Source organism: Bidens hawaiensis, unplaced genomic scaffold (genome assembly GCF_021521415.1).
Source record: "Bidens hawaiensis isolate Kalapana, Puna unplaced genomic scaffold, B.hawaiensis_p1.1 tig00009139_1, whole genome shotgun sequence".
NCBI lineage: Eukaryota > Viridiplantae > Streptophyta > Magnoliopsida > Asterales > Asteraceae > Bidens > Bidens hawaiensis.
Window position 1 is genome coordinate 3368 of NW_027491672.1, and position 144179 is coordinate 147546.

Here is a 144179-nt window from a genome sequence, read left to right on the forward strand (position 1 = left end):
CGGAAGGGATAACGTACAATCAAACAGGAACAGATGGACGCCGCTCACCAAAAGCGTCACCGAGATATTCGCCACCGAGGAGCTCCCATGGCCAAAGCCTCAAATAATCCGACATCGTCACAATGCTGATCGGAGCAAATACTGTGACTTTCACAGGACAAAAGGCCACAACACCGAAGAATGCATAGACGTGAAGGACATGGTCGAAGCATTCGTCAGAGATGGGACGCTCGCGCACCTCGTGGCGCAATGAACGCTGAGCAGGCTGATGCATGTAGAACCCCAGCTGGGGAAAACACGAATAAAATTCCAGCTTCAATGTGGAGACTACATGTTGCGTAAAGAACGAGATCCCGAACCAGGTGCGTATCGGCTCGATGGCACTCCCATCCCAACAACATGGAAGGGAGCTCATTTACACAGTTTGCATGTAAATCAATTCCAAATTTGTAAAGAAAAGGCCAAGAGCCACTTCTAATGGAAACGATTCTCCTTAAAACATTGACGCTGATGATTTTACATTTTTATGAACTATCAACACGGATATGCCGGTTTTCACCGCATAAATACGTGGAAAGTCGTTGCATGGGGAAGGCGGCAAAACCCGCATAAACCCAAAAAACGACAAACCTTCACGCAGGTCAGTCGAAGGGGAAAAGTTCAGTCCTCCCATTAAATGAAAGTGCCGGTCTATCCGCATGAATCATGAAAAAGGGAACTGAACACTAACCTATTGACAACCGCGCGTCGAACGGTTAATTTATTCAACACGAATATGCCGGTTTTCACCGCATAAATACGTGGAAAGTCGTTACGTGGATTAGGCGGCAAAACCCGCATAAACCCAAAAAACGACAAACCTTCACGCAGGTCAGTCGAAGGGGAAAAGTTCAGTCCTCCCATTAAATGAAAGTGCCGGTCTATCCGCATGAATCATGAATAAGGGAACTGAACACTAACCTATTGACAACCGCGCGTCGAACGGTTCAAGACAATTTCTAACAAAAAGATAAGGAAAACCTACACGCAGGTCAGATGGTAAAGTTTAGCCATCCTACTACGTGCAAGTGACGGTCCTACCCGCACAATCACGGAAGAGGAAGCAAAACTTCACACCTATCTACCACGTTCAAAGGTTAACTTATCCTCAAAAGATGAGGAAAACCTACACGCAGGTCAGATGGTAAAGTTTAGCCATCCTACTACGTGCAAGTGACGGTCCTACCCGCACAATCACGGAAGAAGAAGCAAAACTTCACACCTATCTACCACGTTCAAAGGTTAACTTATCCTCAAAAGATGAGGAAAACCTACACGCAGGTCAGATGGTAAAGTTTAGCCATCCTACTACGTGCAAGTGACGGTCCTACCCGCACAATCACGGAAGAGGAAGCAAAACTTCAACCTATTGTCTACCACGTTCAAAGGTTAACTTATTCTAAAACACTTGGAAAATTGCTAATTTGAACTAAAGTATGCAAGTCATACAACGTTTACAAAGCAAGGAACCCAACGAAAGTAGCGGTCTTACCCGCAAAAAGATTTACATTTCACAATGGTTGATTACAAGAATGGCCGGGTAACTACCCGCCTACAAGAAAATAAATCTATACAAGCTAAATCTATCCTAGCAGCGGGAAGGGATCTTCAGGATCAGGCTTCAGGGCCACTTCCACTTGGACCAGCCCCATCAGTAGAGCGTGGCAGTTCAAGGAAAGCTTTGAGGATAGCTAGCCCATCATCAGCAGCAGCAACTTCGTTTACCTTCTCCACCACCGGATGCGGGAAGGCGGCGTATTGATTTACTGCTTGGTCATATATGGCTTCAGTATCTACATCGAATAAAGGGAAGTTGGAAGGCGGGATGCCTTTCTCAACGAACCCTAGACCAAGCAGGAAGCCGGCCTTTTCCCCATCCTCGTGAGAAGCGTTGAGGGCTGCGCTCATAGCATCGTCGTAAGATGTCTCTGAGAAGACCCGATGCACAACCTACAAAGAAAAATACAAGTGAGAACCTTTTCTATTTATAAGGAAAAGCGTGAAGACATGAAGTTAGACTTACCTGAGACAACGCTTCTCGAAGAAGCCATTCCTTGGCAACCAGAGCTTCTTGAAGGGCGGCTTGAGCTTGGGTACAGGCGCGTTCGGTTTCACTTTTATTAAGGTTGGCAAGCAACACTTCCTTCGCCGCAGCCTCTTCGACGCCCTTTAGCTTATGCTCGGTTTGGTCAAGCACCCCCCTCTGGTCCAAGATTTCTTGAAGCTTCTTAGCATCCTCCATCGCCAAGGCATCATGAGCCTGCTGGAGAGCCTCTAATTTGGCTTTAAGTTCTTCATTCTCCACGCGCAGAGGCTCAGCAACAGCTTCAGCCTTGGTGGCCCTCTCGGTTGCGTTCCTGACAGTCTCCTTAGCCAGCCGAAGCTGTTCCTTAACAGCTTGGGCAGCCTTGGAACGGGCCTCGAGTCGAGCCTGAACTTCAACCTCGAGGGCCTTGAAGGCCTTCTCCTTCTCCGCAGCCACTGCGGTAAGTTTTTGGTTCTCCTCCCGGACAGCCCGCGCCTGAGCCTGTTCTTTAGCGCGAGCTGCTTTTAACTTGTCGTTTTCACGACAAAGCAGCTCGACGCGCGGCTGCATCCGGGGCAGGAGAACCCGAAGCTCATTGCTTAGCCTACCCTCCTGGTAGCTAGCCGTGGCTTCCCCCAACGCACCACTGGGAGCAGCGTGACGAGCCCATTCCACGCACTCCACAGGGGTGCGAAGGGTTGTTCCTCGGCGAATGTTCCATCGTGGAACATACACTTCATTGGAATCCGACACTGCAAAAAACACAAAGCAGTTAGGAAAAGATGATAAAAAATATATATAAAAAAAAATGGGCCAAAAGAACCCTACGCACCTGTAGGGTCAATAACAGGCCGATAGCCGCCAAACCCATCACCTGAACCCAAGGGAAATCCATCCAAGAGGTCAGGCAGATGGGAAGGTGGCAAAGATTGGCGGGAAGCCCCATGCGTACCTGATGGACCGGCCGTCGTTGCCGATGACGGGGGCATGGTAGCAGCCGCCGTGGTTGCCGCCACGGTCGCCGCAGCAATTGTAACCGCCGGCTCAGTGAAAGATGCTGTAAAAATCGCACTCACTGCCGGCGGTGACGTCATCTCAGCTGGAACAGTCGGCTCAAAGGAGTGAGCAACTGAACCAGCGGAAGCAGGCGCAGGCACCTGGGTCGACGCCTCAGGTAGGCTGACCAAGCCTACCGTCATTGGCGGGGAGGTACTACTCTGCACTCCACCCTGGAATGCGTCAACATCCACGCCTGCGTAAGGAAGATAAGTGTTAACGATATCAAACTGTGAAGATAAATGTTGAAGATAAAGTATGTACTTACGGGTTTTCTTGAGCTTGAAAGTACGGATGGGCGGGGATGAACCCGATGGAGCCGGCCTCTTCGCGCCGGTTACCGTTGTCATCCTTGGCTCTCCGGAGGTGACAATCGTCGCAGCCTCCGGAGCGGCGGTCTTATCACCACCGGGATTCCCCGCCACCTCTTCGCTCTCGGTCTCCGAGTCAGACCGAGGCGCTGGATCGGCTGTGGAGGCCACCTTCTCCTTCCCCTTCCCGCCGGCAGCCTTCTTCTTCCGCACCAACGGAGGACCATCTGCGGATTCCTCATCAGAACATACGATTAGAGGAATTCCAGCAGAGGTTTCAACATTGAGGGGTCGAGGGTCGAAGAGCGCCTTACCTGGCCGACGGGCGCTAAGGATCTCATGGCCTTGCGGATAGACCTCCACGAACCGATCCGCCGTTTGTTCTAGGATGGGCAACTCGTTCTCGTCTAGAGCGCGAGTACCCATCCGAGCGGGACCGTCAGCCTCCCGCGGGTTTAGGAGCGACTGCAATCGTTCCCCTCTGAAATAAACAGGAAAGAAGTTAGAAGAAATTCAAAATCAACAAAAGGGAAAAAGGCATACCGTAAGGAACAGAGTTCGAACCGTATTCGAGGACGATCGGAATCTTGCGCGCATCAGCCTCTTTCCACACCCGGCTCATCCCCAGCATCACCATCCCGGACTCCGCAAACCGGTAAACCGGAGATTGGACCCGAGATATCTTCGCAAACCATTCCGCCTCCTGGTAGCTGGAGGCGTGAAGGCTAGGAAGTGCTTGCCCGTTCTTGAACTTCATGGCAATGGGGATGGCGCGAGCGGATATGAAGAAGAACTCCCGCTTCCACGAGCGAAGACTGCGCTCGGTCGCGCAGATCTTTAAACCCTTGATTCGGGTTGTCAACGTGTACCACCCCTGGATGCACCTCCAAGTGTAGAAGGTCATCAGGCGGTCAACGTAGGGCTCAACGCCCAAAATCCGGCACACCCACTCGAAGTGGCGAATCTTGGCGATCGCCATGGGGTGCAACTCGGTCAAATGAACACCGTGCCTCTCGAGGACACGGTAAACAAACTTTGTCAATGGGAACCTAAGATTCCCATAAACAAAGAATGCTGCATAAACCCCGATCTTGCCTCTGGGGGCATCGTACACAGTATGATGGGGTTCAGGAAACTCAGGCTCGAGAGACTCGAGCATGAACTTCCTGACGACATACCGGTACAGATTGCCAGGCAGAGCACACTGGCACTCACCAGCAGTACTCTTGTCATCGGCTATGGATTCAACATCACGAGACGACATCTTGTGAAGGAAAGAAGAAAACGATTTCGGGAGAATGCTTGCCTGAAAAGGGGAGTATTCGCCGGAAATCGCTTAAGAGATGAAGAGAAGAGTGAAAGTGTGGATTACAAAGAACCCTCTCCCCCTTTATATACTAATCGCAATTAATGCGAAAAAATTAATGCGGAGGAGAGAGAAATCAAAGGTGCAATGAAACTATGACACGTGGCAAAAAGCAAGCTGGCAACAGCTGTTGACAGGACGCGTACCATTAATTTCGCGGCCACGCGCCCGAAAAATAGCGCCCACGCGCCTGAAAAAGCTTCTGGAATGACCATGTACTGTCACGTCACCATAACTTCCTGCACGTCCTGACACAGTCAGAAGAAACCGTCGCACGACGTTTCAGATGTTTGGACTGTTCTTATCCTCACCAACCTTTCGAATTTCAAAATTCAAAATTCAAAAAGATCAAATAAAAAGCGGGAAAATACCCCTTACCTTGGCAAACAAGTAACCGTAAGACGGCTGCGGGTACAGTGTTAAGGCAAAACCCTTCACATACCTAGCACCCGCAGGGAATTGAAGCCAAGTAAACCTTGGCGAACAAGTAACCGTAAGACGGATGCGGGTACAGTGTTAAGGCAAAACAATTCACATACCTAGCACCCGCAGGGAATTGAAGCCAAGTAAACCTTGGCGAACAAGTAACCGTAAGACGGATGCGGGTACAGTGTTAAGGCAAAACCCTTCACATACCTAGCACCCGCAGGGAATTGAAGCCAAGAACCTTGGGGAACAAGTAACCGTAAGGCGGATGCGGGTACAGTGTTAAGGCAAAACCCTTCACATACCTAGCACCCGCAGGGAATTGAAGCCAAGTATACCTCGGCAACCAAGTAACTATAAGCCGGGTGCGGGTACAGTGTAAAGGCAAAACCCTTCACATACCTAACACCCGCAGGGAATTGACGCCAGGAATACCTTGGAAGTAAAGTAACCGTAAGACGAGCGCGGGTACAGTGTTAAGGCAAAACCCTTCACATACCTAGCACTCCGCTGGGAATTGAAACCAAGAAGGATCTTCTGGGCAATGCTTGCGGAAACGGAAATAACATCCCCGCATAGCGGGAACGTCGAGAACTACGTTGTTTGAAACTCCAGGATGGAATTGGTGGTTTTAACATAATTGATCACTATGTTCAAAACAACCAAAACCTCATGGAGAATCCACACAAGTGGGACTCAACGCTCCTGACTTGCGAGGAGGTTACAGACCTACCCGCATCATACCTAAAGACCAAGCAGGAAACTCGGGAATTTCTGCAAGTGACAAGGACTTCCGCGGGAAGAATCCCCATGGAAAACCTTAAAAAACCCTTTTCAAAACCCTCTGCTTAAGTCCAAAAGTTCACCTCACTTTATTAAACACTCATGAGAAGAACATTGGACTAGGGGGACTTGAAGAGGTAGGTCCCAGCAGAGCCCAGTTGGACCCGCAAGACTCACCTTGAACAGGGACGTCTGCGCAGAAACCAACTGGATCCGCAGGACCAACCATGCTCAGAGACGTGACGTCCTTACGCGCAGTACGCAAGCTGGTCCCGCAGGAAATGCCTCCCGATGGTGAAGGACTCCGCCTGTTCCCGCAGCTTCGGATACAAGCCATCAGGGAAGGCCACCCGCGCAGCAAGGCTACACGCACAAGGCACTTAGCTCTCAATCACTCAGTGTCACCTGAGGGAATGAGCAAAGCCGGGAACAATCCCGCACAAGGGCGGGAGGGGGAATACTCCCGCCCAAATAAGCCAGTCCGTACGATACGGGAAGATCTTCTGTACTGTACCTGACGAGGTATGGGAAAAAGATCTGACTAAAGATACGACAGCTTACTGACACAGTATGGCGAGCAGCATGCTCCTGTACTGTGTCACTATTAGCCGCTGCCTACTCACCAACTCCTGTCATACCACGTGCGTAGCCGGCAGTTGGTGGAAAAGGAATGGTATACAGCAGGCCTGGTCATTATCAGCCGCTGCCTACCCACCAACTACCAGCAGGGCACGTGCGTAGGCTACTGTTGGTTGAACAGGAACACTGTTGCAGCCGGCCACACCTCCTTGGAAACCTACCTTCGGCTATAAATACCACAAAGGGTATGATCATCTGATCTCATCATATCTTATCTTGTATTATCATATATACCTGATATCTGCTCTAGCAATCTCTTAATATACACTTATATTTAAAGAGCAATCTAGTCTGATTCTCACGCCGGAGGGTGGTCACAAGGAGGAACCCCCCCCCTTCTCAGTGACAAGCTCACGCTGTCTGTTTTGCAGGTTATCAGAAGAACCATCTTCTCAGGGTCTCACCCCTCGTGGGAAACATCTATCTAACCCCCAGGTTATCAGTAATCTGCCCGGGGTCCGGTTAGTGTTTCTTCAGTATAACTATAGTATGACGCTACATTTGCACGCAACTTAGAATAGTTGGTATAAAACAATTCGTTTTAGATTAATATATTATATAAACATGTTTCTTCCACAATTCATTCAAAGCTTGTTACAACCCCCACATCTCTCTCTATAGTCTATATATGTATACACATACATACATACATACATGAACACTTTGCATAAGTCAACTTGTACATCTTCAAATACATAACCTCTCTCTCTCTATATATACATATATATATATGTATATATGTCTCTCTCTTTATAAAGTTGACAAGAAATGGAAAACATAAAACAAGAGAGAAATAAACATGAAATATGGGACTGTGGCAACTCTCTTTATGACTCCTTTGAACTCAAATCCTTACACCACCAACTCAACTCCGCCATCTCCGCCAGATCACTCTCAATACCCCACCTCTCCCACCGCCGTCAACCACCACCACCACCACCCACCGCCGCCAAGAAACACTCAAGGTTCCACAAGCTTCTCAAATCACTCTTCCGGACCAAACACACTCGCAATATTGTTATTACTACTACCTCAACAAATGAATCCTTTTATGACAAGTCCGGTGCATTGTCCACCATACCGGAGGTAGCTGAGACGGTGCCGGAGTTTGATGGGCTGTCGCCGGAGATGAGGTCTTTGGTTACCAGGACAAGGTCTGACCGGTTTATGTCTGCAGCTTCTAGTGTTGGTATATCATGTATTTGATGGTTGTAGATAATTATGTTGCTAGTGGTAATTATGTTATGTTGAAAGAGTTTAATATAATTAATGACATGTTTCACACAAATAATTTGTTTTAGTGGTTTTATAATATGTTATTATGATATGCTACATGATCTTTTTAGTTTATAGTATCTTAAGGATTCTTCTTTACAAGTTATATATTTGTTTTACCATGATAGGATGTTATTCTTATATATTGAAATACTTTGAATATTAATTTTATTAAAAATAAAAATGTTGATGCATATTTGATATGTCTACGAATGACCAAATAAGTTGTCCGTCATTGATGTGGTGATTGGTAATCCATCGACAAACTTGATGAGCACACCTCTTTTCGAAGTTGACAGATTTCGTTGGGTGTCGTCAATGGATTCGTTTGTTGTTAAAATTCCTCAATTTTGTGTTTACAGATTTGACATTATGTGATTGTCTCATTATGTCAAGCCTATACACCAGTTTAATTAACAAGCTAGGCTTGATACTTTATTTAACATTATTCTACGTCTCATCTTACTTCTAACATAAGTAGTCTTGACTTGACACTAATAGGATGCAATTATGTGTAAGATGGATAGTTTGTATCCATGTTCGAGTCAAACCGAGTTGAGTCAAAGCGAGGTACTTAGCCATGATATCGCTTTTGTCACGGTTAGTGGTGTTGGTGGTGAAGTGATAGGATTTGTATCTGTTTTGAAACATTTGACAATGGGAGACATGAATTGCACACAATGATCTGTAGTAAAGCCTATCACAAATCTCCTACCATGATCTAATTATATATGTAGCAAACAAACCAACCATACGGCGTTCAAGATGTTACATCACCAAATATTCGAGATCTTGAACTTCTTGTTGTGGATGTTTGAATCTTTGAAGATTTCTGTGAAGGTATCCACATGAGTCAACTCGACTCAAGTGCGTACTAGCCAACAACACAAAACTCCAATATCCAAGGCTTGAACAAGCCTGAATTCATCCCACTGTATGAGATGGCTATGAATTAGGATTCGTTCTAAAGCATATTCGTTTTAATTTTGTTATATAACATTTCTTAGGTTCGAACAATCATTATTCTTGATACTATTAACTTGTTTAGTTTAATTTGTTCTCCCCTTGTTGTCCAAGACGTTTGTAATCAAGGACGAAGCTATGTGGGGACCAGGGGTGGCCCCGGCCACCGCCATTTTCTCCGTTAATAGGGAAAATTTCATGATTTTTCTCGAAAATTTTTGTAGGTATTAAGCGCGGTCACCCCGATGTATTTTTCCAAAATGATACCGGTCACTACTGATTTTTTTTAAAATATAATACCCTATCGTTTGTTTTTTTTCTAAAACCTCGCAATATTTATAAAAAAAGTTACAAAATAATAGTCGAATAGTAAAATATTTATTTTTATAAATATTTTAGGTCTCTGCAATTCTTCTTCTAGGTATTCACCCTTAGGGATGAGATCGGTACCCTACCGGTGCCGGTACCAATACCAAAATATTCGGTTCGATACCGGTATTGAAGGTAGAATTTGAGATATACCGGTACCAAAACTCAAAACTTTAGTATCTATTCGGTACCGACGATACCAAATCTGTAACTATTTTGCTACCGGTACCGGTATCAATACCGAATTTGCTTATCCCTACTCACCATTCCTTTCGCATCATCATGAATATTTTAGGTCTTTGTTAGTTAAACAATTATTTTGTTTTTTTATTGTAAAAACAATTGTTTGAATAAATGAACGAAAATTAGATATATAGATGTCATGTTATTTGATCCGACCCGGCCCTAATCACTGACACGAACCGGTGTAACATCCCGAAATTTCTAAAGTAATATTTAATATATTATTTTGTCGGGTGAAATAAACGAGTCAGTGGAACGATAATAATAATAGCAAAATATGAAGACTTAGTAGGATAATTAGATGGGATTAGATATGGACCAAAAGGAAATATGGGCCTTCGGTCCATGGGCTTAAGGGAGTATAAATACCCCCTTAAACCCCAATCCTTTCCATTCCATCCATTTATCCATCCTAATCTCTACACACTCCAAACACACACACACCACACACCGCCATATACGGCCGGCGGCCGAGGGAGAGAAACGAGCAAGATCCGAGAGAGAGTAAACGATTAGTTGTGATTAAACAAGTTAAACGAGATCCAAACGAGCACAAAATGTATGTTCTTGACCTTTAAAGTTTATGTTTTATTGAATGTCCTTAAGCTTAAAGATCCAAGCTTTATAGTATATACGGGATATATATACGACCGAAGATGGTTAGGGAACGTTAGTGGGTGATGTCGAACCATAACAAGGGTATTAAAATCGCCAAAATGCGTGATAAAAACCAAACCCGTAGCTGAACTGGGCAACTTCGCCTGCGAACTGGGCAACTTCGCTTGCAAACTGATAACTTCGCCTTCAAAGCTTAACTTCGCCTTCAAAGCATAACTTCGCCTTCAAAGCATAACTTCGCCTACGGCCAAGTTCGCCTAACTGATAACTTCGCCTACGGCCAAGTTCGCCTAACTGATAACTTCGCCTAAAGCTAAGTTCGCTTAAGGTTTAACTTCGCCTAAAGCTAAGTTCGCCTAAGGTTTAACTTCGCCTAAAGCTAAGTTCGCCTAAGGTTTAACTTCGCCTAAGGTCAAGTTCGATTAGAAAATAAATTAAAAACCTAATGGAAAATGTGTTAAGACAGTTAATGTAAATAAAATTTTTCCAAGCTGACCTGGCAGCTCGACCCCAGCCAGGGGCTCTGCCCCTTGGACCCTGCTAGGGGCTGCCGCCCCTAGACCCCGCTGCCAGGGGCGCTGCCCCCGGACCCCCGTTCGTTGTGGGTCATATAAAGATAGAAATACAACATGAGTAGTAGTAGTTAATTGATACGTATACTTGTTATACAGTCAGCCGTGCACAACTGAAGAAAGGGATAACTAATAACGGAGAGCGTAACAGGATTCAGGTGAGTTTCTAGCCCCATTCCTTGTTATGTTTTCGGGGCTGTGTGCATACTCGATGTGTTGTTAATACATTTATCCTAAGTGATAAGTGTATGCCATATGTGATATATGCTGATGCCTATCTATAATACGATCTTCGGATATTGCGCGTACTGTCAGGTTAAAAAAAATAAAGGTACGAATATTATATATCGAAGATGTATGAACATTACAAATGAATACTTGTCGGGGCGTGAACGATCTTCGGATATTGCACGTATCGACAAGGGGTATGGTTGTTAAATGAATGATGTAAAGAACGCCTAGAGTGTTCTTATGTTATAATGTAATTATTGTATATGTGAAGTAGGTGTATACAGGTACACGAATGGTATGTGAGTTCTAAGTTCGACATAGTAAGTTAGGATGGCAAATCCCTCTAGCTTCTGTCGGACATAGACTCGGCTGGTGATGGCGTAGTTAAGGACTGCGGGCCTTATACGTAATGTAGATGATAGATGTAAACGTAGATAGGGACGGTGGGCCTTATACGTGTTACAGATAATAGACGACAATGTAGTTAAGGACTGCGGACCTTATACGTATTATAGATAGGCATCAGCATAGGAAAGGACTGTGGACCTTATACGTGCTGTATTTGTGATGTGGTAGCATAGGGGAGGACTGCGGACCTCGTACGTGCTATGAATTAGGTTGCAACATAGGGAAGGACTGTGGACCTTGTACGTGTTGTGGATGTAGGATGGTATAGGGAAGGACTGCGGACTTTGCACGTACCCTAAATGGTGAACATAGGTAAGGACTGCGGACCTTTTATGTGTTCTCGACCTTGAGTACAGGTATAGACGGCGGACTATGAACGTACTCTCGGTAGACTGAGGTTAGTGATTGTAGATATGTATGTATGTATGGTAGTAAGTATGTATGTAGAACAGAAGGGTAACTAGTTAAGTATGGATATGTATCTTCGGATATGTATGTATGTGTATGTATTGTATGGTGTCCGATTAACTAGAACTCACTCAGCGTAGCTGAATTTTAGTATGCACGCAGGTGAGTAGAATAGACAGCTAGCTTGAGCGGGCACATGGTGGGCGAATAGGAGACTGGCATCTGAAGACTCAAGATGTTTTAATGTAATTGACGTTTATTTTGAAAGACAAGAATTTTTAATTAAGGCAAGTTTTGGATTGTTGTAACGTTTCATGAAAGTTTTTATATTCCGCGAAAGTTTTAATGAACTCTGATTTGTAAGAACTGTGTTTATGAGTAAATCCGACGCTAAAGTAGGGCTACCGGGTTCGGGGCCTTACAACCGGATCGTCGACTCGAAAATTTTTGAGCTCGTGACTTCGGTCACCCCCATGACTAAGCCCAAGCTTCGCCACTGAGGGTGAGCAATAACCGAACCATAAATCTGACGAAACCAACCCAGAATTAATTGAAAACCAAAATAACCGAAAGTCGGTTATCAGTTATTTTTTGTCGTCGACTAGCCGAAAGAACCATCGATATATTTCTAGTTTTTATACCTTCATTTCGTCATTTCCATGTATTTATATTTTCATTTTATGTATTTCTTAATAAAAATTTTAGCCCAAATTTGATTTTGGTTACTAACATAAATTAACCAAAAAATTAACCGAATAAACAAATTCGATTAACCAAAACGGATTGATAAATTCGGTTGAGACCAATAACCAAACATAACTCGTAGTGGTCTAAATCCTTCAGATAAGAAACTGCCATTCAAATGAAAGACAAAATGGCAAAACTTGTCCTTTATGTTTTTACGTTTTTTCAGTGGTCGTCATTCAGCAAACTTAATGGTAGAAAACATCCTTTATGTTCAAAAAACCTTGCACGGTTCGTCCTTTTCACTAACGAGTGTTAGTTTTTCTCGTTAAATCCAGTCATGTGCACCTCATGTGAGGACAATTTAGTCTTTTTACCCTTTCAGGGGGGTATTTGTGTTATTGACTTGAAATTTTGGTTTTTAAATAAATAAAAGTTTTCTCTTTTTAACCCATTTTCTTCCCCAAATATCCATAACCCACCAACACCACAACCAAACACCAACCAACGCACCACCCACCACCCCATCATCTCAACAAGACACCACCGTAAGTACTCACCTTGTCGAAGTAATTATTGTACCGTAACAAGAACTCCACCGTCACTTCCACCAACACCGCCATTAGCATAATAACACAAACCAGGGTATTATTCCAAGAACCTTTAAAGTCGCCGGAATCGACATGATTCCGGCGCCGATCATGCTGGTTTGGGGTAGAAGTGGTACTGTTGAAGTTGGATCCGTTGATTTCGGGTTTCATGATGGAATAGAATGGAATGTTATGGATGTTTGGTGATGGTGACGGTGATGGTGGATTAATATTATTATTGTAGGAGCAAATGTGTGATTGTACCCGAATAACCCAAACCCGATTTGGTTCGATTTGGACCCGGGTTTCGAAAACGACGTTGTGTTATTATTGTTGGACTCCGGTGTCGGAAAATCAAGAAACGGTGATTTTTTGAACGCCGGTGAGGAGAAAAGACAGACGTGGTTGATGCAGAAGTTGCGTACGGTGGTTGAGGATGAAGAATTGATAATGGGTTTTGGTTTTCTGGAAACCTTCACTAAACCTCACATCCACCACCGCACCTGTCACCTGGCACACCTGTCTGATCGCACCAGCTCCAGTAAACTCATCAGTTATCTTTCAGGCCGGAGAAGATTTCGCCGGATCGCGGCGGCGGTGGTGGTGGAGTGGTTGACTGTACGGGTGAAGTAGTAGTTAGGGTTTGGTTGGGATAAGGCGTGTGCAGATCTGGTGGCGCGTAAGAGGTGATCGGAATCGGTGGAGGGAGGAGCGGAGGATGGTGGCGGCGATGATTGTGATTGTGTGGTGGCGGTATGGTGTATTGAGATGATGTAAAGAGAGAGATGAGAGAGACAATGCTTTAATTTTTGTTTTAAAATATATCTATTTCTTTGTTTTTAATTATTAAAAGAATATGCAAATTTACAAAAATACCCTCATGTGACTTGCACATGACTAGACTTAACGATAAAAATTAACCGGGTTAGAGCCAAAGGACATAACGTGATAGGGTTTTTAAACATAAAGGATATTTTCTGTCATTAAGTTTGTCAAAGGACGTCCATTGAAAAACCGTGCAAACATAAATGACGAGTTTTGCCATTTTGTCCAAATAAAAAGGAAGCAGTTTCCCGTTGCAGTTTGTTTTGCAATAACCATTAACAAAAGTCAAGGCTAATCACTAGCAAGAGTTGACATATACATGCGAGAGCCGATGTTACATATGGTCAACTATATGTAGTTTTATCACGAGTGAAGAGTAAAGACGGTGTTAATATACTTATATTAAACAAAAAAGATAAAGCTACAGATAAAACTATAAATGTGGTTTATAAGGAACTATTTAGTAGTTTATGAAATTCTCATTTTAAAGTTTTATCTATCTAATAATTGTAAAATGAATGTCATTTTTGTTGAAACTTATGTTTAATAATCTTTTATCGTGTTACCACATTATTAACAACTATATATCATATTGTCGTCTCCCCGATAGGAATGGCAACGGGCCGGGTATCGGTAATCCCATGTCTATACCCGTTTGTAAAACCGTGTCCCATACTCGGGCCATTATGTGACATCTGCCCCGATCCGACCCGACCCAGGTACCCGTTTCTCCGATCCGATCTCCTTCTTTTATGATTTAGTATTTATTTATACTTATATTTTACTTTTAATAATAATAATATATTTCCTTCCCGCCTCTTTCTCTCTCTTTTTCTTTCCGCCGTTCCGTCCCTCTCCTTCTCTCTTTCCGCCTTCTTTTCCCTCTTGTCGCCGTCCCGCCCTTACGCCTTGTTTCCCTCTTTTTCTTCTAACTCTTTGCTTGTCCTTTGTTCCTTCCCGCCTAAGGTTGTCTGCGCAGCTCCACGCGCCAGACCCCTTACAAGGAATCCTGCGTGAAGACCATCTGTTTCAGCGATACGCGAGACGAACTCTTCTCGCAGCGCGCTAAGAATTGTAATTCTTCTCGCAGCGCACTAAGAACGGTAGTTCTTCCCGCGACGCGCTAAGGATTTATAGTTCTCGCAGCACGCTAAGAATCGTAGTTCATCCCTCGACGCGCGAAGAATTATAGTTCTTCCCGCGGCGCGCTAGGAATTTTAGTTCCTCCCGCGGCGCGCTAAGAAATGTGATTCTTCCCGCGACGCGTTAAGGTTGGTTCTGTCTGCCTTCGCGCTCGCGCACTTTTGCCTTCGCGCTCCAGCCTTCTCGCGCTATGTCTTGAGTCTTTTCTTCTGTTTAATCTAGCCGTTGCTTTTGTGTTGTCTTATCTTTTGTGCTGTTGACCTAATCTGCTTTATGTCTGAAAAGTTACTTTCGGCGCAGCATGCGCACCAACCCCATTGGTTGGCGGATAAAGTGACTGACATTATCTTTTGAGATCTGCTTTTCCATGCTTGACCAGTACCTTTTCTGACACCTCCCATGCCTGTTTACTGTTCCCTGACAGCTTTATCTTGCCCCCTGCAGCTGCCATATCTTTTGATATCTTTTGTTATCTTTTGTTTTGTCTTGTTCTGTTTGTCTTGGAATCTTTTCCCCTTTTTCTGGATTTATGTCTCCTAGGGTTTCTCTATAAATAATAACATTATTTTCTTAACACTACACACACAAACACTTAATCTCTCCTGTTCTCTTGCTCCTTGCTCTCTCTGCCGCCTCCTCTCTGCCTCCGTCTTCCTTCCTGTTCCACCCTGCTTTTCCGGTAATATACATATTATATATAATAATTTACTTATTAATTATGCTAACTTATAATCAAGACTTAAAACAATAATCTTATTTATAGGTTAACTTGTGCTTGTTTAAAGTTGGTTCTTGCTTTATCTTACACCGCATCGTTTATCAAGTGAGTAATCTCGTATCTAATCCCTTTTTACTTTTAATGTTTTGGGATGTTCATGTGTTCATACAAACTTAGAGTCTTAAACTTGTTTATGAGCTTTAGTCGCGCAGTATCCCATGTGTTGAGGACGTTTACTTGGCTGTTTATTTGTATGTGTGTATCATTAACCGCTTTGTTCGGCCTATTCCGCAGTTTTCATGGATCCATTAGATGAACACGGGAGACCTATCGTTTACGGTTTTCTTTGTTTACACTTGCACAGATGTTTTCTCGTTTTTGTGCTCAATTGGGAGCACGGATTGAACTATGAACTATGAGCTATGATCTATCTAGGCTTGATCACAATCTGATTGCACCCTTGTTAAACACCAGACATACACGTGTTGCGCGCAGATTTATTGTTATCTATGTATTGTATTAAACTTGATTTCTCACCAACACGCAAGTGTTTGACGTTTATTTTAACACATGTTCAGGTTTGCAGTAGCTGTTTTGGAGCTTGTGGACACATAGGACGTTTTTACTTTTGGACCTAGATTAAAATGTATCAAGACAAGTTATTGCTGTTCGAATATTTTGATTTATAATATATTGATTTAAGTTGGTTTATTTATATCTTGCGCATGCGTGAATGAATATATTTATTAAATATTGACACCCAATAGTGTCACGAGTAATGAAACAATATGTGGCGCCCCGATGTATAATCCGCCTTTGGTCGGGGTGTTACAGATTGGTATCAGAGCCAGGTTGACTTTAGGATAGGTGGTTAGACGTAACGGCCTAGAATACCTAAGAGTCCCTTCTCGCGCATGAGAGAAATCTCATGTTTGCGCGCTTATTGTTAATTACTCGTTATTTATGAATATGCTCGCGCTTGCGCAGTATATGATTTTATTTCGCGATATTTCGATTTTTGTTGAATTTCGATTTTTATTGATTTTTCTTGCATATTCGTTTGTTGGGTTTGAAAATCCGAAAGGTCATGGTGATACATGAATAGTTGATTTTCAATTTCCATTTACGATTATGTTCTGAGATTGGAGACTTGAAAAGTCATGGTGATACATGAATTGTCAACCTCCAATACTCATTTTCTTGTATGTTTTATATTGAAGATTGAAAAGTCATGGTGATACATGAATCGTCGATCTCCAATACTTGTTTGCTCGTATATTTTAAATTGGGAATTCGGAAAGTCATGGTGATACATGAATTGTCGATTCTTGATTCGAATTTGTTACCTTTATTAAGTCTGCATTTAGGGTCATTTATTTTACTTTAACTTTGGACAGTAACTGACTCCGTGAAACCAAGCTTTTCGAGGTTATACTTTGTGCTAAAACCAAGATATTAACTAAAATTAAAATTTTTATAGAATGCCTCCGCTATCTCGCCGATTTCAGAGAAGAGAAGCCTCGCGCATGCGTAGACAGCAACGTTCCCAGGAAATGGCCGCCGCAATAGCCCAAGCTTTGAGCCAAAATAATACCTCCAGTTATAACATTAAGTCCTTTAACGCGGGTAACCCTCCAAAGTTCACAGGTCTTGAAGGAGCCACCGTGATGCTCCAGTGGCTTGAGAAGATAGAAAACACTTTCCTCCACACCCAATGCCCCTCAGACAGACGAACCCTGTATGCTTCCAGTGTCCTGGAATCCAGAGCGCTTACATGGTGGAATGGAGTAGCTCATGCGCGTGGCGCAGAGGCTGCTTCTAGCATGACATGGGAGGAATTCAAGGAAATTCTTACGCGAGAATTCTGCCCTCCCAACGAAGTTAAGCGCCTGGAGGAGGAATTTTGGAATCTTAAGCAGTACAGCGGTGAAGCGCGCGAGTACGCGATGCGCTTCCATGAACTAAGCCTGCTTGTCCCTCACCTTGTTACCCCTTCACGCCGAGCCATAGAGAAATTCCTTGGGGGTCTCCCCATGGAAATTCAAGATTCTGTATGGGCCAGAAACCCAGTAACCCTCTCTGACGCCATCGAGTTGGCCGCTGTGCTCAGCGACAACCATGTCAGAGCAGGAACCCTGTTCCTGCGGGGAACAGAAAAGACCAAACTCACCAAGACTGTTCCTGAACCAACAGAAACCAAACCAGAACCCTCAAACCGTAACAACCTCAAGCGCAGGCGCAAAGCCTATGCGCTTACCAACCCGCCCATTGTCCAGCAACCCATCTACCAACCTCCAGTTTATGCGCCTAACCCACTGTCAGCCTACCCAACACCTCCTATAGTCCACAACTATGCCTTAACCAATCCCGCACTCCCTGCCCCGCCACCTAAGAAACCTTACACAGGAAATCAACCCTTTTGCCCAACCTGTAGACTTCACCACCCAACCCAAACCCCGTGTCGACAATGTAACCGATGTGGCCGCGTTGGTCACTCTGCCGAATACTGTAGAGTCCCTCTCGCCAACCCAATTGCGCCAACACCACCAGTCTACCCGCAGAACCCACAACCAACCTACCAAAACCCACGACCCAGGTCGTGCTATAACTGCGGTGATCCCAGTCATTTCCGGAACGCGTGCCCGAGACTACAAGTTCAGATTACGCAAGCGAATCCGGTGAACCAGATTTCGAACCAAGTGACACGCGGACGAGCTTTTAACATAACCGCGCACCAAGCGCAAGCGAATAATGACGTAGTTAATGGTACATTTTTACTTAACGGATTTTATGCTTCTGTACTTTTTGATACTGGCGCCGATCGAAGTTTTATCTCTCGCGCCTTCGAGCAGAAGCTTGCGCGACCGCGCAGCGACTTAAAAGAAGATTTTTCAGTTGAATTGGCTAATGGTGAAACTGTTTTAATTAACTCTGTGATTAAAGATTGCACGCTTAACCTTAACGAAAACGATTTTCTGATCGACCTCATCCCTATGCCTCTTGGAAGCTTTGACGTTATCATTGGTATGGACTGGCTTTCGCATAATCGCGCCGAAGTTATTTGCGCCAAGAAATTGATTCGCATACCTCGAGAGAATGGTGATCTTCACATCTACGGCGAAAAACCCTCCAGTGGTCTTAAGCTTATGTCTTGCGCCGAAGCCCAAAGACTCATGCGGAAGAAGTGTATTGCATTTCTAGCCCATGTGGTTAAACCTGCTGAAGAAAAGAAGCTTCGCGATATCCCTGTTGTGCGTGATTTCCCTGAAGTTTTTCCTGATGATCTTCCTGGTATCCCTCCCGCTCGTGAAGTCGAGTTCCGTATTGATCTTGTCCCTGGTGCTTCCCCCGTGGCTAAATCTCCTTACCGTCTTGCGCCCGCTGAGATGCAAGAATTGGCAAGCCAACTTCAAGAGTTGACTGCTAAAGGATTCATTCGCCCTAGCTCTTCGCCCTGGGGTGCTCCGGTGTTGTTCGTTAAAAAGAAAGATGGATCGTTTCGCATGTGTATTGATTACCGCGAGTTGAACAAACTCACCATTAAGAACCGGTATCCCTTACCGCGTATTGACGACCTCTTCGATCAACTCCAAGGTGCCTCTTGTTTTTCCAAGATCGATCTCCGCTCTGGCTATCACCAGTTGCGCATCCGCGATGAAGATGTTCCGAAGACTGCTTTTCGAACTCGTTATGGCCATTTTGAATTCTTGGTCATGTCCTTCGGTTTAACCAACGCACCCGCCGTTTTCATGGATCTAATGAATCGGGTGTGTAGGCCTTTCTTGGATAAATTCGTGATTGTGTTTATCGATGATGTTCTGGTGTATTCTAAGACCAAGGCCGAGCACGAGCAACATCTTCGGTTGGTGTTGCAGAAGCTTAGAGCTGAGCAACTCTATGCTAAGCTTTCCAAGTGTGAATTTTGGTCTGATGAAGTACAGTTTCTTGGCCATATTGTGAACAAGATGGGTATTCATGTCGACCCATCCAAAATTGAAGCAATCAAGAACTGGATTACGCCATCCTCTCCTTCCGAGATCCGTTCCTTTCTGGGCTTAGCTGGTTATTACCGGCGTTTCATTTCGAACTTCTCAAAGATCGCTTTGCCTTTAACAGCTCTAACGCACAAAGGTAAACCGTATATTTGGGGCTCGAAGCAAGAAGAAGCCTTTCTAACGCTCAAGCGTTTGTTGTGTGAAGCTCCTGTTCTTGCGCTACCTGAGGGTAATGATGATTTTGTCGTGTACTGCGATGCCTCCAACCAAGGTCTCGGTTGTGTTCTTATGCAACGAGGCAAGGTTATCGCTTACGCATCAAGGCAACTCAAGGTTCACGAAAAGAATTATACAACTCACGACCTCGAACTTGGTGCAGTTGTTTTTGCCTTGAAGATCTGGAGACACTACCTTTATGGCACTAAGTGTATCCTTTACACTGACCATAAAAGCCTTCAGCATATCTTTGATCAAAAGGAACTTAACATGAGGCAACGCCGATGGAACGAACTCATCAGCGATTACGATTGTGAGATCCGGTATCATCCTGGTAAGGCTAATGTGGTAGCCGATGCGCTCAGCCGAAAACCCTGCCAGCTTAACTGTATTTTGCCGCGCACGCATCTTCACTTTGCGCCGATTCAAAGCAACCTTGAATCGCGTATTCGTGACGCGCAGCGCGCATCCATCAGTAATGGTAGCCTTCTCGCCGAGTTAGCGTGTGGCGCGGAAGCGCATTTTGTGCCTAATCTGAGTGGAATTCTCTGCTATCTTAATCGCATCTGGATTCCCTTTGATGAGAATCTTCGCGCTGATATCCTGAGTGAAGCGCACAAATCTCGGTATTCTATTCATCCCGGCGCTGATAAGATGTACAAGGATTTGCGCATTACTTATTGGTGGCCCGGTATGAAAAAGGATATTGCTGTGTTCGTAGCTAGATGCCTGACTTGTTCTAAAGTAAAAGCTGAACACCAACGCCCATCTGGTTTGCTCGAACAACCAGAAATTCCTACGTGGAAATGGGAATGTGTAGCGATGGACTTTATTACCAAGTTACCTTTGACAGCAAGCAAACATGATAGCATTTGGGTAATAGTGGATCGTTTGACTAAGTCTGCTCACTTTCTGCCCATTCGTGAAAACTACCGTGTTGAGCACCTCGCGCAGCTTTATGTCAAGGAAATTGTCTGCCGCCATGGTACTCCTTTGAGCATCATATCCGATCGCGATGGCCGTTTTATATCTCGCTTTTGGAAATCTCTCCAATCTGCGCTAGGAACTCGCTTGGACATGAGTACGGCATATCATCCCCAGACTGACGGACAGTCTGAGCGAACTATTCAAACTCTTGAGGATATGCTCCGATCTTGTGTTCTTGATTTTGGAGGTAATTGGGATTCACACCTGCCTTTGATCGAGTTCTCTTATAATAACAGCTATCATTCCAGTATTGGCATGGCCCCATTTGAAGCACTTTACGGTCGTAAGTGCCGCTCCCCGATCTGTTGGAGCGAAGTGGGTGAAACTCAAATCACAGGACCCGAACTTGTTCAAGAGACAACCGATAAAATCGCCAAGATCCGTGATCATCTGCTGACTGCCCGAAGCCGACAGAAGAGTTACGCAGATCGCAGGCGAAAGCCTCTCGAATTTCAAGTTGATGATCTTGTTCTCCTCAAAGTGTCGCCTTGGAAAGGTGTCGTCCGCTTTGGGAAGAAAGGTAAGCTTGCTCCTCGATATGTTGGACCATTTAAGATTCTCGCGCGTGTAGGAAAAGTTGCCTACAGACTTGACCTGCCACCCGCTCTCAGTAATGTGCATCCAACGTTCCATGTATCCAATCTCAAGAAGTGTTTAGCTGACGAGAACCTTCACATTCCACTTGATGAAGTTCAAGTTGATGAAACTATGCATTTTGTTGAGAAGCCTGTTGAGATTATGGATCGCGAGGTTAAGCAAACCAAGCGCAGTCGTATCCCTATTGTTAAAGTTCGTTGGGAGTCCAAGCGCGGAGCCGAGTTTACATGGGAAGGGGAAGATCAAATGAAGATCAAGTACCCGCACCTGTTCTCTGCGCAACCTACTTCGAGATAAATTTCGGGACGAAATTTCTTAAAGTAGGGGAGACTGTGACATCTGCCCCGATCCGACCCGACCCAGGTACCCGTTTCTCCGATCCGATCTCCTTCTTTTATGATTTAGTATTTATTTATACTTATATTTTACTTTTAATAATAATAATATATTTCCTTCCCGCCTCTTTCTCTCTCTTTTTCTTTCCGCCGTTCCGTCCCTCTCCTTCTCTCTTTCCGCCTTCTTTTCCCTCTTGTCGCCGTCCCGCCCTTACGCCTTGTTTCCCTCTTTTTCTTCTAACTCTTTGCTTGTCCTTTGTTCCTTCCCGCCTAAGGTTGTCTGCGCAGCTCCACGCGCCAGACCCCTTACAAGGAATCCTGCGTGAAGACCATCTGTTTCAGCGATACGCGAGACGAACTCTTCTCGCAGCGCGCTAAGAATTGTAATTCTTCTCGCAGCGCACTAAGAACGGTAGTTCTTCCCGCGACGCGCTAAGGATTTATAGTTCTCGCAGCACGCTAAGAATCGTAGTTCATCCCTCGACGCGCGAAGAATTATAGTTCTTCCCGCGGCGCGCTAGGAATTTTAGTTCCTCCCGCGGCGCGCTAAGAAATGTGATTCTTCCCGCGACGCGTTAAGGTTGGTTCTGTCTGCCTTCGCGCTCGCGCACTTTTGCCTTCGCGCTCCAGCCTTCTCGCGCTATGTCTTGAGTCTTTTCTTCTGTTTAATCTAGCCGTTGCTTTTGTGTTGTCTTATCTTTTGTGCTGTTGACCTAATCTGCTTTATGTCTGAAAAGTTACTTTCGGCGCAGCATGCGCACCAACCCCATTGGTTGGCGGATAAAGTGACTGACATTATCTTTTGAGATCTGCTTTTCCATGCTTGACCAGTACCTTTTCTGACACCTCCCATGCCTGTTTACTGTTCCCTGACAGCTTTATCTTGCCCCCTGCAGCTGCCATATCTTTTGATATCTTTTGTTATCTTTTGTTTTGTCTTGTTCTGTTTGTCTTGGAATCTTTTCCCCTTTTTCTGGATTTATGTCTCCTAGGGTTTCTCTATAAATAATAACATTATTTTCTTAACACTACACACACAAACACTTAATCTCTCCTGTTCTCTTGCTCCTTGCTCTCTCTGCCGCCTCCTCTCTGCCTCCGTCTTCCTTCCTGTTCCACCCTGCTTTTCCGGTAATATACATATTATATATAATAATTTACTTATTAATTATGCTAACTTATAATCAAGACTTAAAACAATAATCTTATTTATAGGTTAACTTGTGCTTGTTTAAAGTTGGTTCTTGCTTTATCTTACACCGCATCGTTTATCAAGTGAGTAATCTCGTATCTAATCCCTTTTTACTTTTAATGTTTTGGGATGTTCATGTGTTCATACAAACTTAGAGTCTTAAACTTGTTTATGAGCTTTAGTCGCGCAGTATCCCATGTGTTGAGGACGTTTACTTGGCTGTTTATTTGTATGTGTGTATCATTAACCGCTTTGTTCGGCCTATTCCGCAGTTTTCATGGATCCATTAGATGAACACGGGAGACCTATCGTTTACGGTTTTCTTTGTTTACACTTGCACAGATGTTTTCTCGTTTTTGTGCTCAATTGGGAGCACGGATTGAACTATGAACTATGAGCTATGATCTATCTAGGCTTGATCACAATCTGATTGCACCCTTGTTAAACACCAGACATACACGTGTTGCGCGCAGATTTATTGTTATCTATGTATTGTATTAAACTTGATTTCTCACCAACACGCAAGTGTTTGACGTTTATTTTAACACATGTTCAGGTTTGCAGTAGCTGTTTTGGAGCTTGTGGACACATAGGACGTTTTTACTTTTGGACCTAGATTAAAATGTATCAAGACAAGTTATTGCTGTTCGAATATTTTGATTTATAATATATTGATTTAAGTTGGTTTATTTATATCTTGCGCATGCGTGAATGAATATATTTATTAAATATTGACACCCAATAGTGTCACGAGTAATGAAACAATATGTGGCGCCCCGATGTATAATCCGCCTTTGGTCGGGGTGTTACACATTACCCGTCGGGTATCGGGTATACCCGTTGGCAGGGGCGGACCTACTTAAGAGTGAGGGGTAGCACCCGCTACCCCTCAACTTTTCCGGTGAATTAAATATTTTTAATTTTTTTTACGGTTTTTTGTAATACGTTACCCCTGAAACTATATTACGCTACCTCTCAAAAACTTTTGTAACCACACAACTATACCTTTCAACATAAAAAAAACCTGCAATCTAACAGGAATCCATAGCGTAAGGAGATGTTGGAAGAGAGAGAAAGAGAATTGAGGAAGATACTGGGAACATGGGTTAAATAAAAAGAAAATTTATCATTAACCCCTTCAAATTTAATATATTTACATATTATACTCTTTTAGTTTGATTTGAATTTTAAATCACTTATAGTTAAATATTTTATATTACCTGTTAATCAAATCTAGTTAATTTGTTGATTTTGGTTTATAATTATCTTGTATTTTCTTATTTAATTAAATATTTTGTTTATCAATATTTTTTGTTGAGTAAATTCTAAACCTACTGATTATAAGAGTATGTGTTTAATTTGATCAAAAGATATCAATAAAATCATTGTATTATTTAGTTCAAGTTTGAATAAATTTACAATATTGTTAAGCAAACACGTTTGGGTTATTTTGACCTGGCCCATTTTAAGCCGACTTGTTTTGGCATGCCAATATTTGCCCCATTGATAAAAATTTTGGGTTTGCCATTGCAAATGGGTTAACTGGGTGCTAGTATGCGTGGGAACGGGTAACTCAATGTTGGTACACGCGAAACGGGCTCGGAACACACCAAACGCGTAACCAGGCGCCTAGCGAAAAGCGTTACCAGGCTTTGCTATACGCAAAACGCGTAATCAGGCCCCGGTAAACGCGATACCAGCAAAAAAAATTCTTTGCATACGTTTAAAAAACATTTTGCTACCCCTTAAATTATTGGCTAGATCCGCCACTGCCCGTTGGGACTTTTAAGTACATTATTTTATACATCTTATTCGTACAACATTTATTACAAATTTAAATATAATGTACTCTATATATAAGAATGACAATAAATAACTAAATAATATCATTATAATTTGTATATAATTATATATATATATATATATATATATATATATATATATATATATATATATGTTTCACAACCTAAGAAATACAAAGAATTTTGCGGGTATATAATTCGGGTATATGGTTCGGGTAAACGAGTATGTGTTTTCGGGTAATCGGGTCAGGTATCATCTAATCTCATACCTGGCACGTACCCGCGGAAATTTATAAATCCTAATCCCATACCCATCGGGTTTCGGGTATACCCGTCCCATTTATTTCGGGTTTCGGGTATACCCGTCGGGCACGGGTTTTTTTGCCATCCCTACTGAGTATATATGACATTCTATTTTCTACTTTCATGTTACATGATTGTTACATGATTTATGTATTTTCACACGTGTCGTAAACAACCAAACATAACCAAAGTAGACCGAACCTAACCGAACCTAATTGGTTCTGTTATTTCCGTTGGGTTTTTTCTGCACACGCACATCCACCCCCTAAAACCCTTAATTTGACCCAATTTGAGAAACAAAGAACCCTAGAAATTAAAATTAAAATTGATGGATAAATCAGTAGCATCGTTGGATAATGGTACGGGAATCTGTTCTTCATGGAACTACTGGATTGATTGACGGAACAATATCCATCTTCCACACTAATGTAATCATACACCTTCAAATTCAAGGTTTTATTATTAATATCATATCTTCATTCATCAACTCTACATTTCTTAATTTCTACATTTTCACCCACATTGCTTGTAATTCGTTACTCTAACGAAATTTCGTGTTCGTGTTAGTTCGTTTAGGAATTGAGTTTGTTAATGTTCGTTCGTGCCCGTTTATTAATTTCGTAAACGGACACTAATGAATATAAATGAACACAAACAAACATATATTAATTTGGGAATAATGATCGTTATATGTTATATCAAAGCAAAATCACTACCGTAGTAATCAAAAACATAATTATATCAAATTAGCATTAGTAATAAATAAATAAATAAAAATAGTAATAGTGAAATTCTGATAAACGAACATACATATGTAAACGAACGTAACTAGACGAACGTAAATGAACAAATGGAAATGAACGAGCGGAAACACACACATTACTAAATGTTTTTGAACACAGTTGAACGAACATAGTCTTCGTTCGTTAAGCTTACCAAATGAAATTTTGTGTTCATGTTCGCTCATTTATTAAACGGATGGACACAAACGAACTTCCAGCCAAACGGTTCGCAGGAGTTCGGTTCGTTTACAGCCCTAGTTAGAGTCAAAGTCAAAGTCAACGTGCTGTTATTAGTATTCATTATAGGCTGCGTTACATTTCTTCTCCATTGTTTATATATATATCGTGTGAGTTGTGAATACAAAATGCTGTTGATCGCTCTCAACTAATAATTTGAGTTTTAGGTTAATGATGGAAGCGTTGTAAAAGTTGTTTGGGTTCCTCCAGAGTATGGTGATGCAATTGCATGATGCATATGTTCCGATGGAAGCTTGTGAATTTGGGAAGAGATAACAGAAGGTCAGAAGGTATGCAATGTGTTTTCCTAGATGTAATAAGACTCATTTATCTGTATAGGTTTCATTTAATATGATGCGGGAACGGGAGCAATCAAATGCCTCAAACTCGATTGATTAATAAAAAGCTTCAGTAAACCTCAAAGGTTCTTGTTAGAACTTAAAAGCTCACAATTGATAATAAAATTCAAACTCAAAACTAACATTAAAGTTCACCAAGAAACAATGTTTACACTAGAGCCTCACAACTTTGGAGATAAAACACAAATAAATAAAAGATAAAACAAAATTCAAATTAGGAGATAATCCTGTATCGTAAGACCGGGTGTTGTGGGTCTACCAGAAGAAGCCCCCTAGGGAGGGCACTACCAGCTTAACGGACTGAGGGGCTCTTTGAATGTTCCAACCAACCAGAATCATCCATTCGTATTTTTATTTAAAACGATTAAATAATAATTGTTTTGTTAGTTAAACCATTACGCGCTTTTGATGGAAAAGTTAGGGAGAGCCCATGTCTACGTGGCAGTGACATTGCAGGCCGTTTCTCACTTTTTAGTTAAACGTCACTACAAATAGTTTAATAGCTAAGCAATAAGCACTACTGAGTGTTGTCACACAGCCTTTTCTCTACTTTATTTGCTTTAGACAATGAGCCTGTTCAGTGGAAGCATTGCACTAACTTTGGGGGACCTTTGGATCAAATATTAGATACTCAATTTGGGAACTCTCTCCCAATTTTGAAATTGGTGAGTATTGTGTTGATTTGAGTGTTTACTATTCAGAAAAATCAGGTTGTAGTTAAGATTTTGACAGTGGTTACTTTAAATTGGGTATGCGTCTAACCTTTTAATGCACTAATTGTGTATAGTGATGTTAAGATCAAGCATAAGAAATGACTAAAAGCTCTGTGGTTGGTGCTATTTTCTTTAAAATGGATTAGTAGTTATCATTATTGTTTGTGGTGTACTTAGTTTAGTTTTTTACTGAAACTGTTTACCTTATTAAAGTTTATGTTTTATTTGCAGACAATTGTTGGCCTTGTAAAAGTCTTTGAGATCTTGTATTGAATTGAACTGAACAACTGACAACTTCAAGTGACCATAATTTTGTAATGCTGCATTGTTATATCTATTTGTTTATTTCTGTTTCTTAGATTTCTTTCGTGTTTTCTGGATTTTTCATTTGTATCTTGCTCTTACAAAAATATTAATATTTTTTTTCTTTATTTTCGCTTTTAGGCTGAATTTTAAAATGTTACAGATTCAGTAACTAAATTTGGAAACACTTCATGTTCATCTGCTTCTATTTCTTGGAATCCACAAAGAAGTGAAAGCGACCCTGCAAGTTTTGTGGTCGGTTTCAACTCAGATACTCCACAATGAAATTCTCCCAAAGTATGCCACTATTAGATTCACACCCTGCTGCCTTTTGCAATACACGTATTGATAGCAACCTCATGTGCGACGAGCCACTAGCCGTTAGGGACGAAGAAAACACGCCTATATTTACAAGTGAGACCAGTCCATTTATGCGGGTCAACCGGGTCGGTTCAACTACCCATTTGGATACCCATGAAAGTGGGCTAAGGGATAAATTCATGCATCACATTCTGCCCACGTTTATCTCCAAGTTGTTTATTTTATTATTTTAATTTAGTTTTCGTTTGTTTCATTTCTATTTAGTTGGTTAGCATGTGGTAGTCAGTTTATTTCCTAAATGGTAGGAACATCATCATCATCATCATCATCATCATCATCGTACTCAGTATATCCCACCAATAGCAATGCTATGGTAGGGTCTGAGGAGGGTAAGATGTAGACAACCTTACCTCTACCCCATAGGGATAGAGAGGCTGCTTCCGATGAGACCCCCGGCTCGATAGTAGTTTTGCATCAAGCCTTGGACATAAGGCACATAGCACTCAATCATCGGGACACCGGCTGATTGATGCATGTGCCCTTGTCTTTCGGTTATCAACGCCACCACATGATGCCTGATTAACCTTCCCCCACTTTTAACGTTATTTTCACGAGATTAGTAAAATAACGTCAAAATTAGTGCAATTTTACTTTTGCCCACCCGAGAGTTCACACATATATACATTATATGCGTGCACCGCCAGCAGTTCACACTAAATGGTAGGAACGTGGGTAGTTTATTTTCATTATTGTCTATGTAATCAAACTCGAAGGAATGGATGTGCGGATGATTTATGTTGAAAACTCTTTTGGTTAATTTTCTCAATAGATTTTGAGTAAAATTGATTCGTCTATGCTAGCTCGATTTTGGCATCTCGAGTGGTGATCTTAGACACGATTTGTTATCCGGAGTGGTGAATCTGTATCTTCGGTTAAGGATCGTAGCCCGACGGTTTGTTTTCGGTGGTGAATCTGTATCCGAAATCAGTCGTTGAACTATCTGTTTTAGTTTCTATTTCAATTTCTATTCGTTACTGGTGATATTGCTATCATTTGGTATCAGAGCCGAACACGCTCTTGATTCTTCGTTAAAACCTGATTCCAAATTCACAACCGTTACCAGTTTCAGCAATTTATTGTTTTAGCCATGGCATTCGAAAACGGGTCTGTTGAACAACAACTCAGGGAATTGCAAGATCAATTTCGTGAACTATCCCTAGCTATGCAACGACAGCAGGGTAGAGCACGAACTCCTCCTCGATACCGACCAGAAGATGATAATGGTGATGATACAGATAACGACTCCATAAACAACTTGGAGATAAACGTGGGCAGAATGTGATGCATGAATTTATCCCTTAGCCACTTTCATGGGTATCCAAATGGGTAGTTGAACCGACCCGGTTGACCCGCATAAATGGGCTGGTCTCACTTGTAAATATAGGCGTGTTTTCTTCGTCCCTAACGGCTAGTGGCTCGTCGCACATGACTTTGCTATCACGTATGTCAAATGATGTGATTTTACTAAATGATATCTCAAAAGGCCAACAACGATGATCATCTTCGTCTCTAATTGGCTATAAGCATAATCTCTTAGGTATGGGAATTTGATCAAGGTCATCAAAGGTGGTTTCCAGTTGCAGAGCTAGTAGAGTCTGATGATAAGGCGATCATGTATATTCTCTCGCATGGGCTCCAAACATTGGAAGGTAAATTTGAATATACCAAATTGGTTGCTTCTGTTGTGTATGTGCACAAAGAGATTTTTAATGGTGCTTACTAATTGTTGGTTAATAAACATCTAACAAGTTTAGGCCATTTGAGCCGATAGCTGTTGCAACTTCCAATGGAGTTTCAATATGGCAAATGGCATCAAACCCTGACTTCAGTGGAAGACTTTCAGCTGAGAAAATTGCCATGTTTCCTGGTGAACACAATGAGGTATATGTTCTTTTTAGCATTTAATATATGTATGAGTTAGGGATCTTCAATGCAAAATTTATATTTGTATGAGGCATATGTTTATTTAGAATTTGAATCAATTTTTTTTATGTTGAGTAGGTGTGGGAGTGGGATATGAGTGGAATGACCCTAGAAACATCCGGGACTGACGGGAGGGTGAGATTGTGGCCGTCCAACCTTAATGGAGGTTGGCATGAACAAGCAGCCATTGAAACCGCCATATAAGCACGTATCATGTATTCAGTTATTCACTACTAATGTTGTTAAAAAATCTTGCAAATAGGGATTTTGTCTGTTACATTATCCTGATAAGTAATACATGTCTCATTATTTCTCAACATGAAAAAAATGGTTTTAAATACTTCTGTTGGTACAGAGACAAGTTATTGATTGCTATAATATTCCTATAATTTAGATTAAAAAACCCGAGTTGTTAAACGGGCTAAGATCCTGTAAATCAGCTGGAAAAGCCAGAGGAGAATTTGTAGCTGATGCAGTGGTTGAGATCATTCCCGACAGACTTGAGTCGTCATGAGGGTGAAAGTCAACCCATTCTGTAAAATAGTTTGACCCGGAAGGCGATCCTTGCAGATAGTTAAACGATGCTGATGGGAACGAAAACGAACATGGCACTGTAGTATCCAAATCCGAGGTACAAACTCTAAGATTCTCTTTAAGGTTTGACAGCATCTCTCCAGGTTCTCTTTGGTGGTTGATTTGCTCGACTTTGATTTCATGTTTTTCGGGTGACTTTGGCGGCTGTGCTGACGGTTTAGCAGCGGGGTTGCACGTGTGCTGGCCTTTGTATATGATGTCAAACACGGTGGGGTCCTCATCGGTTCTTTGCACTTGTTTTCTCGCCATGCAGTTGTGGGCGTGTCGGTAAGTACATCTGTAATAGCTTCTGCAAGATTAAGCAAAAATGTTAATAATATATGAATATATTAAAAAATAAATAAATATTTGGAATCCATGACCAATAAGTTTTAACAACCTTGGATATTTAGCACCCAAAATGGTTTTTTGTCCGTACTTTCTCCAACTGTAACCGTCATCCGTACTTCCCTCCAACCCGTTGTCAGTCGAGATTCGAATTTGGTCTTGCCACGTTGGCATTGCCTTCCTATAACAAACACCAATCAAGAAAAAAGATTAGAACTTTGTAGTTTGTACTACATATAACAATATAATGCATGACATACTAGTGCTAAACTGCTAATAAACCTCTTTTTAGATAAAACTTTGTCATCGTGTTGATTATCGAACGGTTGAATAATATCCTGGCTTCGCGGGCTCTCGTCAATGGAAACGGACGACTCGGGGTGGCTGAGCGTTGGCGGTGCGGGTAGTGCAAGTGGCGGTGTTTGGCCAGCCGAGTCGCCCCAGTTGACCATCAACATAGCTCTATCATATGATGATATGATCTCTTGTTTCAAAATCTGTTTTGTTTCAGAAGATGTTTCTGAACTCAAAATGGACTTTAGATGCATGGCTAACTCCATTCCTTGAGTTAACTCATCTATACAATTAAATAAATAAAGCTTTCCTCTAGCCACGTGTCATTCATTTAGCCCACCCTCACTCATCCATTCCCGCCTATGTCCACAATCCATTTAGAAACCATTAACCCGGCCCGATTCTAATTGTTACCACCAGATCTTTCAAACAAACCCTAATTCATCCTTCATGTCCTCCTCACTGGTGTAATCAGGCTGTAGAATGCCTTCATCTCCGTTCGTCTCCTCTCCTGTGTTGCAGCCGCACCCACACCCGCCACCGCCATCGCCATTGCCAACCCCGTTTTCTCACCGGATTCCACTTCTCCGGTGTTGCAGCACCCGCCACCGCACCAGCCACCGCCACCGCCGGTATGCTATAGTTTTTGCTTTCTGATTTGATTCGTTGTTCTTTAACTATTAATATAAACCTTAAATCGATTTGATTATGTATTTAGGCATTAATCGATTCCACTTCTCCGGTGTTGCAGCAGCATGTTCGGACCGCCAGTATGCTATAGTTTTTGCTTTCTGATTTGATTCATTGTTCTTTAACTATTAATATAAACCCTAAATCGATTTGATTGTGTATTTAGGCATTAATCGATTCCACTTCTCCGGTGTTGCAGCAGCATGTTCAGACCGCCGGTATGTTATAGTTGTTGCTTTCTCATTTGATTCGGTCTTCGTTAATTATTTATATAAACACTAAATTGATTTCATTATGTATTTAGGCATTAATCAACCCCGTTTTCTCACCGGATTCCACTTCTCCGGTGTTGCAGCACCCGCCACCGCCACCGCACCAGCCACCGCCACCGCCGGTATGCTATAGTTTTTGCTTTCTGATTTGATTCGTTGTTCTTTAACTATTAATATAAACCTTAAATCGATTTGATTATGTATTTAGGCATTAATCGATTCCACTTCTCCGGTGTTGCAGCAGCATGTTCGGACCGCCAGTATGCTATAGTTTTTGCTTTCTGATTTGATTCGTTGTTCTTTAACTATTAATATAAACCCTAAATCGATTTGATTATGTATTTAGGCATTAATCGATTCCACTTCTCCGGTGTTGCAGCAGCATGTTCAGACCGCCGGTATGTTATAGTTGTTGCTTTCTCATTTGATTCGGTCTTCGTTAATTATTTATTTAAACACTAAATTGATTTCATTATGTAATTAGGCATTAATCAATTCCACTTCTCCGGTGTTGCAGCAGCATGTTCGGAGCGCCGGTATGTTATAGTTGCTTTCTCATTTGATTTGGTGTACGTTAATTATTTATAGAAACACTAAATCGACTTCATTATGTACTTAGGCATTAATTGATTAATAAGCGTCATCTTCGGTGTTCGTTAGTTATTTATATAATTAAGTTAGATCAAGTTATATTACTCTGTCATCAACTCGATTACATTCGCTGTTCGTTAAATTTATTTTATATAAACACTAAACTGATTTCATTATGTATTTAGGCATTAATCGATTCCACTTCTCCGGTGTTGCAGCAGCATGTTCGGACCGCCGGTATGCTATAGTTTTTGCTTTCTGATTTGATTCGTTGTTCTTTAACTATTAATATAAACCCTAAATCGATTTGATTATGTATTTAGGCATTAATCGATTCCACTTCTCTGGTGTTGCAGCAGCATGTTCAGACCGCCGGTATGTTATAGTTGTTGCTTTCTCATTTGATTCGGTCTTCGTTAACTATTAATATAAACCCTAAATCGATTTGATTATGTATTTAGGCATTCATCGATTCCACTTCTCCGGTGTTGCAGCAGCATGTTCGGACCGCTGGTATGTTATAGTTGCTTTCTCATTTGATTTGGTGTTCGTTAATCTATACAATTAAATAAATAAAGCTTTCCTCTAGCCACGTGTCATTCATTTAGCCCACCCTCACTCATCCATTCCCGCCTATGTCCACAATCCATTTAGAAACCATTAACCCGGCCCGATTCTAATTGTTACCACCAGATCTTTCAAACAAACCCTAATTCATCCTTCATGTCCTCCTCACTGGTGTAATCAGGCTGTAGAATGCCTTCATCTCCGTTCGTCTCCTCTCCTGTGTTGCAGCCGCACCCACACCCGCCACCGCCAACCCCGTTTTCTCACCGGATTCCACTTCTCCGGTGTTGCAGCACCCGCCACCGCCACCGCCACCGCCACCGCCGGTATGCTATAGTTTTTGCTTTCTGATTTGATTCGTTGTTCTTTAACTATTAATATAAACCTTAAATCGATTTGATTATGTATTTAGGCATTAATCGATTCCACTTCTCCGGTGTTGCAGCAGCATGTTCGGACCGCCAGTATGCTATAGTTTTTGCTTTCTGATTTGATTCATTGTTCTTTAACTATTAATATAAACCCTAAATCGATTTGATTGTGTATTTAGGCATTAATCGATTCCACTTCTCCGGTGTTGCAGCAGCATGTTCAGACCGCCGGTATGTTATAGTTGTTGCTTTCTCATTTGATTCGGTCTTCGTTAATTATTTATATAAACACTAAATTGATTTCATTATGTATTTAGGCATTAATCAACCCCGTTTTCTCACCGGATTCCACTTCTCCGGGGTTGCAGCACCCGCCACCGCCACCGCACCAGCCACCGCCACCGCCGGTATGCTATAGTTTTTGCTTTCTGATTTGATTCGTTGTTCTTTAACTATTAATATAAACCTTAAATCGATTTGATTATGTATTTAGGCATTAATCGATTCCACTTCTCCGGTGTTGCAGCAGCATGTTCGGACCGCCAATATGCTATAGTTTTTGCTTTCTGATTTGATTCGTTGTTCTTTTAACTATTAATATAAACCCTAAATCGATTTGATTATGTATTTAGGCATTAATCGATTCCACTTCTCCGGTGTTGCAGCAGCATGTTCAGACCGCCGGTTTGTTATAGTTGTTGCTTTCTCATTTGATTCGGTCTTCGTTAATTATTTATTTAAACACTAAATTGATTTCATTATGTATTTAGGCATTAATCAATACCACTTCTCCGGTGTTGCAGCAGCATGTTCGGAGCGCCGGTATGTTATAGTTGCTTTCTCATTTGATTTGGTGTACGTTAATTATTTATAGAAACACTAAATCGACTTCATTATGTACTTAGGCGTTAATTGATTAATAAGCGTCATCTTCGGTGTTCGTTAGTTATTTATATAATTAAGTTAGATCAAGTTATATTACTCTGTCATCAACTCGATTACATTCGCTATTCGTTAAATTTATTTTATATAAACACTAAACTGATTTCATTATGTATTTAGGCATTAATCGATTCCACTTCTCCGGTGTTGCAGCAGCATGTTCGGACCGCCGGTATGCTATAGTTTTTGCTTTCTGATTTGATTCGTTGTTCTTTAACTATTAATATAAACCCTAAATCGATTTGATTATGTATTTAGGCATTAATCGATTCCACTTCTCCGGTGTTGCAGCAGCATGTTCAGACCGCCGGTATGTTATAGTTGTTGCTTTCTCATTTGATTCGGTCTTCGTTAACTATTAATATAAACCCTAAATCGATTTGATTATGTATTTAGGCATTCATCGATTCCACTTCTCCGGTGTCGCAGCAGCATGTTCGGACCGCTGGTATGTTATAGTTGCTTTCTCATTTGATTTGGTGTTCATTAATTATTTATATAAACACTAAATCGACTTCATTATGTACTTTGGCATTAATTGATTAATAAGCGTCATCTTCGGTGTTCGTTAGTTATTTATATAATTAAGTTAGATCAAGTTATATTACTCTGTCATCAACTCGATTACATTCGCTGTTCGTTAAATTTATTTTATATAAACACTAAACTGATTTCATTATGTATTTAGGCATTAATCGATTCCACTTCTCCGGTGTTGCAGCAGCATGTTCGGACCGCCGGTATGTTATAGTTGCTTTCTCATTTGATTTGGTGTTCGTTAAATATTTATACAAACACTAAATCGACTTCATTATGTACTTAGGCATTAATTGATTAATAAGCGTCATCTTCGGTGTTTGTTAGTTATTTATATAATTAAGTTAGATCAAGTTATATTACTCTGTCATCAACTCGATTACATTCGCTGTTCGTTAAATTTATTTTATATAAACACTAAACTGATTTCATTATGTATTTAGGCATTAATCGATTCCACTTCTCCGGTGTTGCAGCAGCATGTTCGGACCGCCGGTATGTTATAGTTGCTTTCGCATTTGATTTGGTGTTCGTTAATTATTTATACAAACACTAAATCGATTTCATTATGTACTTAGGCATTAATTGATTAATAAGCATCATTTTCGGTGTTCGTTAGTTACTTATATAATTAAGTTAGATCAAGTTATTTTATATATTACTCTGTTGCAGCACCCGCCACCGCCACTGCACCAGCCACCGCCACCGCCGGTATGCTATAGTTTTTGCTTTCTGATTTGATTTGTTGTTCTTTAACTATTAATATAAACCCTAAATCGATTTAATTATGTATTTAGGCATTAATCGATTCCACTTCTCCGGTGTTGCAGCAGCATGTTCGACCGCCGGTATGTTATAGTTGCTTTCTCATTTGATTTGGTGTTCGTTAATTATTTATATAAACACTAAATCGACTTCATTATGTACTTAGGCATTAATTGATTAATAAGCGTCATCTTCGGTGTTCGTTAGTTATTTATATAATTAAGTTAGATCAAGTTATATTACTCTGTCATCAACTCGATTACATTCGCTGTTCGTTAAATTTATTTTATATAAACACTAAACTGATTTCATTATGTATTTAGGCATTAATCGATTCCACTTCTCCGGTGTTGCAGCAGCATGTTCGGACCGCCGGTATGTTATAGTTGCTTTCTCCTTTGATTTGGTGTTCGTTAATTATTTATATAAACACTAAATCGACTTCATTATCTACTTAGGCATTTATTGATTAATAAGCGTCATCTTCGGTGTTCGTTAGTTATTTATATAATTAAGTTAGATCATGTTATATTTCTCTGTCATCAACTTGAATACATTCGTTGTTCGTTAAATTTATTTTATATATACAATTTGTTAACTTGATTGATTTATGCTCAATCAAATTACTATGTTAAGTCTGGACTTTTAAAAAGAGAATCTTTTTTTGTAACATGAGATACGAAAAATTTATAAAAAAAAATAGACATTCAAATAAATTATAATACACATTTTTTTTTCGTAAAGACATTAAATTTATATTAATCATGACGAAAATTGAATACTTATGCAGTTTAAAATTCGGACTAGTATACGCTCATTCAATAATTCTTTAATTAGGTAAATTTATATTAAATATATAATTTTTTAGGTTGACTGATTTATGCTCAATCCATTATCTATGTTAACTTTTGACTTATATAAATATATATTTACCCCAATTTATAATTGCTTTAATTAAGGTCAAAATTTACTAACGTAAATCATGGGCACTGATTAATTTATAACTTTTAAATTTAATGCATTTTTGTTAACATAAAAGGAATAACTAAATAAAATCATGTGACAGAATAATTTTGATACCTTACGTAAGCCTATATGAAAACGTTTACTAACTAATTTCAACTTTAAATAACATATATATGTAAACTGTTTGGCATATATATGAAAATATTCTGTTTGACTATGCTTTGTATTTAACACATTTCTAATACTTTTAATTACGGAAAATAATAACTAACGAAAATCAAGGCCCCAGATTGGTTATTAACTTTTATGTTTCTTCTATTTTTGTTAACATAAAAATAATATGTTTGCCATATATATCAAATTATTCTGTTTGCATTTGCTATATATTCTTTAATAACAATCCACCCTCATCACCATCGAAGTCGATCTAACTGCCATGGTAATTCAATTGTTCTCTCCCTTTAATTTATATAGTTTGTTATATCTTATTACTTACGAAATACAACACCTTTTTTTAACAATGTCTCTAATACACAGAAACATGGAGCCAAAAAATTTGATCAAACTTAGGGAACTTGATGCTACCAAGACAAACTATACAATCAAAGTTCGAGTTGTTAGACTATGGAGAAAACCAAACAACAAGAACCCTAACGAAATTTGGTCGATTGAAATGATTATAATGGATGAGGAGGTAAATATTTACCAAATTTTTTTTTCTTTTTATAATATTCAGCACTCTCAACTACATAAATTTTCAGGGAACAAAGATGCAGGCAAGCGTGTTCAAAACTTACTTTCCTAAGTTTGAAGAACATCTCCGAGAGAATGAGTGCTACTTCATTTTTAGGCCCACACTGGCCGACAATGACGCAAAAATCAAGCATGTGGACAATGGCCAGAAAATTTCTTTCCGTTGGCAAACAGACCTAAAAAAATGCACCACCTTCAAAGGCTCCAAGTATGGTTTTGAATTCACCAATTTTGGTTCCATTTTAAAAGACCCTCTACCTCAGTACACTAGACTTGGTTAGATACCGTATTATTTTATTTATTATTTACTCTTAATTGTTTAACACACATTAAAACTCTTAACGCTCTAACTTTATTTCACACTAGATATTATTGGATATGTTTACAAATGCTATGAGGTGGAGAAGAAACCGGTAAGAGGTGGCAAAGAAGCAATCAAGATGGAGATCAAATTAGAAGATCTGGAGTAAGCAACTCAAATTTTACTTTTTTTTTATTCATTTGCACTTAACTATATTTATGTTATCCATATCAACAATCTTACAGAGGTAGACACATCATATTAACCTTGTGGGAGGAATATTGTCAGCAAATGTTGAACTACATGCAAAATAAGCAACAGGCTCATGTTTTCCTAATTCTTCAATTCGGAAATCTGCATATATACGGACGTAAGTAAAAAATCATGTCATTATTTCATTGTACTTTAAATAACTAACGAATTTATGTTATTACAGATAACAGGACTGTTTCTAATGTTTATGATGCGACGCGGTTGTTTATAAATTCACCAATTGATGAAATTCTAGAATTTAAGAAAAGGTACATTGTTATTATATATGTTTAAAATAATTACCATTTATATTTACCTTTACTTTCTAAAGGTAATACTATTATTGTAATGCTATAATTTAAAAATATAATCTGTACAGCCCATTCTTCCATACCAAATTTGTGATCGTACAATTGTAATAGTATTATTTAAAAATTGATTCTGTTTTGATAAAAGCTATTATCAAAACACGGTAACACATGAAAATAGACCATCCACAAGTCTTGATTTTTTTTATTAAAAGTTACCTACTCATTATAACAAATAATGTTTCATCACACCAGTTTCCTGTCTAACATTGGTGAAGAAACATCCTCTCATCGGTCCGTTGGTACCTCTATGGTCTCGTCACTGGAAGACGAATTTCTTAATGATATTGATTTCATCAACATTCGTGAAATTAACGAAATCAAAGAGGTATGTCATTGTTTTTTAAATATTTTGTTTTTAGATTCATTGAAACATCATTATTAAAATTCTCTTATTTCTGGATAGGTTAAATCCCTTATTGTTGTTGGTAAGATCAAAGCTCTATGCATTGAGAAATCATGGAATTATCGTAGTTGTGATTTATGTAAAAATGGAGTTGAAACCACAACCGTCAGAATTGATAAGGGAGAGAATCCAGCCGATTTTGAAGTGGCGAAGCAGTACAAATGTCTCAATGACAATTGCACTCAGACCATTGTATCATCTCCTATGATTAGGTTCTCAAATCTTTTAACTTTTTTTTACAATATTAACCATGCTTTATCTTTTTAATTTATTTTAATCATATTTTTAAGATACAAGATCCCCATACGAGTCCAGGATTGCACAGGAACTGTGACTCTTACAATGTTTGAACGGGAGGCTAACAAGCTTATAGGACGAATTGCTAAAGACGTGCTGGACGAACAGGAACAAGTAAACTTTTTGTCTTTTTTGTATCGTTTTATAATAACATTACTATAATAGTGAAATTCTATAACTTTTTATATTTGAAATTAAAACATTTGATGCTTTTCACAGTCGGCTGAATTTTTAACTCTTCCTGCTGCCTTCAACGTTTTATTAGAAAGAAAGTTCGCCTTTAGGATCGAGATCAAGAACTATAATCTTGATAACAATGCTGAGTATTTTTCCATTACAAAACTGACTGAAGATCTGAACATTATTTCAAAGCTCGAAAAGAATTTCTATAATAATCAGGTAATTTGTTAATTTCTTCATTTATATATAATAAACCGGTCAAAACTGTACATGTAAAGCATGTGAGTTTACATACAAAATGAAGGTTGAAGATTCTGATTCGGTGAACCCAAGTAACTCAGAGTTGCCATTACAGACGGATGTTTCTTTGAAGGTTATCTACTATTTTTACTTATGTTTTCGCTATCTACTTAAATCAGACTAACTATATGGAACTTATAATTCCTTACTTTTTTTATTATATAGGATTCTATTTCATGTACCGCTGACAATGGGACCCCGATTTCCAATAGCAATGAAAGTATGGGCACGGCTGCCAGTGTTGATTTGAAGCGTAATCTTGAAGATGTATACGACGTTGACGAGTCATCCGCTCTGTCATCAACTAAACAACAGAAGATTCACACAAAGGATTTGCGTGATGCAAATTGGAATGAGACGCTATTGATTCTTAAAACCGAGAAGTAGTAGTCAGTTCCTATTTAATTTAAAAAACTTTCCTTTTTATTGTCTTTTTTTGCATGGTTTGCTGAGACTATGTTTCTTTATATTTTCTGTTTTGATTGTGTTGGGGATTTTTCTTTTTGTTTGACTACATGGAGATTCCTTTTTTTGATAAAATTTTATGATTGGTTATTGCTATGTTTTTATGTGGTACATATGTTTTGCAAAACTTCAAATTAATATTATAGACAAATAATATTTCACTTCCTTAAAGTATAATTACTACAAAAAATATTCCAATTATTATTAATTAATTTTTTCATTAAAATACAATTCTACATTAGTAGGTATATGTAAGACTTTAAAGCACCTACATGCAAAATTAAAATAAAATACGAAAACTTTAACAAAATTTATATTTCTACAAAAAACTACCTACATGGATATTACTTTTTCATTGAAGTCATCAAATTTATATTTATGATGACAAAAATTCTATTTTTATGCTCAATCAAATTACTCTGTTAAGTCTGGACTTTTAAAAAGAGAATTTTTTTTATAACATGAGACACGAAAAACTTAAAAAAAAATAGACATTCAAAAACAATATAATACAGAATTTTTTTCGTATAGACATTAAATTTAAATTTATGATGATGAAAATTCAATACTCCGGCAGCTAAAGATTCGGACTAATATACGCCCATTCAATAATTCTTTAATTAGGTAAATTAATTTTAAATATATACTTTTTTAGGTTGACTGGTTTATCCCATTATCTATGTTAACTTTTGACTTATATAAATATATATTTACCCCAATTTATAATTGTTTTAATTAAGGACAAAATTTACTAACGTAAATCATGGGCATAGATTGATTTTTAACTTTTAAATTTAATCTATTTTTGTTAACATAAAAGAATATGTTTGTCATATCAAATAATTTTGTTACCTAACGTAAGCCTATATGGAAAAGTTTACCTAACTAATTTCAACTTTAAATAGCATATATATGTAAACTGTTTGCCCTTGCTTTATATTCTTTAATAAACAAAGTGTTCCACAAAGCTTTTCTCTACACAGAGTGTTCCACAAAGCTCTTCTCTACCGGGTGTGATATTTTATCATATTACTACACCAAAGTTCGTCATTCAAGTAACTAATTCATTACTCTTTTATTTTTATTTAGTAAAATGTTATATTTCATAATAAATACTTTATACATTAAATAAGTTAGGCATTCATGTTGGTTGTTCTACCGTTGGTATTGCCACCGCAACTGCTCCTCTTGATTCCGGTTGTAATCTTGGTTGCTCTTATTTTCTTGGCTTTTACACCAATCAAGGGCACACCATAGACCATTATAACACTACGTTATGCTTCAAAAACAACTATATTCAGTTGTCGTATATATGCATATAATTATTTGTTAGGCATTTAGAGTTGTGATAACTTTTCATCGTTGTAAGTGGTTAATGATGTGAGTCTATTCGGACGAATAATCCTATAAATATATGCAATTTCACATAACAAATTTAATATGTTACAAGACAAATTAGAATTTTATTATATTTTTTCTAATTGATACATGTTAATAATAATATTCTATTTCTTTTCTTTGATCATATATCTGATATCTAAAAATAAAAGTTATAAAACAAACACGCATTCCTACATATCTCGTGTGCGTAGTGTTTTTGCACAAATAACACTCTAGACCTAAATTAGAAGAAGAAATATTTAAGTCCTCATGTCACTAAAATACCCATATGTTACCTATATAAAAAAAGGCTTTTTTATTGATTTTATGCTTCCGTATGATTGCATGCATATGCTATAACAAAACAAAGATTAATTAACAATAATAAGAATTAAATAAATACCTTTTTTAGTGGCATTTATTAACCAATACCATCTAAACTGTTAAAAATATAGTACTAATAAATCCTTTTTCGATTTTATAACTTTTAAGGTTTTGTATTCTAATTAAGCTCAATCGTGTAATACAAACGGTGGAATCTCATCACCTCTAAATATAAAGTCTTTGACTGCATACTGTTGACTTTAATTATATTTGCACCTTATAGATATACAAGGACATGGCTAAAAGGAAAACCCCTCAAATTTCATCTTCCTCTAAAGCGTCACACACCGGCGATTCTTCAAATGGTAAGATTTCCATTTTGTATTATATAACCCTTACAACAACTTTTTATCTTTTTTTTTCTTTTCTTTTGTAAGGGACATGCAAAGAACTACTTTATCTGACATTTCTAATGGTAAATAAATTTATTTGTTACTTATGTTAAACTTAACTCATCATCTAATAATATGTTTATTTTATTTTTTTTATTTTTTACAGCTTATGTAAACAACGTTCGTTATGCAAATGCTTCAGAGGCGGTAAAATTCAGGAAAGTAGATCTACATATCAATAAATCCAATATTGTTCAAGTAAATAATTCCTTGCTCCCACTGCTATAAGTTTCAATCCGTCTAAACTGGGAATGTGTTTAGTTTTTAGCATCGATTTTTTTCAAGTCATTTATACACGTTTTACCTTTAAAAAAATATACAATCTGTCCTTAACTACAATAGATTTAAAACACAAATACAAGTTTAATTTTTAATATATATATATACACACACATATATATATATAACATAATTATTATAGTTTCGTATTAGATATAAAACTTTTGTACTTTGTAATATCTACAAACTATTTTCCTTGTCTTTACGTCATTAGCATGAATTTCAAGTTTTCAACTGTAAATGCTCAATGAAATTGTATATGTAATTTTAAAACACGAAGTCATATTACAAAAACATTTTAATTTATCGATATTATAAAATCAATAGATAACATTAAATAGTTGTTTTTTACTTTGTAAATCTATTTCTTATACTTCTATTTGCACTCTATTATACAAGGAAATGTCTAAAAGCAACACTCCTGAAAGTGCATCATCCTCTAAAGCGCCTGTCAACGGTCATGCTTCAAATTGTAAGTTTTCAATTTGTATTATATTACGTTCATTTTTGTAATTCAGAAAATTTAAATTTGTCCGTGTAGAACAACATTTCTACAATTATTTTCTTTATGTAGGGGACATGCAAAGAACCGCTATATCTTCAGCCGACGTTCGTAAGTTAAATGCTTCAGAGGCCAGGAAATCAAGAAAGCTACTTCTAGATAGCAGGAGATCTAATATTGCTCCTAACACCCAAAAGTCTAATAAACCTTTTTCGTCATCAATAAATTCTACATCAATTACACAGGGCAAAGAAAATGGGACACCAAATACAATGATTACAAATCAAAGCAGTTTGCAAACTTTTCATGAAAATACAAAGAATCCAACTTCATTAGGTGATATCAATAGTGGTAAGATACCCGTTTACTGGTTATTTTTCATAATTTAAACATAAACGATAATATCAATTATTATCAACTTGCTCATGTTACCATATTTTAAATCTTAATTTTTTCCCCAGGGGCATCTACTTCCAAAAACAACAGGTCTACCTCATTATGTGATACTCGTCGAGTTTATATTTCTTCACCTATCATGGCATCCAGCAATTGTGCATCTACTTCTTTAACAAAGTTATCATCAGGAAAGCGTAAACTAATAAGTAACTCGCGGATTACAAATCCTATACCTATGCTTGACTTGACGTCAGATGAAGAAGTTGATGTCGAAGTTTTGGTTAAAGACCCATTCAAAGGAATCTCAACAGGTACTTATAATACAACAATTCCAATTAATAATGCACATACATTTTTTGACCACCAGTTAATTTAACAGATTACTTGGATCATGGTGATCAGAATCTTATATGTGAATTATGCCATGCAAAATTGTGGAAAAATGAGGGTGGAATAGGAAAAAAAAAGGAAAAACAACTTATTTCCTATGTTGTGGTTACGGTAAGGTCGAGCTACCTGAATTTAAAGATGCTCCGCCAGCTTACAAAGATCTATTTAGCAATGTTGGTCCTAAAAGCAAGTTTTTCTTAAAGAACATTAGACGCTACAATTCTATGTTCGCGTTTACATCAATGGGCGGAAAGGTTGATTCCTCCATTAATAGAGGTAACGCTCCATTCGTGTTTAGGATTAGCGGTCAGAATTATCATTCTATTGGAAGTCTTTTGCCAGAGAATGGATCAAAACAAAAGTTTTCGCAACTATACATATATGACACGGAAAATGAAGTCTCAAATAGACAATGCTTATTTAGGTATGTATTAACTCAATTAATTCACTATTTTTACACATTTGACATTATGTCATTTTTTTAAATAATGACAAACGAATATTCTTATTCCTACCAGTCAATCAAAAAAACAATCTACAAGAGGTTCCAACTTGCTAGATCTTGAGATAATAAAGGATCTACAGCGTATGTTAGATTCTCATAATGAGCTGGTGAAATCTTATAGGATGGCAAGAGATCGTTTTCAAGAAAATCCTCATGCTAACCTTAAGTTGCGTCTTATTGGAAGAAGACAACAAGATGGAAGAACATACAACTTGCCGAGTTCTTCTGAAGTTGCTGCGCTGATTGTTGGTGATATTGGTAATATTGAGCCTCGAGACATTATTGTTGAAACTAAAACGGGAAGTCTAAAGCATATAAGTGAATTGCATCCTTCATACGTTCCTCTTCAATATCCACTTTTCTATATTTACGGTGATGATTGTTACACGGTTGACATCCCTCATAGAGATTTTAGAAGCTTACAAAAAAGTAAACGGCCAAACTGCACCATGAGAGAATTTTTTGCGTACAGAATTCAAGATAGGCCAAATATTTTCTCATTGCCTCTGAATGGAAGAAGACTTTTTCAACAACAGTTAGTTGATATATACACAATGATTGAAACCGAAAGACTCAACTACATTCGTAAAAAACAAAAGGTTCTTAGATGTGAGTCATATGAGAATATTCATAACTTAAAAAACACCAAAAACCAAGACATGTCCCGCGTTGGTCAACGTGTGATATTACCTTCATCTTTTACCGGAGGTTCTCGGTACATGATGCAAAACTACCTAGATGCCATGGCTATTTGTAGGTGGTATGGATATCCAGATTTTTTCATAACTATAACATGCAATCCTAAAAGGCCTGAAGTTAAAAGATTCCTGAATAGTACCACCATTAATCCTGAAGACAGGCCTGACATCATGTGTAGATTATTTAAAGTTAAGCTTGATGCAATAATCAAAGACTTAAAAAAAGACGAAGTTCCGGGAAAGGTTCAAGCAGGTGATTTACTTTATTATTTACTTAATATAATAGTATTTGTTAAACATAGTCTTCTTTTTAGCAACTTTATTTATATCGAACATTAATAATATTCATTTTTTATGTAGTTGTTTATACCGTAGAGTTTCAAAAGCGTGGGTTGCCTCATGCCCATATATGTTTATTTATGCATGCTGATCACAAGCTTCCTACCGTTGATCATATTGACCCGTTTATTTCGGCCGAGATTCCAGACAAGAAGGAAGATCATGAATTATATTCCCTTGTGAGTGAATTCATGATGCATGGTCCTTGTGGTTATGATAACATGAACTGTTCATGCATGATTAATAGAAGGTGTTCTAAAAAGTTCCCTAAAAAGTTTACACCTCACAATTCTATTGATTCAAATGGTTATCCTATATACAGAAGAAGAGATTCTGGATGCACAGTTAAAAAGTCTGCTGTGGACTTAGACAACAGGAGTGTCATGCCATTTAATAAAACGCTTCTGAAAAGATATCAAGCACATATTAACGTTGAGTGGTGTAAATCAGGCTGCATCCATAAAGTATTTATTCAAATACATTAACAAAGGTCCTGACAGGGCTACAGTTGCTGTTGTAGACGCTGACAATCAAGATGATCAAGATAAAGCAAGAGATGAAATTAGAGAATATTATGATTGTCGATACCTTTCTGCGTGTGAAGCAGCATGGAGGATATTTGCATTTGAAGTACATTACAACTCGCCTTCAGTAATTAGGCTTCCTTTCCATCTCCCTGGTCAACAACAGGTTACGTACGGGCCCGATGATGATATTGATGATGTCCTTAACAAACCATCAGTTTCTTCATCAATGTTTTCAGCTTGGATGTTGTGTAACCAAATTAATGACGAAGCACGAAACCTTACTTATGTTGAATTTCCTACTAAGTTTGTTTGGAAACTTGAACAACGAAAGTGGGAACGACGAAAGCAGGGTTTTTCAATTGGAAGAATTCATCAAGTTTCTCCGTCTCTCGGTGAGGCGTATTTCTTAAGAATTCTTCTAAACAAAGTCAAAGGACCAAAATCTTTTGATGATATTCGAACGGTAGATGGCCAGACATATCCTACATTTAGAGATGCTTGCTATGCATGTGGACTACTCGATGATGACATGGAATATATCGAAGCAATTAAGGAGGCGAGTGCATCCGGTTCTGGTTATTATCTTCGTGCTTTATTTGGATCAATGTTATTGTCTGGCTCTCTTTCTAGACCTGATTTTGTGTGGGAAAAAACATGGGAATATCTATCAGATGGCATTATTTACTGTAATATACTAAAATTCGAAACAATAAAATAATAAATGTCGATTGTTAGAAAATTGATAAACCGATAAACTGTTAATAAACGAAAAATCATGAGTTACATAATAATGCTATATTTAATATCAAATAATAATAAGATGTTCAAGATGGTTAAACACAATGGGTTAAATTGTAAATGTTTTAATTAGTTGAGATAAGTTCAAGGACCAGTTTTAACAATTCCTAAAACACAAATTGAAGCATACACACTTACGTATTCTTTCAGGTGAAAACGTGAACAACAAACGATACGATTATATCAGGATTTGATTTTGTTTCAAACTCGTTTAATATATATATACGATAACATTCCAACGATTTTCATGGATCCAAAAACCTTAAATCTTAGCCTTTTCTCTCTGCCGTATACACCGCCGCCGCCGCCCTGCAACTAGCCGGAGAAACCGCTGACATCACAGCCACCGCTACACGGGTTCTCGCCGTCGCCGGTGGTAGCCAGACAACCAACGCTAACTTCCGCTCCCTGCTCGTACACGTGAGGTCTTCACCACCGCGGCAACCTGTTGTTGCCGAAAGTCAAAAACCGCCTACGTCGTTGTAGCTACGATCTAAGGTAACACTCATATACAATATCGAGCTAATGTTATCTGTTTGTTTTTATTGATTTGAACGAAAGGGCTGGGTTAACATAGTCCATGGGTAATCTGTAGTAATAATAATAATAATAATAATAATAATAATAATAATAATAATAATAATAATAATAAGTGTTATGGTCACTTTGAACTGAGAACGTTAATGATGAATAATCAACACTTTAGATATGAATGTTATAACTTATCATATAATAATTATATAATATATAACATGAATAATAATAATAATAATAATAATAATAATAATAAGGGTGGTGGTTATAGATAAATTGAAATAATAATATTTGAATTTAAGAATCTCGTTTGAAGCACATATTGATAAGGAAGATATTGAATAAAGATGTATCTGCTCCAACGAAATCATTGATAACTACCGAAAGAATTTCGCATTATCTCTAATGATTAATAAACTATTTAAACGGTTGCAAACCCTTATTTTGGTTACAAAAACTCGCTCATCAATCAGCTCTCAAAATCCGTGTTTCCGACCTCGGCTTTATGTTCCATGGAGGACGTCGCTGCATACCACCCCGTTATTAAGCTGCCACCCTTTGTCTTTCTACCATCCTACGATACCAGCCCTACCGCGCAACTGTCAAGGTGAATTATCATTGTTGTCTTGTTCACCGCTCTCACAACGCGTTCAGTTTTATTCGGCTACCTGTTATAGCTACGATCCTTAGCTTCTGGTTTTTACATGATTTAACTTGTTCTAGTACATAAGTTGCTCTTGTTAGTTAATTTGTTCCCGCGACGAAAACTTGTGTAATCGGAATCAATGTTTTTAAATGATGATCTTAAACAAAGGAATTTTCTTTAACTTTCGTTGGGATCTGTTTGTTTATATTTGGATTTTGGCACTCTAAGTAAGGATGTTGAAAGTAATAAACTTAGATATAGGATTTAAGCATATGAAAAGATATAATAGTGCATACTCTATTGTCAAATTGGTGTCCAATTCATTCACGTGAGTAATTAGTATGTACGTATGGATATATGTAGGGGTGTGTGTTGGTTAGAATTAAAACTAAACATAACATAACTAATAAGAATTTATGAATATTCAAACTATAGGTGTTAGTTAAATAAAGAATTGGTTGGTGTTCTGAGTAAAGTTATGCCATGTTATCCTACTTCTTGCATGACAAAAAAAAAAAAGGTTTTTGTAATTCAAAGTTATATATATAAATGTTTATATTTTGAAAACTTAAAACTTTTGGATAATTAGTAAAACGATCATATGACAAGTAGTTTTATTAATAGATCATGATTTATAAGTGTGGCCGTCGCGGGAAAATTAACGAGTCGCCGAATTTAATTAAGTTATATATGTTTAACTCGTAATATAAATGTAACTAAATGATAGGTTCTTATACGTGTTATGGACGACTTGTTCATTTTTTGCTTTGATTGCTAAACCAAGGTACGGTTTCTGTTTTTGTTTCCTCTTAGTACTATTTCTATTCCGTTACTTTGTAGTACGGATTCTGTTTCTTGTTACTTCATAGTACGGTTTCTGTTTTTGTTACTCTTAGTATTAATTATATTCTGTTACTTGGTAGTACGGTTTCTGGTTTCTTTCTCTAATAGTATTAATTATATTCCGTTACTTCGTAGTGCGGCTTTTGTTCTCGTTTACTAATAGTATTGAATCTATTCCGTTACTTTGTAGTACGGATTTTCGTTACGTGTCGGTTATATTTTGAGTTCAATTATTTTATATAATATATTTTAGTTATATGTTTTTAGTTTTAGCACTCTGTTACCCGAGCATTTCTGACTTGTCGTTGGGGCGTCAACGACATGGCACTTATCGTGACAGTGCGTAATCAAAGTTCACGGCGTCTCTGAAAGTACTCATGTAGTACCTTGGCCACTTAGAGGCGTATAGATCGATCTTAGCTCCGACTCCTGACTCCTGACTCCTGACATGGCACTTATCGTGACAGTGCGTAATCAAAGTTCACGGCGTCTCTGAAAGTACTCATGTAGTACCTTGGCCACTTAGAGGCGTATAGATCGATCTTAGCTCCGACTCCTGACTCCTGACTCCTGACTTCTGTTTGAGATGGAACAATGTGTGCACGCCACCCACACCGTCTCCTTGGTGCATGGACTAGCTAGCTGTGTACCCCTCTGTTTAGGCTCTGGGTGCTTCCGTATTACACGACCTATTTATTTTAACATCATCGTCGTGTATTTTAGTAATTATATTTTGTTTCGCTATATTTCTGGTCCGTTTTGATATGTGTATATGCATTTGATTAAATTTGAGTATATTCAGATTACGTCCCGATCGTGTATCGGATTATGTTTCGCATTAAATTATAGTTCAGTTAAATGTTACACGTTATATGTTACTCGTCACACATTATATGTTACAAGTTATATGTTTCTGGCTCTGGGTGTTTTTGTTATAGTTCTGATATATTTCCGCATGCGTTTGACCATGTTCTGGCCAAGTGTCGGATCATACATCCGAATTTTATTAAGTATATGTTTAGGTAAAAAGGGTTGGTTTCGAGTTTGAATTGAAGTTCGTATATTTATTCTCTTACGTCTGTCCTTACCTATACTATTGTTCTTTCCGTTACTGGGCAATTTTTGGCTCAGCCGTGTTTTCTTGTTTTGTTTTTCTTATTTTGTTTTCAGGTAATCCGGGATTCTGGGAATTTAGTGATGAGAGATAAAAAAAAATGAAGTTCAAGCTTCTAAAAGTTAATTCATTTTGTTTAATAATATGACGTATGTTGCATTAATTTTTGTTGTATTTTGGATTGTGGCGTTGATTTGATATCTGTAATAGTAACACGTTAGCCTGTTCCGGGTTGGGGTGTTACAGTTATGGTATCAGAGCAAAGGCTCTTTCCTGTAGAAAACTTAAACCTAAAAGTAAAACCTGTGAGGAAATGGGTAGACGTTGGGTTAGGGTTTCATGTTTCCTGTCATTATTCATCATTCTGTGATTTTCCCAATGTCAGTAAGAAAACCGTCGTTTTTAGCAATAGGCGTCTTTTCAACCTTATAAATTAGTCAAGTACAATGAGTTAAGTTATTCTGTCTTCTCCACCGCTTGCACTCTATGACTTAAGAAGTGACTTCCGAAGACATTGTTTGAAGCCACCAAAGAGATCATGACTTTGACTAACCCTCTTTACACTCGATTTAGACCTTGCTACCTCGTATGCCTCGAGACATATTCCGCAGGACCTATAATCTAAATAAATATGAGACTTGGTGTTAGTAAACACCTTTAAGTAACCGACATCTTTCATAATTTGTTTGTCATCGCAACGTTATTTCTTTGTAATCATAGCTAGGACTTTGAGATGCATTATGGGTGGACAATTATGACACTACTGTAAAGTAAATTGACGATTACACTTGATCAACGTAATGGTGAATTTACAGTTACATATGTGTGCTATTGAATTCCTATGATGTAGATTAATGTCTTTCTGAATCCGTAAAGACACTGTAAAGTAAATTAACGATTGCACGTCGCAAATGTAACCGTGAATTTATACGTACGCATGAGTGCTACTACAATCTTATTTTGCATATTAATATTTCTTTGAATACGCCAATCTGACCTTGTCACAAGTTTGCCATTATATAGTTATAGGTTTATACGACTTTATTAACATAAAACCACTTTGAATGCAAAACTCATGTTTGCGACCCCGTTCCAATATTTTTTTTATTGTTTACGTCATAGTACCCCGTAATCCGGTTAAATCGGTTTGATTTTGTATAAATTTTGATTTCTCAAGTTCAATCTCTGTTTATCTGTCGTTTCAGGAAATCCGAAGTTTTAGTGTCTTGTATTCGCATATCTGAATTTATGAAGTTTACATTCGGTTCGGTCTTCGTTATATTTGAATTTACTTGTTTCCATTATGCAATTTCGAGGACGAAATTCTTTTAAGGGAGGTAGTATTGTAATATACTAAAATTCAAAACAATAAAATAATAAATGTCGATTGTTAGAAAATTGATAAACCGATAAACTGTTAATAAACGAAAAATCATGAGTTACATAATAATGCTATATTTAATATCAAATAATAATAAGATGTTCAAGATGGTTAAACACAATGGGTTAAATTGTAAATGTTTGAATTAGTTGAGATAAGTTCAAGGACCAGTTTTAACAATTCCTAAAACACAAATTGAAGCATACACACTTACGTATTCTTTCAGGTGAAAACGTGAACAACAAACGATACGATTATATCAGGATTTGATTTTGTTTCAAACTCGTTTAATATATATATACGATAACATTCCAACGATTTTCATGGATCCAAAAACCTTAAATCTTAGCCTTTTCTCTCTGCCGTATACACCGCCGCCGCCGCCCTGCAACTAGCCGGAGAAACCGCTGACATCACAGCCACCGCTACACGGGTTCTCGCCGTCGCCGGTGGTAGCCAGACAACCAACGCTAACTTCCGCTCCGTGCTCGTACACGTGAGGTCTTCACCACCGCGGCAACCTGTTGTTGCCGAAAGTCAAAAACCGCCTACGTCGTTGTAGCTACGATCTAAGGTAACACTCATATACAATATCGAGCTAATGTTATCTGTTTGTTTTTATTGATTTGAACGAAAGGGCTGGGTTAACATAGTCCATGGGTAATCTGTAGTAATAATAATAATAATAATAATAATAATAATAATAATAATAATAATAATAATAAGTGTTATGGTCACTTTGAACTGAGAACGTTAATGATGAATAATCAACACTTTAGATATGAATGTTATAACTTATCATATAATAATTATATAATATATAACCTGAATAATAATAATAATAATAATAATAATAATAATAATAATAATAATAATAATAAGAAGAAGGGTGGTGGTTATAGATAAAATTGAAATAATAATATTTGAATTTAAGAATCTCGTTTGAAGCACATATTGATAAGGAAGATATTGAATAAAGATGTATCTGCTCCAACGAAATCATTGATAACTACCGAAAGAATTTCGCATTATCTCTAATGATTAATAAACTATTTAAACGGTTGCAAACCCTTATTTTGGTTACAAAAACTCGCTCATCAATCAGCTCTCAAAATCCGTGTTTCCGACCTCGGCTTTATGTTCCATGGAGGACGTCGCTGCATACCACCCCGTTATTAAGCTGCCACCCTTTGTCTTTCTACCATCCTACGATACCAGCCCTACCGCGCAACTGTCAAGGTGAATTATCATTGTTGTCTTGTTCACCGCTCTCACAACGCGTTCAGTTTTATTCGGCTAACTGTTATAGCTACGATCCTTAGCTTCTGGTTTTTACATGATTTAACTTGTTCTAGTACATAAGTTGCTCTTGTTAGTTAATTTGTTCCCGCGACGAAAACTTGTGTAATCGGAATCAATGTTTTTAAATGATGATCTTAAACAAAGGAATTTTCTTTAACTTTCGTTGGGATCTGTTTGTTTATATTTGGATTTTGGCACTCTAAGTAAGGATGTTGAAAGTAATAAACTTAGATATAGGATTTAAGCATATGAAAAGATATAATAGTGCATACTCTATTGTCAAATTGGTGTCCAATTCATTCACGTGAGTAATTAGTATGTACGTATGGATATATGTAGGGGTGTGTGTTGGTTAGAATTAAAACTAAACATAACATAACTAATAAGAATTTATGAATATTCAAACTATAGGTGTTAGTTAAATAAAGAATTGGTTGGTGTTCTGAGTAAAGTTATGCCATGTTATCCTACTTCTTGCATGACAAAAAAAAAAAAAGGTTTTTGTAATTCAAAGTTATATATATAAATGTTTATATTTTGAAAACTTAAAACTTTTGGATAATTAGTAAAACGATCATATGACAAGTAGTTTTATTAATAGATCATGATTTATAAGTGTGGCCGTCGCGGGAAAATTAACGAGTCGCCGAATTTAATTAAGTTATATATGTTTAACTCGTAATATAAATGTAACTAAATGATAGGTTCTTATACGTGTTATGGACGACTTGTTCATTTTTTGCTTTGATTGCTAAACCAAGGTACGGTTTCTGTTTTTGTTTCCTCTTAGTACTATTTCTATTCCGTTACTTTGTAGTACGGATTCTGTTTCTTGTTACTTCATAGTACGGTTTCTGTTTTTGTTACTCTTAGTATTAATTATATTCTGTTACTTGGTAGTACGGTTTCTGGTTTCTTTCTCTAATAGTATTAATTATATTCCGTTACTTCGTAGTGCGGCTTTTGTTCTCGTTTACTAATAGTATTGAATCTATTCCGTTACTTTGTAGTACGGATTTTCGTTACGTGTCGGTTATATTTTGAGTTCAATTATTTTATATAATATATTTTAGTTATATGTTTTTAGTTTTAGCACTCTGTTACCCGAGCATTTCTGACTTGTCGTTGGGGCGTCAACGACATGGCACTTATCGTGACAGTGCGTAATCAAAGTTCACGGCGTCTCTGAAAGTACTCATGTAGTACCTTGGCCACTTAGAGGCGTATAGATCGATCTTAGCTCCGACTCCTGACTCCTGACTCCTGACATGGCACTTATCGTGACAGTGCGTAATCAAAGTTCACGGCGTCTCTGAAAGTACTCATGTAGTACCTTGGCCACTTAGAGGCGTATAGATCGATCTTAGCTCCGACTCCTGACTCCTGACTCCTGACTTCTGTTTGAGATGGAACAATGTGTGCACGCCACCCACACCGTCTCCTTGGTGCATGGACTAGCTAGCTGTGTACCCCTCTGTTTAGGCTCTGGGTGCTTCCGTATTACACGACCTATTTATTTTAACATCATCGTCGTGTATTTTAGTAATTATATTTTGTTTCGCTATATTTCTGGTCCGTTTTGATATGTGTATATGCATTTGATTAAATTTGAGTATATTCAGATTACGTCCCGATCGTGTATCGGATTATGTTTCGCATTAAATTATAGTTCAGTTAAATGTTACACGTTATATGTTACTCGTCACACATTATATGTTACAAGTTATATGTTTCTGGCTCTGGGTGTTTTTGTTATAGTTCTGATATATTTCCGCATGCGTTTGACCATGTTCTGGCCAAGTGTCGGATCATACATCCGAATTTTATTAAGTATATGTTTAGGTAAAAAGGGTTGGTTTCGAGTTTGAATTGAAGTTCGTATATTTATTCTCTTACGTCTGTCCTTACCTATACTATTGTTCTTTCCGTTACTGGGCAATTTTTGGCTCAGCTGTGTTTTCTTGTTTTGTTTTTCTTATTTTGTTTTCAGGTAATCCGGGATTCTGGGAATTTAGTGATGAGAGATAAAAAAAAATGAAGTTCAAGCTTCTAAAAGTTAATTCATTTTGTTTAATAATATGACGTATGTTGCATTAATTTTTGTTGTATTTTGGATTGTGGCGTTGATTTGATATCTGTAATAGTAACACGTTAGCCTGTTCCGGGTTGGGGTGTTACAGTTATGGTATCAGAGCAAAGGCTCTTTCCTGTAGAAAACTTAAACCTAAAAGTAAAACCTGTGAGGAAATGGGTAGACGTTGGGTTAGGGTTTCATGTTTCCTGTCATTATTCATCATTCTGTGATTTTCCCAATGTCAGTAAGAAAACCGTCGTTGTTAGCAATAGGCGTCTTTTCAACCTTATAAATTAGTCAAGTACAATGAGTTAAGTTATTCTGTCTTCTCCACCGCTTGCACTCTATGACTTAAGAAGTGACTTCCGAAGACATTGTTTGAAGCCACCAAAGAGATCATGACTTTGACTAACCCTCTTTACACTCGATTTAGACCTTGCTACCTCGTATGCCTCGAGACATATTCCGCAGGACCTATAATCTAAATAAATATGAGACTTGGTGTTAGTAAACACCTTTAAGTAACCGACATCTTTCATAATTTGTTTGTCATCGCAACGTTATTTCTTTGTAATCATAGCTAGGACTTTGAGATGCATTATGGGTGGACAATTATGACACTACTGTAAAGTAAATTGACGATTACACTTGATCAACGTAATGGTGAATTTACAGTTACATATGTGTGCTATTGAATTCCTATGATGTAGATTAATGTCTTTCTGAATCCGTAAAGACACTGTAAAGTAAATTAACGATTGCACGTCGCAAATGTAACCGTGAATTTATACGTACGCATGAGTGCTACTACAATCTTATTTTGCATATTAATATTTCTTTGAATACGCCAATCTGACCTTGTCACAAGTTTGCCATTATATAGTTATAGGTTTATACGACTTTATTAACATAAAACCACTTTGAATGCAAAACTCATGTTTGCGACCCCGTTCCAATATTTTTTTTATTGTTTACGTCATAGTACCCCGTAATCCGGTTAAATCGGTTTGATTTTGTATAAATTTTGATTTCTCAAGTTCAATCTCTGTTTATCTGTCGTTTCAGGAAATCCGAAGTTTTAGTGTCTTGTATTCGCATATCTGAATTTATGAAGTTTACATTCGGTTCGGTCTTCGTTATATTTGAATTTACTTGTTTCCATTATGCAATTTCGAGGACGAAATTCTTTTAAGGGAGGTAGTATTGTAATATACTAAAATTCAAAACAATAAAATAATAAATGTCGATTGTTAGAAAATTGATAAACCGATAAACTGTTAATAAACGAAAAATCATGAGTTACATAATAATGCTATATTTAATATCAAATAATAATAAGATGTTCAAGATGGTTAAACACAATGGGTTAAATTGTAAATGTTTGAATTAGTTGAGATAAGTTCAAGGACCAGTTTTAACAATTCCTAAAACACAAATTGAAGCATACACACTTACGTATTCTTTCAGGTGAAAACGTGAACAACAAACGATACGATTATATCAGGATTTGATTTTGTTTCAAACTCGTTTAATATATATATACGATAACATTCCAACGATTTTCATGGATCCAAAAACCTTAAATCTTAGCCTTTTCTCTCTGCCGTATACACCGCCGCCGCCGCCCTGCAACTAGCCGGAGAAACCGCTGACATCACAGCCACCGCTACACGGGTTCTCGCCGTCGCCGGTGGTAGCCAGACAACCAACGCTAACTTCCGCTCCCTGCTCGTACACGTGAGGTCTTCACCACCGCGGCAACCTGTTGTTGCCGAAAGTCAAAAACCGCCTACGTCGTTGTAGCTACGATCTAAGGTAACACTCATATACAATATCGAGCTAATGTTATCTGTTTGTTTTTATTGATTTGAACGAAAGGGCTGGGTTAACATAGTCCATGGGTAATCTGTAGTAATAATAATAATAATAATAATAATAATAATAATAATAATAATAAGTGTTATGGTCACTTTGAACTGAGAACGTTAATGATGAATAATCAACACTTTAGATATGAATGTTATAACTTATCATATAATAATTATATAATATATAACCTGAATAATAATAATAATAATAATAATAATAATAATAATAATAATAATAAGAAGAAGAAGGGTGGTGGTTATAGATAAAATTGAAATAATAATATTTGAATTTAAGAATCTCGTTTGAAGCACATATTGATAAGGAAGATATTGAATAAAGATGTATCTGCTCCAACGAAATCATTGATAACTACCGAAAGAATTTCGCATTATCTCTAATGATTAATAAACTATTTAAACGGTTGCAAACCCTTATTTTGGTTACAAAAACTCGCTCATCAATCAGCTCTCAAAATCCGTGTTTCCGACCTCGGCTTTATGTTCCATGGAGGACGTCGCTGCATACCACCCCGTTATTAAGCTGCCACCCTTTGTCTTTCTACCATCCTACGATACCAGCCCTACCGCGCAACTGTCAAGGTGAATTATCATTGTTGTCTTGTTCACCGCTCTCACAACGCGTTCAGTTTTATTCGGCTAACTGTTATAGCTACGATCCTTAGCTTCTGGTTTTTACATGATTTAACTTGTTCTAGTACATAAGTTGCTCTTGTTAGTTAATTTGTTCCCGCGACGAAAACTTGTGTAATCGGAATCAATGTTTTTAAATGATGATCTTAAACAAAGGAATTTTCTTTAACTTTCGTTGGGATCTGTTTGTTTATATTTGGATTTTGGCACTCTAAGTAAGGATGTTGAAAGTAATAAACTTAGATATAGGATTTAAGCATATGAAAAGATATAATAGTGCATACTCTATTGTCAAATTGGTGTCCAATTCATTCACGTGAGTAATTAGTATGTACGTATGGATATATGTAGGGGTGTGTGTTGGTTAGAATTAAAACTAAACATAACATAACTAATAAGAATTTATGAATATTCAAACTATAGGTGTTAGTTAAATAAAGAATTGGTTGGTGTTCTGAGTAAAGTTATGCCATGTTATCCTACTTCTTGCATGACAAAAAAAAAAAAAGGTTTTTGTAATTCAAAGTTATATATATAAATGTTTATATTTTGAAAACTTAAAACTTTTGGATAATTAGTAAAACGATCATATGACAAGTAGTTTTATTAATAGATCATGATTTATAAGTGTGGCCGTCGCGGGAAAATTAACGAGTCGCCGAATTTAATTAAGTTATATATGTTTAACTCGTAATATAAATGTAACTAAATGATAGGTTCTTATACGTGTTATGGACGACTTGTTCATTTTTTGCTTTGATTGCTAAACCAAGGTACGGTTTCTGTTTTTGTTTCCTCTTAGTACTATTTCTATTCCGTTACTTTGTAGTACGGATTCTGTTTCTTGTTACTTCATAGTACGGTTTCTGTTTTTGTTACTCTTAGTATTAATTATATTCTGTTACTTGGTAGTACGGTTTCTGGTTTCTTTCTCTAATAGTATTAATTATATTCCGTTACTTCGTAGTGCGGCTTTTGTTCTCGTTTACTAATAGTATTGAATCTATTCCGTTACTTTGTAGTACGGATTTTCGTTACGTGTCGGTTATATTTTGAGTTCAATTATTTTATATAATATATTTTAGTTATATGTTTTTAGTTTTAGCACTCTGTTACCCGAGCATTTCTGACTTGTCGTTGGGGCGTCAACGACATGGCACTTATCGTGACAGTGCGTAATCAAAGTTCACGGCGTCTCTGAAAGTACTCATGTAGTACCTTGGCCACTTAGAGGCGTATAGATCGATCTTAGCTCCGACTCCTGACTCCTGACTCCTGACATGGCACTTATCGTGACAGTGCGTAATCAAAGTTCACGGCGTCTCTGAAAGTACTCATGTAGTACCTTGGCCACTTAGAGGCGTATAGATCGATCTTAGCTCCGACTCCTGACTCCTGACTCCTGACTTCTGTTTGAGATGGAACAATGTGTGCACGCCACCCACACCGTCTCCTTGGTGCATGGACTAGCTAGCTGTGTACCCCTCTGTTTAGGCTCTGGGTGCTTCCGTATTACACGACCTATTTATTTTAACATCATCGTCGTGTATTTTAGTAATTATATTTTGTTTCGCTATATTTCTGGTCCGTTTTGATATGTGTATATGCATTTGATTAAATTTGAGTATATTCAGATTACGTCCCGATCGTGTATCGGATTATGTTTCGCATTAAATTATAGTTCAGTTAAATGTTACACGTTATATGTTACTCGTCACACATTATATGTTACAAGTTATATGTTTCTGGCTCTGGGTGTTTTTGTTATAGTTCTGATATATTTCCGCATGCGTTTGACCATGTTCTGGCCAAGTGTCGGATCATACATCCGAATTTTATTAAGTATATGTTTAGGTAAAAAGGGTTGGTTTCGAGTTTGAATTGAAGTTCGTATATTTATTCTCTTACGTCTGTCCTTACCTATACTATTGTTCTTTCCGTTACTGGGCAATTTTTGGCTCAGCCGTGTTTTCTTGTTTTGTTTTTCTTATTTTGTTTTCAGGTAATCCGGGATTCTGGGAATTTAGTGATGAGAGATAAAAAAAAATGAAGTTCAAGCTTCTAAAAGTTAATTCATTTTGTTTAATAATATGACGTAGGTTGCATTAATTTTTGTTGTATTTTGGATTGTGGCGTTGATTTGATATCTGTAATAGTAACACATTAGCCTGTTCCGGGTTGGGGTGTTACATTTATACACAACAAAGAATATTGAATATTCCAGGTACTCCAATTCGTTATTCAGTACTAAAATATATGAACCGTATTATACTTTCAAATGAAGATTAATTATAAATTTTCAATTTTTACCATCCTTAATGAATTTGGTTTTTCGTTTTTATGTTTTGTTCATATACGTACTTCATATAATATTGTTTATATTTTATTAATACAATTTTGCAGATTTATCACTTCCAGAAACTCAAATTAAGAACTTAACTTTGTGTGAGATTGAGAAGTACCTACTTCGAAATAACTCAAGCCTACGTAGATTTCAAACTATGCCGTATCCTGATCACGATTCTATAGCTTCTTCAAACAATCGTTTAATTGTTGACGAACTCTCGTATGACACAATCACTTTACAAAATGAGTCTCACAGCCTTATAAGTTCATTAACAGATGAACAATGAAAAGTGTTTGACGAAATCATGAACGCAGTTGAAGCTAACAAAGGAGGTGTATTTTTTCTTTACGGCTATGGTGGAACAGGAAAGACATTTTTGTGGAAGACATTATCTGTGGCAATACGATCTAATGGTCAAATTGTATTGAATGTTGCTTCAAGTGGTATTGCATCATTGCTGTTGTCAGGAGGTAGAACAGCACACTCCAGATTTCATATTCCTATAAATCTTAACGAGGACTCAACTTGCAGCATAAAACCAGGAAGTGATGATGCGCATTTACTAAAGGAAACAAAATTGATTATATGGGATGAAGCCCCAATGATACATAAACATGCATTTGAAGCTCTTGATAGAACAATGACGGACGTATTAACTCCTAATACTTCTATCAATTCGGGAATCCCATTTGGAGGTAAAGTTATTGTTTTTGGTGGTGATTTTAGGCAAGTTCTTCCTGTTATTACAAACGGAAGCAGACAACAGATTGTGAATGCATCTTTATGTTCTTCCTATATTTGGGGTAAATGCAAACTTCTTAGGTTAACAAAAAACATGCGGTTAACCATCGGAGCTCAAGCATCTGATATTGAGCAGACAAACCAGTTTGCTAAATGGCTGTTGGATATAGGCGAGGGAAATGTCGGTGGTTCAAATGATGGCGAAGCAACAATAGACATACCTCATGATCTTTTGATCAATGACTCGTATGATCCGATTCAAAGTTTAATTGATTTTGTTTATCCTTCAATTCTACAAGATATCAAAAATATTGAATTCTTTCGTGAAAGAGCAATACTTGCACCTACCAATGAAGATGTCCAAGACATTAATGATCGATTGATCTCACTTTTTCCCAGAGATGAAAAGGAGTACCTTAGCTCAGATAGTATCTGTCCAACAGAAGACTTCGTTGATCCGTTGCAAGCAAATTTATACTCGCCCGACGTGTTAAACGGTCTTAAAATTTCCGGATTGCCAAATCATAGATTGGTCTTAAAGGTGGGTGTTCCTGTTATGTTACTCCGAAACATTGACCATCAAATTGGTTTGTGTAATGGTACTAGGCTGCGAGTCATATCTCTTAAAAACATGTCGTAGTAGCTGAAATAATATCTGGAGGTAATATTGGTACTCGCACATATATTCACAGAGTAAATATGATACCTACAGATAACAAGATTCCTTTCAAGTTTCAGAGAAGACAATTTCCAATTTCAGTATGTTTTGCAATGACGATTAACAAAAGCCAAGGACAGTCACTATCAAAAGTTGGTTTGTATTTAAAGCATCCGGTTTTCAGCCATGGACAGTTGTATGTGGCACTATCAAGAGTGAAGAGTAGAGACGGAGTCAAATTATTAATATTCGACGCAGATGGCAAACTTACAAATAAGACATCTAATGTTGTTTACAAAGAGATATTTCGAGATTTGTAATTTATGTTTCACTTTGTCAAATTTGATTGTAACTTACTTTCTTCCTTAGTTTCAACAATTTATCAGTTTTTGTGTCTTTTTTCACTTTACATGAATAAATCTATCATTTATGTTACCATTTATATTGTGTCCAACCATATAATATTTAAGATTAATGTGTTAGTAAATTAAACATATGCTTCTACCTTTAATATTTAATACCACATTGTTTCTTCAAATATTTCAAATGTTTTTAGAATTATAAAATAAAATTTCTTAAACCCGTGTTCTACACGGGCAACTAACCTAGTTGGTGATATAAACACTAGTGTCCATATTGTTATTGTATACAAGTTGGGAAGCAGAGTGAACAACTTAAGTGTGTTTGATTTTGATAAGTGATAGGTGGTTGTTGTTCATGAGAGAAAGAGAGAGGTTGGAGTGTTGGATGGTGAAATTGAGGATTGAGAGATGATTTTAAGGTTGGAATATGTTCAAGTTTGACTAAAGAAACCGTGTGTTGAGTGTTACTTTCTTCCAGAATTTGACTCATCATACCCACTTTTGCTGCTGCTGACCAATTCAAACATAACTAATGTACCTATCCAGCCCTTTTACTTTTAAAACTTTGTAAAACAACACCCTCAACTTTAATATCTATATTAAGTAACTTTATTTGCATTGGCTTGGGCTATAAATGAGCCAAATGTTCAGTTGACTGTTAATGATCTGTTTGATGAAAAGTTTGTTTATGTTCCTTCATTTAATAAATGAACGAATATGACTTTTGTTCGGTTAAATAATTAAATGAACACGAATAAAGACCATGTTCGTTTAGTTGTGTTTGTGAACGTTGATATCGTGTTTGTTCATGTCCGTTTATGTTCATTAATGTTTCTCTGTTTTGTTTGCTCGTTAAAGGTTTTTAACATTTTGGTTACTTTTCTAATCTTATCACATAAATTTGAACAAAAATATATACATGACTATTATGTAAATTAATTTATATGTAAATTAACATATGAATATGAATGTAAAAAAAGAAGCATGAACTTGGTGGTCGAACCATTAACATTGACCATTTTCGGATAGCCATATCAAATGAAACATTGTTTGTGTTTGTGAACCGTTCACAAACAAGTTCATCTATTTAATTACGAACATGAAATTTCGTTATGTTAGGTGTTTGTGAATCGTTTGCTTGTCCGACATTAGCTTAATGGATGAACATGAGCAATGTCTTGTTTGGTTCGTTTGCAACCCTACATATAGCCCTATTGTTAGTTTGTTACTATTAGTGCAAGTTACAGTTTAGACCATGAAGTAATGAAATTGAATAATAATGCAAAAAAGAGATTTTCCCACTTTCCCCTTCATTACCTAATTTTTTTGGGTGCTGACCATTTCAACTCTATCTCTGTACCACGTGGAACATGCTAAATAGGTTTAAGCTCTAACTTGAGTTTTTAGCCAAATGAGTGATTGAAATAATAACAATAATATTCCGTTGGATGATATTGCAAATTAGTGTGGTTTTAATTTTGAACGCATAGTTTGTTTGTATGCTTATTATAAATATTCAAATATTTTTGGCATATACAAGTTTGGGATATTGTATGTGAGGCTGCTAATATCTTCGATATAATATTTAAAAAAATTGTGTTATATAGTCATTCTTATATTCCATCACTCCGATGTGATTCAAAATAAATCAGCACATAATTACGTTGTTGGTCCCTGACGTTTTCCTAAAGTAACAAGATTAGATACTAAGATTTAAAAGTCACAGATATAGACACTAAGGTTTTAATTTTGTAACAATATTAAGTACTAACTTTAACTTTCTTTAAATGTTAACAAAAAGTGCAAAAGAAGCTTAGGGCATTATTGTTATTACACATTCTAAACTAAAACGTTTGGCATATATGTGTTTTGTAATATTTTGGAAACTAATGTCCTGACTAGTATGACAATAAGTGATTTACCCATGTGTTGAGCGATGAAATCGGTTGGTAAAACTCAGGCGTTGCAATTATGAGTCAACGCGAATTCGGTTTGTATTGATTACCCTCGTTATTGGAACTAAACCTAAAAAAATAAATTTAGTAAATTAACATACTTAAAATAAAATTAAAAAATAATGGTGCTTGTATAGCATTATTTTAAAATTACCATATTTAAGACATTACTTATTCGGTCGGTAAAACCCGAACGTTGTGTTGTGGCGATGAGTTGGCGCGTATACGGTGGGTATTGGTAACGTTCGTAACAATACCTTAATAAAACCCAAAATATAAACTTGTCGAATTAACATATAAAAAGATTAACGCACAAAAAATTTAATAGATTTAAAACGACGTTTATTAGGTCTAAAACCGGCTTGGTAAAACCCGAGCGTTGAAGTCCAGGTATTAATAACCTGAGCCTTGAAACCGGACGTTGGTAAAACCGAGTGTTACGACAACAAGTTAACGCAAATTTTGTTAACTTTTAACGCAAGTTAAAGTTAGCACCTAACATTGTTACAAAATTAAAAATTTAATACCAAAACTTGTAACTTTTAAACCTTAGTACGTAATCTTGTTATTTCAAGTAAACATCAAGGATAACTGTGTAATTGTGTCGTAAATCAGTTAGTTAATCATTTGGATGACTAAAATAAAGCAGTTTCAATATAAAGAATCTTAATAAAAAAAGTGATCTCATCATACATCATGGTATAAGCTTTCTAGAAGAACATATTGAGTTAATTAGAAGTTATTACAGTTTGTTTTTCGGGTGGGTTAAACATATTATAAACGAGTACGTTATTAGGGACTTAATGGGCAAATCAAACGGCATAACCATATACATGTATACGAACGATCATAATGGTTTGGTATGGACAGGCACGCGTTTTGTTCACACCGCGTTGAACCATCATGACTCTTCATATCGTAGTTATTTAAGGCAAATTTTGCATAGGGGCAACATTCTACCATGGAAACTCTTCAAGTGATCGTTGTTACATTTGAAGGTGTTTCGTGACTATTAAGAGGTCAAGAACGGCCTATGGTTACATCCATATTTCTAGCTAATTTTATGGGTTCATAGACGCTTCTATAGTTCTATTATATACTGAATTCTAACAATTTTTATGACGGTCACAAGTATTACTTCGATCATAAATAACTTAGGTTATCACCAACAGTCGTAATCAACATCAACTTCGTCTCTCGGCACTAAATATGCATCAACAACCATTTGGACGGTCAACACTCAACAGTGAGTTAAAAGTCACTCTTGATGGCTAATGAATTACCCAACAATTAATGATATATTATTTCAAAAAGGTTATGCAGTTTCAATAAAATGCAAGTCTTTAGTCATTATCTATTAGACTTTTTTTTCACAAAAGAATATCCCATACTTGATTTTGTTTCTCTTTTAACTTATATGATTAGGATTTTAGAACACCATTAAAATATTTCAACATGAGATGTGATCTACACATAGTTTAAAGAAACATATAGGGGCTATTCTAAATTATAAAACCTACATTGGATAATGAGAATTCAGTGACATCTCCCATTCTAACTTGTCCGTTGTAAAAACATGAGTTTGTGATGCATCTAAACGCATAGCTAAAATCGCTTTCTCTTTACCAAATTGCTAAACAATCATATTAGTTAGAACTAGACATGATTATTAGATTCTTGACATACTTGACAACATGGTATTTTGGGATATGGGTTAGTGCATAAATATATGAATTTAAACTAACCTATTGGCTAAAAAGATCGTTTTGTTTTTCTAAAACTCAAACCTCATATGGCTTGTGCTATAAGACTCTCGAGTGTAAGATAAACGAAAGAGTAAACCATCAATTTCACCCATACTTATCATGTAACGAATCCTTAGAGAGATAAACCCAAATCCAATTCTAGGTAAATATTTCGAAACTCAAAAGTTAGCTTCTGCTAAAGGTTGGAGGAGAGGCCAAATTAAGCACCACAAAATTCAACTCTCATTTTTAATAGACATTTATGGGAGTATTTCACCAAATAATAAGTCAACTTTTGCAAACAACATCGAATTTCTAGAATTCAAATATACCCATACGTGGTCAATTTTGTTATCCTTCCAAATTCCAAAAATCAAGAGTCTAAAAGTAGATCTAGAAATATTAATTCTCTTCTCACTATTTTAAGTTGATAGAAAATCATAGAGAATGAAAGATTTTAGGATATTTTTTTAGTTTAAAGGTTAAGAAATTAAAGAATATGAGTGATGGTGATGTAGTATAAAATTCAAAGTTTGACTTCATACTAATTTATTATATTCAATAAGTTTCTCTTTTTGTGCTTCCCTTGTCTTCAACATATCTTTATTATACATCTTATAAGCTACACAACCTCTTAAAGAGGAAAAAATGGTTTAGGGTTTCAATCAACTGGAATTTAATGTTTATCAACCCAAGATTTCAAGGCGAGTGCAAATTACGTTCACGCTTTTAATGAAACGTTGTGCGTAGAGTTTCTTGATGAATTGCTTTCTAAGAAGCAACATATGAATTGTTTTCGTGTTCGCATACCAATTATTGTATTGAACTATTGTGTTACCGAAGATTTTAAGGAATTAAAAAGCATACTATAATCCTTGCATGATCATTTAAAAATTTAATATATAATAGACTTTCGATTCATAAATTTATGAACGGATTTGTAATTTGTTAGAACCGAGCCTTTTCTAAGCATGATGCGATGTTCATCCATGAGAATACAAAATTGCTTGTGTTATAACTTTAGTCATTACAAAAGAAGTAAGCCTAACGGAGGTAAATAACAAAGTTATATTAGACTGAAGATTATCATCAAGAGTAAGTACGATCAACCGTAGCTATCTATCAAGTTGAAATGTTGTTGATGCACCCAACTAACTTGTTTAGATATGATGGTTGTATTCACCTCTTCACTGCGTAGAGTTAGCATAGTGAAAGCACAAAATATTACCATTTAGGATTGTGGTGGATGCAAGAATTTTTTATAAAGAGGGTAAAATTTGGGTCGGTCAAAAATATGATTTTTTCTTTTTATGAAAATCATGACTATGATAGAAGAATGATTAACACAAACAAACATAGATTACAAAGAAATAATCATCTAAACAAATATATATATATATATATAATTCAAAAAATAACAGAAAAAAAAACTTTGAAAAAATAAATATTTTGAATTAAGATTGTAGGGTTAAAAAATAATAATTAGTTTCTTAGAGCTATCGGAGGCGTAGGAGTGAAATTAATAGTTTAACTAAATGCGTAAATTACTAAATTCGAATATTCATGTGTTTTTACTAAAAAAAAATAAATATAATAAAATCTTTAAATTTGAGAAAAAATGTTCACGGTCCACGCATTAAAAAGTTGGGACCGAGAGTTGGGCAAACTGGTTATCGTAACTTCAAACAAAGCGAAAGTTAAAGCATTGCCCGTGTAAATATGTTTGGTTCAAACATGAGTCAATCAACTTTTGGATTAGCACTTCAATGTAATTTCCTCTCACCATGGTTACTTTTAATACTCTAGACGCATTGAAATACACTCAAGATTCAAAAAAATTATATTTATATATAAAAAAAATTCTAGATGTTCCTTGGCTCTTACATCATACACTTTAATTTGTACATGCATGATTCTTGATGCTTTTATTAGTACACACAAGGTTTTATTGATTCTAGCTAGTAAGCAATACTAAGCATTCCTTTATGCAACTAGCAAACTATATATCGAATTTAATACTCTTCTTTTTGTGAGTTTCCTACGAGGCCATGACTAGAAATGAACAGTCATATGAATCAACTAATTAAGATATCCCGAGTTGTTAAACTCGAAATCTTGGCTATGATCTTGTGGATCAACAAATGGAGAATTAGTGGCTGAAGTAGCGGTTATTCCCGACACATTTGAGTCATGATCATGATGATGAAAATAGCTGCCCCCTTCGGTCAAATAGTTTGATCCGGATGCCGCGGGTGAGATAAATGAAGGTGAATATCCTTGCAAAACATTGTAATCGATTTCATGTTGGTAGCTTTCAATGGACCCGAATGATGTTGAAGGGAAGGAAAATGAACATGGAACCGATGAATCCAAATTTGAGGTGGTAACGTGGTTTGGTAGTAACAACAATTGGTGGTTGTTTTGTTCGGTATGGTCAAGTTTTTCAGGTGAATGTGGCGGTGCAACCGGTGGTGTAGCGGTGGGGTTGCAAGTGTGTTGCCCTTTGTAAGTGATCTCAAACACTGTAGGGTCCTCGTTTGTTCTCTGCACTTGTTTTTTTGCCATGCAGTGATGGACGTAGCGGTATGTGCATCTATAATAGCTTCTGCAAAATTAACAAAAATTGTTAACAATGTGTAATATTTTAATTTCATGGGTCACATAAAACAGGCTCGTATGATCTCAGATTAACTCTGCACACTATAGCCTGCTATATCATATGAGTTGTATAATATGAAGAAAAATGGTCATATATGGACATTATAATCTCTAATTTCTATCAAATGAACCAAATGACATGACAATGATGTGCAAGTGGTGTTTGTTTAGTAACCGGTTATTCAATTACCTAGGAAATTTAGAACCCAAAATGTCTTTTTGTCCGTACTTTCTCCAACTATAGACGTCATCACTGTTTCCCTCCAAACCATTTACCGTTGAGATTTTAATTTGGTTTGGCCATGCTGGCAATATATCCTTCCTGTAACATCAATCAAGTAAAAAATATAATGCATGAAGCTACGAGTGCACTAATCGATAATAAAGATTGACAAATATATACCTCTTCTTAGATACAAGCTTATCGTCTTGTAAATTATCGAATGGTTGATTGAAACCCTGACTTCGTGGGCTTTCATCAATGGAAACCGATGATTCAGATTGGTTGTGCAATGCTGGTGCTAGTGATGGTGTTTGACCACCAGAATCGCCTCCGTTGACCATCAACATAGCTCTATCATATGATGATATGATTTCTTGTATCAAAACTTGTTTTGTTTGAGAGGATGGTTCTAAGCTCAAAAGGGACTTTAGATGCATGGCTATCTCCTTCCCTTGTGTTAACTCATTGATAATACAAGCACTAGTGTCCATATGTTTATTGTGTACAAATTCAAATGGGCTTGAAATTGAATAATAAAGAGGTAGGATGGTGAAGCTAAAAATGAGATATGATTTTAACTATTTGAATTTAAGGTGATGTTGAAGTTTGACCGGAGAAACCGTGTCATGTGTTTTCTTTCTTCACAATTGGACTCATTGTAGCCACTTTTGCTACGTATGACCAATTCAAATCTTACTAATTTACCTATTCAGCCCTTTAACTTTGATAACTTTATAAAATAACACTTAAGGTTTTTTTTAACTAACATTTGATCCATGTACAATCTCATTTATAATTATAGGTCTAGTTAAATGTTCAAACTTCAAACCCAAGCCCTTAAAAGTAATTAACTTAGTGCTTGTGTAATTACTAATTAGGTTGTGCTTATAAGTTATGACTATCATTTTTTTAACGGCTAAATTTATTACACATTAAAAACGTCACATAGACAATAGGGATCGGTTCCCAAAATATATATTTACATGTACATAAAATTTACAAACCTACCAGCCCAACAAACATATTAAACATTCTTTCCACCTAGCCACCTAGGCCTTATTTTATTATACTAATTATCCTTGGTTATTTTATATCTAGTAATCACTTTCAAAACCTTATAAAATCTTAGTAGTTTTTTCCACAAAGAATGAGTAATTAATTGTTATTGTAATGCAAACTTAATATATTGTCATGGTGATAAATCGTCATAAAAGAACCGGTCACTGCAAAAGTTAAAATTCTTCACATTACGATTAACTACTAATTTTTTCTACCATGAGTCAAATCATTAAGTAAATCAAATCATGAAAAACTAAAACTTAGCAAAAACAAGCCCTTATTAAAGTTAGTTTAACAATACGGACTTGTTTATACAAAGCATGCAACTTTTGATAAAGTGGTTGGGTGCAAATAAATTTTCCCGTTTTTGCCCGAAATTTATTTATTCGTTTTCACTCGAAAATTTTAAGCCCCTCATGTTGGTTATAGGACAAGTTAGTTGGTGGAAGCCCAATAGTGGTGTACATTATTTTTTTCATGTCACCTCTGTTCGGTTTTCTAGCTTAGCACACTTTACAAATCTCACATAGTCACATTAAGATTCTTTTATTATATGTTATTAACTTATTATTGACTATTGAAGTATATGTAATAAATATTTGTTGCGTGAAATCATGGTGAGTGCCTGAAAGAGATATACGTAGAACTAATTTTCAGTTTCAGCCCTTGAAGTAATGTTATTGTGTTATTAAGCAAGGATAATTGTGTAATAATGAAAAAGTGGCTGCTGACCAATTCAAAATCCAAAAGAAAAGATTCATCCCCTTGGTTTGGCGTTCATATTCTGGGCTGACCATTTCAGCAGACAGTGGTCAGACTATAATAATATGTTGAAACTCCACTTCAAGTCATGCTCTAATTACGGTTTTTAAAGAATATTAAACTGAGTGTCATGACTTAACTTAAAAAACCGTTTGCACTAGTCATCAATTAATGGGGTAAATTGAATGGTTTCCCTTACCATGCTAATCACATGTCATGAATTAACTTAAAAGAAACTGACATAGTTAGTCAAAGAATGAAAAGTGAAACAAAAATGAAACGTAAAGGATAGTAAGAGTTTAAACGCTAAGAATGAAACCTGAAAGCTAATACAAACGAAAATGACGTTTTATTATGTAATCATGTCTAAAAGATAATACACTGTTGACGTGAAATTGTGACCAATATAAGACTCTGCATTGTAGATGGTCTCAGGTCGGCCTGAGGGTGAGCATCCTAGGCGCAATCACCCAAGGAGGCCTAAAATTTTTAGAATTATTAAAATATTATGTATCCTTGATGAAAGAAACAACAAAAACCCAGTTTATAATCTAACTATCTAATTCATTTAAGCCGATTTTTATAAATAAAGATAGAAAGGTTGGACAGTTCAGACCATATTCGAATTACCCAGTTTGTGCTGATTTAATTTTTTTTATTGTTTAAACCCAATAAAATATACACCTCCTTTTGTTTATTTTAATGTTACTTAAGAGTCTATATTTTTACTCGAACTTTAACTAGAATTTTTTAATGATTTTCGAAAACAACCCTGGATACTCTAATAGTCTAATAATATTTTCCGAAATCTAAACCGTTCTCGTTTTATAAAAAACTTGACCCAACCAAACAGTCAAACATTGTAAAGTTCATTTCGTTTGCAGTATGATTTGGTTCGTTTGGACTTATTTCAAGTGTTTCAAAATGTATGTTTCTTTTGGCCACGGTTGGAGAATAAAATCACAAATTCAAAGTGACAAGTGGGAGTAATTAAGATAGTATTAAAATAATAATCTGACTTGGTCTTGATCACACATTTGATTTGGACTATAACTGTACAGTGTAACGACACGTAAATCCACCTAAGTAGCACGTTTCTCTTGTCCCACGTTGACTTATCACATCGAATATACGATTCACATGTCATAAATTAAATAACAAAGTTAGTTACACTTTAGCTTAGTAAGAAAAGTACAATTAGTTAAATATATATGATACTTTTATTAAGTTGATGGTTCCAAACAAAGTTTTTTAATATCCGGTAAATAAACAAGCAGAGGGAATATAAAGCTATACTTTTCTTAATCACGAATCTAAATATAATATTTTTTATAAACAATGGCGAGCCAAAACTTTTTAGTCATGGGGTCATCACAAGGTTTTTCCTTCTTTCATTTTTCGACTACAAAAGAGATCCGAGTCATCTTTTTCTTAAAACGGTGTGGCTTTGATATATACAAACTTAACAAATTACAGTGACTAGAAGGTCACAAGACCCTCTTAATCCTCTCTGATTTCGTCCTGCTTTACGAAGCTTACTATTCTATCAACAATAATTTAAAAAACTTAATCAATGAACCACCATTAACGCATCAGTTTTCACATTTATCAACTTACTTTAGTAGTTTAGTTTTTGATTAAGCACGTCTGATGTCTCTGTATATAACCTTAACTTGCATTTTTTCATATAAGCTTAAAATAAAACTTTAAATTTTATCAATCTTCTCCAAACTTTAGTCTTATTATGCTTTTACTTAGAAATCAAAAACACTGCCTAGTGGTTGGTGACTTGGTTCATCATTAATTCCATTACTTGAGAGTTGTGACTTGTGAGTATGAGACTATGAGCCCAGTTAGGATTGGCCCAATAGACTGAAACGACCTTGTGAATTTTGATCCAGCCCAACCTGGGTCCATGGCTTGGTTAAGTACTTAAGTATTACAATGTGAGAAAAATCTTTTAAAATAAAACCCAATTATTAAAGTGACCAAAATCAAAGTCCAGTTTCTTCTAGAGACCAATTGGCCTAATCAAAAACCACATAATTGGTCAGAGAGCAATTTGCAAACAAATATGAGAGCTTATTAGTGTATTATATTCTGGTTATTTTCTTCTAGAATTCAAAATTTCAACATGAGTAGTCAATGTTGTTATCGTTCCAAAATACAAGCTACCAAAAATAATACTTATTTTCAAGTAGAAGAAAATAAACCTAGCATATGTTCAAGGTCAATTAGGTACACCGTACAGGCGTACACCATAGAGGAAGCTTATTTGGGCCTTGATATGAAGACTGACAGAAGCCCATTAAAATATGGACTTTTTAAGTTTATTTTTTGCAAGGGCCTATGAGTTTAATCACGTAAAAGAAAAAAATTATGTAACCAGCCCAAAGAAAAACTCTCACCCTTTCACATATTTTGCAAGAAATAACGGGAATAATACAAAACACAAAGTTTTAGTTACGGGTATAAATTTCTTAGGTGGCACGAAAATACAAAACAAAATTCAAAACAAGACTATGGTATGGGTTTAAATGAGTTTGTGTTAATTTTGAGGCAAACACATTTATCTAAAAGAGTTAGATTTGAAATTTCAAATTGAGTTTTGTGGGTTGATTCATTTACTTTTAGTAAGTTATTAAAAACAATTTCAAGATTATGTGGTTATTTTGTAGGCCATAGATTTCAAACGCCTTACAATAGGAAACTGGAAATGCTCTAAGTTTGCGTTAGCTTAAAGTTTTTGTGTGTGTCGAATTCAACTGTTAGACCATGTGTAGTGGTAGGGGAAAACAACTCCCACCTTCTTCGGTGGTTGGTTTCATCTTTAGTATCACTATATATTTTTCATCCAACGTTGTGTATAAAACATTAAGAGAGTTTTTCAACCTACAAAAACACTAGCTATGTTTTCCAACGTGATGCATGAGTCAATGATCATCCCCTATCCATCATTTGAATTTGAATTCTCCTTATCCAAGTGTTGGCTTGATTATTATTAAATTAATTATCATTATTTAGTCTTATCTCTAAATTATTTGTCTTTATCTTTGTTTTGAATTTCTCTCTTTATTACTTATTATTCTAGAACTTCATAAGTATTATTATAGTTTTTGTTATACCAAAAGTCACTAATCAACAAGATTGAATCCCAAATTAGAACTAAATATAAAATTACATTCAATAAATAGTTTACAAAGGAGAAACCTACTTGAATTGCAGAAAATATTTATAAAACTTTACCAGATTGAGGCCTGTGAGCAGTGACCTAAAACAGAAATTTCCAATGCACGGATCTGTTTTGAGGATACAACAATCAACCAAGATGACGACCTTGATTCTGACGAAAATCTCTATGTTTCCTTCTTCAACGAATACGTAAGATATTTGTTCTTCATATCAATGATCCTTATATAGGAACCTGAATCATAAAAACGGTTATATAACTGTCAAATAGTTAATTCATTTATATAACTGATTTCTTAAAAATTTAAATATTAATATATACAAAGCCCATCCATCTTAGCTCAATAGTTCTCAACTTGATAGTTTGCTATTTTACTTGTACTAATGGTTATAAACACGTACTTTTCCATTGTTACTTCCATGTGGGACAAAACTTATGTCAACAAAGTTCCAACAGTTTTATGTAAATTACAGATGATGAATTTATGATTTATTGAGGTGCCGTTACTCAACTTGTGACTCGCTTTCGATTCTTAGGTCACCCGCATCACAAAGAAAACCATTAACAAAAACTGAATAATAAATAAATCATGTTTAAGGTTATAATAATACAGTTATCATGGACCGACTGGACTCTAGGTTGAGCAATGAGCACCAAGGCATGATGGCTAATTTCAGTTTCACGTCTGTGTAGACAGACGAAGAAGAATCCTACAAATTAACATCATAACATGTGTGGGCCTAACTTTGTACGTATATATATCCTAAAATACTTATAATAAATAAATTTGTCATAAAAATAAATGTATAAATTGACAGAGTACATAAATCTAAACATAATTTGCATTTAAGAAAATCTTGATCTACTCTAAAAACCTAAAGCGCATTTCTACGCAATTGTGGGATTAACCCAGATGGTACGTCTTGGGTTCAATCTCATGTAAAAAGTAGTAAGTAGTTTACGGTTTTTTTTACCTAAAAGGTTTTTCATTTACCATTCAAAGCGATAAAATACAATGACTGGTAAATTGCCAACAAGATACGCCACAACTCTTTTTTAAATAGAAAAATCGATCTTACTAAAAACAAAACTTTGTGTCTTAAGGACCGAAAACTCCACAACTTATGGGACTAGAAAACCAAATTCGTGTTTATATTTAATTTGATGTAATTTAAAAGTTAGCAGGGTAAAATAACATTTCACCATTCAAAAAAAATTGATTTGCATTTCTCATAAACTTGTAAAAATTTAAACCATAACAATAAAATCTTTTTTGTTCTTTTCCGTGAGACAGGATCAACACAATTTATTCTCATCCATCCAAAATAAGTACCAATCATTCATTCACAAAATTTGAAAAATAATATTAATATTGTTTTTTTCTTTGACCCAATGATTCCAACGGCACTCAAATTCTTTTCGAACCATCACGTGGAGGGTGATATGCCCGCTGCCCGTTACCACTAATCTCCCTTCTATAAACCTGCCCAAACCCATTCCACATTTTCATATTTCTAACACAAACACAATAATAATGGAGAGAAACTTTGCTGCTATAACAATCTTCACATTGTTATTCGCCGTCTCAACCGCCCGTATCTCACTCGATCTTAAACCCACAGAGGCCTATCTCCCTAAATGCGCTACCGAATCTCTACCCGAAGATTCGAGTAAACTCGTTGTTTTACCGACCGACAAGACCGAATCAAGATTGGACGAAGCCGATCAGGTAATGAAGGCGTAATTGTCTAAATTGTATTGATAATTGTAATTATTGTTTTACAACTTACAATAGGTGTAGTTATATACTTATTTTTTACATAATACTACTTTTAATATTTGTCTAATCATATTGTGCCTAATGCAAAAATCAAATAACTATTTGGTATAACACGTATTTAGATGATACTACCTTTAAAATCTGTCTAATTACATTGCATTTAATATGCCATGTAATTAGATTTTAACTCATATTTAAATAATACTACACTTAAACATCTATATATCAGATAAATAGATAATGATTACTTGTTACATGTTACATTGTGTCAATTATGCATAAATCAGAAAACCATGTAATATAACTCATGTTTATATAATACTAGTGGTATCACCCGGCGCATCTATGTCGACTTACCACCTTAACACCTGGGACTAAAAACACTTAAACCTAACTCGAGACGGATTTTGTTGGTTTTCATCACGTTCATTACGATACCAGAATTAAAACAAAACACGGTGGGTCCACACGAATTGATCGGATTCAGTCACGTTTGTTATGGTATCGGAACAAAAACAAAAATGACATTCGGTTAGTTTCTTTAAGTTCATTAGGGTACCGTAATTAAAAGAAAGAAAAGACAAATGTCGCGGACCAATAAGGTGCCGCGAAACAACCCAATGGTACTTTGCGGCACCAAAGTTGTCTTTTATACTTGTTATTTGTTTATCTAGTATGTAGAAACTTTATAACAATTTGATATAACTCAAACTCATATTTAAATGATACTACCTCTAACATTTGTCTAATTACATTGTGTCTAATACGCAGAAATCAGATACCGATAAGATATTTAGAGTTAATGTAACGCCACGATCCGATTTCGCAAGATTCCACGCGATCAACCGTCGTTTCTCCGATCACCGACATTTTCAAAACCCGTTCGTGAAACCGCAATCCGAAGCCTCGCACGGAAAAAAAATTATTTTAAACACCGAATCCGATAAACCCGATGCACGAAACTTCCACCGCCGCGGTGGATACTCGCACTTGAAGTCTAAACACGAGTTCGAACATCAACACCGCCACCAGCACCAACACCAACACCACCATAACCACAATCACCACAACAAGGACAACGTTTCGATGCCGAAACATAAATTCGTTCACGAGAACACGAAGAGTAATGTGTTGCATCAAAAGAAGTTCACAAAAGAACACGAAGCGAGTTCGTTTATGAGGAGTTTTCGTAAATTTTTGAAGCATACGTTTGACTGATCGCTGGTAGTTTGATTAATCGATCGATTATCGATTGATCAGCGGCACGTAATGATTAATGAAACTGTTAATAAGCAGTTGTGATGAATGTATATGTATGTATTCTGTAATCAAATTTAACGCATCCTTGTGAGATGTATAGTAGCAGATTTAGCTGATTAATTGATTTAATCAACTGCTAGCTTATGTATTGAACGGATGATAATCACTTCAAAAGTTCAAATCAAGTTGTTTTTCATGTTTTGAAATTCAATTTACATGCTGTATTATGCGTAGTTCTGGCCTTTGGGGTGTTACATGAAACCGAAAAAACCAAACCAAAATAACTGAACATAAACAAAAAGTAACCCCACAATTTGGTGTTGTCATAAAACCCGAAATTTCGGTTTTACATGTAGCTAAACTGAAAAAACCGAACAGAACTTAATAGAATTTTAATTTTTATTTTATTTTTTGAAGTAATTATAATGGTACTCCCAAGTATTTTAGTTCAGCTGTATAATAATTAATAATCAATTATTTTAGCCTCAAATTCATTATTTTTTTTCTAATTTTTTAATTCTCCCAAAAAAATCAAGCCAAAAAATTATTTTGACAAAAATTTAAACCAAACTCGAACCAAAGACCGAAAAAATTGAAACCTAATGGTTTTCAATCTTAAAAACCGACCTCTCTGGATTTTTGTTCGATTTTAGCATAAAACAAACTGATTGGACCCATACACACCCCGAATAGTTTCTACTTCTAATCAATTAAGCAATATATTCGTTGCAATATGCATAGTTTCTTTGAAATTATTTGTTTCTTTCTAACCATAAATTACGTCTACATAATCATGCTTAAATGGAGTGGTAACATGCCTTAAAAGACTTTACACACTTTATGCTTTTGTGCTTTACGGCTGTTAAGTTGCAGGTCGCAATTTTAAAATTCTAAAAAATACCTTAAAAGGAGTCTAGTTTTTTTATTTACGAATTTTAATATCAAAAATATATTAGGTATTTAGACGATGTGTAGTAAGATATTATAGAGGCGGATAAAACTTACACATGTGGGATGCATTGTGAGACGTTTTTCCTTCTTATGCTACCTTGTTAGCATAAAGTGTGTATGCATATATATTTGTTTTAAATTGGTCACATATTATAGGCATGCGAGTGAGTGTTTTTCAGTTAAATTGAAGAGATGATTTGTACATAAATAAAAGAAAAGGAGAAACATAATAATTTAAGATCCTTGAATTGTGTCCTCCTGATTGTTTTTGGTTTCCCGTAATCACCGTTTGTCTTTATTTATATATAGTTTAACAAACATGTTAACTTTAAGAATAGGAGAAGCATGTTTGATGTCATAATTGAATCTATTTAAAAAACCAAATCAAAAGGTAAAAATAGGCTTTCGGTTTGTTGGCCCCTATCATCTCTCATTTTGAAATATAAATTCTGTCACGTTCTCTCTCTTTCTATTTTTCTTCTTTTTAACCACTAAATTTTGATACCGTATAAGGTTTGAACACATGACATGCTATTTCATACCTTAACCATCTAATGGAACGGTTGTGAATTTTTACAATTTCCTCAAATAGTGTAGTAAACTATAGGAAATGTAATATATTAACTCTACAAGATTAACATTTTTAGTTTGTTTCAGAATAGGCAAGCCTACACGATTTTAGTCGATAACTAATCAAATCTGACATCTAATGGCATCAGTAGTGAGGCAACGCCTTTAGCCCCATTAGCTAAAAATACCTGGCACAGTGACACACCATTAAACGTGGGAATTTTTGGGGTCTTTAGGTAGAATTGAGCGGGAATTCTTACTTTTAGGCCTATATAATCATGCCATTGGATAGATCTTTAGTTTTAGTGTATTGTTTTACTTAATTTATGTGAAACTATTACACATGCATGGTTGCATAAGTCGTTGGAAACTGTCAAGTCGATCGACTAGTAAGTTGTGAGTACTAGGCTTGCTTGGAGATTACTCCTCGAGTACTAGGCCACCTAGACAGATTTTTACAACACCGAACATGAGTGGAAAGTATTTTTCCAAAATCTACGAAAAACAATATTTACTACTAAAAACTTGTTGCAAATGCTTATGAAAGGTGTGGATGATATATTTGATAAGTTTGTTTGTTAACAATGATAAAGAATGGTATGAGCGATGATCTTGGTACGGATATGAAGTTACTATGATGATAACTGTCACACCCCCATCTAAGGCCTAGGAGCGTGACCCATAAGTTGGTACCATAATTGTAAATAAATCAGAGTTGCAGGTTTTATTTCAGCGGAAGTCTTTAAATAAAATATTATTACTTTGAAAACTTATTAAACTCTCGGGTTAAAATACCCGTTTAATGTTTCAAATACATTTCTTTGAAAAACATAACTCTTCGTAATATTTTGAAATAAAATATCTGAGCCATCAGATAGCATCTATGACTATAACTCCAATCTTCTATTTCTTCTTGCTTGTATGTTCTAACCTTTCTTGTTTCCCTGTCACATGGGTGGGAAAATACGTCAGCACAAAGCTGGTGAATAACGTTGACTCTAAAAATATCTTTTCATTACCTTTGTGAAACTAACAATAATACCTTTGTGACTACTCATTAGGCACCCAACTAAATTGTGATCAAATTACCCTAAGTACCTTGTACAATAATTATATACACAATATCATTTCTCTGAACAGTCCCGTAGACCTTCAGAGGCATGTTGATGATATGCATGGCCTTGGGGAAATGCCGAGTCACCATGTATGTTTGGATCCAGACACATATATACTCTTAATCAGAGTGTCCGTTTCTTATTATTGTAACACAAAGTTTTAAGGATTCGTAAATCCTATGCAAACATTCTGACTCAGTATAAAAGGTTTGGGCCTATTCACCTTTTCTGTTTATAATCAGTTTCTGATACCGATTCCTGGTTTCTGTTTCCTTCTTCTTGTTTTGTTACCTCGGACCTATAGTACGTGAATAAACTTTATATAAATAACTAGATCATCGATCTACCTTCAGACCTTTAGTCTATTTTTGTATAGCGTTAACTTTGATAAAAACATATGTTTATTCAAAACATTTGGACCTTTAGTCCCTTTCTTTATTTACCAATTATAGGCCACGTTTCTTTTTCAGGAAGAAACGTCTATACTGAGTTTCTTCTTCAAGAAGAAACATTAATCAAACTATATTATTTGAATGTTATATTTCTTAACAATAAAGAAATACTATTTAAGCTATAACCTTCGCTTAAAAAAAGTTATATTATTCTCAATCGTAAATTAAGGTTCGGCTATACTTTCGACTATGGTCTAAGCCTATTTATAATAATAAAATAATAACTTAGGCAGAACCCCTTACCTCGCACGGGTATTCGGAGTTAGATATTCCTAAGTTTATATGGGCAGCACTTCTACTCTATGCACGTTTATCGAGTCGTTCTTGATTAACTCTTCTTGGCACGCAAATCGAGGCAACGTTCGGGTGTCACCGGGTCGTGCACGTACTTCGAGACGGAAATGTCGGGTTTCTTGAGTGGCACGCACTTCGAGGAAACGTCAGTATTTGGCACGGATTACGATGTAATATTTGTCGGATCGGTGGCACGCAAAACGGTGTTCGGCACGCAAACCGAGGTAGAGAGAGTGATTTCTAGAGAGAGTAGCTGTGGGTGTGTGAAATGAATGTGCCACGACCACCCTATTTATAGCCGATTTTGAGTCCCATCGTGTACCGCGATGGGCTCCTTTCCTGACTCCGTCGCGTACCGCGACCGACATAGATTCTGAGATCTTGCTACGTGTCGCCACGTGGCCTGACACGTGTGCCACGTGTCGCCACGTGGTCTGAAACGTTCTGCCACGTGTCACCAGAGTGTGACACGTGTCTCTGAGTCATCATGGTCCGATGCGTACCGCGATGGCCATCTTCTTGGACTCATCGCGTACCGTGATGGGCAAGTGCAAAGTGCGCCATCAAAGCGCCACATTGCGCCCTACGCCCGTCGCCGTCGCCCTCTCTCGAGCCCGAGTGCGAGCGCGTGCGCGTGCTTGGTGCATGATATTCCTAAAATAATATTACCAGGGGCGGACCCACATAGTGTGGATCGGGGTCCCGGGACACCAATGTTTTTTAAAAATTTATTAGAAGCGGTATATTAAATTTTTTGAGGACCCCATAAGATTTAATACTTGGAACCCATACTATTAATGTTGATGTGGTCAGGTGGAAAGTCCCTTGTTTTATCTTTGAAAGGTCATGGGTTCAAGTCTTACAAGGCTCAGTTTTTGGTTTTTTGTGTTAATTTTTAGTGTTAATCAATCATTTGATTGCTAATGTTGCAATGATAACTTTGGAAACATTCAAACACCTCTAAAATACATATCATTGTTTTCAACTTTATGCATGGTTTTCTTTAGAAACATTCAAACACTTTAAAATATCAGTTTTATTTTTCACTAGTTTAAGTTAATGGTTTTCAACACATGCTTATGAAATGGTGGATCTAGGTTCTATCTCAAAAATGTTTAAGAAAGGGAAAACAAAGTGTTTATGTGTCAACCCGACCCATTTTGACCCGTTCAGGTAGTGATGATTGAAAAAAAAGTTTTATTATGATATTGTTTTTTATTATGTTCTTCGCCTCGACCCGACCTGAACAACGACCGACCCGAAAAATTTGAACACCGAAAATATGGGACCCCATTGGCAAAAAATCCTGGGTCCGCCACTGAATATTACTATGGAAAATATCTTCCTTATAAAGAGCTTCCATTTCTTTACCACTTTCCATGTGGGAGAGATTCCATCTTCCTTATTTATACCTTAGTGAAATGTTTCCACTTTCTTGCATCCTTCCATGTGGGATGGAGTTTTCTCTTTACTTATTTCCTCAATGTAAGAATACTTAGCTTTAAGAAATATTTTTGTTTTCCTTATTTTTCTTCTATTTCCTTATTTAACATTTTCTCATGACTTGTATTAATATTACTTTTGATCCCTCAACTTTTCTAAGTTGTCAAATTTGGATCAAAAATTTGAGGATGTTACAATAAATAACCCTGGTTTTAGTTATTCCATTTAACATGAGCTTAACTTACATCATTGATTGTGTTGCCTACAGGGTCGGCCCAACAGGCTTAGAGACTAAAGCATGGGCTTTAGGCCCCCAAATATTTTGGGCCTCCATTTAAAAAAAATTGTATTTGGAATATATATTATTTGTTCCTGTTGCACTTCGTTGGTGTGGTCTGTTGGTAAAGTTGTTGTGTTGCCAACATGATGACCCGTGTTCGAGTCCCTGCTGAAGCTTTCCTTTTTTTAATTGCAATTGCATATCTATCTCCTTAGAAGGAGGACGTGCCAAAAGTTTGAGTTCTCAAATAAAAATATATGCCACTTTTCATACCTATCAAAAAGTGGCCATAAATTAATTTGTTTCTTGTGAATATTTGTTTTTCAATGACCTATTTATGCATTTCATTTTTATTTTTTTGTTGCCCTTTGTCTAGTTTTTTGTCTAACATTTGTATACAAAATGGGTATTCTTATTTTATTACTTACGTGATCATACCTAGAGATGTTCAAAACGGTTCTGGACTAGGAACCGGAACCGGTTCCTAACCGGTTCCAATATTCAAAACCACCTTTTAAACCGGTTCCAGGCTCGAACCGGTTAGGGAACTGAACCGGTTCTCCCACCCTCGGACCCCTAACCTATCTAACCGGTTCTTACCGGTTCCTAACCCGGTTCCTATACTGTAACCGGTCAAAAAACGGCTATTTTTGACCCCAACGGTCAAAAAACGGCCAAAAAAAACGGTTAGGAACCGGTTCCAGTTAGGTTCCGGTTCCTACCCGCCCCCACTCAGAAATGCAAGAACCGGTCACGGATCATCGGGTTGAATCAGATAGGGTCCGGTTCCTACAAAAAACGGGTAGGAACCGGTTCGGTTCCAGGAACCGGTTTTTTTGATCATCTCTAATCATACCTAAGACATTTATGTATCAAAGGTTTCAAACATAACTCACAATGAAATTTAATATATCGAACGTGTAACCAAAGAAAAACAATGCAAAAAGGCCCATATTTTTTACTTCGCTTTAGGCCACCAAAATTGTTGGGCCGCCACTGGTTGCCTATAAATAATTATACTAAATATACGCCTATAATCGTCTCTTTCATTAACTGCAATCATTTTGTTTACGAACAAGTTCTGAAATTATACGATAAAAACTTTATTTTACTGTATGTATTCTTGATCTTGTTTCAATTGATTCATTGTGTGATTTCATTAGATTGAATGTGATTAGAGCTATTTCGCAGCTCTATACCACAAGAACGGGCAGACTCTTTTTAGTTTAACGTAACATGATTTTGACAATGTAAATGTAGTTTGATCTATGAGTTAAGCATAACATGAGCCCAACCATGGTGCAGTTGTGGTCTCATATTTTGATAAGTCAGTTGCGCTGCATGCAAACATTATGCAGTTGGCCATGGTAAGTCACTCACAACTGTCATATATGATACAACCCTCTTAATAATACTTCAACAACACGGAATTGTGAAGTTGTGAACTATTGTCACAATGTGCTATAAGTTGCGTATCTAAAATATATAATATAATGTATCAATCTTCAACCAAATTGCTTAGATATATGACAATAATATGAAGAACACTTACCTCAAAAGTATAATGTGATGTGTAAAACTATGATGTTTTACAATACTCATACCAACATATATTAATAGGGTGATAATATATAAAATCGAATGTAACATCGCTCACATGAATTATCTTAGATCAGTACATTATTTTATTGCATGCGATTGAAAAGGTGATCCGAATATACGATAATGTTGGTCCTGTCTCACTTGCATTTAATACACAAAACACATTGATGAGAACAAAATCTCCTACACAACTCACGTATCCATATACTAGATGCATGATTATTTTTCTTATGTTACTATAACTCTAAAAGGCCACCCGGGGCACCGCGTGAGGAAGGCCCATCATGCGTGATGGCTTCACCCCACACCGCCGCTGGTGGTTTATCACGCAAGTGATGGGTGGGTTGAGTGATGGCCATCACGCGAGTGATGGCCATCACGCAAGTGATGGATGTTTTCCAAGAAAAATGACCGTTGGGGGAAGGAGCCACACCACCATCACACACCATCACACCACACTACCACCCCTAGTAAAAATTCATCACATGTAATAAATTTGGGGTTAGTAATGTGACACCATTTGATTGGGTGAAATGTGTGATGAGAAATTTCATCATATCCACCACCCCTCCCCCTAAGTGTGTAACATCATCAAAAGTAACTATTTTCATGATTTTTAAAAAATATGATTTTCGTCCTTTATGAGTTAACGGGCTGAAGAGGTATGTACCCGCCTCAACACCGAGCGAGGCGGGTCAACCCACAAGATATGGACAAGAGGCTTGAAATCAAGACATTATGAAGGCACAAAGCCAAAACCTACGCACATGGCGCATATCACATATGCTCACGCATATCACATATGCTCATGCATCACATGCTCAGGCATCATATGCTCAGGCACCACAGATGCTCAGGCATTACATATGCTCATGCATCACATGCTCAGGCATCATATGCTCAGGCACCACAGATGCTCAGGCATCACATATGCTCACGCATATCATATATGCGCGTGGCGCATCAGCGCGTGGCGCATATCACATGCTCGTGCATATCACATCTGCGCATGAAACATCTGCGCGTGAGAATAAAGAGAAGACCTCGCGCATCCTCAGGATTGGCGCATATCACACATGCACATAATCAACATCGTCCTTATCCAAATCAGGATTAGGGCAACCTTGATTGTGCACGTCAGACAACCTTCCAGAAGGTATCTTTTTAAGGAATAAGAATATGCTGATGTTGACAACTGCCAATGAAAGGTGGACAACTCAGCATAATTCATGTGCTACCACGTGATTACAACCAATGAAAAAGCACCAGGTGTCCCCAAGGACACGTGGCGCAGAGCAATTGGAGGATGCCAACAAAACCCTAATTGGGTCTGAGCCCAATCAGTGGAAACCCTAGCACTATAAATACAGCATCAACTCCACAAGGAGAGATCATGATATATCATCTGATAACATCCAATTACAGAGTATTCAGCTATTAAGCAATACACTCCAAATTCCTTACTCTCACATATTATTATCTTCTCCCACAAATACTTATTCTCACACCGGAGGGTTACCCCAAAGAGGACCCCTCTGTCCCTTTCTGAGGGGTAAGTTTACGGTGCTGTTCATTTTGTAGGTGGAAGAACCCAGATCCAAGAGAAACCATCGGTGAAATAGCATAATCACACCCGAGGAAAGTAGATCGTCTACCAGTGAGTCGATCCACGTTTCTTCATTGGCGCCATCCGTGGGAGCAAACTAATGGAAGCATCGCGAGTCTTCGCGAGAAATGAAAAACAAATTGCCCAAGATAGGGCAAGAGACAGAGCGCATCAAGCTGAGTCACCGCGCAGCAACGAAAAAAGGGGCAAACAGAACTCTGTATGGTCCAGGTTGCAATCAACCAGTTTTTCTTCCGCAGAAAAACAGGCGCAACCAAGCTCACCCCAGCCCCAAAAAGACGTTCGTAATCGCGGGGAGGGTGACAAGAGGGAAGGCGGCAGAGATCCTAACAGACCTCTGCCAAGAATATGGACTCCCCTCACTAAAACGCCTTCACAGGTGTTAAGCACTGAGAATGTCCAATTCAAAAGCCCCAAGCCACTACACTACAAGGGACCATCAGACAGTGGCAAGTACTGTGAGTTTCACAAGTCCACAGGGCACAACACTGATGCATGCCACCACTTGAAGGATGCAATTGAAAAAGATGTGAAATCAGGCAAGCTGGCTCACCTGGTTAAAAACTCAAGACCAGAAAATGAACAATCAGGAGCCTCAGCCAGCAAAAAGTACAAAAGAATCTGTGTAGCCGAGGGAGGAAGGCAAGGGCAAATATCAAGAAAGAGAAGCGCGCAATGCCAAGGAGATTGGCGCGAGCAACAAGTCATCTTCCCAAGAATCAGGGGAGGCCCTTCCATCAGCAGTCCTCTTGTCATCACTACACACATTGCTCATTATGAAGTGTCAAAAGTCCTGGTGGACACTGGCAGCGAATCAGACATCATGTATGAGCAATGTTTCAGGAAACTGGATCCGGCAGACCAAGCAAGGCTTGAGATTGTGAATGCACCGATCTCTGGTGTCTCGAATGAAATCATTCATCCCCTAGGTCAAATACAATTTGAACTAACCATGGGGGATGAAAAACACAAGCGAGCCGAAGTTGTCAACTTCTTGGTCTTGCCCACCACTTCATGCCACAATATGATCTTGGGTAGGGGAACGATTGCCCAATTTAACGCCATACCGTCGCCAGCGCACGGCGCGTTAGGGTTCCCAACACCAACAGGTGTAACTTTTGTATACCGAGATCATTTGTGTGCAGTGACAAGTACTCCGTGGGAAGGGAGGATAAAACTTCCAATGGCAGACAACGCGCCAGAGGAATGGATTCTCAACCCAAAATTCCCGGAGCAGACAATCACAATTGGCGCTACGATATCAGACGACACGAGGTTGAGAATGAAAAGATTGCTCACAGCATATATGTCGGTCTTCGCGTGGCAAGACTCTGATATGACTGGGGTTCCGCTAGACCTGGCGCAACATTCTCTCAACACCTTCAAGTCTGTAGAGCCAATTGCTCAAAAGAAGAGAGTCATGGGGGATGAGAAGGCGAGGGCCATGAATGAACAGGTTGAGGATCTATTGCGCGCAAACATCATCCGCCGGATACGATACCAGACATGGGTAGCCAATCCTGTGATGGTAAAGAAAAGTAACGGGTCGTGGAGGATGTGCATTGACTTCAAGGACCTCAACAAAGCGTGCCCAAAAGATTGTTACCCCCTACCAAACATCGACGCAAAGGTGGACTCCGTGGCGCCATTCAAGCTCAAATGTTTCCTGGATGCCTACAAGGGCTATCACCAGATTCAAATGGCACCACAAGACGAGGACAAGACCACCTTCAGAACTGACAATGGTGTTTTTTGTTACACAAAAATGCCCTTTGGTTTGAAGAATGCGGGAGCCACCTACCAAAGACTTATGGATGCTGTTTTCAGCGAGCAGATTGGAAGAAACCTAGAAGTCTATGTGGATGATTTGGTGATCAAAAGCAGGGAGGAAAAATAAATGCTCAAAGACATCGAAGAAACCCTTGGCCGCCTAAAGGAAGTTAACATGAAGCTCAATCCGAGCAAATGCACTTTCGGCGTACAAGAGGGAAAGTTTCTAGGTGTAATGGTCACCAAAGATGGTTTCAAGGTGAACCCTGAGAAGGTGGAGGCCATCCTTGACATGCCCTCGCCAACCACCATGAAAGAAGTCCAGAAGCTGAATGGTAGATTGGTTTCAATCAACAGGTTCCTAGCGAACCATGCAAGCAAATCTACCCCATTTGTCAATACATTGAGAAACTGCTTAAAGAAAAGCCAGTTCAAATGGACTCCTGAGGCCGAGCAAGCTTTCAGTGAGATAAAAGAATGTTTGATAAATTTGCCCGCGCTCACAGCTCCACTTCCTGGTGAAACTTTGACATTGTACCTATCAGCAGGAGAGCGCGCAATCGGCGCAGTATTATTGGTGGATCGCAAGGGAATCCAAACGCCAATATACTATGTGAGTCGGGTGCTGACAGATCCTGAGACGCGCTACTCCATCATGGAAAAGTTAGTTTTGTCACTAACACACGCGTCGCGCAAGCTTCATAGATATTTCAATGGTCATCCCATTGAAGTTCTGACTGGTTACAACATCCAGCAAGTCTTGCGGCGCCCCGCGCTCTCAGGAAGGCTGACAAAGTGGGCACTGGAATTAGGTGAGCACACGATCGCCTATAAGCCCCGTCCAGCAATCAAGGGACAAGTCTTGGCTGATTTCATTGCAGAAGTCCCCGAAGGAAAAATTGAAGAGGCTCAGCGCGAGGTAGACCCTCCGCGAGCCAATGATGAAGAAAATGTTTGGAGTTTGTTCACCGACGGAGCTTCAAACAACGAAGGGTCTGGCGCAGGCCTCAAGCTGGTGGATCCAGAGAATCATGAATATACTTACGCCATCAGGTTGGACTTCAAGAGCACCAACAATGAAGCTGAGTATGAAGCCTTGCTGGCTGGCCTGCGCATCGCGCAGAAATTCGGAGTTAAACAGCTAGAGGCCCATGTTGATTCATACTTGGTAGCAGCACAGGTCAATGGCCTTTATGATGCCAAGGAGAACACCATGCCTCTGTATCTAGAGCAGGCGAAAAAGCTCATCGAGCAATTTGACTGCTTCAGAATCATTCATATTCCGCGCAGTGAAAACAAATCTGCTGACGCGCTGAGCAAGATGGCATCAACCAGCTTCGATCACTTTGGCAAAGATGTCAGGGTGGAAGTATTGAGCAACCCGTCGGTGGGAGCGAAGTCTGTCCTTGTAACTCATACAACCCCTTCATCATGGATAACTCCAGTAATGGAATTCTTGAAGGAGGGAAAAGTACCAGACGATCGCGCCCAGGCGAGGAAGATAAGACACAAGTCGCAGAACTATGAACTGCTTGATGGTACATTATATCGACGCTCTTATCTGGGACCGCTCATGAAATGCCTAGATGCTGAGGAAGCAAGCTATGTGATCAGAGAGATACACGAGGGAATCTGTGGAATACATGCTGGCCCGCGCATGGTGGTTACCAAGGCAATGAGCGCAGGTTACTATTGGCCAGGCATGTACTTGGACGCTTTAAAAGAGATCCAAAAATGCAAAGCATGTCAGAGCTATGCGCCAAACACCATGCGGCCAAAGAACAACTTGATTCCGGTGACCTCCGCATGGCCTTTCCACAAATGGGCAATCGATATTGTGGGTCCCCTACCGCAAGCGCAAGGGCGAGTAAAATTTTTGGTAGTGGCAGTAGACTATTTTACAAAATGGGTTGAAGTCAAGCCACTAGCAAAAATCACAGCCGAAGCGATGAAGCAGTTTATCTGGAGCCACATCATATGCCGTTTTGGCTTGCCCATGGAAATTGTGAGCGATAATGGCAAACAATTCACTGACAAGAAGTTATCAAACTGGCTCAAGGAATTGCGCATCAACCAAATCTTCACTTCGGTATACCACCCTCAGGGGAATGGCCAAGTGGAGCGCGCGAATCAAAGCTTGTTAAATGGGCTGAAGAAAAGGTTGGAGGGAGAATCCCATTCTTGGGTCGAAGAGCTACCTAATGTCCTGTGGGCACACAGGACATTAAGCAAAACCAGCAATGGCGAATCCCCGTTCAGCCTAACCTATGGAACGGAGGCAATGATTCCAGCAGAAATTGGATGCCCATCCCATAGAGTGCTCATGATGAGCAAGATTGATAACGAGCGCGAAAGAAGGTTGGATCTCAACTTACTTGAAGGGCACAGAGAGGCGGCTATCATCAGTGAAGCCAAATACAAGAAAAAACTGGAAAAATATTACAACCAGCGTGTGAAAGAATGCCACTTCAAGAAAAATGATTTTGTCCTTCGAAACAATGAAGCTAGCCGCGCGATACCCCCGGGAAAAATGTCCCCCAATTGGGAGGGACCTTATCAAGTCTCGGAAGAATTGGGAAAAGGCGCATACGCTTTAAAAGATTTGAATGGAAAGAAGATCCCGCGCGCATGGAACGCGGCACAGCTTAGAAAATGTTTCATGTAAAAATGTCAAGTTTGTAATCAAGGCTTTTTAAGCCATTATGAATAATGATACGCGCTATCTTCTCTTAATGTGGATTCTATTACCTTTTGCATACATGTTTCACACTTCCCTTTATTAGTTTTGAGCAATATGACAACATTGTATTGACATCAAAATGAAATAAAACGAAGTAAAACATACATGCGCGAGCTTCAAGCTCAAACGCGTTAACGAGTCTTAACTCTAAAACGTCAGGGCCTTAGCCCAATTCTATTACCTTTTGCATACATGTTTCACACTTCCCTTTATTAATTTTGAGCAATATGACAACATTGTATTGACATCAAAATGAAATAAAACGAAGTAAAACATACATGCGCGAGCTTCAAGCTCAAACGCGTTAACGAGTCTTAACTCTAAAACGTCAGGGCCTTAGCCCAATAATGTGAGCCTTAGCTCAAATCACTCACAACATCCATCCTACATACTGCGCAGCCTAACCATAAAAATACCTAAACACAACTAAGGCAAAGCAAATGCCAAAACATAGTTGTTAAGGTCTCAGGTCGAGGTCGCGCATGAAACTGTAATGGATATCTGAGTAACACATATTGACACGTAAAGGCTAAAAAACTCATAATTCCATGCGCGATAACGTCGCTCAAAAGAGGAATAATGAAAACGCCAACGCGCGTGTCAACATAATCAAGATATGGCAAAATCACTTACAATATGACAAGGATTAAGTATAATAATTTCCTTACAACCTTGTTCTTATTTCAACGTGCAAGCATATCTTATATTAAACAAGCAAACATGCAATATAAAGAGATGAATGGGGAATGCGCAAGATGCGAAGAAGGGAAAAACATAATTTCATTCCAAAGTATTGAAATTTACAAGTTTACAAGATGATGAGATACAAACTACAAATAAAAATACAAAAAACATGAAGGGCTTCTCAAGTCTCCACGTCGACGTCAGCCTCTTCATAGTCATCATCACCGCCCTCGGCATCTGGCGCAGCCTGCTCCTCGTCATCTCCAAACTGACCATAGTCAAGTTCTTCGTCCTGAATGGAGTGTTCTATCACGACAGTGTCAGGAGCAGATCCTTTGGCCACGCCAGAGCCGCTAGCAACGCCAGCATTCCCCGCGCCATCATCGCCGCCACCAGCCCCTTCGCACTCGTCAAGTAATTTCTTTAGCGCGGCGAGATCGGGCTGGTCAGCAAGCACGGATATCTGCAAATCATAAGGAAAAATATGAGTATAAAAGGACTTGGAAAATAAGTCAAGGTTATCTCATTAAGGTTAAAATACCTGTGCAAGGATGGGAATGGGAGTATTCAAATACTTCTCCCCCATCGCGGCCATGTCCGCGCAGGCAGCGTCGCTCTGATAAGGGTACTCGGATGGGTTCTTCTTCAACATGCCATATTCATAGCCATCCGTAAACCCTTCAGCTCGACCAACCAAGCGCGCGGCAGCGTTGCAATCCATCACAAGGGCCTGAAACTCGTCTGAGTATTTCATCGCGTAAGCGCAACGAGTCATGCCCTGTGAGATTAGCCATTGGCGATCCTGCGCGAGGCCAGCAACAGACGTCTCGAGGGCAGGAATCTGAGAATTTAATAACTCAACAGTTTCCTTAGTCTGTTTCAGCTCCTCTTTGTCGGACGCTGCTGCCGCCAAGACTTCTTCTTTCTCCGCCCGCGCAGCATCAATTGCTTCCTGGCTAAACGCTGCCGTCGCCAAGGCTTCATCTTTATCGGCCTGCGCGGCCGCCAGCAGAATCTTCAGGCGGGCAACCTCACTCTCCAGTGATGATTTGTCAGTTATAGACTGGACAAGAGCTTGGTCACGCGCCTCCGCGTCCAGCTCCAAGTCGCGCACTTGGCGCGCGTACTTGGCAGCGTCCGCCTCGGCCGCCTGCAGCTTCTCCCGCGCAGCCTGTAGCTCGTGCCCGCGCTTAACGAACGCGGTGTTGGCACTTGCTCTGTTCTCACTGAGCTCTGCTTGGAGCTTCTCAGCTCTCTCTCGAGCATCAGAAAGATGCCAAGCAGATACTTTAGCCTCTTGCTTGGCTTCCGCAAGAGCATCACGTACCTTGACGTAATCATAGCGAAGCTCTTGGGAGGCAGCAAAGAAAGCCGACCCAGCAAACAGATGGTCTTTGAGCAAGTCATCGCGAGCGCGGGCCTCCTGAAACCTCCTTTCAGCTGGAGGCACAGAATGAGCCCAGAAGTCCTCACACACACCCATGGATTGAAATGAGCTGTCCTCAGTAATATTCCATCTCGGGCGGTAAATGTGATCGGCTTCCTGCAAACACAAAAAAATTATCTAAGTCATCAAAACACTAAGATGGAAGTCCGCGCAGCGGAGCAAAAACGAACCTATACCTGCGGGGATGAAGCAGAAAAGTCAGCGCCAGGCCCACGAGAAGACTCCGTCACAAAACCTCGTGGCGCGACAGGGCTGGCGCGCCCACTGTCGGGGCCTTCACCTTCAAACTCCTCATCCTCCTCTGAGACAGGCCTCTTCTCCTGCGACCTAGAACCAAAATCAGTCTCGCGAGGAGGGCTGTGCGCAGGAGGAGGTGAGGGGGGACTCGACGCCGCCAGGTCGGCGCGTAAAGCGGCCTCCTGCTCCTTCGTAATCCCGATAAGGGGAGATTCAGCGCTTGCAGGAGCAGGAGCAGAGCCAACGGCGCTGGCACCGGCGCCAGGAGTGCCGCCAACAGCTTGTACGCCAGCTACGACTTCTATGAAAAAATCAACAAAAACAAATGGTTCATGACTTGATCTAAAAGAAAAAAGTCAGAAAATACAAGCACAATACGTACCTTGGCGCAACTCCGTTCGCGAGGCAAACATCGCCATGAAGTCCATTCTACCCTTTTTCGAGGGTAAAACAGGGGACTTCGAAGCGACCTCCGGCGCAGCCTCGGCATCTTGTTACGCTGTCGCCGGCTCTACAAACATTTGAGTGAGCAAAGATCCATTAGTAATTCTATCAGAATCGCGCTCATAGAACCATGAAAGATAAGCAAAGGATAAGCAAAGTATACCTGTTGAAGGCGCAACGCCACTTCCCTTTTCCATTGCGCGAAGGGAGGAGGTAGTCGCACCGTACCTCTTGTGAACAGGAGGTCTGCCCACTTTTTGAGGCAGAGAGGACAAGGAAAACTTGGGGGGGAAATCCTGGGTTTTCTCAAATCCCCCCGCCTGAGTAGGAGGATCCTGAGCAACAGGGGCAACATCTTTCTTCTGTTTCTTACTGGCCCCTGCGCCAGTTTTCCCCTTAGCTTTACGCTTCAGTTGGGGCGCCTCCTCCTCCTCCTCTTCCGCGAGCTCCAGCTCGTAGTTTTCGAGCGCATCTACAATGCACGCAACAGAAGTGTTAGCAAAATTTGGTATTATAAAGGAAAATGCATAAGTACAAAGGCTTACCAGGCGCATCGCTGTCAAAGACAAATCCCAGATCAACAGGGATGAACATGTCATCAAAGCGATCGGGGAAGCCAACCTCCCCAGCGCCCAGCGCGACGGAGCCACCCTCCATATGCTCATCATAGGCGGCGTGGACATACTCCTTGCTGACTGCACAGAACAAATCAAATGATATCAGCAAAAAGATAAGTATTCGCGCAGAAGTAATGCAATGAGATCAACTTACACAAGCCGTCAACTTGGATCACGGGCTCAGTCGCGCTGTCAGCCCACCTCATGCTCATACCCACCCCCACCAGCGCCTCCTCACAAATTTTCTTGGCGGGGGATGGTTCGGCGGTCAACTTTTTAACCCAGGCGCCAGTTGGGTTCTTGAAGACACCCACATCCGCAGGCGCAGAAGAAATCGCGCGCATGGTCATGCGGATGGGGATCACACCAGCCCTGATGTAAAAAACCTCTCAGACCAGTCATGAAGGCTCTTGAATGAAACAGTGGAGCACTTCACCTTCTGACTGCGAGGAATAAAAGAGAACCAAGAGTCTTGGACCTTGGGCTTGTAAAAAAACTGAAAGCGCCGAGGGGTGGGCTCCTCGCGCTGAGATTTGCACATGAACTCAAAATGAGTCATGCGCACAAGTCCAAACGGATGGACTTGGGATATATGAATCCCATAGAACCTAAGCACCGCACCTACAAACCTTGTCATCGGGAGACGAAGGTTGCAGTGGGTGAAAAAATGACAGTACAGAGATATATAGCCGGCAGGCGGGTCCGCCGCCGTTTGCCCGGCCCCAGGCAACATGCAGCCAAACAAAGGGAGAAAACCCTGAGAGGCGATAAGGCTGTCAAGATCGGCCTGCCTCAGTTTGCAGGGGATTTCATTCCACCTCTTCACGGCCTTGGTCCTCCCTACCTCCTCCGATGAGGCCTCAGCAGCCTTCTTCCCCTTGCCGGTCTTCTTCAATGTAGACATTACTAACGATTTAACACGGCAATGGATGGGGGAGATTGTGTTGTCTGAGCTATCAGACATACAACGGTGAAAACAGACAAACGATGCTTCTGAAGAACAGAGACCTGGAAGCAGAAGACACGTAATCGGAATAGAAAGAAAGAAAGAAATGAGCTCTGAATAATAAACAAGAAGATGAAGGATAAAAAAATTTCTAAGGGCTGGCTTTTATAGGCCCAGGAGAGAGAAAAATTGGTGCTGATCGGACTTCACGCGCCCCCACTCGCAGGTGTAAGCCAATGCGAGCGCGACACGTGTCCCTGACACTGTGTGAGGGGACACGAAAAGAAAGTCTACAGCTGCTGCCAGAATTCACGCGCCACCACTCGCAGGAAAGGACCAACGCGAGCGCGACACGTGTCCCTGACAGCATGTGAGGGGACACGAAAGGCAACTGTAGCACCTCGTGTAACACCCCGACCAAAGGCGGATTATACATCGGGGCGCCACATATTGTTTCATTACTCGTGACACTATTGGGTGTCAATATTTAATAAATACATTCATTCGCGCACGCGCAGGGTAAACACAAGATAACATAAAACATCATAAATCAATATATTATAAATTATAATATCCGAACAGCAAAAACTTGTCTTGATACATTTTAATCTAGGTCCAAAATAAAGAAACTTCCTATGTGTCCACAAGCTCCAAAACAGCTACTGCAAACCTGAACATGTGTTAAAATAAACGTCAAACACTTGCGTGTTGGTGAGAAATCAAGTTTAATACAATACATAGATAACAATAAAATCTGCGCGCAACATGTGTATGTCTGGTTTTCAACAAGGGTGTAATCTGATCGGGACCAACTCTAAGATTCATAAGACTGCCAGTGCTCACAATTGAGCTCACAAACAAGACTAACTGTGCATGTGTAAACAAAAGAGAAAATCATAAACGATAGTTCTCCCGTGTTCATCTAATGGTACCATGAAAACTGCGGAATAGACCGACAAGACGGTTAATGATCCACACATACAAATAAACAGCCAAGTCTACGTCCTCAACACATGGGATACTGCGCGACTAAAGTTCATAAACAAGTTTAAGACTCTAAGTTTGTATGAACACATGAACATCCCAAAACATTAAAAGCAAAAAGGGATTAGGTACGAGATTACTCACATGATAAACGATGCGGTGTAAGATAAAGCAAGAACCAACTTTAAACAAGCACAAGTTAACCTATAAATAAGATTATTGTTTTAATGATTGGTTTTAAGTCTTGATTATAAGTTAGCATAATTAATAAGTAAAATTATTATATATAATATATATATATTACCGGAAGAGCAGGACAGAACAGGGAGGAAGACGGAGGCAGAGAGGGAGGCGGCAGAGAGAGCAAGGGGCAAGAGAACAGGAGAGATTAAGTGTTTTGTGTGTGTAGTGTTAGGAAAAATAATACTATTATTTATAGAGAAACCCTAGGGAACACAATCCCTAGAAAAAGGGGAAAAGATCTCAAAAAGTAAAAGATTCCAAAAGCAAAAGATATGGAAAGATATGGCAGCTGCAGGGGGCAAAGGAAAAGCTGACAGGGAACAGTAAAAAGCATGGGCGGGTCAGATAAAGGTACTGGTCAAGCATGGAAAAAGCAGATCTCAAAAGATAATGTCAGTCACTTTTTCTGCCAACCAATGGGGTTGGTGCGCATGCTGCGCCGAAAGTAACTTTTCAGACATAAAGCAGATTAGGTCAACAGCACAAAAGATAAGACAACACAAAAGCAAACGGCTAGATTAAAACAGAAGAAAACTCGAAGGATTCAGCGCGAGAAGGCTAAGGCGCGAAGGTAGACACAGAAGGTCAAGAGAGCGCGAGCGCGAAGGCAGACAGAACTATCCTTAACGCGTCGCGGAAAGAACTACATTTCTAAGCGCGCCGCGGGAAGAATCACATTTCTTAGCGCGCCGCGGGAGGAACTAAAATTCCTAGCGCGCCGCGGGAAGAACTATAATTCTTCGCGCGTCGAGGGATGAACTACGATTCTTAGCGCGCTGCGAGAAGAACTACAATCCTTAGCGCGTCGCGGGAAGAACTACCGTTCTTAGCGCGCTGCGAGAAGAATTACAATTCTTAGCGCGCTGCGAGAAGAGTTCGTCTCGCGTATCGCTGAAACAGGTGGTCTTCACGCAGGATTCCTTGTAAGGGGTCTGGCGCGTGGAGCTGCGCAGACAACCTTAGGCGGGAAGGAACAAAGGACAAGCAAAGAGTTAGAAGAAAAAGAGGGAAACAAGGCGGAAAGAGAGAAGAGGGACGGGACGGCGGAAAGAAAGAGAGAGAAAGAGGCGGGAAGGAAAATATATTATTATTATTAAAAATAAAGTATAAGTATAAATAAATATTAAATCATAAAAGAAAGAGATCGGGTCGGAGAAACGGGTACCTGGGTCGGGTCGGATCGGGTCAGATGTCACAGTCTCCCCTACTTTAAGAAATTTCGTCCCGAAATTTATCTCGAAGTAGGCTGCGCAGAGAACAGGTGCGGGTACTTGATCTTCATCTGATATTCCCTTTCCCATGTAAACTCGGCTCCGCGCTTGGACTCCCAGCGAACTTTCACGATAGGGATACGACTGCGCTTGGTTTGCTTTACCTCGCGATCCATAATCTCAACAGGCTTCTCAACGAAATGCATAGATTCATCAACTTGAACTTCATCAAGTGGGATGTGAAGGTTCTCGTCAGCTAAACACTTCTTAAGATTGGATACATGGAACGTTGGATGCACATTACTGAGCGCGGGCGGCAGGTCAAGTCTGTAGGCAACTTTTCCCACACGCGCGAGAATCTTAAATGGTCCAACATATCGAGGGGCAAGCTTACCTTTCTTCCCAAAGCGGACAACACCTTTCCAAGGCGACACTTTGAGGAGAACAAAATCACCAACTTGAAATTCGAGAGGCTTTCGCCTGCGATCTGCGTAACTCTTCTGTCGGCTTCTGGCAGTCAGCAGATGATCACGGATCTTGGCGATTTTATCGGTTGTCTCTTGAACAAGTTCGGGTCCTGTGATTTGAGTTTCACCCACTTCGCTCCAACAAATCGGGGAGCGGCACTTACGACCGTAAAGTGCTTCAAATGGGGCCATACCAATACTGGAATGATAGCTGTTATTATAAGAGAACTCGATCAAAGGTAGGTGCGAATCCCAATTACCTCCAAAATCAAGAACACAAGATCGGAGCATATCCTCAAGAGTTTGAATAGTTCGCTCAGACTGACCGTCAGTCTGAGGATGATATGCCGTACTCATGTCCAAGCGAGTTCCTAGCGCAGATTGGAGAGATTTCCAAAAGCGAGATATAAAACGGCCATCGCGATCGGATATGATGCTCAAAGGAGTACCATGGCGGCAGACAATTTCCTTGACATAAAGCTGCGCGAGTTGCTCAACACGGTAGTTTTCACGAATGGGCAGGAAGTGAGCAGACTTAGTCAATCGATCCACTATTACCCAAATGCTATCATGTTTGCTTGCTGTCAAAGGTAACTTGGTAATAAAGTCCATCGCTACACATTCCCATTTCCACGTAGGAATTTCTGGTTGTTCGAGCAAACCAGATGGGCGTTGGTGTTCAGCTTTCACTTTAGAACAAGTCAGACATTTAGCTACGAACACAGCAATATCCTTTTTCATACCGGGCCACCAATAAGTAATGCGCAAATCCTTGTACATCTTATCAGCGCCGGGATGAATAGAATATCGAGATTTGTGCGCTTCACTCAGGATATCAGCGCGAAGATTCTCATCAAAGGGAATCCAGATGCGATTGAGGTAGCAGAGAATTCCACTCAGATTGGGCACAAAATGCGCTTCCGCGCCACACGCTAACTCGGCGCGAAGGTTACCATTACTGATGGATGCGCGCTGCGCGTCACGAATACGCGATTCAAGGTTGCTTTGAATCGGCGCGAAGTGAAGCTGGGTGCGCGGCAAGATACAGTTAAGCTGGCAAGGTTTTCGGCTGAGCGCATCGGCTACCACATTAGCCTTACCAGGATGATACCGGATCTCACAATCGTAATCGCTGATGAGTTCGTTCCATCGGCGTTGTCTCATGTTAAGTTCCTTCTGATCAAAGATATGCTGAAGGCTTTTATGGTCAGTGTAGAGGATACACTTAGTACCATAAAGGTAGTGTCTCCAGATCTTCAAGGCAAAAACAACTGCACCAAGTTCGAGGTCGTGAGTTGTATAATTCTTTTCATGAACCTTAAGTTGCCTTGATGCGTAAGCGATAACCTTGCCTCGTTGCACAAGAACACAACCGAGACCTTGGTTGGATGCATCGCAATACACGACAAAATCATCATTACCCTCAGGTAGCGCAAGAACAGGAGCTTCACACAACAAACGCTTGAGCGTCAGAAAGGCTTCTTCTTGCTTCGAGCCCCAAATATACGGTTTACCTTTGTGCGTTAGAGCTGTTAAAGGCAAAGCGATCTTTGAGAAGTTCGAAATGAAACGCCGGTAATAACCAGCTAAGCCCAGAAAGGAACGGATCTCAGAAGGAGAGGATGGCGTAATCCAGTTCTTGATTGCTTCAATCTTGGATGGGTCGACATGAATACCCATCTTGTTTACAACATGACCAAGAAACTGTACTTCATCAGACCAGAATTCACACTTGGAAAGCTTAGCATAGAGTTGCTCGGTTCGAAGCTTTTGCAACACCAATCGGAGATGTTGCTCATGCTCGGCCTTGGTCTTAGAATACACCAGAACATCATCGATAAACACGATCACGAATTTATCCAAGAAAGGCCTACACACCCGGTTCATTAGATCCATGAAAACGGCGGGTGCGTTGGTTAAACCGAAGGACATGACCAAGAATTCAAAATGGCCATAACGAGTTCGAAAAGCTGTCTTCGGAACATCTTCATCGCGGATGCGCAACTGGTGATAGCCAGAGCGGAGATCAATCTTCGAGAAACAAGAGGCACCTTGGAGTTGATCAAAGAGGTCGTCAATACGCGGTAAGGGATACCGGTTCTTAATGGTGAGTTTGTTCAACTCGCGGTAATCAATACACATGCGAAACGATCCATCTTTCTTTTTAACGAACAACACCGGAGCACCCCAGGGCGAAGAGCTAGGGCGAATGAATCCTTTAGCAGTCAACTCTTGAAGTTGGCTGGCCAATTCTTGCATCTCAGCGGGTGCAAGACGGTAAGGAGATTTAGCTACGGGGGAAGCACCAGGGACAAGATCAATACGGAACTCGACTTCACGAGCGGGAGGGATACCAGGAAGATCATCAGGAAAAACTTCAGGGAAATCACGCACGACGGGGATATCGCGAAGCTTCTTTTCTTCAGCAGGTTTAACCACATGGGCTAGAAATGCAATACACTTCTTCCGCATGAGTCTTTGGGCTTCGGCGCAAGACATAAGTTTAAGACCACTGGAGGGTTTTTCGCCGTAGATATGAAGATCACCATTTTCTCGAGGAATGCGAATCAACTTCTTGGCGCAAATAACTTCGGCGCGATTCTTCGAGAGCCAGTCCATACCAATGATAACATCAAAGCTTCCAAGAGGCATAGGGATGAGGTCGATTAGAAAATCGTTTTCGTTAAGATTAAGCGTGCAATCTTTAATCACTGAGTTTATTAAAACAGTTTCACCATTAGCCAATTCAACTGAAAAATCTTCTTTTAAATCGTTGCGCGGTCGCGCAAGCTTCTGCTCGAAGGCGCGAGAAATAAAACTTCGATCGGCGCCAGTATCAAAAAGTATAGAAGCATAAAATCCGTTAAGCAAAAATGTACCATTAACTACGTCATTATTCGCTTGCGCTTGGTGCGCGGTTATGTTAAAAGCTCGCCCGCGTGTCACTTGGTTCGAAATCTGGTTCACCGGATTCGCTTGTGTGATTTGCACTTGTAGTCTCGGGCATGCGTTCCGGAAATGACTGGGATCACCGCAGTTAAAGCACGATCTGGGTCGTGGGTTTTGGTAGGTTGGTTGTGGGTTCTGCGGGTAGACTGGTGGTGTTGGCGCAATTGGATTGGCGGGAAGGACTCTACAGTTTTCAGCAGTGTGACCAGTACGGCCACATCGGTTACAAAGTCGACACGGGGTTTGGGTTGGGTGGTGAAATCTACAGGTTGGGCAAAAGGGATGGTTTCCTGTGTAAGGTTTCTTAGTTGGCGGGGCAGGGAGTGCTGGATTGGTTAAGGCATAGTTGTGGACTACAGGAGGTGTTGGGTAGGCTGACAGAGGGTTAGGCGCGTAAACTGGAGGTTGGTAGATGGGTTGCTGGGCAATGGGCGGGTTGGTAAGCGCATAGGCCTTGCGCCTGCGCTTGAGGTTGTTACGGTTTGAGGGTTCAGGTTTGGTTTCTGTTGGTTCAGGGGCAGTCTTGGTGAGTTTGGTCTTCTCAGTTCCCCGCAGGAACAGGGTTCCTGCTCTGACATGGTTGTCGCTGAGCACAGCGGCCAACTCAATGGCGTCAGAGAGGGTAACTGGGTTTCTGGCCCATACAGAATCTTGAATTTCCATGGGGAGACCCCCAAGGAATTTCTCGATTGCTCGGCGTGAAGGGGTAACAAGGTGAGGGACCAGTAAGCTTAGCTCGTGGAAACGCGTCGCGTATTCGCGCGCTTCTCCGCTGTACTGCTTAAGATTCCAAAATTCTTCTTCCAGGCGCTTAACTTCGTTGGGAGGGCAGAATTCTCGCGTCAGAATTTCCTTAAATTCCTCCCAGAGCATGCTGGAAGCAGCTTCTGCGCCACGCGCATGAGCTACTCCATTCCACCATGTAAGCGCTCTAGATTCCAGGACACTGGAAGCATATAGGGTTCGTCTGTCTGAGGGGCATTGGGTGTGGAGGAAAGTGTTTTCTATCTTCTCGAGCCATTGGAGCATCACGGTGGCTCCTCCAAGACCTGTGAACTTTGGAGGGTTACCCGCGTTAAAGGACTTAATGTTATAACTGGAGGTGTTGGTATTGTTTTGGCTTAAAGCTTGGGCTATTGCGGCGGCCATTTCCTGGGAACGTTGCTGTCTACGCATGCGCGAGGCTTCTCTTCTCTGAAATTGGCGAGATAGCGGAGGCATTCTATAAAAATTTTAATTTTAGTTAATATCTTGGTTTTAACGCAAAGTTTTAATCTTATAAAGCTTGGTTTCACGGAGTCAGTTACTGTCAAAAGTTAAAGTAAAATAAATGACCCAAAATGCAGACTTAATAAAGGTAACAAATTCGAATCAAGAATCGACAATTCATGTATCACCATGACTTTCCGAATTCCCAATTTAAAATATACGAGCAAACGAGTATTGGAGATTGACGATTCATGTATCACCATGACTTTTCAATCTTCAATATAAAACATACAAGAAAATGAGTATTGGAGGTTGACAATTCATGTATCACCATGACTTTTCAAGTCTCCAACCTCAGAACATAATCGTAAGTGGAAATTGAAAATCAGCTATTCATGCATCACCATGACTTTTCGGACTTTCAAATCCAACAAACGAATATGTAAGAAAAATCAATAAAAATCGAAATTTAGCAAAAATCGAAATATCGCGAAATAAAACATAAAATCATATACTGCGCAAGCGCGAGCATACTCATAAATAACGAGTAATTAACAATAAGCGCGCAAACATGAGATTTCTCTCATGCGCGAGAAGGGACTCTTAGGTATTCTAGGCCGTTACGTCTAACCACCTATCCTAAAGTCAACCTGCTCTGATACCAATCTGTAACACCCCGACCAAAGGCGGATTATACATCGGGGCGCCACATATTGTTTCATTACTCGTGACACTATTGGGTGTCAATATTTAATAAATACATTCATTCGCGCACGCGCAGGGTAAACACAAGATAACATAAAACATCATAAATCAATATATTATAAATTATAATATCCGAACAGCAAAAACTTGTCTTGATACATTTTAATCTAGGTCCAAAATAAAGAAACTTCCTATGTGTCCACAAGCTCCAAAACAGCTACTGCAAACCTGAACATGTGTTAAAATAAACGTCAAACACTTGCGTGTTGGTGAGAAATCAAGTTTAATACAATACATAGATAACAATAAAATCTGCGCGCAACATGTGTATGTCTGGTTTTCAACAAGGGTGTAATCTGATCGGGACCAACTCTAAGATTCATAAGACTGCCAGTGCTCACAATTGAGCTCACAAACAAGACTAACTGTGCATGTGTAAACAAAAGAGAAAATCATAAACGATAGTTCTCCCGTGTTCATCTAATGGTACCATGAAAACTGCGGAATAGACCGACAAGACGGTTAATGATCCACACATACAAATAAACAGCCAAGTCTACGTCCTCAACACATGGGATACTGCGCGACTAAAGTTCATAAACAAGTTTAAGACTCTAAGTTTGTATGAACACATGAACATCCCAAAACATTAAAAGCAAAAAGGGATTAGGTACGAGATTACTCACATGATAAACGATGCGGTGTAAGATAAAGCAAGAACCAACTTTAAACAAGCACAAGTTAACCTATAAATAAGATTATTGTTTTAATGATTGGTTTTAAGTCTTGATTATAAGTTAGCATAATTAATAAGTAAATTATTATATATAATATATATATATTACCGGAAGAGCAGGACAGAACAGGGAGGAAGACGGAGGCAGAGAGGGAGGCGGCAGAGAGAGCAAGGGGCAAGAGAACAGGAGAGATTAAGTGTTTTGTGTGTGTAGTGTTAGGAAAAATAATACTATTATTTATAGAGAAACCCTAGGGAACACAATCCCTAGAAAAAGGGGAAAAGATCTCAAAAAGTAAAAGATTCCAAAAGCAAAAGATATGGAAAGATATGGCAGCTGCAGGGGGCAAAGGAAAAGCTGACAGGGAACAGTAAAAAGCATGGGCGAGTCAGATAAAGGTACTGGTCAAGCATGGAAAAAGCAGATCTCAAAAGATAATGTCAGTCACTTTTTCTGCCAACCAATGGGGTTGGTGCGCATGCTGCGCCGAAAGTAACTTTTCAGACATAAAGCAGATTAGGTCAACAGCACAAAAGATAAGACAACACAAAAGCAAACGGCTAGATTAAAACAGAAGAAAACTCGAAGGATTCAGCGCGAGAAGGCTAAGGCGCGAAGGTAGACACAGAAGGTCAAGAGAGCGCGAGCGCGAAGGCAGACAGAACTATCCTTAACGCGTCGCGGAAAGAACTACATTTCTAAGCGCGCCGCGGGAAGAATCACATTTCTTAGCGCGCCGCGGGAGGAACTAAAATTCCTAGCGCGCCGCGGGAAGAACTATAATTCTTCGCGCGTCGAGGGATGAACTACGATTCTTAGCGCGCTGCGAGAAGAACTACAATCCTTAGCGCGTCGCGGGAAGAACTACCGTTCTTAGCGCGCTGCGAGAAGAATTACAATTCTTAGCGCGCTGCGAGAAGAGTTCGTCTCGCGTATCGCTGAAACAGGTGGTCTTCACGCAGGATTCCTTGTAAGGGGTCTGGCGCGTGGAGCTGCGCAGACAACCTTAGGCGGGAAGGAACAAAGGACAAGCAAAGAGTTAGAAGAAAAGGAGGGAAACAAGGCGGAAAGAGAGAAGAGGGACGGGACGGCGGAAAGAAAGAGAGAGAAAGAGGCGGGAAGGAAAATATATTATTATTATTAAAAATAAAGTATAAGTATAAATAAATATTAAATCATAAAAGAAAGAGATCGGGTCGGAGAAACGGGTACCTGGGTCGGGTCGGATCGGGTCAGATGTCACACCTCGAGCACACGAAAGGTCTGACACGTCTCCATCACTGACGCATGTCAGCAACAACCAACCACGTGCAGGGACGATTCGTTTGCAACAAAAAGGATAGAATTTCGCGCAACGCTGAGTAATAAGAGGAAAAAGACAAACCCCAACTAAAAGAGCAAACTGTTAAGTCTAATATCTATCTTGCCTCGCTCGCGCGAGACAAGACACACATTAGACTGGGGGGGCTTGAAGAGGTATGTACCCGCCTCAACACCGAGCGAAGCGGGTCAACCCACAAGATATGGACAAGAGGCTTGAAATCAAGACATTATGAAGGCACAAAGCCAAAACCTACGCGCATGGCGCATATCACATATGCTCATGCATCACATGCTCAGGCATCATATGCTCAGGCACCACAGATGCTCAGGCATCACATATGCTCATGCATCACATGCTCAGGCATCATATGCTCAGGCACCACAGATGCTCAGGCATCACATATGCTCACGCATCACATATGCTCACACATCACATATGCTCACGCATATCATATATGCGCGTGGCGCATCAGCGCGTGGCGCATATCACATGCTCGTGCATATCACATCTGCGCATGAAACATCTGCGCGTGAGAATAAAGAGAAGACCTCGCGCATCCTCAGGATTGGCGCATATCACACATGCACATAATCAACCTCGTCCTTATCCAAATCAGGATTAGGGCAACCTTGATTGTGCACGTCAGACAACCTTCCATAAGGTATCTTTTTAAGGAATAAGAATATGCTGATGTTGACAACTGCCAATGAAAGGTGGACAACTCAGCATAATTCATGTGCTACCACGTGATTACAACCAATGAAAAAGCACCAGGTGTCCCCAAGGACACGTGGCGCAGAGCAATTGGAGGAGGCCAACAAAACCCTAATTGGGTCTGAGCCCAATCAGTGGAAACCCTAGCACTATAAATACAGCATCAACTCCACAAGGAGAGATCATGATATATCATCTGATAACATCCAATTACAGAGTATTCAGCTATTAAGCAATACACTCCAAATTCCTTACTCTCACATATTATTATCTTCTCCCACAAATACTTATTCTCACACCGGAGGGTTACCCCAAAGAGGACCCCTCTGTCCCTTTCTGAGGGGTAAGTTTACGGTGCTGTTCATTTTGTATGTGGAAGAACCCAGATCCAAGAGAAACCATCGGTGAAATAGCATAATCACACCCGAGGAAAGTAGATCGTCTACCAGTGAGTCGATCCACGTTTCTTCACGGGCAAATGCAAACCAGTGAGCCCAAGGGTTAGTATTGTCCTTTCACGTTTAATTCAAAATTAAAACAATATAAATAAAGGAATAGGTGTAGCCCGTGGACCACACCATATGTAATCAAAAAGATGCTTTTTTAATTAAAATAAAAACATATAAATATTCATACCACCAAAAAAAAATCTAAACGTGAGAAATTAATATTTTATTACTTTTGAGTTTTGAGGTTTAAGAAAAATATTAAAATATAAAAGATAAATGAGAAATATTAAAAGGATTTGTGGTTATACAAAAAATTTCTTAATAAAAATTTTAGAAAATAATAATAATAAATCATAACTCAAAATATAAATAAAAAACAATTTTTTTAAACTCAAATGTTTCCTCCGTCATTCTCGGTCCAAAAAAACGACGAAAAGACACAATAACTAAAAAAGACACAACATATCGCAAAATATAAGAAAACATTTAGTAACATAACAAAACATCAAGAAAAAAAGACACAATGCCAAGGAAAAAAATACACAATTAATAACGAAAATAAACAAAAAAACGCAATGATAAACAAAATGACACAATAATCGTTTTCCCTCAACATTGTGTCTTTTAAAAAAAACGAGGAAGACTGTGGAAACATTTTTGTGTTTTTCATTTTTTTCGTTTTTTATTAAATTTTGAGTTATGATTTTTTTCGTGGGTGTTTTGTGTGGCTATAAATCATTCTCATTTTTATCTCCTTTTATATAATAACATGATCTAGAAATTTAATGTTTTATTATTTGGAGGTTTAGTTGAAAGATTTTGTATATGTTTATAAAATAGGTTCTAACTTTAAAACTTACAATCTAAAAACATTTATAAGATTTATATTTTTACTTATTTTAAATCGGTCTACTCAGGTAGTTCATCAGGCCAACCACTAAACAAATTCACCGGTTCAATCGCTACACGTCATAAATATGTCGGTCCAGGTGTCATGTCAATCAAGCTGGTTAAATGTATGGTTCCCCTATAAATGTTATAGTCATACGGGATTTGGTTTAAAAATGGTACAACCAGTTGAACCAAGATATATCGGAAGATTTAACCGAGTTAAATAGTTTTCCCTGTAATTCCATATAAATACAACTCAAACTCAAAAATAACCCTAAAATACGTTTATAAACATCACACGTGAACCAAACATTACAAATGGAAAATGATCGAGTCAAATAGGAAAGTTTTCATTTTGTATATGAAATTAATTTGTTCAAAAGATGTAAACAAACCGACCTTGGATTTGCAGGATACAAAATTGGTTGATTAACGAATTGTTCTTTACTGTGTATAATCGTTTTAATTTTATCCGCTAGGTTTTAAGTCATTATTGAAAAATAGGGGCCACAAAAAATATCAAAAATATCTTACTTTTACAACCGTTTCGCCAGTTTAAACCTGTATTTCTTTTAAAAAAACCGACGATACGATGTTCTTTCACGTTAAAATCGTTTATTTTAATTTAAGTACTTCAGCTTTTTATAAACTTGTTTTACCTGTAGTTATCCAGTTTCTTGGTGATATGTAATATTATATTTTACTAACAATTAAAACTTTGGTAGTGATGCAATATAGTTGATTATACATAAATAAAGATTTAAGTCTAATAAATATTCGCCAGAACTTTTCTACATATTATTTATTTATTGATTGATTTATCGCAACAACCAGTCCTCCGGAACAACAAATACTGGGCTAGGCTTAAGTAATTCAAGCCCATAGTTAGGAGGGCTAATCTTGGGTTTAGGCCATGGAGGCATTTGTTATACATTGCTTAATAATTAGCCCATAATCAACATTAGTGGGTCGTCATATGATCGTCTTACATTTTGAGGCTTGCTACTTTGGGTCGTCATAAAAGTTACACTAAGAAATAAAAAATTTTAATATTAACTCAATCTTAAACCCAAATGATGAGGACACCCAAGTTAATAATTGAAAGCAAAGTTGTCTCGCAAACAGCTAAGTAGAGGTGCACAAAAAACCCGAATTTGGAACCGACCCAAAATAAAAACCCGGAACCGGTTTTTTAATACCCGGGTTTTTAATACCCGAACCCGTACCCGACCCTACCCGTAGGGTACGGATAGGGAATGCATTTCAGTACTAAAACCCGAACTCGAACCGGACCCGATTTGTACCCGGTAATACCCGAAAACCAGAACCGGTTCCATACCCGGAACCTGGTTTTTCCAATACCCGAAACCGGGTATTTCAAATACCCGATGTATACCCGAAAAATACCTCTAAAATGTGCACACTTTTAAAAATCCAATTTATACCCGAAAAAAAGCCCGAAAAATCAACAGATAGGGTTTTTTTCAATACACGAAAACAGAGTATTCAAATACCCGGTTTTAGAATATCCGGTTCTATACCCGACCCGAACCCGATGCATAGGGTATGGTTTTTAGTGTCAATACCCGGACCCGAACCCGACCCGGTTTTTACCAATACCCAATTTTTCAATACCCGGTCATACTCGAACCCGGTTCCATACCCGAACCCTGGTATTTAAAAAACCCGATTTAGGCACCTCTACAGCTAAGTTCAAGTATCTAAAGTCGTTTACCTAGAGCGACGTGAATGTAGAAAGTGAAATAGTTCACCATATTCAGGCGAATTGATGCAAGTAGAGAGTAGCCACTAGAGCATTGTGTGGCAAGAGGATTCCAACAATATAAATGAGAAATTCTATAGGGTTGTTGAGTGACTCAAGTTATACGAAACTAATTGTTGTGTCATCAAGAAGACAATAGAGAAAAATGAAGATTGTATAAATATGGACATTTAACTAACTAAAATAACTTCTATAATATACTAGTTTAAGACCCGTGTATTACACAGGTAATTGATGAAAATTTTGCACTTTAACCATTAAGTGAAATATAGTTAATAAAATGATCATATATTTTATACAGTTACAATTTACATTAAATTACAGAAATTACATAACTAAAATTACACAAATGTGTTATAAATAAGTAAAACAGTCCTTGTACATTACATTTGTGATTGTATTGGTTGGTATACATTGTTTATCACAAATCAAATATTTAGTCCATGCCTGCTTGTAACCCTTGATAAGGTAACATGTAGGTATGTTTATAACTCTTGATATAGCCACTTATAATTGTCCGTGTGATAAATAAGATTATTCAAATACATACCAACCCTAAATAAATGATAATATATTCATGAAACTAATAAAAAAAATATTCATGCACATAAAATATCATACCTGTTAATCAATTAATATATATAATGTCATTTGAGATCATGTGCTCATGTTTATCCCAAAATATGATTATCCAAAAAACCAAGATTACCTGAACTTTAATGATATAGTCATCCTTATAATTTTAAGAATTTGAAATTGATTGATCATGATAAATTTGGTGTCATTAATATTCTATATATGACAAATTTTTACTTGTTTTTATATTTTACAATTAACAATTGTATAATCAAGCAACATATAAAACCAGAAATTAAAATATAACAAAATGATTTTTTTTCATCTCATATTAATGAAAAATAACAAAGACGTACTAACCTTAAAGTCATGTTCAAATAAAAGTGATTATTCTGAGTTAGTAGAATAATAGAAGATTTAAAGTTGCATAAAGTGAAGGTGATTCTTATTTAAAATAGTTGAAAGTAATTGATAAGGAATGTTTAAATTTTGAATACTAATCCCCTGTTATTTGTTAATATTATGGGAGTTGATAGAATATTTAATCAATCGATACATATATTTTTAAAACATATAGAAAAATGCAAATATTTCGGATTTGTTGGAAGCATGGTAAATGAATTTTAACCGGATTAACTCTTTTTTAAATTAATGTGAAAATATATGTTCTAAAGCATTTGGTCTGAATTATAAAAGAAAATATTGAAAACTAAATATTGATTTTCTTATTGCTAAAACCCTTTATACTACACAAAAAAGTCATATAAATAAATGAAATATACTTCATATAGTAAATCGGTATACATATAGATTATAAATATATAATTCAACTTCAATAATTTAATGCTAAACACCAAGATATATAATAGGTATTCTCTATGTTTGCAATATTTATACAAAAAGTTTGGAAAAAATTAAGAAAATACACATTTTTCTAAGTTCAAATGCATATGAGAAGATTTTAAATCCAAATTTGAAACCAATCTTATATAAAAAATTATGCACTGTTCCTCGAATCTCAGTTTAAAAAAACAATTTGTAGTTTACCATAAAAATCTAAATTCTTCGACAATTATGCACATTTATTTGCTTTAATTTGCAATTACTTTTGACTTTAAAATTATATTATAACAAACCTGTAACATCAATTTTAATATTTCCTTATTTTCTTATTTCACCATTAATGTTAATGAATGAATCGATTAGGATTTACATATAATAATAAAAAACTTGAATTCATATATTGATATGATTTAAAAGAAAAGAACCAAATATTGAAATAAGTAAAAAAAAATGTGAGGGGGACTATAAGGATGACACGTAACAATAATATGTAGTCTTTTATTGGAATATATAGAATATAGATTGTTATCATACTTAATTTATTATATAGGTCCCTACCTATAGAGTTTAATAAATCTAAATCAATAATATAAATATAGTTTCAAAGACGTGAGTGTATGGAATGTAGCAAAAGAGCATGGAAGGTTGTGGGCTCTATGCAATTTTGCCTGCTCTTCATTTTCAACTTTTCATCCTTCATACTCTTGTGTCGGCCTTATAAGCATCGTCTTCTATACATAAGCAAACATCTTTTTATAATATAAATAATTGAAATATTTTATTATTCTTTGACCATATATTGATAGTAACTTATTAGTATAAAAAATAAATAAAACTTTTGAAACATCACGAGAATGCAAATTCAGCTCATTATATTGTATTTGAAGAATGTATTGTATTTGTAGCATAATCTATCTTTAGTTTTTCAGATGATTATATTTTGGTAAATATTATAAGTTTTTGGTTGTTGATCGAATCATTTGGTTCAATTCGTCTGAATAGAAATAATTCTCTTATTGAGCCATTTGAATACACTCTAGCGTGTGCATCAATAAGTGATCATCGAAAGGTATTTGTTTTCCCTTTTATGCACCATTATCCTGTCGGCACAGTAAGGCTATTGGGTTGCACTCTTGGGAAATGCATTGTTATGGACTGAAATCAATGCAAGGTATGTAACTTGTCCCACATCGGTTGTATGGGCAACTGATGTGGGGTTTATAAGCCAAATGGGTTGCCTCACCTATCAGACTAATCTTTTGGGTTGAGTTCTTCTGTTTGGCTTGTAACATTGGTATCAGAGCCGTTCCGATCTCCGGTCGGAATTACTATCGTTATCATGACGAACACTCGCAACCAGGAAGTTGACAACACCCTCAAGAATCATGACAAAGCAATCACAGAGATCCAAGCATCGTTATCGGCACTAGCGAAACAACAAGAAGAAATCTTGAAGGCGGTTCAAGATAAATCGGGTCAGAGTAGCGGCGGCGGGTTTAGCTCGGGTTCGTCGTTTTCTCCCGACGGTACTAAATCAAGGGGTAACAATTCCTTGCGGGTAGGAAAGGTCGAATTCCCCAAGTTTTCCGGTGAAGACGTGGAGGGGTGGGTCTACCGTTGCGAACACTTTTTCGCGATGGACGAGACTCCCGAAGAGGTTAAACTTAGGTGTGCTGCTGTTCACTTGGAAGGGGATGCTCTCCAATGGCACAGGGCTTTCATGCGCATACGTGGTGCTACTGTATCTGAAGTTCCATGGGAAGATTATGTGAGATCTATTTGACCCGTTTTTCAAACGCTATGTTTGAGGATCCCTTGGAAGAGATAGCTTCCCTCAATCAAACGGGTTCACTTCATGAACTCAACACTGCTTTTGATTCATTATTGAATAAGGTAACACTTAGTGAAACACAAGCCGTGAATCTCTATCTTAAGGCTCTTAAGCCAGACATTAGGGGGCCGGTTAAGATGTTTAAACCGCGCACCTTGCACGAGGCATATGGGTTGGCTAAGACTCAAGCGCTAAATAATGAGAATTTGGATGAAAAGCTTAACAAGGGGAAGTGGGATGTGGGGAACACAAGGGGCAGTACCGGTTCAAAGATTACTCCACCAACCAAAGCTACTAAACTACCACTTTTACCATCACCCAACCGAACAGCCGCAACGAATACTAAACCCTTGGCGGGTGCATGTCGCCTTACGAGTAGAGAGTTGGAACAAAAACGAGCCAAAGGTGAGTGTTTTTGGTGTACGGAAAAAATTTTTCCTGGTCATAAATGCACTCAGGAACCGGAATCAAGTGTACATCATTGAGGTGGAGGATGAGGATGAACCGGTTCTCGAAGAAACAATACCAGAAGATGAAGAGAAGGAGCACCAAATTTCGATTCATGCATTAACCGGTATTCCCTCCTACTCAACCATGCGGGTTAAGGGTTCGATGGGTACTCGCCAACTTCACATATTTATTGACATAAAATTGGCAAAACGGTTACAATGCGAGGTAAGGGACATTCCTCCTATTAATGTTGGTGTAGCTAATGGGAAGAAACTCACTTGCAATCAACTGTGCCCTGACTTCCAATGGACCATGCAAGGTCATTGGTTCACAGCATAAGTTTTACTCATAGCTTTGGAGAATTATGACATGATACTAGGTGTACAGTGGCTTCTCCCATTAAATGACATTCTTTGGAATTTCCAAAGGATGACCATGCAATTTGTGGTTGATGGCAAACAATATGAATTAAAGGGACTCCAAAATAATAAATTCATGGTGTGTTCGGTAGAAAAAATGGAGGGATTGATGGAAAAACATTCTAAGGATGGAGCAATACAACTATTTAGCCTCCAACTCACCAATGGTGGGTCCGAGGTTACCTACCAATCCAAGGTTTTATGCGACCAGACCCACTCGCACAAGAACCTGCCTTGGAGCGTGTTGACCCAAGCTTTCTCCGAGGTATTTCAAACGCCGAAAGGGTTGCCACCCAGTCGGCCTTTTGATCATCGTATCGTCCTTAAGGACCAAACGGAGCCGATTAGCCAACGACTTTATCGGTACCCGTCAGTTCAGAAAGATGTGATAGAGAAGACCACACGAGAATTATTGGATTCGGGGGTTATACGTAATAGCCAAAGCTCATTTGCAGCCCCAGTTGTGTTAGTTAATAAAAAAGACGGACAGTGGCGAATGTTCATGGACTATCGCAGGCTTAACGAGGCAACAATTAAAGATAAGTTTCCAATTCCACTAATTGAAGAATTGTTAGACGAACTAGGTGGGCCACATTTTTTTCGAAGTTGGATTTACGCTCCGGGTATCATCAAGTTCGTATGGCACCTGAAGACATTCATAAAATAGCGTTTCGAACCCACGAAGGCCATTATGAATTTCTTGTTATGCCATTTGGCCTTACGAACGCGCCGGCAACGTTCCAAGCACTTATGAACCATGTTTTTTGACCTATGTTAAGAAAAAGGGTACTTGTATTTTTTTGATGACATACTTGTGTATAGTCGAAGTGAAGACCAGCACATGCAACATTTAAAACAAGTCCTCTCTGTTATGAAGGAAAATAAGTTGTTTGCTAAAGAATCAAATTGTGTGTTCGGGGGACGTGCGGTGGAGTATTTGGGCCATATTATATCTGGGGAGGGGGTGAAGACAGACCCGGCCAAAATAGAGGCTATTCGACAATGGCCGGTACCGAAGACACTCAGACAACTTAGGGGTTTTTGGGGTTAGCCGGTTATTACAGGCGTTTCATCAGGTCCTTTGGAATAATTTCTAAACCACTTACCGACTTATTACAGAAAGGTGCATTCCATTGGGGAGAGAAAGCGCATGAAGCTTTTGATCGGCTCAAAGGAGCTTTATCCTCAGCACCAGTTTTGTCATTGCCCGATCCCACTAAACAATTCGTTGTGGAAACGGATGCTTCGGTGGGTGGTTTGGGGGCGGTTCTAATGCAAGAGCGCCACCCGGTTTCATTTTTAAGCAAGGCTCTCTCCCCAAAACAAAACGCGTTATCAGTGTACGAGAAGGAGTTGCTAGCGATCATGATGGCGGTGAAACAGTGGCACTATTATCTCATCACGGGCCCATTTATTATACGCACGGATCAGAGAAGTCTCAAACATCTTCTGACCCAAAAGGTGACAACTCCATTACAACATAAATGGCTCGCGAAACTCATGGGTTATGATTATTGCATTGAGTACAAAAAGGGTCGAGAGAATGTTGCGGCCGACGCCTTATCACGGGTTCAGGGTGCCACATCATTCACTACTGCCATCTCACGAATATAACCTTTATTATTACAAAGAGTTATGGATAGTCAAGTCCATGATATTGATGTTCAAAATATTATGCAGAAGCTTAAAAATGGTGAAATTTTGCCCAGATTTAAATGGAATGGGAGGTGGTTGACCAAAGGTGATCGCATGGTGGTTGGGGGAGACGCCCACTTACGGGATGAGATTGTTGGGATCTATCACGAATCACCGATGGGCGGTCACTCAGGAGTTAGGGCCACTGTTCAACTGGTGAAGGGTTATTTTTTTGGAAGGGAGTTGCAAAGATGGTACGACAGGTTGTTCGTAGGTGTGACGTGTGTATGCGGGCTAAGCATGAAAATGTTTCATCGCCGGGACTGCTACAACCTTTACCGGTTCCGGACACTATTTTCACGGATATTTCTATGGATTTTATAGGTGGGTTACCGAAAGTCAGGGGTAAAGATACTATATTTGTGGTGGTTGATCAGCTCAAGAAATACGATCACTTCATGGTTCTCGGCCACCCGTTCTCTGACAAGGAAGTCGCTCAGGTATTTCTCGACAATATTTATAAGCTGCATGGTTTCCCTAACTCGATTATCTCAGATCGTGATCCGGTGTTTTTAAGTTCGTTTTGGACGGAATTTTTAAAGCTTCAAGGCGTGTCCGCCAAATTGTCCACGGCTTACCACCCGCAAACCGACGGGCAAATGGAAGTTGTTAACAGGTGTTTGGAAGGGTATTTACGGTGCATGGTGATGGAACTACCCCACACGTGGGTTAAATGGGTGTCCTTAGCTGAGTGGTGGTATAACACTACATTCCACTCTTCACTGGGAAAGTCGCCTTTCAAGGCTCTCTACGGGTATCGCCCTCCCCTACATATTCCTTATATTCCCAAGGACACGACCGATAAGGAGGTTGATGAAATGATGCAAGACCGAGAGGCCGCGATGAGGGTCTTGAAACAATCGTTACTTAAGGCTCAAAACCGTATGAAACAGCAAGCCGATAGGCACCGCACCGAGAGAGAATTTGACGCAGGTAGTTGGGTCTACTTCAAGTTACAACCGTAAATGCAAAATTCCCTACGAGTTCATAAGCACTCTAAGCTCACGCCAAAATACTTTGGTCCTTTTTTGATTATAGAAAAGGTTGGTAATGTCGCCTACAGGTTGGATATGCCAGATGAAGCTCAGATTCACCTCGTTTTTCATGTGTCGTTGCTTAAAGATGCAGGCGGGCCGCCATCCAAAGTAGTTCCTCTTCCGACGGGACCGCGGTTTAGTTTGTTACCTGAAAGGGTGTTGGATTGGAAGTTGGTTAAAAGGGGTAACAGGGCAACGATGAAGATATTGGTTCATTGGAAGGGGCAGACGACACAAGACGCCTCATGGGAATATCTGGATGACTTACAGCTGCGTTTTCCTGACTTTAGCGAGCTCACTTCTTGAGGTCAAAAAGTGTGTTATGGAGGGAGTTTTGATACGAACGGTCTGCTTTGTTTGTTTATTTGAAATCTTTTATTTGTTTTGTTTAAGTTTGGTTTGTTAAGGACCATTATGGCCTTTCTGTTTTGTTGCGGGTGTCTTGTGGAACTTTTGTTATGTGTGTTTTGATTATAAACCTAAATGCCGTCAAGGTCTGGACATCCAGAATTTTTGGCTTTCCTTCACATCTCTTGGCTTTCTTATTCTCTTTCCTATCAAGGGTATCAGAGCCAACCTCGGAGTGGTGGCCCACGGAGTGGTGGCCTGGAGGAAGCTAGCCGTGACCAACGTGGCCGTGACCAACGAGGACTCGGAGTGGTGGCCTGGAGTGAGCCAGCCGTGACCAACGAGGACGTTGGCCCTTAAGGAGGGTGCATTGTTATGGACTGAAATCAATGCAAGGTATGAGACTTGTCCCACATCGGTTGTATGGGCAACTGATGTGGGGTTTATAAGCCAAATGGGTTTCCTCACCTATCAGACTAGTCTTTTGTGTTGAGTTTTTCTGTTTGGCTTGTAACATGCATTGTCAACAGGCTTTGGTTCAACGAACGACGACGAAAGCCACCAGGGATTTTAGGGTTCCAGTTGTTCCTCCTTTATCTTTATCGATAAGGGGCGGAGTACGGTGTTCGACCAATGGGATTTTGTGCTTGTGAAAAGTTAACTCTGACAAGTAAAGTTTGGGTATGGGCTAGGGTTGAGAAGTGATCGGCTTGACCCTTACCGCCCTCCTCGATCAAGAGTTTTTGTTTGGTACAACCCTCAAAGAGAGCACGGTTGGACCGGGTTTTTTCAGTTGATTTTGCTTTAACAAATATTATAGGTTTAAGCTTGTTGGCCGTATCATTCAGTTCAATTCATTTGAATAAAAATCGCCTGCTTATTAAACCATTTGAATACACTACCGCGCATGCATTATCGACTTACTCATTATAAATGCTCTAAAAAGATAGATAAAGATGCATTTAACACAACAAGTTTCTCCCTATATAACTTTAAGTTTCACTTTTACATGATGATTACCTTTATTATTCTTGGTAGATAACTATTGCAATTACTTACAAACTACCATTCTAAATTAATTAAAATAAATAAATTTATCCCACGTATGGATAGTGACTAGCAAATAACCATTGATATCCTAACAATTAAAAAGTAAATGTATTTTAAAGGATAATTAGATTTATTGAAATAGACAAAATGAATAGGGACGTTATGGTCCTCATGGACCATTAACTACTAAAACGAACTGTTACTTGCGTCAGCAATGTATTTATATAGGTTTAATTTTATGACATGATATAACCCAAAAACAAAAAGTCTATGTGTATGTTAAATGGCACCATTGTACATATGCAAATTCAGATTTTGAAATGGTTGTTGAAGAGACATGTTGGAAAGATCGATGATAAATGATTACATGTGGTCAATGACTAAGTGCATAACCTAAATAAGTCACGGGGAGAATGTGGAGCGGTTTGAGCTTGACCATAACTCGGGTAAAATGAAGGTGTTGCATAATTGTATCCATGTGGTAACGAAAAGGTTAGAATTGGAGCAACTAATGGATCGGAGGATCCACACCACTAACATTTAGCTCAAAACAGCGCTAATAGTTATGCTTCTAAGAAAAACCTATAGGGGCGCGGTTGGGGGATGATGATATATAATATATAGACACTATATATAATAAAATATAATGTATATTAAATATCCTAAATTTTTAATTTTGGTATCTTTATACAACAATTCTATCAAATTTGAATGATTTAGTTGGAAAAAAATTACTTAATATCCATATAGTATCTTAAAACATAATGCAAACTCTGGCTATTGAAACACTTCTTAGAATCACCATCTTTAGCGTTTGTTATTTTTGCAATTTTGCGTATCATAATATAATTTTGCAAACTCTATGGATCCGTAATCCCACAAAGCATCATGGCAGTGAATTTTTATTATTTTTTTTAAATCATTGCATATCTAAAAAGATAAACCAACAATAAGATTTTATGATATTTCAATATTATGAACTTAAAATATTTTTCTAATTAATCTATAAGCACAATTATAGCCTATACATTTTATATGCAAGCTTTGAAATGTATTTAGACAACAAAGTAATAATGATGATGGGTACCTATATTATTGACTCCCACATGATGTATGTTGGTCTCACGCAGCACGCTCACAGGCTGGTCCATGTCATGGTCACAAAATTATAAAAGAAGGAAGGGAATTTAGAAATGATTATGAAAATGTACTAATTTAGCGAGATGAACACGGTATGGTCATGAACGTTTTGTGTTTCTGCAACGAACCCTGGTGATCGGTTTGTTATTTGAAATCACGATGCATGTTTTATAGACCGACACATAACTTACGTGTACGTTTACTTGGTCCTTTGTTATACTAGAAAATTAATCCACAACAATTTAAGTTTTTCATAATCAGTTTTATTTTTAAACTAGACATAAGTATATTATATAGTGTATAATGACAAGTTTTTCTTTTTTGGTCTTTTGTTCATGTTTTAAACAAATAAAACTCATTAAAAGATTGAAAGAGAACATTATTTGTACCGGATCATAGCCATAAATCAGAAATGCATTATAGCATTTTAAACTAACTTCAAAATAAATATAAACATAACATCAAATCAGTATGCAATTCGTTTTCCATTTGATACCTTTGTTTCAAATGTGTGAACCACACTAGCTTATACAATTATTATTATTATTTTAACTAATATTTGATATATATGTAAAATGGCATACCCTTCTAATTATTTTTTATAACAACAATATTTCCTTACTTTAATATATAATATAACTCAAATGATACATTCATATTTGAAATCAAATAAGGATTTGATATATATCAAATATGATGACATTGCTTGCTTTTTTATAATGGTCACTACACTTGAAAAAAGGATTGATTTTTTATATAGTTCATGCAAAAATTTTCCGCGGTTCACTCTTTTTTTTCTTTCAGTATCTATACGTTTGTTGATCATATCACTAAAACCCTCAACCACATTGGGAGTTACGTATTTCCAATACATACTCTTAGGCGACATACCTTTTGGTACCCCCCATGTTAATTGAAAAGGTAGGTCCCAGCAGAGCCCAGTTGGACCCGCAAGACTCACCTCAAAGAGGGAAGCCTGCGTAGTTGAACCCGCAAGACTCACCATCAACAGGGACGTCTGCGCAAAGGCTAAACTCGCAGAACTCACCTTGAAGAGGGACGTCTGCGCAGAAACCAACTGGATCCGCAGGACCCACCATGCTCAGAGACGTGACGTCCTTACGCGCAGTACGCAAGCTGTTCCCGCAGGAAAAGCCTCCCAATGGTGAAGTACCCCGCCTGTTCCCGCAGCTGCGGATACAAGCCATCAGGGAAGGCTACCCGCGCAGCAAGGCTACACGCACAAGGCACTTAACTCTTAAATAATTCAGTAATGTCACCTAAAGGAGTGAGCAAGCCGGGAACACTCCCGCACAAAGCCGGGAAAACTCCCGCCCAAATGAGCCAGTCCGTACGATACTGGAGGATCTTTTGTACTGTACCTGACGAGGTATGGACAAAAGATCTGACCAAGGATACGACAGCACACTGACAACAGTATGACGAGCAGCACGCTCTTGTACTGTATGTCACTATTAGCCACTGCCTACTCACCAACCTGTCGGAGGACGTGCATAGCCTGCAGTTGGTGGAACAGGAATAGTACACAGCCGACCTGGTCGCTATCAGCCGCTGCCTACCCACCAACCACCAGCATGGCATGTGCGTAGCCCACAGTTGGCAGAACAGGAACACTATTCAGCCGGCTGTACCTGCTTGGAAACCTACATTCGGCTATAAATACTCCAACACCTTGGAATGGTATTATCTTATCTCATATCTCATATCTTGATATATTACCTGTTATCTGCTCTAGTCATTCTCTTGATATACACTTATATTCAAGAGCAATCTAGTCTGATTCTCACGCCGGAGGGTGGTCACAAGGAGGTACCCCCCCTTCTCAGTGACGAGCTCACGGTGTCTGTTTTGCAGGTTATCAGAAGAACCATCTTTGCCGGATCTAACCCCTCGTGGGAAACATGTATTTAACCCACAGATTATCTGTAATCTGCCCGGGGTCGATTAGTGTTTCTTCATTAATTAAGCGCAAACTCGTTCATGAAAACAAACAATGTCGCCATTTATCAAATTCGTAAAACATTAAAATGACGAACCAAAACTACAATTTGCCTTAAACGACAATGACCATTCGTGTAATTTTCTCTTTCCCTTATTATTCTCACTAGTTATCAATGATTATTGTATGTATGTATTCTACACACATGAAAATGTTGGCAATTGCAAAATAAAAGACAAAAGGAGAAGTGCACATGTTGTGGGCAGTGACGGATTTAGAATTTTTTTTTATCTGGTTCGCTATTTTAAGATGCTCTAAATATATAAGAACGCGTATAAAAAAATTGGGTCGGGTTGACGATTCGGATTGGTTTAACGGTTCGGGTCAAGTAAATGCTCCACTACGGTTCGAAAAACACCTGGTTCGCTAAAAAAGTCGCTATTAAATGCTCCACTACGGTTCGAAAAACACCTGGTTCGCTTGACCCGGTACTCATTGGAATAAATCCGTCCCTGGTTGTGGGCCACCGTGATTGTCCGCAAACGGCGAACGGTGGAGATTATGAGCCCTTGATTTGTGGAAGCCATAAAATAAACCCAAAATTTCATATAGTTGCACATGCAATAAAACAAAATTGCTTCTTTTCTATGGTTAAATTATTTGTTGAGATTATAACACTTTTTAACATATTTGTCTTCTTATGATGATCGGGTTATTATGTTATGACGCAGCAGGAATATCAAATATTTGTATTTGTGTGTTACGTACAAGTGTCGGCAAGCAAAAAAAGAAAATGTAAGAATTATGAAATAATAATGTTAGGTATTTAGATTTGAAGAAACACTAATCGATCCCGGGCAGATTACGGATAATCTGGGGGTTAAATAGATGTTTCCCACGAGGGCTTAGACCCGGTAAAGATGGTTCTTCTGATAACCTGCAAAACAGACACCGTGAGCTCGTCACTGAGAAGGGGGGGTACCTCCTTGTGACCACCCTCCGGCGTGAGAATCAGACTAGATTTCTCTTGAATATAAGTGTATATTAAGATATTGCTAGAGCAGATATCAGGTATAAGATATAAGATACAAGATAAGATGAGATGATCATACCATTTGGGGAATTTATAGCCGAAGGTAGGTTTCCAAGAAGGTATAGCCGGCTGAATAGTATTCCTGTTCTACCAACTGTAGCCTACGCACGTGCCATGCTGGTAGTTGGTGGGTAGGCAGCGGCTGACAGTGACCAGGCCTGCTGTGTACTATTCCTTTTCCACCAACTGCAGGCTATGCACGTGGTATGACAGGAGTTGGTGAGTAGGCAGCGGCTAATAGTGACATACAGTACAAGAGCATGCTGCTCGCCATACTGTTGTCAATGAGCTGTCGTATCTCTGGTCAGATCTTTTGCCCATACCTCGTCAGGTACAGTACAAAAGATCCTCCAGTATCGTACGGACTGGCTCATTTGGGCGGGAGTATTCCCCCTCCCGCCTTTGTGCGGGATTGTTCCCGGCTTTGCTCATTCCTTCAGGTGACTACTGAATTATTTTGAGAGCTAAGTGCCTTGTGCGTGTAGCCTTGCTGCGCGGGTGGCCTTCCCTGATGGCTTGTATCCGCAGCTGCGGGAACAGGCGGAGTACTTCACCATTGGGAGGCATTTCCTGCGGGAACAGCTTGCGTACTGCGCGTAAGGACGTCACGTCTCTAAGCATGGTGGGTCCTGCGGATCCAGTTGGTTTCTGCGTAGACGTCTCTCTTCAAGGTGAGTCATGCGGGTCCAACTGGGCTCTGTTGGGACCTACCTCTTCAAGATTAGAAAACAATTTTATTATAAACCATTGGGGGCACTCTCGGTGCACCATTAGGTTTGCTCGGGTAGTTCAGTAATACCCCCACTGTCATTGACGAATGACGGTAGAGATCCAGAGGTATTAAAATACCTCACACGTTTTTGTCATATTTTTCTCACGGCCCATTATTCCATCAGCATGTGCCCCAGATTCATCTGGGTATGAAAGCAAATCAAAGGAAAAACGTTATGTGGCATGATATGGAGCTCGGGTACTGCTGCAAGTGTCCCTAGTGCCCTTATAAACATCTGATAGCACATAAAACTTATATGATAAGGACAACATTTAGCGTCAAAAAACGTTTCTTTTTTCAACAAATATGATTGCGAATATAATGTTTTCATAAAACTATTTTCAATCAAACGTTTAGCTCAAACTTACATATCATAGTAAAATGATATTTCAAACCGTAAAACATGTTGTAAATAGGTGTATGTTTTCGATTAAGGCTCTAACCTATATGTATAAACGTATACACATGCAACGCATTTGAAACTTCGGGATGTCACTTTTTAAGATATTGTTGGTTTTGAAAGCTTTTGCACATGCCATAGTATCTATTAACGATTAAACATATGATACGACATCAAAGGTATGTTTGCTTGGATATCTTATCAGTTTCCTTCAATATAAGATGCATCTTCTTGTTGTTTTTCTTTTTAAAGGCCAATTTATCGACAAAAACATTCTTGACAAATTGCTAGAGGCACGAAGGAAACGACGTTTGGTAAGGCATTTTTTTGTTTACAATATAAATATAAGATTTTATTAAACACATAAATTATTATACATATAAATTGTGAAATACCCAAAAATTTCTATAGAAGTAAGAAGTGGGAATCTTGTTAATAAATATTCATATTATTCGTACAATGACAAATATTATGTGTAGTCTTGTCACTTCCTTAGGATGGATCGTACCTACCTTTCGAGATTAATGAAATTAAACTAATTAATTAATTACCTAATTTTAATGACCATTGTTAACAATTAAAAATTGATGATGTTTAGTTAGGTCTGCAAACGAGTCGAGCCCGAGCTTTACATTACTCAGGCATAGGCTCAATAAGTTTCAACTTGTTCGAGTTTTATATCGAGTCAGTCTCAAGAACATAGTTGGCGAGCGACTCGACTCGTTTGCACCCTGTGTTTAGTAAAGAGTAATATGAATCTAAATAAGTCGGGTGGGGTGCACGCTTATTTAATCTTATTATGATATATAATCCCATTGACACTTATGGGCGAAACTCCTAGGTCATGGGAGTTCCAAGGGAGCAACGCTCAATTGGCAAGGGTCTGAAGGCAGCGTCCCTGGTAGCAGGATTCAAGGGCGACAACCCCTGGCAGTGTCCAAGCGGCAGCGCCCCTGGCTAGTGTCGAGCTTTATTAAAAAAAGTATTAGAATCATTACAAAGTTTAATAAAACCAATAGGAACGTATTTTCAGCTTTATGATAACGGCAAAGCAGTTATCATTGTCCTTGTATCAAACTCTAATATAACGTTATTTTTATCATACGATAATACTTCTGGTTCATCATAACATACACAAATTTATACTTGATTCTTGCTCTCAAATCTGAGATTCATCCGGTCAAAATATTCGGAAACACAAATAATTTTGATCTAATAGTGTTTACACGACTCTCAGATATCCAAAGATAACCATTTACAGAAATCCCCCAACATATACTAGGGGATTAAACAGTCATCTGCCAATTTTCATTTTTCGTTGTTTAATAGTCACTCGTATCAATAGGATTATGCATTCATATAGTTCTTTTAATTCCTCTAGTTCCACTGGGACCCTTTTCCATCAACGGTTTCACATAGCATTGTTGCCAAATTCCGTGTCACGTTCTTTGACTAGACACGATTTTAAACTTTCCAATGAAGTAAGAATTGTTTTATATATAAGAGTAACACAATTTCATTTCATGGTAGAAACATAGATATTACATCAGCATAGCAGGTAGGCTATGTTGATATACCGCCACCCCTTTCTGAATTGCAAACCCTAACCTGCTAAAGATATACCCCTGCCCCTTTGGAGTCGACACATTGCTATGCACAACCCGTTGGACCCTGGTTAGGAAACGGATAGCTTCCGGTGCCAAAGAGCCAAATGTATCAAAAGCCAGAAAGACAAAAAAATGTTGGTTCTCTTCCAATTCAAAAAGAAGTTGGAAAGTGTCGCATAGTGGAACCTTGTCAACCCAACTACGAGCCAAAACCGATTCATGTTTCCACAACCTACTTCACCCCTGGATGGATAAATTATTACGATTAGGGAACCATGGTTTCTTAGTATGATATAAAGCCTAAATGATGTTATATCAAAGTAGAGTTATATTTTCTAAAGTAGACCTAAAGACTTGACCATTGTTTAAGCACAACCATAAAAATTATAATATTGTCTAAATTTATTAAAAAAAATGACTTTTACATGATTTTCTTAAATAGCATAACTCTTCTCCACTTACCAATTTTTTGTGTGCGAGTGCTCAAATATTCAAAAGTTAATCCCAAACGCATTGAAATACGGGGAAATTGTTGTCGTTTTGGAGACAATTGCTTTTTCTTGACAATGGACTTATTTAAGCTATTTTTTTAATTCAAAGTTGTATGACATTTGCACAACAAGTAAAGTGTATGATTATAATAGCTCATGGCTTCATGTGTATTTTGCAAGTGTAAAAAAGCATATATATTCAACTTTATATTTGACAACTAGTAAGTTATAACTTTATAACAAATATCATATAGTCTCCCTCTTGTATTCTACTATAAATATATTCCGTAGAAAATTATACGTCTTTTCCCGCTCTTTCTCCTCTTAACTTTTTACTGTTAATGTTGATGATTCTCAAGATAACACTATATAGATAATATGAGAACCATGAAACATTTTCAGATCTAAATAATCCAATGGTGATCTTATACAAATAAAAAAAGCATTGTTTGTCTTATTATGTTATCGTATATATATCAAATTATTTCAACACCTCTTCCAAATTGTAGGGGTGAGCATGAACCAAGTTTTGACCATTAAACCCATGAGACCCGTCAAACTCGAACCAATCATAGCTGCATAGGAAACAATATGGTCGATTCTCAGGTCCCACAAATACCAAAAAACAAGGCCAGTGTCTACATGAATGGCCTAGGAACTGCACATATCGGTTCCCATATTAACAAAATGGTAGTAGGACCCAAACCAACTATTAACAATAAGGTCGGTTTCCAAGTATAATCTTTACCATCAACCAGGTTGAGGTCCAAGTCGATTTTGCTCATGTTGGTGTAAAATAAGAAAGTAGAAATGAGAAAAACATAGGGTTGGTGACTTGGTGAGGGCCATGTGGATGGAGACCCGACAAACGGTCGCCGTGGCAGAACCGGTGGTAAATAAACCGGCAATTGCGGAGGTGTGGGCGATTCTGACTTTACAAAATAAGATGGTGTTCAGATGGAAACTTTATTATTATTATTATTATTATTATTATTATTATTATTATTTTAACATAAGTTTTAATTAAAAGTGTAGAAAGAATCAGGTAATCCGAAAAAAAATTTATAAATAGGAAATACTAATGAGGTGTAATGGTTTATAGGAGAGATAATTTTTTTTTGGGTTTCTAGGTGTTCCGCCATTTCAAATGGCGGAACCGATCATGGTAGCATAACCTGTCAGAAGTTGTCTAGTGACATGGACCTTAATTTGGTGTTCCGCCATTTCAAATGGTGGAAGCCAAATAAAAACCATTTGTTCCGCCATTTCAAATGGTGGAACACAATTTTCACCCTTTCTAGGCTACCCCTATTTATGTTTATCACTTCCGCCATTTGAAATGGCGTGAGGGAATAGTGTAAATCCTGACACATCTGACGAGGGGTGTTGACCAACATTATTCATTTCCGCCATTTGAAATGGCGGATATGAACAGTACCAACAATTATGACACATGACATGACTTTTTGCCATCTTTTTGACCACATATTCGCTTCCGCCATTTGAAATGGCGGAAGTGAATAATGTTACCATGACATCTTTTTGTCTGAATGTTTTTTGACCATACATTTTACTTACCCTCACTATTCAATCTTGCCATTTCAAATGGCATAAGTGAATAGTATAATATAATAAAAAAATATCATAGGTTTTAAAAAAGTATATTTTAAATAGCTAATTTATTTTTTTCATTTTCTCTACATATATAATATTTTTTGAAAATGACAAATAGGTGTTTTATTGTTAACGGGTTTTATCTCATCGCACTCTCGTGTCTTCGGGCGAGTCTTTACGGTCGAACCATACTTATAATTTGTTTAGTAACCATACCTATAATTTGTTTAGTAACCATACCTATAATTGAAATACTTTATAATAAAAATACCATATAATATAGAATTTTTATGACACTTTTGACAAGACCGTCCTGGTTTTTACGACACTATTCACTCATGTTATTTCAAAATTATGTATTATGGTATTTTTATTATAAAGTATTTCAATTATAGGTATAGTTACTAAACAAATTATAGGTATGGTTTGACCGTAAAGACTCGCCCGAAGACGCGAGAGTGCGATGAGATAAAACCTGTTAACAATAAAACGCCTATTTGTCATTTTCAAAAAATATTATATATGTAGAGAAAATGAAAAAATTAATTAGCTGTTTAAAATATACTTTTTTTAAACCTATGATATTTTTTATTATATTCTACTGTTCATTATGCCATTTGAAATGGCAAGAGTGAATAGTAAGGGTAACTAAAATGTGTGGTCAAAAAACATGTAGACAAAAAGATGTCATAATAACATTGTTCACTTCCGCCATTTGAAATGGCGGAAGTGAATATGTGGTCAAAAAGGTGGCAGAAAGTTATGTCATGTGTCTTAATTGTCGGTACTGTTCACATCCGCCATTTCAAATGGCAGAAGTGATAAAAATAAATAGAGGTAGCCTAGAAGGGGTGAAAATTGTGTTCCGTCATTTGAAATGGCGGAACATGTGGTTTTTATTTGGCTTCCGCCATTTGAAATAGCGGAACACCAAATTAACGTCCATGTCACCAGACAACTTCTGATAGGTTATGCTACCATGGTCTGTTCCGCCATTTCTTCCGCCATTTGAAATGGCGGAACACCTAGAAACCCAAAAAAAATTTCTCTCCTATAAACCATTACACCCCATTAGACCATGTGTAGTCATAAAGCTCCACTAACAGGGGTTATGCGCCACGTGGCGCCCAGTCAGAGTTATGGTTTTGTACAAAAACAGGTTGTAGTCATAACTCTCCACTACCAGGGGTTATGCGCCACGTGGCGTCCAGTCATTATTAATTTTATTTGTTTTTTTAAATAATAAATCATTTAAATAAATTAACATAAAATTAAAAATTACATTAAACTTCCAAATAAAAAATACATTAAACTAAATTAAAAAAAATACATCAAATTAAAATAAAAAAACATAAATAATACTAATAAAACTAAAACTCATTTATATTTTTCTAAAATTTTCGCTCGTCGATTGGCTTTCAGAGATTGGACTATCGGGTCATTTTTGGATAGCTCGTTTGATAAAATCTCGATGTCTTTGTCCATCTCATTCCTTCAAAGTAGGTCGACGGCGTCCAAATTTACTTGAAGTCGTTGGGTTCCAAGTTGGTGTAAATCTTGGAGTCGAGAGTTCATTAATTGGAATTGGCTTTCCAATTCGGGATTCGAACCCGTTGCCGACGACGAACCGGTTATGGATTTTGGTTGCCTTGACGGGCATATTGGCCGAAACCGAGAATATTTTGGTTGTTGTTTGGAAACATGATGGTAGAAATATTAGTGTAAAAGATATAAATTGGTATAGAAGTGGAAGGAGTGTGTTAAAAAAATGAGTTTGGTTTGTTTATATAGTATAAATATAATTAATATAATTTAATTTTTTTTTTAAATTCCCAACGGCTCCAACGGCTATTTTTTTTGATTTATGTGCCAACCCCACGTTTTGTATACAACGCAGCAAAAAACAAGCTTCACATAACGCAGGGGGGCGGCGTACCCCCGCGTTTTCGTCACATAACGTAGTGGCAACGTTGCCACTACGGATGGTCTTAGTATTTCCTATTTATAAAAATTTTTCAAGCTAATGCGCATTGTCACACTTTATATTTATTATTATTCAATTTTCTTGGGGAAACCGTTGATTGGCGGTTATTAAAGTATTTGATCTTGGTCTACTTTTTTGACCGTTTTCGTTACTTCCGAAAGTCGATATTCTACTTCTCTACTTGCACGAAAATTTATGCAAAAGTTATTTTTTATTTATTTAATATATTGGTACTAAGTAGTGAGTCACATTTTACTACTTTATTTTAGGTTAACCGGATGTTAAGAAATGAGAAATTACTACTTTGTTCAAATTCCGAAATTGATTATATAATTTTGGAAATAGTTTAAATAGCAAGTTGTGATTTTCGTCCATGTAATTTGTCAAAATCTGCGATTTTAGTTCAATAGTTTTAAATTTGCAATTTTCGTTCCTGTGGTTTCAATTTACTCGCTGTTAAACCCGAATCCACTAACATCGTTTAGTCTGGTCGTTAAACTCATCAATGTGTCTCTCACGTGAAGGGCAGTTTTGTTCTTTTTCTCCCAAAATAAACCCCAAACCTAATTCGCAAGTACCATCACGTGTGGGGCTAGGTTGTATTTGGGGAGAAAAGGGACAAAAGTGCCCCTCACGTGAGGGTAGGGGTGCAAACGAGCCGAGCCGAGCCCGAGTAGGCTCGAGCTCGGCTCGTTTAACTTACACAGAGCTCGAGCTCGAGCTCGGCTCGTTTCGAGCTCTATTTTCAAAGCTCGAGCTCGGCTCGTGAATGGATTTTGAAGCTCGAGCTCGGCTCGGGCTCGGCTCGTTTACTATTTATCAATTATTTTTTTATATAATTATAATTATTTTATATAATTATAATTTAATGTATAAAAGAATATATATTATTTAGTTATTTTTGTTTATTTTTTCATAACATTATATCAATTAATTAATAATTATTAAAAATATATTTTAAAAAATATATATAATTGGCAGGCTCGTTTAGGCTCGCGAGCCGGCTCGAGCTCGATAAGTAAAGCTCGGGCTCGGGCTCGTTTATTAAACGAGCTTAGTTTTAGGCTTGAGCTCGGGCTCAGGCTCGATAAAGCTCGGCTCGAACGAGCTTTTTAACGAGCCGATCTCGAGTAGCTCGCGAGCAGCTCGGCTCATTTGCACCCCTACGTGAGGGGCACGTTGATGGGTTTAACGATCAAACTTAACGGCGTTAGTGAAATCGGATTTAATTGCAAGTAAAATGAAACCATAAGGATGAAAATTGCAAATTTAAAACTATTGAACTAAATCTGTAAATTTAGACAAACCATAAGGACGAAAACTACAGTTTACTCTAGTTTAAAACATACTGAACTCTATAAAAAGTTTATTTATATATTAAATGGAACCAATTTTAAGTATAAGTTATGAAGATTTCATAACTTATTTATATATTGTGTTGCCAGTTAAAACAGAGAAGTAGATGGTTAAAATGGTGCTATCATGAACGTACCCTTATTGTTTCATACGATAATCACTTCTACTTTTAGTTAGATGCATAAATGACAAACTACTTTGCCCATGCTTTCCTTAATACTATTAACATACTTTAAAAGTGTAAGATTTTACTAATGAGTTTTAAACTTCTTTACAAATTTAAAGTTAAAGTTGGTTAACAATACCTTTCATAAAGATAAAAATACTTTTGTCAGACTATGTATTTCAAGCAAAAAAAAAATGTATTTCAAGCAAAAATGCAAAATATTGAAACTATTATTTAGAGGGAAGGAAGAAGTTTTTGGTAAAGCTGTTAGGTTTATATATAGAAAGTTTTGAAATAATGAAATATCATAATATTTTGTTATTTATTAAACAAGAGTCAACATCCTTGTACTCCTTATATATTAATTCAAAACATATTTACAAATTTAAAGTTACAATTTATAACAATTATATTGCTAATTTTTTTTTATTATTAAACAAAAAGATATAAAGTTATAAACTATAAACCTCCAAGATAAGAATATGGAGCTAGAAGACAAAAATCCACTTGTTGTATTCCAATTTTAATAATTTGTTTATAATTTAAATAATGTTAATTACGTTTGAGAGCGGAATATTTATATGAGACCACGTTATGAATCATAAAAGGGAAAATTCCCAAAATAGCCCAATTATAGTTAGTGTTTTCAAGTTTATCCCTCATAATTCAAGTTTCTAATTTTATTCCTTTGGTATCTCGTCGCCGACGACATGATAACGAACACTGACGACATGATAGCAAACACCGACGATGCGTTACCGAAACAAATATGATAACAACACGTGACCGGAATCTGTGTTGACGATGCGTTATGTTGCTAACGTAGGGTAGCGGCGATGCGTTATCACTAACGCATCGTGGAACCCTTGTGTTGTCATAACAAGGTAGCAACAACATAACGCATCGCCGCTACCCTACGTTAGCAACATAAAGCATCGTCAACCCTATGTTATACGTGATGCGTTATGTTGCTAACGTAACGTAGGGTAGCAGCGATGCGTTATGTTGCTAACGTAGGGTAGCAGCGATGCATTATCCACTAACGCATCGTCGACGACCTATTCCGGCCAGATTCCGGCCACGTGTCGTTATCCTATTTATTTCAGTAACGCATCGTCGGTGTTCGCTGTCATGTCGTCAGCGACGAGATAACAAAGGGACAAAATTGAAAACTTGAATTATTAGAGATAATCTTGAAAATACATTCTTTAAATGGGCTATTATAGGAATTTTCCCATCATAAAAGCAATTAAGCAAACATATATGTTCAAACTTCAAACTAGTCAAATTGTAGGGAATGAAAGACGTTCTTGAGAGTGTGTGAGACATTAATTGCGACGTTTTATTATTCTTTTTTTCTGATAACTTTAATACCAACGTATATATGTGCCAATTAGTTCGGATGATTATATAATCAGTTATTACTCATGTACAATAAATAAATAAATTTTACTTTGTATATTTTTAGTTAAAATATAGAGCAAAATAACTATCTCTTGGATGAATGCAGCGGTGTTCCATACCATAAATTTGCCTGTATTCAAAGTCTTAGAATGACTTTAAATATTAATAAAATCATTAAATGAAGAGGTAGGTCCTAGCAGAGCCCAGTTGGACCCGCAAGATTCACCTCAAAGAGGGACGTTTGCGCAGTTGAACCCGTAAGACTCACCTTCAACAGGGACGTCCGAGCAAAGGCTAAACTCGCAAGACTCCTTGAAGAGAGACGTCTGCGCAGAAACCAACTGGATCCGCAGGACCCACCATGCTCAGAGACGTGACGTCCTTACGCGCAGTACGCAAGCTGTTCCCGCAGGAAAAGCCTCCCAATGGTCGACGTACTCCGCCTGTTCCCGCAGCAACGGATACTAGCCATCAGGGAAGGCTACCCGCGCAGCAAGGCTACACGCACAAGGCACTTAACTCTTAAATAATTCAGTAATGTCACCTGAAGAAGGAGTGAGCAAGCCGGGAACACTCCCGCACAAAGCCGGGAACACTCCCGCAGAAAGCCGGGAAAACTCCCGCCCAAATGAGCCAGTCCATACGATACTGGAGGATCTTTTATACTGTACCTGACGAGGTATGGACAAAAGATCTGACCAAAGATACGACAGCTCACTGACAACAGTATGACGAGCAGCACGCTCTTGTACTGTATGTCACTATCAGCCGCTGCCTACTCACCAACCTGTCGGAGGACGTGCATAGCCTGCAGTTGGTGGAACAGGAATAGTACACAGCCGGCCTGGTCACTATCAGCCGCTGCCTACCCACCAACCACCAGCATGGCATGTGCGTAGCCCACAGTTGGCAGAACAGGAATACTATTCAGCCGGCTGTACCTTCTTGGAAACCTACATTCGGCTATAAATACTCCAACACCTTGGAATGGTATGGACACATTATCTTATCTTATCACATCTTATCTTCTCTAGCAATCTCTTAATATACACTTATATTCAAGAGCAATCTAGTCTGATTCTCACGCCGGAGGGTGGTCACAAGGAGGTACCCCCCCTTCTCAGTGACGAGCTCACGGTGTCTGTTTTGCAGGTTGTAAGAAGAACCATCTTTACCGGACCTAACCCCTCGTGGGAAACATCTATTTAACCCCCAGATTATCCGTAATCTGCCCGGGGTCGATTAGTGTTTCTTCATTAAATGAAAAACTTAACTAAATAACTACAAAATAGTTTGTGTGCAATAGTAAAATATCTTAACTTTTGAATGTAAATTTCCTGTAATCACATCACCTAGAAATATGTTTACAACAGTTTAACATTTTAAGTGTGAGTAGTAAACGACACAGATTTGACGGAAATAGGATATCATTTGTATCCTATTATGTTGTAGACTCATAGTCTTTTCTTCGGCGTTATATATAACAAGCTAACGAGCATTCATCATATGTTACCAGACATCTTCAATAAACTATAATCATCAATATTGAAGAATCTTAAGCTCGCTCGCGCCAAAGGGTGTCAATAGATTAGGTTACTACTATATTGGTTAATTCTACTAACATTGTAACCTTGTTGAAGCATAATCTTTGCAATGCATATATCCATGTGTTAAAACTTATAAAAAAATGATAATAAAAACCACCGATCTTTCTGAGTAAATAAACCCCAACAAAGTCACATGCTTTGCTCTCTTTTGTACACCTGTTCATACTTACAAAAACATCAAATTTTTTCCATAATTCGGTCACATAATAATATTAATAAATAAAAATACATTTATTAATCCAAACTTTAGTCATCTTCCCTTACTTCTCCTCCATATATACTAACCATTTCTTCCACCTTCTTCCCAACTCTCCATCTCTCTCATCACTTTCTTTCTTTCTTTCTCTAAAACTTAATTAACTCTAGTTAGTTAATTATACCAACATTGTCATTTGATGGGTAAATTAATGGGCATTGCTCTGTTTGTGCTTTGTGGATTTGTACCATTGGCTTTAGCAGGTGCACATGACTACGGTGCGGCTTTAAGCAAAAGCATTTTGTTCTTTGAGGCTCAAAGATCCGGTTATCTCCCGGGTAACCAGAGAGTCAAATGGAGAGGTGATTCGGGGCTCCATGATGGAAAAGTCAGCGGGGTAAGTTTGACTTTTATTTTTATTTGGTCAACGCTGGTCAAAGTTTAAGTTAGGAACTTAGGATATGAATTTCCTAAGTGGGTCCGGTTTTAAAAACATTGGTTTTTAAATTATTCGAATTTTGAAATTTTGAAGGTGGATTTGGTCGGAGGGTACTATGATGCAGGGGACAACGTTAAATTTGGGCTTCCAATGGCATTTACGGTTACGATGATGTCGTGGAGTATTATTGAATACGGGAGTCAAATGGGTGCGAGTGGCGAGCTTGGTCATGCTATGGATGCGGTGAAATGGGGTACTGATTATCTCATTAAAGCTCACCCGCAACCTCATGTTCTATATGGCGAGGTACACTTTAATTAGGTGTTACTTTTATTTATATGTTACACGTAAAAACAAATACTATATGCTAAATAAAAATATAAAAAAACATTATTTGTCTACGTCTGTGGTGGGTCCTGTATAACAGGGCCCACGCATTAACTTCACATTAAACGGACTTTTAGTGATGATTATTTATCATCTGTTAGTGTTAATGGTGATTGATGTTGATGTAACTAATGTTTTTAGTGATGTAATTGATTAATTGCCGTTTTACCATAGGTGGGAGATGGTAACACTGACCACTTTTGTTGGCAAAGGCCAGAGGACATGACAACTTCTCGATCGGCCTACCGAATTGACTAAAATAACCCTGGTTCTGACCTCGCCGGTGAAACCGCAGCAGCTATGGCAGCCGCCTCGATCGTGTTCCACCGCTCTAACCCGGCTTATTCGAAAAAGCTTCTCACACATGCCTATCAGGTTCGGTCATTTAGTTAGTCTCTTTCACCATTCTCTTTTCAGTCCATTATTAATATTGTTATTACTAAAAGTAAATTGTTTTTTTCTTTACATAATTGTGTGAGGCGTAAGTTAGTAAAAGGTAGGCGTATGTTAGCAAAAGCGGTTAGTGTGAAAGCAGTTACAGTTATGAACTTTATTGTCTGGCGAGTAGTTGGCGGTTTAACACTTTAACTTAGCATAGTTAACCAGGTTGCTACTTTTTACATGGGATGGTCACTGTCCCCACTCTCTTCACTTTAGACTACTTTCCAGAGCTACATTTTATATATTCAGACCAGCAAACTACTTTTAATGCAGAGTCTGCAGATTATTTGGATTATTTCCCTGAACCTAGAAATTTTAGTTCTGCCAAAAAAAGTATTACTTTTGTTAAATGGGTTATGTTCATGGGTTGACAAGTCTAATCTGACATGAACCTGAACACTGATTCAGTGAACACGGCCCTAACCCGAAACTCATATCAGACACTTAAAGGCAAGCCTTAAACGCATAATTATCGGTTTACGCGAATACACGCCGTTTGACCCGAAAGTGTTGTTAATGTTTTTTTTTTCACATATTATACTTTTAGTTTACATTTTCCAATAAAATATATAAAATTATATTTTTAATATAAAATCTTATATAACTTTTCTTTTTAGTTAAAAAGATTGATATAAAATATAAAAATACCCAACACATTTAGTTAAAACAAATTTACGGGTTCGACTCAAAATAGACCCGGACCATTTATATCAAACAGGTTGGTGTCATGTCTACTAAGTTTAGAATAGTGTTCGAATTTATTAGCTTGTATAGTTGTATCAAAATTATTCGTTGAACATGTTGGGTGGTCAACATAATATTAATGTTCAACACGTACCATGTGGTCGCACCGTACAGATTTACCGACCACCGTCGAAGTGAACACATCAAAGAATCTAAAATGTAAATTAATATTGTCGGTGGGAGTTCTGTATCACACCCCAGCTCACCAGTCTCCATTCCATTTCCTATTTTACCCCTATCAAGTTACACTAATTACAACTCTTTTCCTCCTCAGCTATTCGACTTTGCGGACAAATACAGGGGCAAATACGACAGTAGTATCAGTGTGGCCCAGAAGTACTACCGTTCTGTCAGTGGATACGCTGTATGTGATCATAATCTCCCCCCAACCACAAATTTTATGTTTCTAAGACACCTTTGTGAAATTACATATTTACCCTTCTAATGTTTTTTTTTTGTTTTTGAAATGGGCAGGATGAATTGTTATGGGCAGCTGCTTGGTTGTATAAGGCTACAAACAATCAATATTACTTGGATTATCTTGGCAAAAATGGGGACGCCCTCGGTGGGACCGGGTGGGCCATGACGGAGTTCGGTTGGGACGTTAAGTATGCCGGGGTCCAGACCCTTGTAGCTAAGGTATTGGTTATCCTAAACCTTAAACCATAATGTATATACAATACAGCCTTATGCTAAAAAAAGATCAACTCGTGGGAGGTAAAAACGTCAAAAATTTTATTTTCTTTTGTTAATAAAAATACTTGTTGCCATTTTCGAAATCCTAACACACCATTGCGAAAAAATCTTGACACATAGTTATACACTCAAAATTAAAACATAAAATGTTCGCTTTTATGGTGTTATTATATGAAAAAAAACTAGCGACGCATATATGTGCGTGTGTAAATATTCATTTTTATATATAAAAGAGCTAATTTATTAATGGTTTTGTATTTTTTTGTATAGTTTTTAATGGGAGGGAAAGCCAACAACCATGCTTCAGTATTTGGAAAGTACCAAGAAAAGGCAGAATTCTTCATGTGTTCATGCTTAGGCAAGAGTACCCAAAATGTTCAAAAGACTCCTGGTGGTCTAATTTACAAGCAAAGATGGAACAACTTGCAATTTGTCACAAGTGCATCTTTCCTTCTAACAGTCTACGCTGACTACTTAACGTATGCCCGAAAAAACCTACATTGTGCTTCGGGCAGCGTTGCCCCGTCACAGCTACTCGCATTCGCCAAGTCACAAGTAAACAAAACTTCCTTTTTATACATTTTTTTTAAGTTATAAATATTATTAAAAAATGTGTCTAAAAGTTGTTTTCTTTTCTTAGGTGGATTACATTCTTGGAGACAATCCAAGGGCAACAAGTTACATGGTTGGATACGGAAACAACTACCCGAAACAAGTTCACCATAGAGGTTCATCTATTGTGTCGGTTAAGGTTGACCCGTCGTTTGTTAGTTGTAGAGGTGGTTATGCAACATGGTTCAGTAGAAAAGCGAGTGACCCGAATCTTTTGACTGGTGCTATCGTTGGTGGACCCGATGCTTATGACAATTTTGCTGACCATAGAGACAATTATGAGCAGACTGAGCCTGCTACTTATAACAATGCCCCGCTTCTTGGTATATTGGCCCGGTTACATGGTGGTCATAGTGGTTACAACCAACTGCTTCCTGGTATGTTTCAGTTTGTGTACATTCGATGTTTTTGTATAGGTTTCTTTTTATTAAATTTGTTTGATATTGTCTGCAGTTGAAATTCCTGTTGCTAAGCCTGTTGCTGTTCAACCACATCCTAATCCAGTTAAAGAAACTCCAGTTGCAGGTAAATGTTAATCTTTTTATATCAAAGTTTTAATCTTTTTTTACTAAGTTAATAATATGGAAAAATAAAACTTGCCCAGATTAAAGAATTGTTTTATTCTTGAAAATCTGTTAAAAGGTGCAATCTTTTTTAAGAAATATTATTCAAGATTCTGTCTTTATTTTCTTTGAATAATTTGGGATAAAGTACTGATCTTTTCTTTAACACTTTATGAGTAAAATGAAAAATTAAGCTTGTCCCAATTAAAGATTGTTGCATTCTTGAAAATGTGATAAAATTTGCAATTTTTTTATGGAATTATTCAAGTTCATGCCTTTACTTACTTTGAATAATTTGAGATAATAAAATATTGATCTTTTCTCACTAATTTGTGAATAAAAGTTATAATCACTTTAAAAGATTGTTGCATATTTATATAAAACTATGCTTTATTTTAAAAAAATTCTGATTCAAGATTGTTGTTACTTTGTTTAGCTCCCATTGCAATAGAACAAAAGACAACAACTTCATGGGTAGCAAATGGGAAAACATACTACAGATACTCAGCCATAGTGACCAACAAATCTGGGAAGACAATCAAGAAACTTAACCTATCAGTCTCTAAACTCTACGGTCCTCTATGGGGTCTAACCAAGAGCCCGAGCGGTTCATACGGGTTCCCAACATGGGTTAGTTCATTGGCAGCTGGCAAAAGCATGGAGTTTGTGTACATCCATTCTGCTTCACCTGCTGAAGTCTCAATCTCAAGTTACACATTGGCGTAAGTTAAGATCAAGAATGCAGTCATCGCATAAATATAAGAAAATCTGAAAATGATGGTTTTAGCTGCGAGTTTTGGTGTATTTAATGTTTTTAAAGTTGTGTTTGGAAGACCGAAGAAAGTAGTGAAGAGAGGGTTTAAAAGAAGAGCTCTCCTCCTCTTTCTCATTATCTTTGATTAGCTTTAGAGTAGATTTGTTTTTCACTTCAAGTCAGCTTTTTGAAGTTGTTTTCGGTTGTTTTGGTGTGTGATTTGGTGTAAATTTGGCAACACCTTGAGTTTCAATATGAATGTAGATTGTGCAACACATTCGTGTTCTTTGTCGACTTGTTTTTGCTTCGGTAACATAAGTGTCGCGTCTTTTCCGAATAACATGACCATCTACCTACAAAACAATATAAAACAGTTGGACAAAAATCAAATCAGAACATACCACTCTGGCTAGCTATTCACTTTTCCGAATAACATGACCATCCTGTAATAATCCCACGGCTAGCTTGAAATCAGCTCTTTGTAAACGAGATGAACCCGAGTCACAGTAACCTCGCTGGTCAGTTGGCTCGCTTGTTAATTAAATCCTATATTTTGATATATATAAAGCATAACTCAAATTTAAAAAATTATATAGTTTATAAACTCTACAGTCTATGTGTATGTTAAAAAATAAATATTATCTTTTGTTTTTATATATGTGCATATAACGTATAAAGAATTAAAAAATAAAATCAATATAATAGAGCTGGTTCAAGATTTTACAAGTTGAAATCAACCTTCAAACTTCGGCTTGTTAAGATCAGCGAGCCAAGCTAAGTTGCTTAACTTTGAGCCCCAACCAGTTCAAAGCTGTTCAGCTCATTTACAGTAGGCATGTTCAAAACGGTTTGGGACTAGGAACCGAAACCGGTTCCTATATTCAAAACCCCCTTTTAAACCGGTTCCAGGCTCGAACCGGTTAGGGAACCGAACCGGTTCTCCCACCCTCGGACCCCTAACCTATCTAACCGGTTCTTACCGGTTCCTAACCCGGTTCCTGTACCGTAACCGGTTCCAACCGGTTACAGTGTAAAGCTTCTTGAATCACAAACTTCGCCATACGATCTTGAACTCGATCAATTTGGTATGTAAATATTCCGCCTTCACTATCCATTTGCGTTTGTTGCGAATCGACGTTCTTTTTCAACGCCTTGCAATACGGTTTTTCGATGTGTTTCTTCAAATTTGAATTCGAAAGTGGGTTTAAATAAATCCCACAAAACTTGCACCGAGCCTTCAATGAATGGTCATCACTCAATTCAACCAAATCCCAATTGCACCAAATCTCTTGATTACGATTATGAGGTACAATACGAACGAAACTTGGTTCGGCGTTGGAACCTTGACCAACCGATGATTGTGAGGCAACCATAACAACAAATATGAATATAGAAGAGAAAACAAGAGATTAGAGAACTCAAAACGTTGTAATAGCGTTTTTTTGTATTTTTTTGCGTTCGGGTTTGCGTTTTGAGTGTTGTGATGAACCCATGACACCAAATACCTATTTATACTAGTAGTGGGGTGCTTGGGGGAGCCAAAAAACGGCTATTTTTGACCCCAACGGTCAAAAAACGATTTCCAACGGCTATATTCGATCCAACGGCTAGAACCGGTTCCGGATGGTTCGGTTCCAGAACCGGTTCCGGTTCGGTTCCGGTTCCTACCCGCCCCCAGTCAGAAATGCAAGAACCGGTCACGGATCATCGGGTTGAATCAGATAGGGTCCGGTTCCTACAAAAAACGGGTAGGAACCGGTTCGGGTCCACCGGTTCGGTTCCAGGAACCGGTTTCGTTGAACATCTCTAATTTACAGTCCCAAATACTACCACCTTCAAAAGTTAAGGCCATTTGAAGCCAGCACGAAAACTTGAATAACTGTTTAGTTTGGCGCCAAAAAGGTAAAGTTTTTAAATGGGAATGATAAAAAATGATTTAAATATTTGAAAGTATATGAAAACACAATCTTTTGCTTTAGTCTTTTGCTTTTTAGAAAAGCCACAGAGACTCGTTTCTCAAATAAATTACAAAAATAAATAAGTTTATGATACATCTACTATTACACATATTAAAATCAAATAAACATAATATTATCAGACGACATTGTGATGCATCATAAATTATCTTGAAACATAACACAGCTGTACAGTAGTATAACAATGAAACTTATGGTTCAAAACAAATCCAGAGTTGCTAAAAAGTGATATAAAAACATTAATCAAGCACAGCAGAAACCCATCTTTATGCAGTAGTTCACTTTTTGTTAATAGTCTTGTACATGTTATCAATTACATCCTGCAAAAGGAATATAATAAAAAACAAATGTAAAATGTGATTGTAGTAAAAATGAAAACAAACATATACCTGGTAATATTTGAGCATCTGAGGCCTCTTCTTCTTGAATGTTGGAGTCAAAAGGTCACGTTCCATGTCAAAAGGTACAGGGTCAAGGTGGACTGCTTTCACGAATTCAAAACCTTTTAACTGCAACACGGTTAAATTTAGTTAAAGATACTTTGAAAAGGATATACAAATACATTAAAGCATTACAAATAAATAATAATTATAATAATAATGACCTTTTTCTCTTTTCCAATTTTGGCGAGCTCACCCAATATGTATTCTTTAATCTTGGGATTTTCACACAGGGACTCAAAATCCCCCGAAATATTATGTGTTGCAGCATAACGTTCGACCGCTTGCTTATTGGGGTTCACAACAGCAACAAGACATGACTCAAAGCTGTTCCCATATATCCATACCTGAAATATATAAATGTTCCTCTGTGTCAGTTATAAAAACCAGCTCAACTTGATCCATAAGCCATATAGACCATTTGGAGAACGTTCAAAAACCCGACGTGACCCATATTGACCATAAGACCTGTTCCAAAACCCAACCTTTTCCATATTGACCATCTCACTCATTTCAAAACCCAACTTGACCCATAACCCATATTGACCATTAACCCAATTCAAAACCAAACCTGACCCATAACCCATTCCAAAACAATAGAAGCTCATTTGACCGAATCCAAAACCCAAGTTGACCCATACATTCAAACATTTGATCCATTCCAAAACCAAAAGTCTATTTGACTCAATCACCCAGGTTGGCACAAAACCCACTTTAACCATTTGACCCAATCTAAAACGTAAAGCCCATTTAAACCACTAGTCAACGTACCGCATCAATGTCGGAAACAAGTCCGTAAACATTCTCAAGATTTTCAACGGCCACATATTCTCCTTGAGAAAGCTTAAAAATATTTTTCTTCCTGTCAATGATTTTCATGCTTCCATCTGGTTGCCACTCACCAATATCACCTGCAAGTAATATATAAATAAAAAAAAAATATTTACGCACTAAAAACATAACATTTAATGATTAAAAAATCTTCAAAGGCGAACGAACCTGTATGAAACCAACCATCAACTAAAACTTCTTTTGTAAGATCCTCACGCTTGTAGTACCCCGAAAACAGAACATCACCTCTAATACATATTTCTCCCTGTGGTTTGCTTGAAAGGGCATCATAATTCATCTCGGGAACCGACTCTAAACGAGCATCCAAATTTGGTACTGGTGGGCCCACTGTGCCCAACATATCTATCTCGTTTGGCAACGAGACAAACGTTCCAGCACATGTTTCAGTCAATCCTACACAGGCACATAGTAATAGCATAAATAGTACTATACTAATTAACTATAAAAACAATAATAAAAAATCTAAGGGAGATACCGTATCCTTGGAGGACGTGTGAACATGCAACCACTTTAAGGTAAGCTTCTACGTGTGGAGCTAATGGAGCAGCTCCAGAAAGAATAATGCGTACGTTACCTCCGAGCCCCTGTTTAACCTGCTCAAATTACATAAGTATAAATATTAAAAAAACTATTATGCTATAAGGTATAAGCCAAGAAAATAAATGGAAGCTACTTTAAGTTGATGCACTCACCTTACTAAAAACAATCTTGTCACTTAGTGGAGATGCCTCTGAATGTTTAAACCCACTCTTCATGTTCTTTAACTTGCTGCACAAGTTTAACAAGCAAAACCCATATCAACAATAATTAAAAGAACTTGCAACTGCAAATAATATAGATACTCACTATGAATACGCTAGATTAAATAAGTTACGTTTGAGAAAACCACCGGCAGCAATTTTCTGTTGTAAACCTAACAAAAACAGAAACAGTTATTTACAATAAAAAGGATTCAATGAAATAAATAAATAAATATATACCTGAATAAATTCTATCCAAGACTCGAGGAACAGCACAGAAAATAGTAGGCTTCAGCTCCCCAATGTCTTCAATAAGCAATTTAACATCCTGTGTGTATAATAATCCAAATTATAACACAACAGAAATATACGTTATTCCAAAATATTATGATAATTGTCTTACCCCACGCCAAAATCCTATAGAGGCTCCATGATTAATAAAACATTCTTCGATCACCCGATCAAATATATGAGCCAGTGGTAGAAACGAGAGATAGACATCGTTTGTATCCAACTGCAATATATCATTTCATATTAGTAAACTTTCTTCCTTCTTTCTTATAAACAAAAGGATGGGACCTACTGATTCATTTGCAGTTCCTAGAAGACAGCGTACACCAGCTATAAGTGTTACGATGCTGTTATTGGAAATCAAAACACCTTTTGGGTCACCAGTTGTTCCACTAGTGTACATTATTGTACAAATGTCACTCTTTTTCTTCAATGGTAGGTCATAGTTTTTATCACCCTGCAAGTTGAAATAAGACACCAAACTGTAAATTGACTAAAGTCATATTAATAAAAATAGTAGAAAATTATAATAGTAAGAGCATACCAATGACAAAAACTCATCCCATGAATGTGTTGCCACACCAAAATTTTGAAACTGTTCTTTTTGTTCAGGAGTAACTTTCCCAAAGCTCACAATTGCTAAAAAAAGTAATATGTTTAGTATCTTTAAAATAGAAATAAATGAGATTAAACATTATGAGTAACTTACTTTTAAGATACTCTCCAGCTGCGGGAAATGTTTTCAACATCTGCACGACAGACAGAAAATAATTAAATCAACTGCAATCTTTCTAAGGAATATTTTTTTCCCATGTAACTACACCAACAACAGTTGTAATTTAATTATATAAAACCATATAAAGCCTGAAACAGATTTATGATGCATCATTTTTTAACCGAATTAAATGATGTAAAATGAACATTGACTAATTTACCTCAGGGATCTTTTTCTCTTCTATAAAAGCAATTGTAACCTCAGCATGGCAAATAATGAATTCTACGGCACCGGCACCTACATGTACAAAGAACATGATAAAGTTCAAATATAAATGGTTAGGTAACACAAAAGAATAAAGTGTTAAAACATCTTAAAAACCAATTCAAGGAATAACATTAAGTACTTACCTAGGGTATCGTATAAAGGCACACAGTACAACCCATGAGCATTACATGCCTACATTAAAATCATTATATTAGAAGTTAGAACACTATCAAGACCTTAAAATCCTTGAGACAGGGTTCTTAGTTTCTTTAATTTTTATTTTTTCGTTAAACTTTATTTCGCTGATTATTGATGATCAAGATGGGCTAGCTTTTTTCCATAATTGGTTATCAGTGTTATGAAAATAATTTCAACTTAATTCACTAATGGTGAAATATTTATTTAGGTTTTACCGTTATGGATGCACCAAGAGTTTGCACAAAAGATCATCATCATCATCATCATCGTACTCAGTATATCCCACCAATAGCAATGCTATGGTAGGGTCTAAGGAGGGTAAGATGTAGACAGCCTTACCTCTATCCCATAGGGATAGAGAGGCTGCTTCCGATGAGACCCCCGGCTCGATAGTTGTTTTGCATCAAGCCTTGGACATAAGGCACATAGCACTCAATCATCGGGACACCGGCTGATTGGTGCATGTGCCCTTGTCTTTCGGCTATCAACGCCACCACATGATGCCTGATTAACCTTCCGCCACTTTTAACATTATTTTCATGAGATTAGTAAAATAATGTCAAAATTAGTGCAAAGATCAACAATAAGATGTTCTTGTTTACAAGCTTTTGATGAAGATGGTTATTTTGGCTTTTGATGAACAAGCACAATGATGAAGATGAATATAGAAGTAAAACATATTGTGCCATCTTATTAACAGCTTAAAAATCAGTAACAAGAAACAACCAAAAACAAACAGTAAAGTACCTCCATGCTCATAACCCATTCGGCACAATTGGCACCATATATCCCACACCGTCCTCCCTACATCATCAAAATTAAAGTAAATTGTAATGTTATCAAAAACGCTGACAATAAGGTAAAGCGAATAGTCTTGAAGAATGTTTAAATTATAAATAAAAAGATTGACAAAGCGAAGTAATAATTATCATTAAAATGTAACTCACTGGCTCGACACCACATGCACGGATAGCATTTCCAACTTGTATCACCTTGTCGTATACTTGCTTGTAAGTCAACCATACATACGGGCCATGCTACAAAGTCAACAAATACACATAAACATAGTCAAGACAGAGTAAAACAAAGAAAACGTAAAGAGTTAAGTCTTGTTCATAGCAAGCACCAGTATACCTTTCCATTCACAAGTTCACGAGTACCAAGCATTCGATTATCAGGATATTTGTCCACCGACAAGCTGTATCATAACCAAACAAACATTTTAAAAGATATAAAAAAACAAAAAACTCCAATACTAAAAATAGAAATTATCCAGATCAATATCAGATCGCATAGAATTGTCCAAAAACAAGATGATATCATCATCATTCATCATCCATCATTCATATTTCATCATCACCTTAGAGAATCTTACATCTTGTCATCTTTATCATGCAACTGTTTTCAAAGTAACAGAATTTTTTCCTTTATACTTATCTATAAAACAAAGTTTAACCTAGAGATTAGTGACACTCTAACTCAACTTTTAACTTTTAACTTTAATGGCATACTTTTATATCATCCAAAAACAAAATCCAATTGGTTAAACATATAACCATTAACCGCCACACGCACACACACATCACTAATCATAACTACAAAGCATCAACTAACAGGAATCAAAATCAAACAAAAACACAATAATAATAACACACAAACACTTACTAACCACCAGTCAACCCTAATTACACAAAATCATCCACACAAATGCTCTGAAAACCTAATCACAATCCAAGTCCAAGCAAAGCAAAATCTGGTCAAACTTAGGTCAAAAACATAATAAATGTCCTAATTACACAATATCCGGTCAAATCTGGTCAACGAAACTCGGAATCGAAATCGAAATGACAAGGCAATGAGTTTCAGATCTAAAAAAACAGAAAGCTCACCGAAAAACGTCCCAGCAGGAATCCAAACCGTCGATCGGAGGCGGAAAACCGTCCTTAGCGAAGACACTGCGGTAAACCGGTCCCATGGACGGCCGGCCGTCTTTCGCCTCGATCGCCGGTTCAACTTCCACGATGAACTTCTTCGATGAAGTCATTTTCCGATCTCTATCTCTCTGTGTAACTGAATATATATGTTTACAAGCGTGTGTTATTATTATTAGTAGTTTAAGTGTGAATTAATATTATTATTAATAATAATAATAATAAGTGTAATATGAAGGAGATGGTTATAATGAGGGCGGTATGGTTGGTGGCGATGGGTAGCAGAAGAAGAAGAAGAAGAAGAAGAAGAAGATGGTGGACAGATTCCGATTTATAAGTGTAACGCTGGCCTAACCCTTTGACCTGAATTGAGAATTATATAGGCCTCTTGTTTTATTTACGTTTACCTTTTATTATTATTATTATTATTATTATTATTATTATTATTATTATTCATAAATTTATTTGAATTTTATATGTAACTTTATTTATACATACAGAGAGATGTCATTTTTTATGTTTGGTTATCTAACTTTATTTACATGTGGAAGTACACTACTGGTGGAAGACAATCCATTTATGTCGGCGATAGCAAAAAGTATGGGTGGGGGGGGGGGGGGGGGGGGGGTGTGGGATGGTTTATGCGTTAAAATTTAACCGTTTTTACTTTCTAGAATTTTAAAACCGTCTGATTTTGGTTTTTTCGATTTTTGTTTTAGTTTCAGTTTTTATCATTTGAGCCTTGATTTTTTTTAATGATAATAAAGCCCAGTTACATGTGGTAACCCAATGGTTAAAGACAACCTCTTTATGTCCGCGGTCGCAGTCAGAGTTGGGTAACCCAAACCTACCATCTCCTGTTCAGGGAAACCCCACTGCACATATACGTTTTAAATTTTTTAGTTTTTTTGAAAAAATAACTAATGAATTATTAAGTTATTTTCAAACTAAAATCTTCATTTTCTCTTAAATGCAGTTGAGCTAAAGCTCATTGGTACATTGAGGAGGCTACTAGTGTCTTGTGATGCAAAGGCGCGTTCTTTTCTAAAGGCTACTTGAATTATAACGGGTCAATGAGCACCCGGTTATCTTCATTTCCGGGTATCGAAGACCATCTTCAGGAGAAAATCCACAATAGTTGAGAAAATCATCTAGTCTGAAATTCTTATTTTGCCAGAGGTATACTTGAATCTAAAACCTCTCATTTTTTAATCGAAGTATTTGGATGAATCGTCTTAAATTCTCGACCACATATATTGTGGATCACATGTCAAAGAGAGATGTGGGTAACTCATATAAATTAAAATAGTGATATCAGAGTTTTATAGCGGATATTGGTGGTGTGCTATGTTGATTTGGTTCACATAACCATAACCAAATGATGGGTTTAATCAAATTCACTAATTATAT

The 144179-nt window shown here is 38.1% G+C and overlaps 7 protein-coding genes and 2 pseudogenes across 8 annotated transcripts; 6 read left to right on the forward strand and 3 right to left on the reverse strand.

The window, feature by feature from the left end:
• Positions 1-7414: 7414 nt before the first annotated feature.
• LOC143531291 (uncharacterized) lies at positions 7415-7852 on the forward strand. Its single transcript, XM_077026618.1, has one exon. It carries the CDS (start codon positions 7415-7417, stop codon positions 7850-7852), a length of 438 nt encoding a protein of 145 aa, XP_076882733.1.
• Positions 7853-25448: 17596 nt separating this feature from the next.
• LOC143531248 (protein SEH1-like) lies at positions 25449-30022 on the forward strand (annotated as a pseudogene).
• Positions 30023-30027: 5 nt separating this feature from the next.
• Positions 30028-61703, reverse strand: LOC143531292 (putative WRKY transcription factor 53). The gene is made up of 4 exons (XM_077026619.1): positions 61411-61703; positions 31022-31311; positions 30792-30920; positions 30028-30701 (listed from the first exon to the last, which is right to left on the reverse strand). Exons 2-4 carry the CDS (start codon positions 31297-31299, stop codon positions 30209-30211), a joined length of 900 nt encoding a protein of 299 aa, XP_076882734.1. The 5' UTR covers positions 31300-31311; positions 61411-61703; the 3' UTR covers positions 30028-30208.
• LOC143531249 (replication protein A 70 kDa DNA-binding subunit C-like) lies at positions 37276-39978 on the forward strand. Its single transcript, XM_077026586.1, has 11 exons — positions 37276-37428; positions 37496-37763; positions 37854-37953; positions 38034-38158; positions 38225-38309; positions 38604-38736; positions 38815-39026; positions 39105-39225; positions 39331-39510; positions 39596-39664; positions 39757-39978. Exons 1-11 carry the CDS (start codon positions 37276-37278, stop codon positions 39976-39978), a joined length of 1668 nt encoding a protein of 555 aa, XP_076882701.1.
• Positions 42056-59692, forward strand: LOC143531251 (uncharacterized). Its single transcript, XM_077026587.1, has 10 exons — positions 42056-42125; positions 42319-42410; positions 42891-42963; positions 43066-43344; positions 43455-43700; positions 43837-44203; positions 44406-45235; positions 45343-45665; positions 45772-46534; positions 59463-59692. The coding sequence occupies exons 1-10, from the start codon at positions 42056-42058 to the stop codon at positions 59690-59692; spliced, it is 3273 nt and encodes a 1090-aa protein (XP_076882702.1).
• LOC143531252 (uncharacterized) lies at positions 59711-60787 on the forward strand. The gene has a single exon (XM_077026588.1). The coding sequence runs from the start codon at positions 59711-59713 to the stop codon at positions 60785-60787; it is 1077 nt and encodes a 358-aa protein (XP_076882703.1).
• A 5022-nt stretch (positions 61704-66725) lies between the features above and the next one.
• Positions 66726-68303, reverse strand: LOC143531265 (putative WRKY transcription factor 41). The gene is made up of 3 exons (XM_077026598.1): positions 67929-68303; positions 67716-67847; positions 66726-67472 (listed from the first exon to the last, which is right to left on the reverse strand). The coding sequence occupies exons 1-3, from the start codon at positions 68237-68239 to the stop codon at positions 66947-66949; spliced, it is 969 nt and encodes a 322-aa protein (XP_076882713.1). The 5' UTR covers positions 68240-68303; the 3' UTR covers positions 66726-66946.
• A 62545-nt stretch (positions 68304-130848) lies between these two features.
• LOC143531294 (endoglucanase 6-like) lies at positions 130849-135653 on the forward strand (annotated as a pseudogene). The gene is made up of 9 exons (XR_013134998.1): positions 130849-131120; positions 131256-131468; positions 131724-131924; positions 133009-133098; positions 133209-133373; positions 133701-133985; positions 134071-134419; positions 134496-134567; positions 135042-135653. The product of XR_013134998.1 is annotated as an endoglucanase 6-like (transcript).
• Positions 135654-137432: 1779 nt separating this feature from the next.
• LOC143531293 (long chain acyl-CoA synthetase 4-like) lies at positions 137433-142929 on the reverse strand. Its single transcript, XM_077026620.1, has 19 exons — positions 142728-142929; positions 141973-142036; positions 141786-141875; positions 141586-141642; positions 140784-140832; positions 140594-140670; positions 140368-140407; positions 140203-140297; positions 139951-140115; positions 139771-139881; positions 139608-139695; positions 139474-139540; positions 139320-139395; positions 139103-139220; positions 138775-139020; positions 138547-138686; positions 137940-138122; positions 137725-137844; positions 137433-137655 (listed from the first exon to the last, which is right to left on the reverse strand). Exons 1-19 carry the CDS (start codon positions 142880-142882, stop codon positions 137614-137616), a joined length of 1983 nt encoding a protein of 660 aa, XP_076882735.1. The 5' UTR covers positions 142883-142929; the 3' UTR covers positions 137433-137613.
• Positions 142930-144179: the final 1250 nt, after the last annotated feature.

What these genes read in the sequence shown, in the direction of transcription:
- LOC143531291 (XM_077026618.1), top strand. Translation starts at nt 7,415, where the DNA reads ATGGAAAACATAAAACAAGAGAGAAATAAACATGAAATATGGGACTGT.
- LOC143531292 (XM_077026619.1), bottom strand. Translation starts at nt 31,299, where the DNA reads ATGGAGTTAGCCATGCATCTAAAGTCCATTTTGAGTTCAGAAACATCT. An exon ending in AAAGTTTTATCTAAAAAGAG is followed by an intron (nt 30,921 to 31,021) that starts GTTTATTAGCAG and finishes TGTTTGTTATAG; the next exon opens with GAAGGCAATGCCAACGTGGC. An exon ending in TTGGGTGCTAAATATCCAAG is followed by an intron (nt 30,702 to 30,791) that starts GTTGTTAAAACT and finishes TTAATCTTGCAG; the next exon opens with AAGCTATTACAGATGTACTT.
- LOC143531249 (XM_077026586.1), top strand. Translation starts at nt 37,276, where the DNA reads ATGGAGCCAAAAAATTTGATCAAACTTAGGGAACTTGATGCTACCAAG. An exon ending in ATCAAATTAGAAGATCTGGA is followed by an intron (nt 37,954 to 38,033) that starts GTAAGCAACTCA and finishes ACAATCTTACAG; the next exon opens with AGGTAGACACATCATATTAA. An exon ending in ATTCTAGAATTTAAGAAAAG is followed by an intron (nt 38,310 to 38,603) that starts GTACATTGTTAT and finishes TCATCACACCAG; the next exon opens with TTTCCTGTCTAACATTGGTG.
- LOC143531251 (XM_077026587.1), top strand. Translation starts at nt 42,056, where the DNA reads ATGGCTAAAAGGAAAACCCCTCAAATTTCATCTTCCTCTAAAGCGTCA. An exon ending in CACCGGCGATTCTTCAAATG is followed by an intron (nt 42,126 to 42,318) that starts GTAAGATTTCCA and finishes TATTTTTTACAG; the next exon opens with CTTATGTAAACAACGTTCGT. An exon ending in GAAGAGATTCTGGATGCACA is followed by an intron (nt 45,666 to 45,771) that starts GTTAAAAAGTCT and finishes GGTGTAAATCAG; the next exon opens with GCTGCATCCATAAAGTATTT.
- LOC143531252 (XM_077026588.1), top strand. Translation starts at nt 59,711, where the DNA reads ATGAACGCAGTTGAAGCTAACAAAGGAGGTGTATTTTTTCTTTACGGC.
- LOC143531265 (XM_077026598.1), bottom strand. Translation starts at nt 68,239, where the DNA reads ATGGACACTAGTGCTTGTATTATCAATGAGTTAACACAAGGGAAGGAG. An exon ending in AAGCTTGTATCTAAGAAGAG is followed by an intron (nt 67,848 to 67,928) that starts GTATATATTTGT and finishes TTGATGTTACAG; the next exon opens with GAAGGATATATTGCCAGCAT. An exon ending in TTGGGTTCTAAATTTCCTAG is followed by an intron (nt 67,473 to 67,715) that starts GTAATTGAATAA and finishes TTAATTTTGCAG; the next exon opens with AAGCTATTATAGATGCACAT.
- LOC143531293 (XM_077026620.1), bottom strand. Translation starts at nt 142,882, where the DNA reads ATGACTTCATCGAAGAAGTTCATCGTGGAAGTTGAACCGGCGATCGAG. An exon ending in GGGATGAGTTTTTGTCATTG is followed by an intron (nt 140,116 to 140,202) that starts GTATGCTCTTAC and finishes TTCAACTTGCAG; the next exon opens with GGTGATAAAAACTATGACCT. An exon ending in AGATGCTCAAATATTACCAG is followed by an intron (nt 137,656 to 137,724) that starts GTATATGTTTGT and finishes TTCCTTTTGCAG; the next exon opens with GATGTAATTGATAACATGTA.